A 133,337-nucleotide genomic window follows, 5' to 3' on the forward strand; every position below is an offset into this window, starting at 1 on the left:
TAATAAAAAACAAAGATATTAATTATGTATAATACAAATACAAGGTTTAGAAATTTATACTACTATTAAAATTGTGAATGAGGTCTAGATTCTGGAATTTTTTATTAAAATACCCTTATTTTTTAAACCTAGTCTCCCTTTATTAAGAGGGCAAAAGGCATAATTAGAAATTTTGAACTACTACTATTATTAAATTCATTATACTCTTCATCATTAAATCCTATATTTAAGGTATTAACTCCCATTTCCTTTCATAAATCTTATATTTAAGGCACATTAAATAAATGAGCTATGTGAATTTTTCTTTACTAAAACACCCCTATTATAAATTTAGTCCCTCTTTAATTATGTGGGTAAAAATGTAATTTAAAGTACTATTAATTTTTGTTTCATTAAATTCCCTCTCATTAAGGCATTAACCATCATTCTCTCTTCTTAGATACTTTATTCCAAGTATTTTTGTTTCTCACCAATAAATTCTACAAATTAAATCTATATCAAATATTTTTAATAGTGTAAAACATGTGTTCAAAACAAACACAGAAAACGAATAAACAAACCACCCTTTTGTTTGAGTGACAAGTAAATAGTTCAACCATTTATATCAAATGGGTTAACCAATGTTCTCATAGTTAAATAATAAAAATTTTAAAATAAATATAAATATAAAAAAAAATTATTTGTAAATTTGGTCTAGATGACTAAAATCCCCTTATTTAATCTTGGTCTCCCTTTATTATGAGGGCAAATGACATAATTAGAACAACTACTTTTATTAAATTCATTATATTCTTCATCATTAAGTCCTATAATTATGTGGACTTTTCTTTACTAAAACACTCAATTTGGTCCCTCTTTTAACTGTGGGTAAAAATGTAATTTAAAGTATTATTAATTTTCACTTATTTAATTTCCTCTCATTAAGGTATTAACTCTCATTCTCTCTTCTTAGATAATTTATTCGAAGTATTTTTTTTCTCACCAATATTCTACAAATTAAATCTATATCGAATATTTTTAATAATATACCACCCTTTTGTCTTAGTGACAAGTAAATAGTTAGACCATTTGTGTCAAATGAGTTAACCAATGTTCTCATAGTTAAATAATAAAATTTTAAAAACAAATATAAATATAAATATTTTTCTATTTATAAATGTGGTCTAAATTACTAAAATCCCCTTATTGAATCTTGGTCTTCCTTTATTATGAGGTTAGAAGACATAATTAGAACAACTACTTTTATTAAATTCACTATATTCTTCATCTTTAAGTCCTATATTTAAGATATTAACTCTCATTTCCTTTCATAAATCTTATATTTAAGGCACATTAAATCAATGAGCCATGTGGACTTTTCTTTATTAAAACACCCCTATTTATAAATTTAGTCTCTCTTTAACTATGTGGGTAAAAATGTAGTTTAAAGTACTATTAATCTCCACTTCATTAAATCCCCTCTCATTAAGGCATTAACTATCATTATCTCTTCTTAGATACTTTATTCGAAGTATTTTGTTTCTCACCAATAAATTCTATAAATTAAATCTACAAATATTTTTAATAATGTAAAACATATGTCCAAAACCAACATGCAAAATGCTTAAACAAACCACCCTTTTGTTTGAGTAACAAGCAAATAGTTCAACCATCTGTGCCAAATGAGTTAATCAATGTTCTCATAGTTAAATAATAAAAATTTTAAAATAAATATAAATATAAATATTATAAAAATTATGAAAATATTTAGGCACATCTCTGATATTATCTATTTATCATATCAAACAATAATAAGCGTGATAAATAAATGTATTTTTATTCAATGGAAATGAAATACAAGATTTAAAATTGACACAAAAGTGAAACCATTTTCCTATTCAAGTGGTGGGTCAATGGTTCAAGCTTTTAGGTCAAATGGATGTATATGCAATTATACGCATACATTTTATGTCAAATTTTGTCATAGGACTAATTGACTAAACCAAGTCCAAGACTAATCCAAGTGCATCAAATTTCAATGCAAATTGGGCCCAGGTTGGACAAATCAGGCTTGACTTTGGTTAAAGTTTTAGGTCCAATGCATAGAGTTGGGTATGGGTTAAGATTAAGTTCAGCCCAACCCACTTGACTTGCTCCATAATGGTCCAATTGTTTGAGTAAATGGATTAACCAATGTTGTCATTATTAAATAATAAAAATTTTAAAAATAGATAGAAACACAAAAAAATAAAACAATATAGAAATTTTTGACACATCTTAAATATTGTAAACTTATCATATCAAACAAAAATATGTGTGATAAAAAAGAATTATTTTTATAATTAATTATGTAAATGAAATAAAAAATAATAATTTAAAGTTGCCCAAAAATGAGATCGTTTGTTTTCAAGCCAAATAGGCTAGAACATGATGCCATAATTATATAATAAAAATTTAAAAATATAGAAAACACAAAAAAAATATCTATGAAATTTGTGCACATCTCTAATATTATGTATTTATCATATTAAATAAAACAAATATGACAAATAAAAATTATTTTAATTAATAATGAAAATGAAATATAAAATCTAAATCCACTAGCACTCCATGCTTTAATCATTTATCATTTTTAAATGTTTCTAATAAGTATATTGAATTTATTAATGTTATCTGAAATTGCTAAGTGCAACGCACATGCATGTTTACTAGCTAGTAGCATATAAAACTACTATATACAAGGTTTTGCATTGAACATATTTCTATTTGCATTCTTCCCAAAATAGGCTAAAAGCTCGTTTTTGGAAAGAGTGTAAATACAAATATATACAGTGCAAATACAAGTTTCAAAAATACTGTATTCAAGATTTTGCACTGAACATATTCCCAACCGGATAGGTAAATGTGCAGAACCAGTTCTGAATATCAGACCCAATAGGGTTTGTAATAAGGAGCATTGGGTCCACCATAGTGAGATGGACAGTTATACTTTTACATGTAATTTGACAATAAACTTAATTATTTGTTTTTCTTAACCATAAACCTAATTATTTGTTATATTTACACATTTAGACATCATAATATGATAATTCTACAAGCATAACATGGGAAATAAATAGGCATAAAACTCAAAATCTAATGGCTTAGTTTGGAAAGAGTGTACATTAAAAGTTTATGTATTTGTACTGTACAAATATATATTTGTATTTGTACTCTCCCTCCAAACTGAGCCAATGGTCTTAATTAATCCCTTCCGAACAACCCCCGACTCAATTATATAGTCAAAACACATAATGCACCTAGACCTTATTTAATTGGATCGGGTCTGGTCTGTCAAATCTGCCCGATCCATTTACAGCATTATGCACTGTTCCTTCTGACTAATCATATTTTTGCGTATGTGGTAGACATCAATCCCTTCTGAACCAAGGGCAACAACCCGATGGGGTGATCATAACTCAACCCAATTAAAAATCAAATCGGATACAGGTTGCTACTAACAACCCGATGGGCTGGAGGCTCAAGATGGATTCCTATCTGATAACACAGCAAGCATATCCCCTCCCCCCAATGCTGGTAGGCAGAGCTCCAAGCTTCAGCATCCTTTTTCAAAATCAAAAGAAGCATAAAATAAAGGAGAAAAGTAAAACTTTGCATGGAGCATTAATTAAAGGGTTAAAGCAATTTTTTGCTGAACTACAAAAGCAAAGCAACAGCATGCTACTGAACCTTTCCAACCCACCCAACACAACTTTTCTCTCTCTACGTTTCTTCCCAGTTCTAATATTCAAAGAGAAAGATCCTCTTAAAATATTCCAAAAGTATGTCTTCTACAAGCAAATAAAGAAAAGGAGATGCCTCTTAGTCTAGTATTTATATGAAAAGTCATGGAGATGAGCACACTTTTGCATTGATTGAATAAGATTCCTTAATAAATAAATCCCATTCTCCTTGACACTCAAGCTCCACTTAGTTTCCATCTCAATTGCATTTACCCAGAAACCATATCCTTTATTTTATTTGTGGAAAGAAACGGCAAAAGTTGTAAAATCCATGCAAACCCTCAGAATGATGACTTGAAAGCTGGAGCAAGAACAAGAAGAAAAGAGAAAGTTATCCCTATTTTAATACCCAAAAGAAAAGACTAAGAAGACTTACTTTAGAGTGCTCGTGAAGAACTTCTCATGTGGGTTCTTCATGCTTCAGTGGAGGTTTGAAAATACTCTCACACCCAATTTGTAATCAGAGTTCATTCCCACCCATCAATCCATTTGAATTTGACCCATGGGGATAGATGAATGTTTGAATGGTAGAGATGCCATAGAAGCTCATGATCAGTTCTGAACTTCTGATGCATGGTATCACTTAATTCTAGATTAAAGAAAATAACCCAGATAGGAGAATAGAAAATTGACATCTTTGGAAATGGGATCCAAAAGAGAGATAAGGAGCTGTTATTGAATAGAAAAGGTGCATCTCTTTATGCTCCATCCACCTTCTTCATTACTATATAGATATAGGAGATCAGCCCTGATGTGGGAACCACTATAGATGAAAACTATTGCCACGTCATATGTAATGATGATGTGGACTAGAAGCTCAATATCAACTTTTTATTCAGTGAGTCTTTTGAGATTCTTTGATGACGTAAGCAAGTTGTTCTTGGGAGCCGTTACATGAGCTTTTTCAAAGGCCCACTTCTCCTATATATACAAACATTTCCTTTGGCTCTCTCCTTGGGTAAATCTCTAACATCTATCTTTTCTACATATAGAAGTCTCCGCCCATCTCTCTCTCTCTCTCTCTCTCTCGTGTCTATCTGCCATGGCCGACGTTGAAAGCAGCGGAGATGCACCAGGGTTCAAGCTTTTCGGCACAACAATCCCTCTGCGGGTGAGAAAAGCTGAGGTGGAGGAGTCAAAGGCGGATGACACAAGTGAAAAGAAGCCGGAGAAGACCATTGCTTGCCCCAGGTGCAAAAGCATGGAGACCAAGTTCTGTTATTTCAACAACTACAACGTCAACCAACCTCGGCATTTCTGTAAGGCATGCCAGAGGTACTGGACGGCCGGAGGAACACTTAGGAACGTACCGATCGGAGCTGGACGAAGGAAAAACAAGCCATCAGATCACGGGACAATTGGGTTCTCGGACAACTGTGTGTTGGATGCTTCTGCAGTGAACCAATTTGATTTGGAGAGTGTGATGGAGCAGTGGACCATGGCCACCACCAAAGGTGGTTTCCGGCATGTCCTCCCATCCAGCAAGAGACGGAGAAACACCTCATCTAGCTAGTCAAACATTATCACTTTTTGTCTTGTTACTCCAATGGAAAATGAAGAATTTCTTTTGAAAGAAAAAAAAAAAAAAAAAAAGCGAAAGCCAGTTGGGTTTAAGAAGGTAAGAAACTGTATATACAGGCTGGTTTGAACTAATTAATCATGTCGACCAATGTATTTACCCTTAAAATGGGTCTCAGAATCAATCATATTCTGATCAATTCTGAACGACGCAACTCAGAGGTTATGCCTTGACACTGTTTTTCCATACAACAAGCTTTCATTCTCCATCAAATTTCTGGGTCCCACCTAAAAGAGATCAAAAATCAAAGGTTTGCCATGTGCAGGGAGGATACATTAGGAAGTAATGACCCCCCCCCCCCCTCCCCTACAAGGGTGCACCATGTAACATGATAGCTGTATCCTATTCTTCTTTTGATTTTGGGAGAAACAAGATTATCTGTATTGCTACAAAACCATATAAACTAAACAAAAGAGTCAAGGGGTGCCCAAAGAAAATTCATAATTTATGGGGCCAAGTTCCATTGCTGCTGAAGTGTTAATATATGAAGAGGTCTCTATGTTATAATTTAAACGCAGATGTTTCTCTTTTATTATCCCAAACAGAACCATAACCGGAAAATCTGGGATGGGATCAGTATTTTATGTAGAGAGAAACTTTCGGACGGCCAAATGTGAAATGTTTCTTAGTCTTAGATGCCTAGCCTCAGTATTTGCGGGCTTTGGTTGTGGTCATTGACCAAAATTCAGTGCTGCCAACGGAATTGGAATCCGATGCTATTGAAGTTATCTGAATTCAATCCATGTACAATTGTATGGATACACTCCAGAAGGGTATGATAACGTAAGAACTTTGATCAATCAGAACCCTATATTGGTTACCACTAGGGGTGGATACAAGCCGAGTTGAGCCTACTATTACATTATTTGAGTTCAGTTTAACAGAAAATGAGGCTTGAGTTGAATTCAACTCAACTCAAAAGCTTATATGTTTTTACCAAAAATAGAATTTGATTTGGTTCAAGATTTATAGTGAACCAAACTTCGTATAAAAGATAAAAAATATATATATTTTTATATATATATATATAAATTAAAAACACTATATATAAGTATAAGGCCATGTTTTCGAGTGCTTATGTTAAAAATAAGTGATTAAAAACAAGTGCTTATTCCAATAAGCACATATTTGCATTTGGCACCCAACTTTTTCAACTGCTTATTTTATATTGGGTGTATGGTGGTGGTCTTTTCTCCAATAAGCACTTAAAATAAGCAATTGTGACTCTTTTGTCCTTCATTTTCTTTCAAATTTTCAAACATCCAAACCAAAGTGAATGAATAAAAGTACTTTGATAAAAGTGCTTTTATAAAAGTACTTTGATAAAAGCACTTCCATAAAATACTTTTATAAAAGTGTTTTCCTAAAAGTGCTTTTATAAAATTATTTTTGAAAAAATTATTTTGTAAAAGTACTTTTATAAAAATGCTTTCATAAAAGTACTTTTATAAAAATGTTTTTATAAAAGTACTTATATAAAAATGCTTTCGCAAAAGTGCTTTTATAAAAGTACTTATAAAAGTACTTTCATAAAAATACTTTTATAAAAGTACTTTCATAAAAGTAATTTTATAGAAGTGCTTTCGTAAAAGTGCTTTCATAAAATTACTTTTATAAAAATGTCTGTGTAAAATTGTTTTGTAAAAGGGTTATAATTGGTATTCTAAAAATTCACTGGGAAAAATTATGGGAGGAAAAAATTGAATAAGTGCTTATTGTATGAGCACTTAAAAAAAAAAACTGAAAATTTGGGCTTAAAAAATAAGCACTTATTTTAGGCTTATTTCCCAAACACTAATAAGTGCTTAGTGGTGTAGTCCCCACCCAAATAAGCACTTATTTTTAAGCAGTCCTAAACATGGCCTAAACTCAATAAGGCTCAAAGCTTCACAAGGGGAGCCTATATATTGAGTTCAAGCTCGACTCAAAGCTAGATTGAACTAACCAAATTGATGTTTTAACAAGCCAAGCTTGAATGGCTCACCAATAACTTTGATTTTTGTCGACCCCAGGTACCACTTTTATGATACCAGTTGATTGGTTATCAGCTTTTTAGGTATCATATTTTTTTCCATATCATAGTTGGACTTGAATGATTCATTAAGCTGATCCCATATTGTAGGGACAAGGTTTTAGACTCCAGATGGTATCATGATAATGATGATGAGTCGGATTCCAATGGTGTACATTATACAATATCCTGAATCTAAAAGTCTGATCTGATAATCTGAATCAGATTTCAGATATACCAGGGAAATTGATTAAGAAAATACAGAAGAAATGCATGGATATACTTTTCCCCGGGGGAGGGGGATATTTCTGATTCCTAATTTTTTCCATTCTAACATCAGATGATGTTTCCAGAGTACCCTAACAACTTTGTCTCTGGGGCTCTTTCGTCTCTGAGTAAACCGAAGCGTCCATTATGAAACAAAGTCAACCCAAGAAAACAGAATGAAGTCTCAAGTGGTCGATCTACCTGGTAAAGTTACAATGATTAACGTATGGTTTAAGCGGTTCAATACCAGATTTTCCAGTGTGGACACTGGGTGATCTAGACACAAGAGCCTATGAGCTATGAGCTATGATATGTAGTCAGCACTTAGCAGGACCTCGCTGTGCGGACCTAGTTCTTAAAATGGCCTTCTTTAAAGGATCAATTAAATAAAAACTGAGGAAGGGTGTCCCAAAAAAAATGTTATTTTGAGTTTTGACTTCCTTCTAGTCCATCCATTATTCGTTAACAACCATAAACTATTGCGGTTTTTTCTCTTTTCCCTCATAAAATGTGTTACTGAACCTGTCGTTTCTTGATATCAATTAAGAATTCAATACCAGACCAGAATAACCTTCACTCAATGTGACTTATAATATTCATTAATTAATCAATCTGCCTCTGGATGATCCCTAGGGAACTAGGGTTAAAGTTGAAAAAATAGGACGTCCTTCTAGCTTGTTTAACATATTTAAGTTGGTCCTACTCTGACTTTTTTATTCATTTATTTATTATTTAACCGTATTTTTCAATTGACCAGGTTAAGCTGTTTAATGTTCTCCCAAGTCCCAACTAGGTAGCTGGTAGCCCAACTCATCTGGATCAACCCTTTGCGTCTCAGTAAAAACCAAATCTCTTAAGATTCTTGTCTTCATGTAGAAACAGATCCCTAAAAATATTCAGAGCCAAAATAATCAATAAAGCAAGGCAACTAGGCAAAAAAAAAATAATGTTCTTATTAGCTAGGTTTTATCTTCATCACACGCAATACTTGTCCATGTTATATGTGGTAATGTGAGAAACCTTCACCTCCCCAGCCACTTCCAACCCAAAAAACCCATCCAGCTATACAGCAAATGCACTGTGGTTTGTATTGGCTTCTTGTTTTGTGCATCTTCACGTCACTGTTTCAAGGCAGAGGAAAATAGACACCTTTTTTACAAGTAACATGCAACCACAAAATTCATGAAAACCTCCATCTGCAGAAAAAGTAATGAAGTTTCAGATTTTACAAAATGGGTAAAGGATGGTTCATTGAGATTGAGTCAAATACCTTTGCAAGCAGTCAAAAAAATGATCGGCTGGAGGGAGCTAATTTATAAGGTAAATGCCTACCTAGTCTTGGGTTTGGGTACTCTTTTCAACTACAGTCAGAGCATCCTCAATGGCTTGAATGAAGGTAGCAACCTTGTAGGTGAAAAACCCCACAAGCATTGGTATCAAATCTAGGTGCATGAATCCATATTCTGGCACAAGAAGCCTGCACCATCATAGCATTGTCAAGCACTGGAGACACAAGACAAAGAAAATAAAAGAGATGATATTCTAAAATATATAGATTGAAATTTAATCTAAAGAAAAATGGAATGAGAACAGAAAAAGATTTACACAAGAAAAAACAATAATTGAACTTTTTTTGTCATGAATGTATGGTTATAGACCATTTTTTTTTTGGCTTCATGGGCCTACACAATGGAAGGGTAGCCAGTCCTCCATACGCATACCCCCCCCCCAAAACCCGGTGAGGGTGAAGACAGGAATCAACTCCATATCCACCACAACAAGCTAGACACCAAAGACCTTACCAACTGAGACAGTTGACAATTTCATGTATGTTTATAGACTTGAGTTTCAAGGATAACACCCTTCATGTGATAATAGAGCAAAGTGAATTACAATGTAAGAGCATTATCCTCACCCATTCCATCGGTTATAGATCATAACCAGTACCACAGGAACCAACAGCCTTGGCTGCCCAATTGCTCCCCTGCACCAAAATTTCTGTAAGTGCACCTATTCAGAAATCATTCATCATCGTATGCTAAAGATAAAATTCATAAAATAAAAAGACATAAATTATCATATGATTGAATTACAGAAAGCAAAAAACCTGCAAACCACTATGCAGCTACTGTACAAAAAGGGTGGCCCATAACCATCAGCTGCAATTTCACAGATAGTCCAATACTCCAATTTAATCATGTTCACTAACTATAGTAAATCATCTCCAGGAAAGAAGGAAAGAGATGCATCCAATTTAAAATTTTAGAATTTTCTTTCTCAGATAGTATGTGTTTTGTAGCTTCTGCCTGATGAAGGTACCATGCAAAACCTCAAAATACTGAAGTGGGTTCCAATTAGGAAGAACTAAATAGCATTCTCTTTTCAAAGGGACATGTATGATGCCAAGGGGGAAAGAACTAGAAAACTCAATGAAGCAGGAAAGAAAAGAAGACAAATGTTCATACTTATCATAAAAAGAAGGAAAAGGGGGAAAGAAATGAAAAAGCCATCAGGTTTGTTATAAATTTACAACACTTTCAGGTAGCAACTTTCTCATGATTATTGATATGTCTAAACCAGAAAATATTTTCCAAAAGCATAACCATATATAACCTGAGTAAGAGAACATAAAAATTGTTCAATTGAATAAACTCAAGAAGGAGAAGACATATGCAAGTCCAGGTGAAGCCTGTGGCAGATCTCACAGGGGACTCCCTTATACTTTCTTTTCTTTCTTTTCTTTTTTTCTTTTGCATCAAAGCAGTAGTAGTTCTACCAAAAAAAAGTCTAATATTAGAGAGACCTAATTAAGAAAAAGAATTACTTATGATCCTAGTGTCTTTGAATGTATGAAAATCAAATAAGGGTGTGTAAGGACCTGCCTCTCCGCTCGTACAGTCTATGTTGAAGGCTTAGACTGTTGTATAAGACAAAACAAGATATAAGGCCAATAAACACCTGAACAGAAAGATAAAACTAACAACCCAGGCAAACACTTCCTAATGCAACCAACTCAACAGCTGATAGAATTGACAATTCTAGGGAACCAGTGGCACAAGCCATTCAACCTGGATGCCAGAGCATGCATCTCTTGTGAAGAAAAGAAGATGCCAATGGATACCAGAATCTCTACTGAGACTAAAAATTTACCATTTATTGGTTCCCATCTATGTTCTAACTCTTAAGGTCATATGATGCCTTGAAAGGGGTAATAAATCTCTGTTCATACAGCATGCACAGGCACCAGTAGGCCCCAAAACTGCAAGATAGTCTTGCCATTATTATTACTAAGCATACACCAATGCACCAAATTCTTAAAGAGTTGAATTGCCTAGAGAATAGCCATCAAAGTTTAGCCTCAAAGTCTTCTATGCTGAGGGATAAAAGATGGAGCTGATACAAAATGAGATGGATCCAATCTAGATCTAGAAAACCATCCCTACTCCCCAGAAAACCAGTTAACTGAAATTGCTCCAACGTCATAGAACATAGACACCCAACAAGAAAATGACCAAGATTATGTCTGTTTCTGTTGGGGCCAATCCCAGAATAATCTTCATATATGGCTTTGAAGAACAATGACCTTGATTAAAAATGAAGCTAAGGTATTCGGGCAGTATATAAGGCTTTGAGGAACAATAAACAATAAAAAAAAGGAAAAAAGAAGTTAATCTCTGGGAAAGTATGGGAGTGCAGTAACCACCATTGGAATGGTTGGTGGGGAGACCAAGTTCCAGCTTCCAGTTGCAATAAGTATATATCATGAACCAGTATCTTTTTTACATTGGCTATAGAAGAGCTAGATAGGCATATTCTGGATGAATAATGCCCTATGTTATTTGCAGGTGGCATTTGATTGGCAACACTAGATTAAGATAAAACCAAAGCTAGAACTATTGAATGAAACTTTAAGATCTTAAAAATTCAAAATAAGCTCTTTCTGGGGAGATACATGACAGAAAGAAAAGAGTTTTGGAGAAGTATTATATTATAAAACATAAATATGGTAATGCAGGCCCGGATTGGGTAACATCTGCTTGCTCTGACTCTTATGGTGTTTAGTGTGTGGGGAGGAATGACGAAATTTAAAGACCTGTTCTTCAAAAGTATCTCTTTCAAATGTCAAATTAGGGAATGCTCAGAACATTATGTTCTGGGAAGATCAGTGGTGTGGATGAGGCCCTCTGAAAGAGACATTCCCTGATTTGTTCAGCACTGCACTTAATAGAGAAGCTTCAGTCCAAGACTCATATGAGATCTTGGGGATCCAACCAGTGTGGGCGCCCAGGCTTAAGAGAAATATCCACGACTGGGAATCTGATAGGCTGGTACTCATGTTGGATCAGCTATCCAAAATCTCTCCTCAACCAGAGATCTTGGACAAATGGTGACGGGAAGCAGAATTTTCAGGCATCTTCTCAGTGAAGTCCTATTATAATTACATGACCATTTTGAATGAGGAACAGGTTCCATGGAAATGGATTTGGAAAACAAAAGCTCCAACAAAGGTGACTTTTTCCTTTGGTCTGCTATTCTGGGGAAATCCCTTCTAAAGTCAACTTCGCATCTAGAGGTATGCAAGTGGATACAACCTGTGGCCTGTGTGGTACTACAACTGAGACCACTGAACATCTGTTGCTGTTCTGTCCATTCTCCCGTAGAGTGTGGTGTCACTTCATTCAGATTTTAAGGTCTTGGGTGATGCCAAGCAATATGCAGAGCTTGATATCATCTTGTCCATCTTTTGGTTTCAGTTAAAGGGGCAGTATCATTTAGACTCCCAGGCCTGGCAGGAATTGGGGGAGTGTTTAGGGATGCAAATGGTGAAACAAAGGCATTGTATTCAGGTCCCATTGGATTTGGTGACTCTGTTAAAGCTGAAATAATGGAGCTGCTAAATGGGATGAGGGATAACTAAGGAATTGGGGATTCAACAGTTGGAAGTGGAGGGAGATTCTAAGTTAGTCATCTCTTAGGTTAAGGAATAATACACCAGGAGCTTGGACCTATAGGCAGACATTAAGGGTATGTTTGGTTTGAAGGAAAAGGTAGGGAAACCTATACAAGGTTTGTAAAGGTTTCCCTACCTTTCCTTTCCTTTCCCTACTTTTTCCTTCAAACCAAACACAGCCTAAGGGAGATTGGTATAATAGCTAAAGAAGTGGGAGATACCGTTATGTGGGTAAGAAGATCGACAAATGGAATAGCAGACTCTTTGGTCAGGCATAGGTTAACAGGCAACAACTTTTTTGGGCTGAATTGTAAATAGGATGATATAATCAAGAAGAGTGGCTGAGGACTTCCCAGCTCCTTTGTAATATTTCTCTTATTAATTTAATGCAATCTTTCTCTTTCTGATAAAAAAAATAAAAAACAAGTCTTTGAAAACTTTGAGCAGCAGGTGGAATCTATTTTTGGAAAAGCGAACATGAATGATTTTAATTTTCTCTTTTTTGTTCTTATTAGGAGGGGATTATTTTGATGATGACTTCTGTTTTCGAGTAAAGGATATATTTTTGTATATTCCTCTCTATCATGTACAGCTAACTCATTGTACATGTCTTTTGAGGGGGAGCTTCCCTCTTATTAATACAGAAATTATACCTTTCTTATAAAAAAAAATCAAAATAAACTCAACTAGAACAAAATACATGCAATGTGACATCTGTAAAGATAGGAGCAGAAATAGAAAGTAGTGAGAGCAAAGAGAATCTTTTCCTTTTCAATCATTCAAAAGGAGGGAGATAATAAAGAGAATGTTGACTAAGGTTAGAACTAGTTACAGGAAGAAATGAACTTTTCCTCAGTATTACATAAGATGCATTACAGGGGGCTCATTGGGTGGGGACAGAGCAGGGTTCACGTTAGGTCCACTGATCTTATCACAAAGAGCCTGGGGACACACAGGTTTGATTCTGTGCCTCCTCTTTTAGAGGGATGCTGAGTGACCATCCGAACTACTGGGTCATTGTAGAGTAAGAAATGAACTTCAAGCAAGTTCTATGATCAATGAAAATTAATAGAATCAAAGGGAAAGTTTTGTGGGACCCTTTTATATTAACAACTATGCTTCACAAAGCAGAAGGCTAAACAATCAAGAAAGAACATGACTAAAAAATATGCATTACCAAATATGATGAGATAAATAAGCAGAAAGACTATGAGGAATAAAATTATAAATGTGCTTATTTCAGGGAATTTAGGGGTATACCCATTTATATAAAACCAACCAACTAATATTGTTTGGCCATGTCATAGAAAGACCAATGAATGCACTAGTAAGATGGAGCAATTTTGTGCATGTTCAAGGTTACGAGAACAAAATGAACAAGGACTCATCCATGAGAAAATATTTGGCAGTTCATCCACTAAAAAAGGATATAGCCTTGCAAGAGAACACTAAAGGAATAAGATACATGCAGCCAATACCACATTAATGGGATGAGGTTGATAATGGTTTAGAAAGATTTGAATCATTGAAATTAACCATGAAAGAACTCCAACATCCAAGTCCAAGAAGGATTGAGGAGTTCTAAATCGTGTCTAAAACTTGGGCTAGTGATGCTAGTAACAATGCAAATAAAGCATTAATGAAACCCACTCAAATGAGATTTCCTTTCCTCTAGGTTAATTTCCCCTTTTACCAACTCATAACATTAGACTTGTCTATGGATGAGTTAAATAAGATAAAACAAGGAACCAACATGGCATGTCATCATCATCATCATTAAACCTTGTTCCAACTATATGGAATCAACTACATGAATCCTGTTTTACACTTCCTTCTGTTCGGTACCATATCCATTGTTAAATTATGGCAACTTAAATCATTTCTTATTACTTCCACCCAAGTCATTTTTGGCATGCTCCTAGTTCTTCCAGCCCTTTCAACTTGTAACAGATCACTTTTCTTAACAGGTTCTGTAGGTGGTCTTCTATGCATGTGATCTGACCATCTCAATTTACTTTCTCTCATTTTATCGCCTACTGGAGTTACACCTAGGTTACTTCATATGACTTCATTTCTAATCCTGTCTTTTCTACTTTTACCACTCATCCATCTAAATATTATTAAAAATTAGTGCATCTTACGGGTAATTGTTTTCTATTTAGTTGCATTTGTTTTGTTTACCAAGTCAAATAAGTCAGTTCCTAGTTTGTAGGAAAGTATCAGTAATGGAGTTAGAGGTAGAGATTTTGTAGGTGGTTGGTTAATGTTAGTGGAGAAATCTTAGGAGGATTAACGTTAGTATATCCCTATATATATGTGAGTCAGATGTAGTTGAGTTGTCAACAACCAAAAGAAGTCCTAATAGTACTAGTATTTTCTCCAATATTTCCCTTATTTTTCTCTTAGTTATCCAACATATACTGCAATTTTTTCCTCTCCTTTTGTTATAAATATTTGCATTTCTGCCATACTTAATTTTTGGATATGTTTTATCTTATCTGCCCAACACTTTGCTTCATATAACGTAGCTGGCCTTACAACTGTTTTATGGAACTTACCTTTTAGTCAGAGTGGTATTCACCTACCACATAAGATTCCGGATGCACCCCTCCATTTTGCCCATCCTACTATAATTCTATAGGTGACATCCTCAATCTATCCTTTGCTATGAATTATTGAACCAAGGTAATGTAAGAGGTCACATTTAGTTATTTCTTGGAATGTTGTAATGATTTATGGTATAAATGCTCATTCTCCAACTTAAAATAAGAAGAAAAATAAGAAAGCCATGAAAGAAAAGGAATTCCCCAGAGACATATTAACAACAAAACAATGAGGATTTAGTACTCTCTCTCTCTCTCTCTCTTCATTTATTTTCCTATTTCTCCACTTTACTCATCTCTATCTTCCTCTTGCAAGTGCCACAAAACTAGTTTTCATAATACCAATATATCTATTATATATTGGTATAATATAATAGATAAAATAAACTATATCCTGTAAATTCAAATCTTCTGATTCACTTCTGTCTGCCCTCTTAGTTTCTTTCAGAATTTTGATCATTGCCATCCCACTATGTAGTATGTACAAGGTGCCAGACTTGGCAGGCCCAAACAAATAAGATTCAGGGACTTTACTGCAGTACTTCATTTTCAAGATACAGTTTGTTATAGTATTTAAAATTTATATAAATAATAGGATACTTTCTGAAATAGAAAAAAAAAATGTAGGTGCACAAATCAATGCAAATGACACTAAGCAAGCATACCAAGTTCAAGTATTACAAATTTACCATAAGAGATTGAAGTTCTTTAGTCACGTATCACAAATGTAACAAAGAGAAAAGTCCCCTTATTACAAATGTATTTGTTTGTATATTATTTTGATGGGAGATACTATAAGAAGCATCCAAAAATGTTAGAATTTCCAATACATTTGGCAGGTTAAGAAATGAAAAGACACTCAACTAAAGAAAAACAATAGCAATGTATCTGTGCGTGGCTGGATTTTTATCATAATCCAAATTTAGGCATTTTAGTTTTATCTTCTATGTTTCTAGACCTTTACAAGTTTTGTGTCCTAAAAATTATTTATTTTTTTTATTCTGCATTTATTCCTACCATGCATTAAGTGCTCAAAGATTTCCAATAAAACCTAGCTGAATGGATTCCCTAAGAAGCTACAAAACCAGATAATTGTACATTGATGTCATGTAATGTCAGACAATTTAATATTTTGTGTAAATCCTGTGTCCCAATTGCTCATCCAGCTGTGTCCATTCTGTACCTGAGTATCATAGATAAAAAGTAAGGATTGTGAAATAAGGGAGTCACTGATACCATAAGATGGATCAGATAATGTGTTTTTTTTCCCATTATCTGCATATCACAAACTTAAAACCTCAGAACTATATGATACACTAAATACATAAGGAGCTGAAGACCTTCAGCCAATGTCAAGCTAATCCAACCAGAGATTTGCATTTCAGTTTGAGTAACCTTACATTCTACAGCTGTCAAGCATATAAAAACATCTAAAAGTATAGGAGTAATGTTGGAATTACTTGATAAGCCCCTTAGCTCCATCTGCCATAGAGTCAATACTATTCCCGAGCATGCGTATATACACCAAAGAACCAAGCAATCCTGCACCAAAGCTGAAGATAGGAACAATAGAAGGAGAATTAACCACTGTGAAGTTAAATTTATGTCTAGTATCACTTCTTTTTGAAGTGAGAGACTATCACTTTGAAGAGAATCCTCATATACCTTAAAACCATGGTTCAAAGTATCAATACGCCTCTGTGTATCGGTACTTTGAACCACGCGGAAATATATTTTTTTTATTTTTTTCAAAATTTGGTTTTTGGGTAGTTTAATACCCATATTTATCATTAAAAAATAATGGGGTCCTGAAACACCTGTAAACAGGCGTTTCAGGACCCAAAAGATACGATACGATACACCCGATACGGGGCGTATCGTCTCGATTTTTTGAACCTTGCTTGAAACATGATATGCTTTCAGAATAATTGAATTCTATTTTTGCTTCAAATGGATACTAACTATACATCATCGACATATGTGGTCATCTCTCATCCTAGTGGAGGAAAGTAGAATGGGAGGCTCAATGGGAAAACAAAGCCAGAAAGGCACCTAGAATGGGAGGCTCAATGGTATGACATTCACAGAACAACCTTATAAAACATGCAATCCAGCATCCTTCACTTCAACAGATGAGAAAACACAAGATAATGCAATGCCATGAAAGATGAAACTTGATAGTTGGCCACTGTTTTCTAATCAATAATCAGGGATGATTAAATTTTCCAGTAAGTAATCTATCCCCAGTTTAATACTTTGTAGTTTGTCCATTCCTTGCACAGAGACATGATTATGAATTGCTGAGCATAGTTTCCACATAATACAATACTGAAAAATGAAACAGCTAATTCAATAAATACAATGGTGAACAGAGTAAATAGAAAATTGAACCCAAACTTTTATTCTTGAATCTTGGAATGTCAAAACACTCACAACAACCAGAAAAGGACCATTCATTATATGAAGTTACCAGTGAAAGTTACAAGCCACCAGATTTATAAACTTTTAGTTTAACATAATAGTTTAGAGAAACTGCAGAGATACTAAAAAGAAAAAAGATGTGCATTAGTTGATTTCTAGAATGACAAAATTATTTTATTCTATCTTTCAAAAAAAAAAGCTGTCAACTGCATCATCAAAATAGAAGAGAGTAAACTCTTCCCTATCATAGGAACAAGAATGCCATAGTCAACTTCAGAGCAAACCCATCAATTAAAATGTGGATCTCTTTTCCCACTTACCTAGCTGCAACCTCTGGAGAATAAGATACATAAGCAGAGAATACACCAACACCACCTATACCCAAAGTAAGGAGTTGCAACTTCTTCTTCAACTGAAAAGATAATAAATATAAGAAATAATAAAGAAATTGACAATTTATTTTCCACATAGAAACACATTGATACAAACATATGATAATGTTCGAAGATGCACTTAGATGCCAATGCAAATACCTTGAAATATTGCTCCCTTGACTGAGCAGCCAATACTTGTGGATCCCCTCGCGGACGCCTTAATTCACGAAACATCACATCCTACAATTGGAAGCAAAATTAGAAACCGAAAAAGGTTTTCAAATCAGGAAGGCATATAAAAAAGGATCAAGAATTTGAAAATTCTGGGTGTAAAGAAGGGATTTGTCAAAAATAAGTGAAATAACATTAGGATGAGGTACTTCAGAAGCAGTGTCATAGAACCAGTACCCCGGTTAAGAACGTAGCAAAAGAAGGTGAGTATTAACCACAACAGATTCTGACTTACACTGCCCCCTGTTGCTGCCTTGCTCGCTCTATCCCACTTTTCTTGCTCACGCCTTGTTGGAGCTAGTCTCCATCTGGGTGATGCATTTCCAGTGCTCTGAAGACCATATTGTTCCATCACTTTGAAATGTATGACTAAGAAGCAGACAACAATTCGAACTCAGAATGTAAAACCAGAGACATTCGTCTTACTTGGGTTGCCGAAATACCTCGTCTTGCAGTCTCAACTTGCAGTTCCAATATTGGTTTGGAAGGTGCTGTAAGCTCCTTGCTCAAATCAATTTCCATACTGTGTCCAAAAATTCCACGTAATATCAAAAACACAAAGGAACCGATAGAGAAAAAAACGAATAAAATTACTTGTAATCAGAAAATTAAAACGTACAAACCTGTCAAGGCTCATAACTCTGGTAAGGCTTAAAAAACCAGAGGGCTCTTCCTGCTACCATAATTAATGAGTGAAATTAACTTATATCAAACACTGAACAAATAGAATAGAAGACAAAACCAAAGAATAGTGAATTAAGAGAAAGACCGAAAAGTGATAACCTGCTTAGGAGGGGTTTGAAGAGAGGACGAGTCCGGCTCCTGAAGCAACCTCTTCATACGACCCATGAACTCCTTGTTCCAGATGAAATCGTCGCTGGTTAGAGGATCTTCTTCTTCGCCTCCCCAGTACTTGCGGAGCTTGGTCGTCGTCGGTGGGCCTCCGTATTCGCCCGGAGCAACACCCGTGGACCATTTCTGAGGCTTTTTTCTCGGAAGAACCACCCGGGTCTGTCTAGGGTTTGGAGGGGTTTGTGGGTCTTGGGATATCGGAGTCACGGCAGAGTTCACAGAGATGTAGTTGAGGACAGCCATTGCCGATGGTGGTGAAAAGGGTCTTTCTCTTCTTTTGGGTTTATTTTCACACACTCTCTAACCCCGCAGCAGCAGTAGTGACGAGCTTTCGCCGCCCTTTTTCCGCTCACTCCTCTTATATTTGTGTGCGAGTTGCGACGGTGATCAGTTTGTGTCCATTCGTTATCGTGTAGGTTTTTCGATCTCCTTCTCGTCCAATCCAATACAAAGAAAGTTCACACTTGTAGACCGTTATTTCTGGTTATAACTAACAGTTGTTCCACAACTTTCACCGTCCAGGTGAGGGAGCAGCTTGGGGTACCGAAGTTTGGTTAAATCGAATAAACTGAACCAAACTTCAAATAGGTGGGTCATTTACAAAGACCTGTTATAACTTAAAAAATTGAATATAAATATAATAACTGTTATCAGTATTCATTGGTTCATAATTTTTATGATATGATGAAACAATTAAAAGTTTAGGAAATTACTAATATCAATTTTTTGGTTAATTTCCAGTTCGGCAGTCGAACTGGAAGAGAGGAAGACGAACTGACATAGGGAAAGGGGATTTGCATTTTTGTGAATACCCTAGTGCTCCCATCCTAAATTACTAATTTAGTTATGGAAGTTTGGGTTTTTCGGTTAACCAAACTGCTAAATACAATAACCGAAACCGAAACCCGAACTTCTAAGAAAGCAATGTTTACAATTGAACTAAATCAAATACCCAAACTAACTGACCCGAAAGCATCGAACCCAAAATTTTGGTTCAGTTATTTGGTTTTAACTGAAGTATGCTCACCCCCAGGAGTAGCGATGAATAATTAAAAACCAGAAAGGATTCATGTGATAAACGGGTTTTATTTATAAGCAAAATTGAAGATCCAGTTATATCATATGTGTCCATCTAAGTCCAATTGAAGTACTATTTTGGGGGGTTATGACTAGTTTATCCAATTACAATCTAAGTTGCACTTTAATGAGAGTAGCCAATTTCCTATTCTTTAGATAAAATTGTTTATTTTATCTTAATGTTTTATTTTTGAAAAAGATTTATTTATTAATTTTTATTGGTTTATTATTATTTTGTATTAATTTTTAGTTAAACTTGTAAAAAATACTCTTATAATAATTTTATAAACCACATTTGTATTTTAACCCTAACAAAGGCCTCTCCTATAGTTTTAAGAAAAAAAATGCAAACACCTCATTTCCCATGGCTTTTTGATAACAAAAATAATAAAGTTACCAAAATACCCTTATCATTGTTAATGCATTATCATACATAATTTAAAGTTTCAACTTTACCCTCCACTAATTTATTTTGCAAGGTAACTTTTAAAAAATTCTCCTTGCTTTTCTTAGATATAAAGTAAAGTAAAAAGGCTGAAGTGAAGTAAAACTAATGCATTACCTCAACATTTTTATTTGAAATGATGATGAAAGGAAGGTATTTCGTATTTGCACCTTTTTCCAAAACAATAGGGAAGGTTTTTGTTAACATCAAAACACCGGAGAGTTTCATAGGATTGTTAGAAAACCCAAAGATTTTTTTTATACTTTTCCTTACTTTTAAATGGAATTTAAATTGATTTTAAAATAATTAAACTATATATGAATTTAATATTTTTTATTAATATTTGAAATTAGTAAAAAATAAATTTATTTAAGCATACTAAGTTTTTTATTAAATTTAAATTCCTTGTGAAATTTAATTAACTATATAAATTTCTATTTTTCAATAGAACTTAAGTTGGTTTTAAATTAATAAAATTTAATTATATAACTAATAATTGTTTGATAATTTTGTATTAATTTAATGTTAATTTTAAATTGATGTCGGTTTTTAATTTATCTTATTCCTTTTATTAATTAAATTCTTTATATTATATTAATAAAAATATTTTTATCAATAACAATAATTAATAATTATTTTATTTTATTTAAGTAGCTTACTAAATTATTTTTTATTATGGTTAATTAATTTTCATTATTTCCAAATGGAATATAAATGGATTATAATTTTAAATGGAAGTAGATTATTTACTGCAATAATATATCATTGAATATCTCAATTTCGATATGATAAATCTTTGCTAATAATTAAAGTTTAATGCAAACGTATCTAGTATATATAACATTGTAGTTAAATTGAAATAGATAGATAGATAGATAAAGTTAATAAATTTTATGCAATTTAATGGAGTAATGGGGATGATAGAGAATTAGTAGCATGAGTTATTGAAAGAGAGTTAATGGCATAATTAATGAGGATAGATTATTAAAATACTTAATGAGAGAGAGAGAGAGAAAGAGAGTTAATGGTGTGTTATTTATGAGGAGTGTTAGAAGTATTAAAGGTGATTGGTCACTTGAGTTATTTTTTTGCAATTTTAAAATTATAAAATTCAAAAAAAACATAAAAAAAGAAAAAAGATAAGTGCTTTTAAGAAAAAACCAAAAAAAAAAAAAGATAAGTGTGCTTTGAGAATAAACCAGAAACCAGGAAAGTGCTAGCTTGGCACATTCCATTTTAATATATAGATATAGATGATTGTATAAACAACTTTGACTAGGGTTGTCAATGGGTGGTGTTATCTGTCAAACCAAATTAACTGAACCGATTATATTGGTTTTTTTTAATGGAACTTGACTTATAATTCATTTTCACTCTTTAAAAATAACTTCAAACAGGAGGAAGTGGAGAAGTAGCCATTTGGATTAATGGTCCAAACTAATATACCTGACAAAGTAGACGAAGGCGAGTCCAGATCTCCAGCACACAAGAACACCTACATAATATCGCATACACATACATAGAGAACATCTCATCCTCCTATATAGTATTATGCATGGGGGTAGTGTGTTGTCAGTAAACATGGGCAGAGTTTTTCTGGGCAGGAGAAATCGACGAAGGGCAAGGGAAGCTGAACGTGTAAACGCTTGTCTGAGAAATCTTCTCTCCACTCATGATGAAGTTTGTAAACTCTAGGTTCTATTTGAATTAGAAGAGGTATTGTCCAAAAGAAGCACCTCAATGGATAGTCGCGGATCTTCTAATGCATTAATACTCCAACTATCCCCAAAACATTCAGTTGGACTTGTACCACTTTCTATCGAGTTAAACCTATGCCAGGTTTGTGCTGGTTTATTTAGGTCCACTTTCTATCGAGTTAAACCTATGCCAGGTTTGTGCTGGTTTATCGAGTTAAACCATACTGCTAGACCGAAGACCTCTATCATAGTCTAGTTTTTTCTTTGATGCCTTGTTCATTTTTCATTAAACTGGGGCGGGTTCCATAGAAATACCCATACTTTATTGTATTTCAATATTGGTAAATAATATCCTAGAGAGAATTGGATAAATAACTTTCAGGTCCATGGATAGGTGTTTGGCACTAAAGCGTTTTATTTTTGTTGATGTGATTAAATGGAATCATGGGATTCGGGAAAATGAGAAGTTTTTTGAATCGTTAAGGTGACGTGGGACATTACTAAGGTGGTGTGGGACATTAAAATTTGAAAAAAATTACTTATTTTCTGAAATATCATACAGCTTTCATTATAAATATATTATAATAATAATCCAGATCAATTTAAATGCCCATTTAACTTGCATTTTTATCAAATACGATTTTTTTTGTATTTTTCAAAAAATAATGAAAGGAAACACTTATAATTCGGAAAACAGAAACGATTGTGAAACATTACGGTGACAAACACCTATAACCTACCCATTTCTCGAATCTCGAAAAACGAACAACGCATGTTGTCAAGCAAAAGTACTTTCTACACAGTCGCATCTCCGCTCACAATGAAGAAAACAAAGTTAACAAACAAAACAAAAAAGAAAGAAAGAAAAAGCAAAAGGAACTCCCTTTATTAAACCGCGAATTTACTTGTAGCTATTTCCCCTCCCGTGCTTCAAACTTCTTTTATCTCTGATACTCGGAGAGAACAAATGCATTGATGATTATATGTAAGTGGTGATCGAATCGATCAAAGAAACAGCATCAATGGCCCTCTCGACGCGGCAGCGACGCCCTGTTTTTTCTGATTCATCTGTTTCATCATCCACTTCATATTCGAAACTCGACAAAGCGGAGAAACCAGAGCCCAAAGACGAAGACATAGGGTTGGGCTGGATGCTGCCCTTGTTTGCGTTGGGGATGCTGAGGTATATGAGCGCCCACTCCAACATCATTCACGATTGTGATGAAGTATTCAATTACTGGGAGCCGCTTCACTTCCTCCTCTATAAATCTGGCTTTCAAACTTGGGAATACAGGTATGTTTTGATCTGTTTGCTAAATAACTTTAATTTTTGTTCTCATGGGATCTTAAGAGTTATGTTTATTCTTGTTTTAGTATTTTTCGTACTGATTGCTTTTGACCTTAAGGTGGAGCTGGTGACACAAATCATGTCTGGTCCAATAATTGAAACTGATATTGATCGAAGGAACTTCATGGAGTAAAATTCAGAACCTCTACGAAAACAGTAGTCATTCTTATTTTTTAAAAGGTTCTACTGGAGAAAGAATTTCATTTCTATATTCACTCCGTGAATGAATGTCCTAGACTATTGGCTTGAACTATGGGATCATAAAAATATGTTTTCTGTCCTATGAGATCATAAAAATGATAGAGCTTGGTTTTAATAGCTTCAACTAAGTTAATGTCGTTACTGGAACATTTTAAGGGGAAAAAAGAAAAAATAAACACTTTTAATAGTACTAGTAATAAAGTTAAAATCCTAGGAGAACTCAAGGGACTGTGATTGGAAGGGACATAATATTTCATGTTTCTGAGGTTTCCTCTGGAATGGTTATTTGGTTTCATATGCCTGCTCGGTACTCACTGTAGTTGCGCTTTGATGACTTGTCCAGCCAACCTGGAATGTGGGGCCTGGTCGATCCAATGCCTGACTTAGGCATTGCATGACATCTACATCTCTAATGTATTGTAGATGTGCGAGTCTCAAGGTCTTACCTCTTGAGTCTCATACCTAAATTTCATGCTTGGACCCTGTTACAGGCATTCTCCTCATACAGTAATTGAAGTGGGGTTATCATCAGAAGACTGAGTTTAAGATCAATGCATCATGTACAGACACATTATTGTGACTAGTACTTTATTTATCATGCTTACTGTAGTTAGGGTTTTTAAACCCTTTTGAGTTTTGAAGTTTTATTTTATGTTTAGAATTCTTAATACACATTCATGTATCTTTAAGAGCAACATGTATGTACCCTTCCTTGTGACTGTATTAAAAATGAAATCTGCAACTTCTATGACTTTGGTATGTGTTAATGGTTAAGTGCCATCAATGGAAACATTTCCAGGCTTATTACCATATGTGTATGTGTGATGATCATATCATTCATATATTCTTCTTATATAAAAATAGTCCTTATCATAGTTTTCAAGGTGGTTTTACTTAAAAAAATCCATCGCCTAGTTTTCAAGGCACCAAGGCGAGGCTAGGCGATAGGGGGGCGCCTTGTTGCCTTGTCACCTAGGTGCCCCCGCCTAGGCGATGGATTTTTTTAAGTAAAACCACATATCCTAGGGTAGTTCCCTAGGTTCCATAACCATCTTTCCTTAATAACTATCCATAATTTTCATAAGAAAATTATAAACTTCACGTTTAAGTTTAGAAAATCAACATATTCATGAGAAGAAAAAGAAGAAAGAAAAGAAAATTCAAAAAATATAGGGGCTGAACCCCTATTTTTGTTATAGGAAAAGAAGAAAAGAAAAGGTGGAAGAAGAAGAAGAAATGTGTTGATAAGACAAAATTTTAAATTCTTCCCTTACTTATTGGTTCAGATTTTGAAGTCTTTGAGGGTTCAATATGGCAGTTAGTGATGTTTGTGTTGATTAAACCCTAGCAAATAAGAAAATAATAAAAAGAAATTAGTTTATTTTATAAGCAGTTAGTGATTTTTGTGTTGATTAAACGAAAAAATGAATATTTTTGTTTAATAATGTCTATTTTGTAATTATAATCTCAAAAAAATAACTATATAAATGTATTTTATAGGACAATATACAAAACTGCTTGGCAACTGGGCGAGGCGAGCCTCCAATGGTGCCTTGTTGCGTAGGTGTTGCCTTTGACAACTATGGTCCTTTTTTTTGACAAGTAACTATAGTAATTTCATTAATAAACTCCTTATTACCCAAAAACAGTGGATTACATGACACAAGGTGATATTTTTTACGGTTCTAATTTATTCTTAGTTTTAAACCATTTTTAAAGTGTGGAGCTGTGATTTGAGGGGTTTGATTGGATGGAGGCATGAAGCGTAGTTCAGAACCTATCAAAAATAACACCTCACATAGTTACATTATGCTGATGAAGCGCTCTGAACTATGCCTCACATCACGCCTTCAAGAGCCTCCTTGTGCCTGGGAAACTTATTCCACTTACGTTCTGAACTACTCTCTCCCTTGCTTACTTAGCCCTCTCAAGTACCACTCTCTTTAGAAATATGCAATTGAGGCAGGGAAGCAACTCCTGACTGCAAAAAGTCCTATCATTTTTGACCAAATACTGTAAGAGAACTTACAGTGTAACAGTAAGTGGCTGACTGTCTCTAGGCCTTATTGCATAAAGCAGAATTTGTGTAGGGTATCTGCATCCCCCTTTGAATTAGATTTTCTCTAGTCAAGATTCTTTCAAGAGTGGCTGACCTGACAAAAAAGAGAAAACTACATTAGATGGCACAGGTGCATAGCTGCCTGGTTAACCCATTGTAGAAGGATCTCACAGAGAATTGCCCAGAATTTTCCCAGGCCCAAATTCTCTTATCTTCTCTATTTACTACTACCTGTGTGTTGTAACTAAAGTTTCTGTAGCAGCTCTACCATTGGGGTCACCTCCTAATCATTTAGGTTTCTCCTAAATATGGGGTTCCATGTTACAATGCCATTTTCACTTTGTAGATTCAGCTATACATGCCTCCTTATCAGCTGCTAGTTCAAACAGAGCAGGAAATATATCTTTTAGAGGTTTGTCTTCACACCAACAACCCCTTCAGAACATGATTTTCTGATCATTTCCCACTAGAAACTTCACACCCTTGCAATAGCTATTGTAAGCTTTTTTCACTCCCCTCCAAACCCTATAGTCATAAGGTTGCCTCACCTCACCAGAATCCCACCTCAAATTTTGTGTGTAGTTTCTGAAATTGAATTTTATGTGAATGGATCTTTCTAGTTGGACAAGAACTGTCTTGTCCAATTTAATTTTTAAAAAGGGAAGTTGTTCTTTTTTTCCTTGTCTTTCTTTTGGCAAAGCATGTTCAGCGGTCTTCTCCGGATGACCTCCCTAGCAATGTGAATAGATGTTGTGTCTCAATCTAGGCCATCTACCATTTGACTGTTCATGTTGAATCTGATCCGGTCAGATCTGATAGGACTCGATTTGAATTCAAATCCTATCGGTAAGTTGGATCTTCGAAAGATCCGATCTGACTTGTTTTCTTTAAAAATTAATAAATTATTAAAAGAAAAACAAAATATACTAATTTAAATAAAGTAAAAACAATTTATTTTCATGATATATATATACATGTTTTTTATAAAAAATAAATAATATAACCAATTTATAAAAATCTAATATAAAAATATATTTATAAATAAATACCATATATATGTATTATATATATTTATATTTTATAAATATATAATATATATTGGATTGGATCTTCTCGGAACGGATAGGGGATCCAAATCTGATCCAATTTCTGATCGGATCCCATTACCCGATCCGATCCGTTCAGGGGTGATCCGAATTCGACCATATCGGATCAGATCGGATCATGATCCAATCCATTTGCATCCCTAGTTGCATGGAGTAGGACCTCCCCTACCCACATGATGTCCTATAATAGCAATCACTTCACCTGCTATGTTTTTACCTAATCCTTCAATTTCCTTATTGAGGTATGACATCGACTTTTCCTTCATATATTGGTGTATACTCATGGAATTTGGTGTCCACACTCCACAATTAGTTGATTGGCCCCAATGCTTGAAGTGATCAAGTCTGAGGGAATATTTCTTTGTTATACCATGATACCATCTTCTAATAATAATATGAATTTCTGTTGTTGACAAAAAAATGATACCATCTTCTACTGAACACTGTTTGTATATATCTTCATTGCAGCTCCCAATTTGCCCTTCGGTCATATCTATACATTCTTTTTCATGAGTTAGTGGCTCAACCTGCTTCCTGGTTGTTTGGTGAGGAAAAGGTGAGATGCTTCCATTCTTCTTCTTCTTTTTCATTGATGAACAAGTGAATGAAAGTTACCGTTTCCAATAAAAAAAAGTGAATGACAGTTGTACTTTGGAATCCTTCATATAATGTAAGTTACCGTTTCCAATAAAAAAAACTGAATGAAAACTTACACTCTTCATGCATTTGTACTAGTGCAAATGAAAATTGCATTGCAAAAAAGGAGCTTAAGGACTAATTGGCTATTCTGTTCAGGCACTAAATGCTCCCTTTTCTTTTGTTACTGAAGTAGTTGCATTTGACGTTCTATTAATCATTCCTTTCTAAAATTACAGGTTAGAGTATTCTATGCGGTAAGACTCTTCCTTGGCCTTATCTCAGCCATCACAGAGACTGTTTTAGTGGTTGCTCTTTCTAAGAAATATGGAAAGCGCCTTGCTTCTTATACACTTGCAATGTTATGCCTGACCAGTGGTTGTTATTTTGCTAGCACAAGTAAGGTGTTTCAACTTCACTCCTGTTTATGCTAAGATATCTGTCTCGATCTCTGTTAATTTTTGCTATTTAGTGCCTGTTTGGGAGGGCATTCATATAGCAGCTTCAGGCTTTACAATGTGGGCCCCACCCAGACTAGGCCTGTAAATGGAGTGACTTTGAATTGAATCAAGTCATATTCAAATTTAATTCCAACTACAGAATAGGTGATTCAAATTCGATTTGATGTCCGTTGGATATTCAAAACTACACACTGAATTCAGCTTCAATTAAAGAATTGAATATTCGAATTTGACTGATTGTATAAATGTTAAAAACTTAGTTCTAGAAATCAGACTGAGGAAGAATTGAAAGAAATCCCTCCAATGCTGTGACTTGTGAACAAGAAACAAGGACCTCAAAAAACTTGGAATACGATGACACGAGAAAAAATATTAAAAGCTAGAACAAATAAGAGAGAGATAAATACATCTTGGATGGTTGCAGCTGATAGAAGCCGTAGTTCAAAAGTCGGAAGTCAGAACGTTGTGAAGCCCCTTTTCTACAAAACCCGGTGCTCTCTCCCTTCTCTGTGCTTGCTCTGAACTCTTTTTTTTTATGAAAGATACAAGAGGTGAGAGATGGAAATAGGAAAAACAAGGGAGATGAAGCGGAGAGAGGGAGGGATTAATAGCTAAATGAAGCAAAGCAGAACCTTACCAGTGAGCGAAGACGAAGTAGAGGGGAAAGTCCTCTGTTAAAAATGTAAAATGGTGAAATGTCAAAGGAAGAGACTGTTCCTTTTCTCAAAATGTAATGATAGCCTATGTCAGTACTCTTTACAAGTGGAAGAGTGAGAGGGAGGCAGTTTTTGTATTCAAAACATTAAAAAAGTTACAAGCTAATAAAATAAAATAATATATTAATTTATGTCAGCTTATGTCAGTACTCTTTACAAGGTAATCATGATAGCTTCTGTTAGTGTCATTTAATAAAATAATATATTAATATCTTGTAAATATAATACATACATACATACATACATGAGATAATTCTAGATGATGACAATGTTTTAAAACGCGGAGGCGTGACGTGAGGCGTTCCACTACCTAGAGGAGTGAGGCGTAAGCCTCCTTAAGAGGAGGGGGTTAGGATGAGGATGAAGAGGAAGGGGGGATCTCATATTTTCTTTATTTTTAATAAAAATCTTTTCTTTCCTTTTCTCTTTTTTTCCTCTCTTTTTCTTTCCCTTCCCTTTCTTTTCCTTTCCTTTCCTTTTTTTTTCTTTTTTCTTTTTTTCTGTCTTTTTATATAAGATGTGCATGAGGCGTTCACCTCTAGCATGCCTCATGAAAAAAGCGTAAGAGGCGTAAGCCTCAGAGGTGTTAGTGCCTCTGGCATACGCCTCAGGGCGTTTTGGGAGTGCCTCCAGGCATATGCCTCCCACGCCTTTTAAAACACTGATGATGATAATGATAGTAATAATGTATCCAAAAATTTCTATAAATACGTATTTTTATTTTTTGTTATTATATGCCTTTTGCTTTTTATTATTAATTGGATGCATATTGCAAAATCCAAATCTAATTACATAAACAACTCATCTAAATATGTGATAATTGGATCGAGTTGTGAAGTTTCAAGTACATTGACAGGTCTACCTGTTTGGTTAGATTCTTCTTTTTATAATATTTAATCTTATTTAGTTTTTTTTTTCTATTCATTTATCAAAAATGTAAGATTTAAATAAAGGAAATTGAATGAGGTGAAAAGTAGTAGTTCAATTTACAATTTAAACCTCACAATTAAATAGAGACTAAATTCAAAAATGAGTATTTTAGTCAAAAGAAAGTTCCACAGTCTTATTTATATTTTTAATAGTAGTGTAAATATATAATTATAGATGTGTTCATTTTTTTTCTATTTCTTTGTAAAAATAATTCTGATATTTCACACTTACTTTTTGTTTAATATGATAATTAATTAATATTATACATGTGCCTGAATGTTTTTTTGCAATATTTATGTATTTTTATATTATTATTTTTTATTTTTTATTTATGACATTAAATGTTAATACATTTGACCTAAAAGTTGAACTGTTGATGTTTGCCAAATACTAAAATAATTTCATTATTGGTTAGTTCTAAAGTATGTATTTCATTTTCATTATCAATAAAAATAATTCTTTTTATTACACTTATTTTTTTTCATTTGGTTAATAAAAGTTGTAGAGAACATTGATGTGGGCCCCACAGCTGTGGTACCACTCTGTCCGTAGGGTAGAATGTATCTAGTCACAGCTGTGGTTATTTTGTTCTGTTATTTCTAGTTTCAGTTTTATATTGGTTGTTATTTGTTAGTAGTTATGATGTAAACACCAAGGGCAGATATGTCCTTTCATGTAACTAGCATAACCTATATATATTAACTTAAAGTGGCGGCGGCAGAATATTGACATTCTGTTCTTCTCCTCAAAATCTGTGTTCTATTGCTCTTCCATCTCTCTTCTTCTACATCTTCTTCACTTTCTCTTCTCATCGAACCTAAAATCTCTTAGTGATCAAGACTGAATAGCAATCTTGAAAACCTACATGGTATCAAAGCCAGGTTAGGGTTTTTCATGTGAGTCTAATACCAGCCGACCACATGAGAATCTCCTAGGATTGAAAGCTGAAAAGGAGGAGTTCGCAGACTGATTCTTGGAGATCGCCAAAGGTACTAGCAGCTGTTGGAAACTTGCTAGGGTTGCAGAGTGTTGGTGGTCAGGAAGGATCAGAGAAGACTAGGGTTCAGGTAACCCTAGAAGGCAGCGAACTATTTTTTCCTTGTAAGTTGTTACTTTTTAATAGAAGTTCTTTCAGAGAAGATAGGTTGGACCTATCTGGAGGGGAAGGCCGAACCATTCTAGCTCTTTCCTTCTTTGAGTTCCTAGGGTTTTACATCAAACCATGGACCGAACTGTGTTTCTCTCTACTCTAGGGCTTGAAAGTGATCTGCGGCAAGCCCTAGTGGTTGACTGAATTCTGTGATCTATCTAGAGCTACTCTTAAGTTGATTGGTAGGTCCGATCAAATTCTAGGGTTTCTTATTAACCCTACTACAAGCTCATCTATATAGTTTGGACTGTGCGACTGAATTGCTTCCTTTCAAGACTGATTAAAACCCTAACTTTCCCTAGCATATCAGTTTTGTTTTAAAGCTGTTCTCAGAGTTCTAAGGGGGTTAGAGATCTACAGACAACTACTGTTGTGTTGGCTAGTTGGTTTCAGATCAGAATTACTTCGGTTTTGTGCACATACACTGAGAATACAGATCAGGCCTATACTGTTTTGATTGTGATTGGTGATTCAAGTACTGTTTTGAGACTTGACAGAAATGGAGTCTAAAATTCAGGCAGAAGGCAGTCTTGGGAACATCAGTTATGGTGGTATTTCTGAGATGGGTGGTCAGATTACGACCGTAAAGTTTGATGGATCAAACTATTTGGAATGGGCCCAGTCAGCCATGATGGCTATTGGTGGAAGAGGTAAATTAGGGTACCTCCTTGGAGATATGAAAGAACCTTCCAAGGGAGACCCGACATATACCAAGTGGATGCAAGAAAACTACTTGGTTATGACATGGCTGTGTAATTCTATGCAGCCTCATATTAGCCGGAATTATTTGTGGGCAAAGACAGTTAAGGAGATATGGGATGTTATGAAAGAAACTTACTCCCAACCCCTTAATGTTGCCAGAGCATATGAATTGAAATGTGAAGTGAATACCCTTAAACAAGGAGAGAAACCGGTATCGGTCTACTTCTCTACCTTGAAGTCCCTGTGGCATGAGATTGATCACTTAGAGACTCTTGAGTGGGAGAGTCCCAAAGATGCTCAGACCCATAGAAAGCACATCGAGACAAACAGAGTGTTTGAGTTCTTGGCGGGATTGAACTCAGAATATGATATTGTGAGGCGGCAGATTTTGACTAGAGACAGTGTGACTCTCTCTCAGGCTTAGTCATTTGTACACAGTGAAGAAACCAGAAGGAAGGTTATGATGCAACCCATATCAGCCTTTGTAGCGGCTACACCCAAATCAGGGGGTGATTCAGAGAAAGACAGGAGGAAGGAAGACAAGAAGGATGTAGTATGTGAACATTGTAAGAAACAAGAAGGGCACTGCTCATGTAGCCATGAACACTGATTCAACATCCTCATTTGGCACAAAAGGAACATCTTTGGAGACCTTAGCTGCAGTTCGGGCTGCACTAATATAGCTAGAAAAAGAGATTGGAAATTCAACTCCGCCACCGCAGCCTCCATCAGCCCCTGTCACATCTGCCTTCGCCCATTCAGGTACTCGAGCTTCAGCCTATCATGCCTCAGCTCCAGGTATTACTGAACCTTGTTGGGTAATAGACTCAGGTGCATCTGATCACATGACTAGCTTGCCTTCACTGTTTACTACTTACCATTTGTCTTCTGGTAGAGATAAGGTATCTATTGCTGATGGCTCCCTGGTTCCTATTTCTGGGAAGGGTGACATCAAGCTTTCAGATACTATCTCCCTATCATCTGTTTTGCATGTGCCTAAGCTTGATACTAACCTTCCTTCAGTTAGTAGTATTACCAAGCATATGAATTGCTCAGTAACCTTCTTCCCTGACCGATGTGTTTTTCAGGACTTGGAGACGCAGAAGGTGATTGGGACTGGCCGTGAGACGAATGGGATCTATCTGCTCGGGGAGCGATTTCGTCAAGGAGAGTCAGTAGAGAAGTTGTCTTTTGTTTCTAAGAGTGTGAGTCCGGTTATGCTTTGGCATAACCGATTAGGTCATTTGTCTTTTCGATCTTTACAGAGTCTGCTTCCTACTCTATTTGAGTCTATTGAGTTGTCTCAGCTATAGTGTGAAAGCTGTGAGTTTGCTAAGCATTGTAGAAAGCCTTATTTATTGAGTAATAAAAGGAGTGATAATTCTTTTGATATTGTGCATACTGATGTTTGGGGGCCTTATCATATCCCTTCCATGGGTGGGCACAGATATTTTTTGTTATTTGTTGATGACCATACCCGTTTTTCTTGGGTTTATCTCATGCGTTCACGAGATGAGGTACCTTCCCTGACCCAAAATTTTCACCAAATGATCCTAACCCAGTTTGATGCCAAGATCAAAGTTCTCCGATTTGATAACGCAAAGGAATACTTTGCTAAATCATTGACATCTTATCTTCTTCATTATGGGGTTATCCACCAGAGCTCTTGCCCTCATACACCTCAGCAGAATGGAGTTGCCGAGAGGAAGAATAGGCACATTTTGGAAGTGGCTAGAAGCCTCATGTTTACTTCCAATGTCCCTATTCGCTTCTGGGGGGACGCTATCCTCATGGCGGAATACCTTATTAATCGGGTCCCTTCCAGGGTCCTTGATATGCGATCTCCTTTTTCACTTCTACACCCACGTGAGGACTTGTTTTCTATTCCCCTTAAGACATTCGGTTGCACTTGCTTTGTTCAGCTTCTCGGACCCCATCCCTCCAAGTTCGAACCCAAAGCATCCAATGCATCTTCCTTGGTTATGCACAAACTCAAAAGGGTTATTGCTGTTATGATCCTGTCTCCGGGAGGAAGCTTGTCTCCATGGATGTCACTTTCTTCGAGGGGACGCCCTATTATCCTCGGGTTGCCCCTCAGGGGGAGAGTATTGAAAGTGGGGGTTTGAGTTCTTGTCTTCAGGGGGAGAGCAGTGAGAGTGGGGCAGTTCCTTCACCTATTCCATTGGGTGATGAGAACTGCAATGGTGAGGGTGGTCAGAGGGATCAGGAGTTGAGGGTTTATCACAGGCGGTGCAGGCAGGTTGATCCTGATCATCAGCAGTCCAGACCAGCTCCAATTTCATCTGCAGTTCCAGGTCCAGATACTTCAGTCCCAGAGCCCACAGTGACTTCCCCTACATATGATCTTGACCTTTCAATTGCAGTCCGTAAAGGGAAACGACATTGTACCACATCCACAGCCCACTGTATTTCTCATTTTTTATCCTATGATCACCTATCTCCTACCTACAAGTCCTACCTTAGCTCCATTTCCAATGTCCCTATTCCAAGAACAGTGCAAGAAGCCCTATCCGTTCCTGAATGGAAAGATGCAATGCAAGTTGAGATGGATGCTCTGTTGAAGAACAACACCTGGGAAGTAGTTGATTTGCCAAAAGGAAAGAAACCAGTTGGATGCAGATGGGTATTTACGGTGAAGCATAATGCAGATGGATCTATTGAGAAGTATAAAGCTTGGTTAGTTGCAAGAGGGTTTACACAGACTTGTGGCATAGATTACTTGGAGACATTTGCATCGGTAGCCAAGATGACTACTATTCGAGTTCTCTTGTCCCTTGCAGCAAGTCACACTTGGCCTTTATAGCAAATGGACGTGAAAAATGCCTTTCTGAATGGAGATCTACAGGAAGAAGTTTACATGCGTTTGCCACCTGGCTTCTATGATGCAGAAGTAGGTAAGAAGGTCTGCCGGCTCAACAAGGCTTTGTATGGTTTGAAACAGTCACCTAGGGCTTGGTTCAATAGATTCAGACTAGCACTTGTGAAGTTTGGATATGTACAGGCCCAGTCAGATCACACCCTATTCATCAAGAGGGTGAAGTCCTCTTTGACACTGTTGGCAGTATATGTTGATGATATTGTGGTCACAGGGAATGATAGCCATGAGATTGAGTCTCTTAAACAGCTTCTTCACCAAAAATTTGAGGTGAAGGACCTTGGTGTACTCCGGTATTTCTTGGGTATTGAGGTTGCTAGATCCAAACAGGGGATCTTTATATCTCAGAGGAAATATGTCCTAGACCCATTGGCAGAAACTGGAAAGTTAGGTGCCAGGCCTGCAGATACACCAATTGAATAGAATCACAGGATTAGTGCCGAGAGTGGGGAGCTTCTTGAAGACAAAGTTATGTTCTAGCAACTGGTAGGAAAGCTCCTATATCTCTGCCTCACTCGGCCAGATATTACTTATGCTGTTAGTGTTGTCAGCCAGTACATGCATTCTCCTAGAACCACACATCTTCTTGCGGCAGAAAGAATCTTAGCCTACTTGAAGAGATGCCCAGGTAGGGGTATACTTTTCAAGAACAACAATCACATGAAGGTGGAGGTTTATATTGATGCAGATTGGGCTGGGAGTGTTGATGACAGAAGGTCTACCTCGGGATATTGTGCCCTTGTGGGAGGAAACCTTGTCTCTTGGAGAAGTAAGAAACAAAGTGTGGTCTCCCGGTCAAGTGCTGAAGCAGAATACAGGTCCATGGCCAATGGAGTGGCTGAAATCCTATGGCTAAGATCTCTACTTGAGGAGTTGGGTATTGAGTATGAGAAGCCCCTGATGCTGTACTGTGATAATCAAGCTGCCATTAATATAGCACATAATCCGGTACAGCATGACAGAACCAAACACATTGAAGTTGACCGTCATTTTGTGCGAGAGAGGGTCTCATCTCAAGAAGTATGCCTCCCTTACATCACATCCAGTATGCAACTAGCCGACATTCTTACTAAAGCCGTATCAAGAAAGAAGCTAGAGGCGGATCTATCCAAGTTGGGAATGATAAACATATACTCCCAACTGGAGGGGGAGTGTAGAGAACATTGATGTGGGCCCCATAGCTGTGGTACCACTCTGTCCGTAGGGTAGAATGTATCTAGTCACAGCTGTGGTTATTTTGTTGTTCTGTTATTTCTAGTTTCAGTTTTATATTGGTTGTTATTTGTTAGTAGTTATGATGTAAACACCAAGGGTAGATATGTCCTTTCATGTAACTAGCATAACCTGTATATATTAACTTAAAGTGGCGGCAGCAGAATATTGACATTCTGTTCTCCTCAAAATCTGTGTTCTATTGCTCTTCCATCTCTCTTCTTCTACATCTTCTTCACTTTCTCTTCTCATCGAACCTAAAATCTCTTGGTGATCAAGACTGAATAGCAGTCTTGAAAACCTACAAAAGTATCACAAATGTGTATTTTTTTTACATTTTTGTAATTTTCTATATTTATTTCTATTTAAAAATTTTATTACCTAACTATGACTTCATAGGTTTATCAATTTGATTTGAATGGTTGAATTGCTTAGCCATCACTTGGATAAAAGAATGTTTTTGCTTTTTAGCCAATTTTAAAATATATGGGTTTGTATTGTTAAAAATATTGACATAGATCTAACTAGTACCATTTGTTGGTGAAAGATAACTTAAATATAGGATTTAATAAGAGAAAATGGAAGTTAATACTTTTAAGTATAAGACTTAATGAAATGGGATTGAATGAGGTGGAAAGTAATAATTGAAGTTACATTTTCAACCCTTACAATTAGAGATATAATAAATAGACAAATATGGGCATTTTAGTAGCCATCAAAAGTTGGCATTAAAGCTGCAATAAAATGACTTTCATACCCTTTATCAAACAAAGAAATAGAGTGTAATTTTAGTCCATTAAAAGTTTCACACTACATTCACACTTTTATATATTGTATGTGTATATACATAATCTAATCGAATATATATCAAATCAAATCACATTGTATTCATATTTGATTCGATATAAACGATATGAAGATGAAATTCAAATTTGGCCGTTTAAATTATTCGAATCATTCGAATTCGATTTGATTAGGGCGAATCTCAGATTTGAATTCAGATATTCGAATATCGTTTACAAGAGTAACCCAGTCAACCTACAAGCAATTTTTGGTGAAAATCCACGAAAGCCCATAATAGCTACATTACAGATGGCATTCCACTGAAGCTTCTTTTAGTGTCTTCTCCAAAGCAGCTCAATCAAGGCTTCAACACTCTCAAATGGGCCATTGTTATGGTGCAATTCAGTGGGTTGATTTAGAATGCAATGGCCATCTAAGTTCAATTTGAGGATTGAATAATCAATCTCTGATCAGTGAATAAATGATCAATCTGAGCTGGTCAAGCCTAATCCAGTCTGATTGTAATTCATTTATCCTTGGTTCAACTAGGATTTGTTGTAGTTGTCTTGGATTCGCTGACAAGGAATATAGGGCCTTTTGAGTCTTGACCTCATTTGTCTGTTTGCTTGGAATAATACTTGTACCACCAAGCTTACTATTATTGTTATTAATATTATTGTGCCCATAACATATGATAGTAAGTAATATTAATTTGCTGGCTTGGATAGGTATTGATTTTCCAAGCTAAGCCCAATCAAAGGTCTCAAAGTACTTGCCTTGAGAAACTTCTGTAATACTAGATGAATTTAGTTGTCTAAAACTTTATTAACTTTTGTAATGATTAGAATAGAATCACCTTTGAGGATTTCAGGCTCAAGGAGTAGTAGGTATTTGGTTGTTTATGGGCCTAGTATATAACTGAACTATTGTGGGGGAGGGCTTATTGAATACTAGGGCGCACCTAGGCACACAGGTGAGGTGCATTTTAAGGTATGCGCCTTACTTAGGCCCTAGGCACAACACTTTCAAAAGGCACATACCTGGTGCGCCTTGTGCCATAGCCAAGGCATACACCTTTTTTTTTTTTGCGCTTTTTGTTCTTTTTTGAACTTAGAACTGGGCTAAGGGCTCTATGCTCGGATCCCCGACCAAGCCTCCTTTTTGGTAATGTTGTTCATTCATTCATCCTAATAAAATATCTTCTCAAAAGGCAATTAAAATTATAAAATCTTTTTTTCTTGTGTAGGGATTAAAAATTTAAGACCCTAACCACTTGGTGCAAAGGTGGCTCATAGAATCGGGAATGCAAAATGTTTTCCATCACGTTAGCTATTTGAAGTAATGCAATTGGAAAAAAAGAGGTTGAGGGTTTTACATGCTTGAATATGTTTTATATGTTTGATTTTATTTTTAAATTTGATCTGAGTATGTTTTGCATGTTAGGTTTATGCATTTTAATTTTAGACAATAGGTCTTCCTAAAACATTTATTTTAAAATTTAAGTTTATATTTTTAATTAATATTATGTAATATTTTTATCTCTTTTAATTTTTTTTTGCATTTTTTTTTATTTTTTTGCATTTTTGCACCTTGCTTTGAAAAGGTGCACGGCCTTGTGCCCTGTTCCTCGGGTGCAAATTGTCCCTTGCGCTTTTAAGACAATGGTATTGGGGCTGACTCCTTTTAATTGTTCTATTATTGGAAAGAATCATTTTTTTGTAATGTTTTTTTACTGTGTATAGATCTCTCTCACTCTCTCTTTCTCACATTTCTCTGATGCTTAGTGTTTGACTACATTTGCTAGGTTTTTTGCCAAGTTCATTCTCTATGTACGCTGTCACTCTTTCATCAGCTCTATTTCTTCTTCAAAAACCTGCCATGGCAGTTTCAGTTGCAGCTGCTGGGGTGATCCTTGGCTGGCCATTCTCAATATTGGCTGTTCTGCCAATTACATGCTACTCTTTAGTGAAAAAATTCAAACAAGTATTTCTTTCTGGTGTAGCAACCACTGTTGCTCTTCTTGTAAGTTGATTAGAAAGCTATCTCTTCTAGAGTGCATATCTTGTGCCTGATGTAAAATTTTATTTTTGTTATTGTTGTTGTGTGTGCGTGTGTTTGAGGGGGCATCAAAGACAATTTAATTCTTAATGTTGTTGGGCTTTAACAATTTAAAAAGTTTTGGATTTGTTCCAGGCACTCTCAGTTTTAATTGATTATTGCTACTACAAAAGATGGACATCATCCGTCCTCAACCTACTGGTATACAATGTCTTGGGGGGCGGTGAGAGCCATTTGTATGGGACTGAAGGACCACTTTTTTATTTGAGGAATGGATTTAACAATTTCAACTTTTCTTTTGTTTTTGCATTATTGTTCCTGGTGATCCTTCCAATTAAGAGAGAGAAGTATGCCCCAGATTTTCTGGTTGTGGTCTCACCCATTTACATTTGGTTGGCATTTATGTCTTTGCAGCCCCACAAAGAAGAAAGGTTAGACCGATGCGCACATCTATGTTTTCTTATCCTTTCAAAGCTTGAATATACTATTTTGTGTTTTATTTTTTTTCTCAACACAAATTCTGATGGTTTTCTTGAAGTGAAAAAATGGATTTGGTTAGGTTTTGATTATCTTCCAGTGTCTATATATTTGAAGATCATTATATTCTTCCTACAAAGTTGTGCTCTTTTGACATGACATATTTCTAAATCTTGTGAGGATTCTATAGGTTGCATCAGAATTATACAGAAAACCATGGAAAGTAAGCATTTCAGATTAAATCTGGAAATACCTATAAAAAAAGTAAATCTAGAAATTTCTTCAGACAATTGATCTTGCATAAGAATCAAATATGAAAAGATGGTACGGATGATAGGGGGTTAATCTTGTTTCTTATTTGTTTTTTATTTATTTCTGTGCACTTGGGGACCATAGTTGTACAATACTTCTCTTGTACTAGATGATGCCTATATGTATTCTTGTACATATATTGTATAAGGGGAGAACTGTCCTTTTTTTTTTGATAAGTGAATAATGATTTTATTAATAAGAAAGGGAGTGTACATTTACCCTAAGAGGAAGCACAAGATGTTACCTCCCTTTAGAGGTGAGAGCATAAAACAAAACTTAGCAGACTACAATCATAGAGTGGCAGGAAATAACTCAACCCTTGAGACCTTGTTTTGCCAAAAAATCTACAATGGCATTTGCTGATCTGCTGACCCACTGATAGGTGACTGACATATTCCTTGTGAGCCAATTAACTTTCTTAAGAAGATCCCTGTAGCCCCATAGAACTGTTTCTAGACTCAACAACCAACCCACTACCACCTTAGAATCTCCCTCAACTATCAGATTTTCCACTCCTAGTTGGTTTGCAGCATGCATTCCTTGCACCGTAGCCAGTATCTCAGCCTTTGTTGAATCTCCAACTCCCACTGGTCTTGAGAATAGGGATAGGATGTTTCTATCCTTATCTCTTAAGATTCCTCCTATGCCTGAAGGCCATGGATTGCCTAGACTGCTGCCATCAAAGTTCAGCTTTACCACACCCTCTATAGGAGGTTTCCACTCTATCTGTAGTCTATTCTTTTTGGGGGCTGTGGAGGCCAACTCTGCCCAACTTTTCCAGAGATCCTCAAAAGAATAACCTCTGAACAGATCTGAAGTTTTTAGCCAATGAATTGTTCTTGTCAAAATGCACTTCGCTTCATCAATGCTTCTTTCCTTTTCTTGGAATGTTTTAAAATTCCTTTCCTCCCAGATATGCACTTAGCTTCCTGGTTGGGGTTGTTAGTTGGACACATCTGACCATTTCCTGTGTGCTTTATTCTCAGTGTGTTGTGAAACTAAGCTGACATCAACAGTCATAATCAATTGAAACAATTAGTCCATGGCATACAGTCGGGGAAAAGAGGTCATGGACTTCAAAGACTTGGCATATTGAGGCACTTGGGTTTTGGAAGTTCCAATTTCAGCTTGAGTATTTATTTCAGGGCCTGTCAAGATGATGTCAAAAGTTAGGTATGACACTGTGAGTTAGGGATCAAAATTAGCATTGGAGCTGGGTTATTCTAGATGTAAAACTAAACTAGGCTCTTAACAACCCCCTCCAAATAAAAAAACAAGAAAGAAAAGAACTAGATTCTTATGTAATACTGCTCACAATATATGCGGCATGCATTCTAAAGGTCCTGCCATCTCTACAATGGGTTGTGCGGTATGGAGCTGTATTCCAAAGGTCCTCCCTGATTTTCTGAAAGGAATCAGTTACAGGGTAGGCGAAGGCAATAATGGTATGGGGATTTTACTCTACAAGAAAGATTGCCCTCTCTTTGATGTAGCCTAAAATAAAGATCCTGTGGTTGAGGAGTACTATGATCAGATGAATGATAAGATAATCTGTCCAATCACAATTAGATTGCTGGAGCCTTTGCAGAACACTTCAGATCAATTTTCAGAAGACCTTTAAATAATGGAACTTGGGTCGAGGGGTTGGATTGGCCTTCCTTGAATGTAGAAGATAGGGTTTGGCTGGAGAGGAGGTGTGAATTGGAAGAGGTGAGAGAGGCTGTTCTTTCTATGGACAGATCAAAGGCTTCAGGCCCAGATGGTTTTACAATGGCCTCTTTCTCATTTACAGTTTGCAGACGATACGATTCTCTTTTGTGAAGGTGGAGACTTGAATTGGATTAGGAATTTGAAAATCATTATACCGATTTTTTAGCAAATGTCAAATCTTAAAGTAAATTTTGAGAAAAGTTGTATTGTAGGGCTTAGTTTAGGGGAAGAGGAGATCATGGAGTGTGCCGTGTCCAATTGGCCCTTAAGTTACCTTGTCTTGCCTTTGAGTGATAATCCTCGGAGAGAAGGATTCAGGAATCCAATAGTGGAAAGATTTGAGAAGAGACTAGCCTCTTAGAAGAAAAATTATTTATCACTTGGTGGGAGAATCACCTTAATTAGGTCCGTCTTAGCCAACTTGCCTGTGTATTTTTTGTCGGTGTTTAAGATTCCGACAAGGGTGGCTAGTAAGCTAGAAAAACTAATGAGGGACTTTCTTTCTGAACCAGGGGAGGAGAAAAAGGACCATAGGGTGGGGTGGGAGGTGGCATGTAGAAGTAAGAAGGAAGGAGGCCTAGGTGTAGGGAATATAAGGAAGAGGAATTTAGCCTTATTAGGGAAATGGTTGTGGATATTCTCTCTGAAAAAAGAAAAGTTGTGGGCTAAGATAGTGAATAGTATTCATGGACTTGCAGAAAATGGATAGGACTCCGGTGTTCTGGCAAGGACCACAAGGTGTCTCCTTGGAAAGCAATCCAAGCTATTTTGCCTTTCTTCCCTGGATCAGGTATGATTTGCACTCTGCCCACCTTATTAAATTTCGGGAACAAGTTTCGGTTGGGGATTCTCCTTTAGAGGATCAGTTCCCAACTTTATTTGACATCTCTACTTTCAAGGATGAACCAATTTCTACTTTCCTTGTACCTTCTGAGTCCTCTTCGGGGTTTGGTTAGAATTTGGGACTAAGAAGAGAAATCAGAGACAGAATTGGATAGTACCTTATCACTCCTTTCCATCCTTGAGGGAGTGTTGGAACCAACAGAATTTGGACCCTCTCTCCTTCTGGTACCTTCTCTTGTGCTTCCTTTTTTCAAGCCTTAACACAACCAGCTGTTCCTTTGGTCTGTCCTTTCCTGTTAAGGAGGTGTGGTCTCAACCTATTCCTTCGAAGGTGGGAAGTTTCTGTTGGGAAGCCTTCCTGGAAAGAGCTAACATAGGAGATCTTCTTCAAAGAAAAAGGCCCAATAGATGTCTATCTCCTCATTGGTGTGTCCTCTGTAAAGCCGTTGGTGAGTCTGGGTTTCACTTACTAATTTCTTGTCAATTTGCAAACTATATTTGGGAATGGTTTACTTCTTTATTTGGGTGTAGGTGGAACTCTCCAAGGGATGTGCAAAGCTTGTTTACTTCCTCTCCTAGTTGGCCAACTAAAAGAGCAAAGATTATGTGGAGATGTGTTAGGGTCGCGTGTGTTGGTCTATTTGGGAAGAGAGAAACTTGAGAATCTTCTCAGAAAGGGAAAGAAGTACAGAAGCAGTGATAACATTGATTCATGCAAGGGTAGTTCATTGGCTGAAAACATTGGACTTATTTATGGACTTTTCTCAGTTGATGATTTGCTAGGAATTGGAAGGAAATTGCAGATTCAGCCCCAGCCAAGAGGGTCTCAAATTCTGTTTGGACCCCTCCACCTATTGGCTTTACCGAACTGAACTTTGATGGCAGCAGCATGGTCAATCCTGGGCCCTCCGGAATAGGGGGAGTCTTGAGGGACGAAAGAGGGATTGTGATGGCTATGTTTTCTGGCCCAATTGGAATAGAGGACTCATTGAGGGCTGAGATTTTAGCAGCTGTGGAAGGGATTCAAAGGGCTAAGGACTTGAACATAAACAAGCTGATCTTAGAAGGAGACTTTGAAACTGTAGTTAATTGGTTAAAAGAAGAAAATTCAAGACTATGGAGCTACAGCAATGAAAAGAGGAAATACAACTGGTTGACAAAAGATATGGATGTTCAATTATCAAAAAAAAAAAAAAAAAGATATGGATGTTCGATGCACTTGGATAAAGAGAAGTGCAAACTCCTTTGCAGATGGGTTAGCTAGACAAGGGTGAATAGGAGCTATGTTTTTTGGGCTCAACTGCAATTTTTTCTGTATTTTTGGCTTTACTGGCATTTGTAAGTAGTTAAGTTACTTTAGCTCCAGTTGAATGTTTTTTTTTTATCACTTAATCAATTAATGAAATCTCTGTTATTGATCAAAAAAAAAAAAGAATGATAAGATAATTTGGGCTCAACCTTTAGAAGAAATCTAAATGATTCATAAGTTAGCCCAATGGCTGATTTGTTGAATGTTATTCAGGCATAAAACCTAATACTGAAATGATGGATGAAAGAATTTGGTCTTGGGAGAAATAAGGCAAGTTTTCAGTTCAGTCCTTTCTATTTGCAACCTCTCCTCCATGCAGGAAAATGCTTTCCCTTGACTAGATTCTGGTGTTCACATATCCCCTCAAAAATAGCGCACTTGATATGGACTGCACTGCTGCACTTGATATGAAGTCCCAGAGTCCTCAAATCTCCTTTTCGTTCATTGCAAATTCTCACACCAGTTGTGGGTAATGGTAATTTCTTTTCTTTCTTTGGTGCACACTTCTGCTTTCCTGAATCAGTAATACAGCTTCTGCAAGGTTGGAGAATTAAGGGTTTGAACAGAAGGCATAAATTATAATCGAATACACTCCTGTCAGCTATCATTTGGTCAATCTGGAGGGAAAGAAACCATTATATGTTTGCCAACAAAGATACTGATGTGGAGGAAATAAAGAGAAATCTAATAGGTTTGCTATGTTCTTGATTTGGTGTACAGAGAATTTTTCATGGTGTCCAATTTAGTTCTAACCAACTGAGGAGTGGCTCAGTCAGTGTGTTAGCTGGATCGTTCCAGCATAGACACAGATTCGATTTCCACAGCCACCAATGTCGGGGAAGGGGGGGGGTATTAATGGTGAGTATCACCAAATACCCAAAAAAGTTATAATTTGGAAGTTGGACATTTCTTTGGACGACTCTTCTATGTTTCTTTTTGTATATTCCCAATGTACAGGTTCTCCTTGTACATGGGCTGATGTACTCACTTTTTGCATATTAATATAATTAAATACTTTACCTTATTAAAAAAACAATGTATCCGGTATGCCGGTTACCGATGGCTTCAACACCAGGTTACCCCACTTACCCCTAACAGTGGGGCGGCTAGGGATGACAAGGGCTAATTTGAACTCCAAGATTCAAATCATATGGGTTCTTCAGTGATTCAAATGGGATTATGGGAATAAACCCTAGGAAAAATAAACAATGGATCAAGTTGAGTGCATATCTATGACAAAGAATCATAAATGTGAATATCCCCCTTCATATGGTTTATATTGCTTTGGTATGTCAGATTTGGGTGTTCCCTTCTATGTTTTCCCATTTTGTAGATGACTGCAATGGTTGATGTTAGTCCAACTTTACTGTCTTAGTGATTAAGGGAACTATATTTTTGTCTCTAATCCCTATTCCTTTTCCTCTGATCTGCATCTGAAGGATATGGCCTTTGGATGAGAACTACATTCCATGTTGGTCTTGGCCTTCAAGAACCTCCTTGTATACTGTTTCAGACACTTGCATTTAAGTTGGGCTTTGAAAAGTTGATCCTCCATGCTGGGAATGTTAAATGTTTAACATTCCATCTTAGGATTGATTTGCAGAAGCATATTTAAGACATTTAATAAGGGGAATTAAATGGCTGGTATTCACTATGAACCACTTGTTCAAATGGATTCCCAGGCCAGTAAACAGCTTAGCAGATATGCGGGCTAGGTAGGGAGTGAATGAAAATGTCTTGGACTGGGGTCTGCATGGTCCTGGGAGGGATTTGTATTAGGAATACAGGCAACAAGTTGTAACTACAACTAGTCAGAGACTCAAAAGTGTTGGTTGCACCTTCGTACATTCCATCTCTGTGATGTATTTGCTTATTATGCCTGCTATTTTAAGACACAAAGGCATTGCATTGACAGCGATTTTGCAGTGGATATGGCCACGATAGAAACTAAGCAGAAACTTGGGGCCTGTTCGTTTTCTGGATTTTGAAGGGGGGGTGGGGGGAGTTGGTCAATGGGACTTTGTTTCCCGTTGACCAAGATACCCATGTTCTTTTTTCAGATTTATGTGGGGTCCATGGAAAATTTATTTTCCCAAGTGATACCTGGGAAATAAAAGAACATGGGTAAATGCACTTACCCGGGTAAGTAACTTTCTGAAAAGCGAACAGGGCCTTAGGGTTAAAGGTTGTTCTTGGGTAGCTGAATTTTGAGGTTCACTTCCCTATGATTTAATGGTACCATTTTTTAATAAAAAAGTCTAAAAAATTATTGCATTTCTAAATTACTGAAGGACATGTACCAAAAATTCTATAGTGTCTTAGACAAATCTTAGACCTAGACAGCTTAAGCCCATTCATGACACACATCCTTTGAGTGGTTGAGAAGGGCTTGCCATGTTAAACCCGAGTTTAAATTTTCAAACCTGCTCATTAGACAAGCTTGGATGCTGAGGTTGAAATATTTAGTTGTTTCCTTGTACCTGTCTAGATTATGATTCTTTGAATAATTTCAAGATTGTTGGTCTGGCTTGTTGTTGTTATGAGAGATGTAAATTGACTTCTAACATTCATTTATTTGCACTACAGGTTCCTTTATCCAATATACCCACTTATTTGTGTTGCTGCTGCAGCTGTCATTGATAGTTTTCCAGATCTTTTCAGGGATAAGTACAATCCCAATGACAATTCCTGGATTGTTATTGTGAGCTTCGCCTATATTCCCATACTATTTTTCTTCAACTTTACTGAAGACACATTAATAATCATCTGCACTTCCGTTCATGCATAAACAGATTGCCAAAGCCCTCAGACCTCTGGTTCTTAGTCTCATATTGTGTGCATCTCATAGCCGCACATTCTCCCTGATTCATGGTTACTCTGCACCCTTGGAGATCTACAAGCATTTGGAACACCATGACGATGTTGGAATAGGTTAGAACTAGTTTTTTGTTACTGGTTTGTTATGTTGGTTTCAATATTGAGACATGGGTAGTTCTAAGTATTTGAAGCTATTTTTTCTATTCAAAGTTGATACATGTAGAACGATATATCTATACTACTCATCCATTTACTTTAATTTTCAGGTTCTGTGGTATGCATTGGTAGTGAATGGCACCGGTTTCCATCATCCTTCTTCATCCCTGACTATGTGGGTGAAGTTCGTTGGATAGATGATGGGTTCCAAGGCCTCCTTCCATTGCCATTCAATTCTACCTTGGGTGGGACTGCAGCAGCACCACATTATTTCAACAACAAAAACAAGGCATCTGATGAGCAATATGTAAATATCCCCTCCCTGGTCTAGTTTTAATTTTCTCTTTCACTCTCTAAGATTGTTGGTTCAATCCAAATCTGAGCAGTTATACAGGTTGACTTGTGCTTGTAAATCAATCTCAGTCATGTCTGGATGTTGGGTTGAGCATATGTAAATAAAATTTGCCTTTTGTCACACAAATCCAGGCCTAATGAACACAGTCCATCCAGCCTGATTAATCTATCGGAGCCAATTTGTTGCAAGTTGAGGTTTAATAAATTAGATGCGGTCAGGCTGGGCTCAGGCTTAACTGTTTGTGTTGGATTTGGCTATAGGATGACAGTCCAGTTTCCTAGGGTTGGGCAGGTTCAGTTGGTCCTAACTCCTTGCCAAGATCAAACCTGTCTGGTTTGCACCTCTATGGTTTCTTTGTATTTTCAGTCCTCTAGGTAAGTGATCCATCTAATATGTTCTGGTTGAATTCAATGTGGCAGCTCAGAGATGTTGATGCCTGTACTTTCCTTGTTGAATTGCAACTAAACCGGCCTTACCTTTCTCGTGGCAGTGACCTGTCAACATGGGAGGTAAGATCTGTTTGAAATGGATTGCCATTTGTTTTCAGTATTCTCTCCCTTGATTTTTCTGATTGATTGAATTTCAGGTTGTTGCTGCTTTACCCTTTCTGGATAGGGAGTTTTCACCTCCTATGTACCGGTCATTCTTCATTCCATATCTATGGCAACATAAAAATGTATTTGGTATGTACAAACTGCTGAGGAGAATACCCAAGTGATCTGGGATTGACAAGAAAATACTCCTAGGGAAAGAGTTTTGTATCCAACTCTGCTGGTTTTTGAAGTGTGATTAGTTACTACGAAGTTGATCCAGGCCAATTTGAGAAAACTTATTTGACCAGCCTAACGAGTTAAGACTTGAGAATGCCATTTTAATCTAGGCCCTTGTAAGCACATGGCATTCGTAACTGTTGGATTGATTACCCGGTGGTGAACTATGCAGTTTTTTTAAACCAATTGAAGAAGAGAGGATTGGAGTTTATATTCCTGTAACTGTGAAAACCTAGTCATCAAATTTTCATTCATTCCTGTTTAGGTTGCGTTTGGTTTCTGAGAAAACTATTGAAATTGGGAAAATTGTGGTTATGAAATGCCTTTGGGACTTCTCCACAACTTTCCCAATTTCAATACCTTAATTTTGACTGTTTTCTGTTGTCCTTGTCCCAAAGCCTGTTTGGAGTTTTTTTGTTTTTGGGCAAAAGCCTGTTTAGAGTTTGTGGTCAGGGAAAAGGAGAATCTGCTTTTACTAACGAGGTGAAACCCAAACAGGTTATGTGATGTGTTGCTAGCTCAGTTGGTAGGTTCTTGAGTTAGTTGTAGCTGAGACGGGGGATCAAATTCCATTGTCATCAGGGTTGATAGGATTAAGTTTGAGTCGAGTTTTGAGCTCCAAACTTTGATCCGAGTGGAGCTCGAATAGCCTAATACTCAATTCGACTTGGCTCGATTACACCCTTAGTTATGGGTTTGAGAGATGGGCTATTCCTGATGTGTATGTAGTCTTAGAGGTGACAATTGGGTGGGTTTGGGTTTGGGTTGTGTTTAAACCCAATCCATTAATCACTCATAAAGCCATTTAAATAAAACTAAATGGGTTGGGTTTAAACCAAACCCATCTGAACCTGAACCCAATCCAACATTCCAACTCACCCAATTTATTAATCTTTTAACTAATTAATGAGATAATATAACATGAATTGCAAAAGAAAAAAAAAAAGAAAAGCCAAAAAATAATATAATAAAAATTAGAAAATATAGAAAAATGTTAGAATTCACAAAAAACATAAAAAATCAGAAAATAAAAACTAACAGAAATCAAGGTTCTAAATATTGATATGCTCGATACATCGGTAGGGGTGTATTGGTACTTTATTTTTTACTTTTTTTTTCAAATCTGGTTCAGGGGGACCGGTTTAAGGTTCTTCCACCCCCTGAACCAGTCAAAACCCTGATACACCCTCTATAGGGGTGTATTGGGGTGCTCTTGATATGATATGTATAAAAAGTAATAGAAAAAACACACAAAATGAAGAAAAATAACAAAAATACATAAACAAAGAAAAACAAAATTTGTAAAATATAAAAATTAAAGAAGTAAAACAATGATCAATATTTATTTCAAAGCGCAACTGAGACACAATATCACAAAATGAACATGAAGTTGGAATCTGGTATTAGGCTATTCGGGCCTTTGCAAAAGTATAAAGGCTTCATGGGCTACACAAACATTGTAGCCATAGCCCATAGCCCTCCAACCTTGGTGACGATGGGATTTGATCTCAAGTCTGCTACAACCAGTCGGAAGCCTTATCAATTGAGCCAGTAGGAACTGTCCAGCGGCTCCCATTTGTGTGAATCTATTGACCATTGTGTGCCACTGTTTGGAGATAACAGGATTCTGAACAAGCAAAAACTCTATACACACTCTGAAAGCTTAAGAGTTCAACTGCATATTGTAAATCATGGTTTTTGAATCATCGTTGATTTGGACGGTCAGACCATTTGGCCTGGGAACTGTTCAGGCAACCGGTTCCATTTTATCCTAAACCCGGTCCCTGGTCAAAAACTGTTGAATCAGTCAATGACCCGTTGACCTGGACAGTTGACCTATCGACCTGTTTAATGGTTTTGACCATATTTTTATTTTTAATTTTTTTTTAGTTTGTCAAAATGAACCGTTCATTTGAATCGGACAGTTGAACCGTTGACCCAAAAACCAGTAGCCAGAACGATTCCATTTCTGAATCAATTTTTAAAACCATACTGTAAACATCTCTTCATGATGAATTTAACATGAATGTACAGAAGATAATTCAACAGGATTCTATGTTCAGAACATCCATTCTTGACTCGACAACGAGCAAGTACCAAGCAGTTCCGGGTTTGGGTTGACATATTTCAATCCGAAGTCTAAAACACATGTGGGCCATTCATTATTGTTCTGCTAACTTTGACGAAAGAATCTCAATCTACACCTTCTCACCCTGAAGGGGATGTGTCGGATTGAAGAACTTTTACAACCCGACCCAAACGCTACCTTTTGGCATAAGCTGATCTTGGCTTTCTTAAGATTGTCAATGTAAATTTGTAGGACAATCCATTGACTCGGGAATGTTAAACAAAAGATTGTCAATATCATTATCATGTGGGCAATCCAATTCCCACGGTACTTGGAGATTGGAGATGGAGTTTGATCAATTTCAGGTCAGATTGTGAGAAGATTTGCAGCTTCTCCAAGTATAGTCATGTGATCATGTGTTTTTCCAAGTTTCCAAGCCTTATATCAAGGCCCCTTTGGAGGAAGAACCTCACTCAACACCCTACATATTCCAAGTTTTAAAAGAAAACTAAGAGTTTTGAGTTTTATTGCTGAAAGAGAAATGAAAAATAAAAAGGAACCAAAGGATTAAAAGGAAAGTGGGTAGGTTAATGATAACAAATCACGATTTTAATATTGCAATTATAATTTAAGTGTGTAATTTGAAGTAAACTAGGGTTCAATCTGTTTAGTTGGATCCAAATTGAGCTATTTTTAGTTACCCATGAAATTTACTAATTTATTATCAATTAAGTCTTTGAAAGTATTTCCTCTTTTATTTTTCCTTAGTATATTTTGTTGTCTACACGAGTAACTCTTCAGTCTTCCACTTATACTAATATTTTTTGTATTTTTTATTTCTTTTTTGTGTGTGATAGAGCTTTCTCATGTGTATAAATCATGTTTATCGAAAAAAAAAAAGTTCAAGTAAAGAACATTATAACACCTTTCCCAGTCAATCATCAAACAGTGCATGAGATAGACCTAATTAGAAGAAAGTTAATAGAGAAAGAATGCAAGCAAACAAGAGAAGCTGGACATTATTATTTTGACTTCACCCAGAAACAACATACAGACCCTCTAGCTACCTGAATCTCTGATTCAGCTTTTTGAATTTAGAATGACATAAAAATAGTCAATGCTGCATCCATACGAGGTCCTGTAGCTGAGGGGTAGGAATATTGTATGAGAGGTTGAATTGACACACGATTATTATTATTATTATTATTATTATCAACGTTTTAAAAACCGATCCAAAGCTTGAACCATTTATATTATAGCACCTAGAAGTTTTCAATACACATTAGTGTGCAACATATAACCTAGTTATTGGGTCAAATGGGTCAACGGTCCAACCACTTGGGTCAGATGGTTTTTAATTTGATGAGGGGTAATTTGGTTCTCTAAATTACATCATGACACGTGACTTCCAAGTGACACTTCGGTATTGAATAAGCTTATCACCTTGGCAAGTCGGAGCAACCTTAGGGACCGGCCGAGCCAAGAAAGGTACTATCGGCAGCCTACAAAGCATGCTCGCTGACTTATCACATAGATCTATTACCAAACCGAGTCCTCGAGAGTATTAATGAGTCAACCATTAGGCCGGCCTATCCGCATCACGTGCATCAGAATCAATCGGACGGATCTTATCCCTCTGTGCAGATTACATAACCGACACCATTATTCTCTCCCAACTTAACGAAAATGGCTCTACAAGAGTTTGGGACCCGTTATAGAATGTCTCTAATCACTCATACCTATATAAAGTCACCATTTCTCTCAGAGAAGGTGCACGTGGTTAAACTCTTGCACTCTCTAAACTTCTAAGTCTCTCAAAAACTCTTTGCTAACTTAAGCATCAGAGTGCCCACCCCGTGTAAAAATAGTCCGAGCACTCTAACTCTCTCTCTTGTAGAACCATCTAGCTCGGACAGACCTAGCTTGGCCAAACTTAGCTTGGCCACCAACAAAAGCAACTTCTAGCTCAGCGTCCAAGTCACTTGCCAAGTGAGAGCCATTAGATCACACATCATCATAACCAATTCTAGATATTAGTATAACCAGACTCAAAATTTTGGTAAGGTGATGATTTGAATGATTCAACCGGCTAAGTCAATGACATATTGAAAATACTTATTATTATTATTGTTGTTATTGTTATTATTGCTAATAATAATAATAATAATAATAATAATAATAATAATAATTGATGGAGGGTGATTTGACCCGACCTCCTGAGCAGGCGACACGTGGACTTGATTCGACATAAGTGACAGCACAGCGTGACAGCCTGGCTACTCGGTGCAGCGAGCTCACTAAAGCCCTCGCGGGCCAGCTCGCTACATGACAACTCGCTATGGAACAAGCTTGCTACGGCATGAGCTCAAACACGTCGGTATGACAAAGGGGACACTCCAAGCTAAGTCTATCCCGGCTCGCGAGCTAGGACAATCAGCTCGCTCCAATCCTTAGGCAAAAGGGTTGTCTCAAAGACCTGACGGAATCACCTCGGGACGCCTCCAGTAGCTCGCTACAAGGCAAGTCGCTATTAAGCAACGCGGTGTTTTCATGAAGCTTCTTATCTGGCAAGACCGTACCCGCCAGACTGCACCCACGTCTCCTGACTGACGGCGCAGTCTCTGCCAGCACCAGTAGTTTGCGCCCACGTCTCTTGACAGGTGGCAGCGTACCTGTCCTTTCCGGGTCGTGCCTTTCACTTGATTGGGCAGTACCTTGCAACGGTTATCTGCGCAGCCCTGGTGAATAACGACTACGACAGAGGGCCAGAGACAGTTACGTCTGATTTAACAGGGCATCAGTATTAAAAGGACCCCAATCCCCAAGGAGAAAGGGTACTGAACTTGCGCCATTTGTACTCTTAGTTCTCTCTTTACATTCAACTCGCTATGGGATAGTTCGTTGCAAGGCAGCTCGCTATTAAGCGACGCGGCGTTTTTAGGAAGCTTCTTATCTGGCAAGACCGTACCCGCCAGACTGCACCCACGTCTCTTGACTGATGGCGCAGTCTCTACCAGCACCAGCGGTCTGTGCCCACGTCTCTCGACAGGTGGCGGCGTGCCTGTCCTTTTCGGGCCGTGCCTTTCACTTGATTAGGCAATACCCTGCAATGGTTACCTGTGCAGCCCTGGCGAATAACGGCTGCGACAGAGGACCAGAGACGGTTACGTCCGATTTGGCAGGGCATCAATATTAAAAGGACCCCGGTCCCCAAGGAGAAAGGGTATTGAACTTGCGCCATCTGCACTCTTAGCTCTCTCTTTACATTCTCTACAGTTCTCTCAGAACACTAACTTAAGCATTGGAGTGTTCCTACCGGGCGAGCTCCCTGGGAATTCTTTACTTTCCTCTTCATCTCAAGTACCGTCCGTTGCCAGCTGGGAGCCAGGTTCCCGCCAGGTAGGAGTGGCCAGATCGCACTGCATCAATAATAATAATAATAATAATAATAATAATAATAATAATTAGGGAAGGTGGTACCGGGATCCGGATGGGTGGGCACTCATCCTTGAAGGTAGTGTAGTGCACCGAGGGTTGGCCCTAAACCCGAAACCCAACCCTAGATCCAAGTTGCACATGCTCCATATTTATACGCGCCTTATTTTCAGCTCCCTTCACACGGCATGTCTCCCCGAAGCAAAAGGTCGGTGCAAACCCGAAATAAAGTACTGCCGCCCATGTCTCTAACATCTAACAAATTACGTGTATTGTATATAAGTGAAGTGAGGCCTTAGCTTCTCTTCATACACCATTTTTACAATTTTCATTACATACCCAGCAGCTTTCTCAATAGTCAATACCAAAACAATGACGGTGAGTCTCTCTCTCTCTCTCTCATCAGAGCCGGCCGGCCTTAGGTTCTCTGCTCCACCACAGAATTACCACTGTTTCTTTTCAAACTGAAAACATGAAATAAAAGAAGCTAATTAAGCAACTGGTTTTGATGTTCAGATCACAGAGATGAGAGTGCACATGGACTGCGCTGGATGTGAGTGCAAGATCAGAAAGGCTCTGAAGAAGCTGAAAGGAGTGGATGATGTGGACATAGACATGGGCATGCAGAAGGTGACTGTAACTGGATGGGCGGACCAGAAGAAGGTCCTCAAGACAGTCAGGAAGACGGGAAGAAGGGCTGAGCTCTGGCCCTTCCCATACAACCCAGAGCTCCGAGGTTCCACCAATCTGCATTATAACCAGAACTATTACCAGAGCCGTGCTTCTTGCTATGCTTCTCACCAACCTTCATCCTCTTACAACTACTACAAGCATGGGTATGCTGGTCATCATCGTGGCTACTATCAACCTCCTGCACATTCCACCATCTTTGGTGAAAGATTTGGTGCCAATTTCAGTGATGAAAACCCTACTGGTGCTTGTTCTATAATGTGACGATGTTATATATCGCACTTTCAACAATTAATAATTAATTAATCCATCCTTTTCTGCTGATATGCACTACTTCAAGAATCTATATGTGCTATAGCTTCTCTTTTATCACCTCTTGTTTTAATTTCCTTCCTTTTATATATGTGGATGTGGATTCATCATTCTATCTATAAGGAGTTCTGATCTTTTTGTTTTACAGCTCTTCTTCTTTCCTATATATGTCTACAAAAACTTGTATCCAAAGTAATATGAATCTTGGGTCTTGTATGTTTTGATCAGTAGGACTCATGTATATATATATCTGCCTAAAGAAAATCTATATACTGTATAACTTAGTTTTCCCATTTTTGTTATCTTCATGAGGAATTTGAATATATTCATTTATTTTTTTTTGCATTCCTTACTGTTATTTAATCATATATGATTTTTTGATATTTATTTTCTAATAGCAATTACAAAATCATATCTGTAGGGTAAATTACAAATACCCTTCTGTACTATGGGATCAATGACAATTACCTCCTTGAACTTTCACTTTGCTGTAACACTCCCGGCTAAAATGTGTTAAATTACCAAAATACCCACATGAGCTTTCCTTATTTCCTTTTCCTTGCCCTTTTCTCTTAGACCTTAATTGACTGAAAAAAACCTCCATTTTCTCCAAATGAAATCAACTAAAATAATAATAATCATTTCACTAACAGAGAAAAAGAAGTTTCTTTAAATTCTTGTTTTATTTCACTAACACGAATGTCTCTCTTCATTTTAAAGTATAAAAATTATCCACTTCTTTCTCCAATAAATTAAGAAAACCAAATATGAAACTTTAAATTGATATCTATTAGAAAGAAACCTCTACCATTTCATTTGAATATTGAATCCAGTCAGAAATATGTAAGGAACTATTAGAGCAACCAAGAGGACTTCAATATATTATATCTAGAAAACTAACCGGATCAAAAAGTGTTCAAATAAATGAGAAAAGGACAGCTTGGGGATTTAAAAATTTTTGAATAGCTGAAGGAGAATCTTTTTCTAAGTTAATTATGGAATCTAATGGAGGGGAGTATTTGTTGCAAAATGAAAGATTCAAACTCAATGTGTATGGTTGGATCTATTTGACCTAGGCATTGTTCTTTTTCTTGAAAATGGAATCAATTTCAATATGGAAATGTTGACTAAGATTTGTGAGTCCAAACGCAGTTTTTTTTTTTTTTTTTGTATAAAGTTCAAATTCAGTTCAAAATAGAAAATAATTAAATTGCATTCCATTTAGGTTGTGTTCGGTTTGAAGGAAAAGGAAGGAAAATGTAAAAAAACCAAACAGCCTTAGGTGAGATCCAAACCTGATTAGTAAGAGATTCTGGTTCAAGCCCAACAAAAAAAGGGAAGAGTAAACCAAACAAGAACCCATTGATCTACTGATCATTGGGCAGCCATGGCTATCGCTGTACAAGAACCCATTTCCTGCAGGCCCAACTGACTATCTAGCGTTCTCCACTCAATTCAAGGGTGCTCATGGACCGATTACTCAAACCGTGAGTGCCAGCTGGTTGGTTAACCGATGCTATCGTTTTTGAAAGATATTAAATCAAAACTGAATCAAACCAGTTCAGTTAACCCGCTTTTTTTACCTGGAAGTAATCATAGTACCAAGCAAAAAGTACTGATACAAATCCTTGGAAAGAACAAAGTATAGACTGTGGATAAAGAAAAACAAAAAAAGAATTTTTGCAACAGAAATAAGGTGAGGCAGAATCACCAATAGAAAAAACAATTGAGTGCATCTCCAACCACCGAAAGTGAGAGATAAAGACACTAGCGACTCGCACCAAGAAATTGGAGACACCTGGAACTATAACTGCTAGAACTGTAACCATCGAAACTGTAACTGCCAGAACTGTAACCGTCGGAATTATAATCATCTGAAACTGTAACCGTCGGTGAAATACACTTCGGAAAACAGCCACTGATAGTAAAAGCCAAATAAGTGATGAAGGCAACCGCCCAACACCAAAATTTTCAAGGAAAAGTCAGCCTCTTGTATCAAAATCCCTACATAAAAGAACAAAAACAAAAAAGCAAAAGATAAAGGAGAAGAATGAATGAGAGGAAAGACCGAAAAGTGGAATAAGAAAATCAAGGAGAGAGAGGAGTGAAGGAAAGGGAGAAGGGGAGAATAACGGAGAAGAGAGGGGGAGATGGAGAAGAATACTATAAATACTATAACCCGTTGATCAATTTGGTTTTTTTTTATTTTAATAACCTATATAATATAAATACTATAAATACATAATATATTACTTAATTTGTGTCTTGAGCAGAATTATCACTTTTTCCTGTTCTACAAATCTTTTATAGCTGAACTGTAGGAGTTCACATCTCCTCCTCACAACGTCCCACAGCACATCCCCGCCATGTATTGGGAACATCTCCCGATGATGTGCTGTGGGACATTGTGGGGCGGAGATTTGAACTGGAACTGAAGGGAGCAACCCAATTAACCAAACCGATTAATTCAGTATTTTTGTTTTCAATAAATACCAAAATATATTAATTAACCAAATTCTCATTTATTTACTATGATATAAAAAAAAAAACATGATATAGAAAAAACTCTTAACCAATCAATCAATATTATAAAAGCGGTAATTAATATATATCAAAAAAAGCAGTGGAATCTACTTCTGCTGGCCGGAATCAATTAATGGGGAAGAAATACCAATTGCATTGGTCCATGATAAAAGAATTGGTTAGTCTTGCAATCTAGACCAGACTTGGAAAAGGGATAAGATTAATCCCCAATATTATATAACCTTTGATGTTTTCAATGATAAAACATATAAGATTAATCCCCAAAACTTGGAAAAAGGAATTCAGTGAACGTTAAACAGCACCTTTACTTAATCAGTTTTCTTAGCTTTAAATCTTGGTTATCATTCAATAAAGTATGTAATTTTAAAATAATACAATTTATTAAATGCTACTTTCATTGTCACATGGATTATAATTGAGCTACTACTACTACTAAAATAATAAAGTAATATTTGTTAAAACTGACTTGGAACCCAAACTAATTTAGCTATTGATTTCTGGGTTAGTGGTTCGATTATCTAGTTCGAATGGATCAGATTGACAATTTTAATGAATAAAAATAATTAAATAAAAAATTGCCCAAAACTGTTGTCGGGGTCAAACAAATTGATAGTTCAATCATTCGGGTCAGCAGATTATTGATTAATTCAAAGGTTTTTGACAAAAAATGATTAGGAGTTAAAATGGAACCAGTCTCCTGACCAATTTCTAGGTTGAATGATTTAATCATCCGGGTAGTTCAAAAACCATGTAAAAAAAGTGTCTAAAAAAACATTTTTGAAATAAAAAAGTGAATTATTCATGAACGAGTATTTATTTATCCATGGTAATGCCTAATTCAGATCTCCTACCCACATGATACTATAGTTTTACATTGGAAATATCTCTTCATGAATGGTAATATGCAAATACCATATACATGAGGCGTGAGTAGGAGATCCGAATTGGGTAATACATGTTTTAATTTCCATCATAGAGGTATTATCTGAACTCAGATGAGAGATGTGTGACTGTATGACGGGTAGAGAATGAGTACGAAAAGTGAATAAGAAATCTCCTTTGTATCTGAGCATAGAAGTGGCCCATTCACATTAAAATGGTTTTCGCAATTTGAACGATTTTTTGGATCCAGGGTTCGAAATTCTGATGATTTATGAAATTGTGATCATACGGAGAAAGCATATTTTGTTCTTTAACTTGAACCAATTCTCTCTTTTTTCTCAATCAGGTCCCACGTAGTAAGTCCGTAAAATATTAAAACAGACATAGTGGGACCAACAAAATAATGGAAACTGATTTTCGGATTCAAAAAGCTCCAAATTCTCAATGCCTTAACCAAGAGAATTAATTTCAAAAAACAAACTTCAGCAATCAGGGTTTTGAAGAGAGGATTCTGATTGATTCCGATTTCTGAAAAGACAGCAATGGATATTCAGGAACAATTGAAGATTCCTTCTTAGAAGCCTATCTGAAATGAGTCAGCTCGCACTTCCAGCCTAAAACTGATCTCATTTCAGAAGAATAACGATTAGGAATCAGGCTGGTCAATGATTCCATTAAGGGGCCATTTGGTTTGTTAGGGTCTTGATCTTTGGAATAGGAATGGGCTATTAGATTTTAATTGTTTGGTTGGGTCAGAAGAATTTAAATCCATTTTTATTTCTGGTGGAATGACATCCCCCATTTGAGAGAATTGTCATTCTCCCCCTTCCCTTGAGAATGATATCTCATTTCGGTTGATTTCAATTTTTATTCTAATTACTAAATCAAACAGATTATAGGAATAGACCATTCTAAATTTCTGATTGGGATTATGAAAAATCCCATTTATATTCCAATTTTGAATGTAAACCAAATGGATCCTCAAATTTATTTTATTTTCCCCTAACATGTTAATCCTGGGCTGGCTGAAAATAGATACACAAACACAATTTGTACAAGTGATCCCAACCGAGTCGCCATCATGTAATTAAACTGCCTAAAAACGGCAACACCCACCACCTCTGTGTTGAAACGGTCCATTGCCCACTGTCTTGCACCCTTTGGGCTCCACCGGCCCACGCCCATTTGCCTTCTTTAAGCTTTCCTTGCAGACCCCAACAGACAGATGTCTGTTAAGAAGCAAGCAAAAAGCAAAAAGCGAAAGGCTGGTGGGAATCAAAATAAAGTATTCCCTCTTCTCTCTCCTACCAAGTAAAGCTACTTTTCCCTGTTCTCCACACCCTTTATAAATATGAGAAGCTCCACTGCTTTTCTATTACACCATTTCTCTCTTCCATTTCGAGCCTGCTGCAACTTACATACCTTAGCAGACAGAGATTTCCAGCTATCTTTCTCAACACCCAAATGACGGTTGCTCTCTCTCTCTCCCTGCATCTCTCTTTTCTCTCTCCCTGCATGCCTGCTTCTGTGTGTTTGTGTCAAAGAAAAAAAAAACAGACTTCTATTTCTCTTTGATAGCTGCATGCATACATGAAACTTGTGATTTGTGTGTTACAGTACAACTTCATTCCATAGATCATATAACCTTCAGTGGGTAGAAATAGGCAACATCAAGCAACAAAGTTTGCTGTTGTTGAAGGTCAAAGGGTGATTGGTGCTAGCTGTTGCAGTGCTTTATTACCATGCTGTTCTGTTGTTTTAAAGCTGAAAGGATACATTTCTTGGTTTGGGGGTGTCTTTTTTTTAGCATTTCTCTAGGTTTTGAACATACCCATATCATGGCCATACATGAATCACACCGACTCCTATTGTTTTGGGTTTTCCAGATTGTCGAGATGAGAGTCTACATGGACTGTGCTGGATGTGAGAGCAAGATCAAGAAGGCTCTTCAAAAACTACAAGGTATATATATATAGATAGATAGATAAATATAGTGATGCCTTCCTTTAAACATGAGAGTGTCTTTAAATTTGATGGCATGGTTATGATGAATCAGGAGTGGATGAAATCGACATAGACATGGAAATGCAGAAGGTGACTGTGACTGGGTGGGCAGAGCAGAGGAAAGTACTCAAGGCAGTGAGGAAGACCGGGAAGAGGGCAGAGCTGTGGCCCTACCCTTACAACCCGGAGTACCACGACTACACCCATCGCTACAACTACTACAATCAACAGCATTTTCAGAGCCATCCATACACATACTATGCCACCACCCAACCTGCTTCTTCTTCTTCTTCTTCTTCTTATAACTATCGGAAGCATGGGTATGATGGCCATGACCATGGCTACTATCAACCACCTCCTTATTCTACCATCTTCGATGAAAGGACTGGAGCTGTGTTCAGTGATGACAACCCTAATGCTTGTTCTATCATGTGATCATCATGCATTAAAATGATATAAATATTAATTAATTATAACGTGTTGTTTCTTTTGTTTGATTCGTATAATCGTATTTGTATCTCTATGTCTTACGGGTGCTGTCAAACGTAGGAGTGGTGTTTGACCCGACCCGACCCGACCCGGAAGTTCTGTCTATTTGGGAAATGGGAAATTATGTAATTCTTTTTTTTTTTTTTATGGTAAGGGAAATTATGTAATTTCGCCCTATATGTATATTTTTGCTTTTACATGATCATATTTTATCCGAGTCTACCTGATCAATCAATGGGCCTACTCCCCACTCCGCAACAGCCAGAGGACGATTAGTGAATCTAATTAGTAGTGTTGGGATCTAGTCCATGGTCCCAACAAATGTCCGAACAAATTGGGAACATCTCACTTGTCCTTGATGGCGAGATATACATAATGTACGGCTGCAATAATTTATTGGGACGTTATTGATATCGTGTGTTGGAACTAGATCTGGACTCCAATTGGTATGATTCCATGTCTCTGCCAACCAAGATCCCTTCCAAGTTCCAACAGTTAAATACATTCCAACATGACCTGTATCCACACATCATGAGGCCCATCGCAAATGGAATGCTTTGGTAAGGATTTTTATTGGTATACCATTACTCATGCTGAGTTAGAATATGCCCTACAGCACATTTCAATGTGCATTAGGTATTTGTAATGGCGAGATGTTCTGGTTGGGATGCGGACTGGGGTGACTCTGTGGGGGGAGTCAATGCAAATTTAATGATATTTTGTTTGTCTGTTAAATTTTAAAAGGAGTCCGGATCAATTCCCAAATCAGGTCAGTCTTCTTCCCAAACAAAATTTGAACAGGATCTCCAAAAACTCAACCACCCTAACCACCTACACCCCTAAAAGAGGTCATCCCAAAACAGGTAGGGATGCAAATGGATCGGATTGGATTCGAATTAGGGTATATTCGAATCCGATCTGACACTGTTTATGTTGGATTCAATTCGATCGGATCTGATTGGACTCGATTTGAATTTAAATCCTATCTGATCCGATCCAACTTGTTTTCTTTAAAAATTAATAAATTATTCAAAGAAAAATAAAATATACTAATTTAAATAAAGTAAAATAAAAAATACAAATATTTTTAAATTATTTTTTTCGTATATATATATATATCTTTTTTATAAAAAAATAAATAATATAATAAATTTATAAAAAATATATAATTATAAATAAATAAATAGCACATATATATATATTATATTTATATTTATAACACATAAATATATATCAGATCGAATAGGGGTAATCTGAATCCCCTCCGAAGATCCGAACAAAAGTGATTCAAATTTGATAAAATCGAACCTCGGATCGAAGATCCATTTGCACCCCTAAAAACATAGCCACCTACACTGGTGGCCAAACCACTTACACATTTCATTTTAATTTTTTTTGAACATGGTCCGGCTTTACTTGAAACCCACTTAACAGATCGCTAAAACCCTAATCCACTTTGATTTTGTAGAATTGGCTTGGCTCCACACATAACACATCCTACATGCGCCCCACTGTAACAAGTGTTCTCTTCGACGTGCCATCAAGTGCCATCCACTGTGCCTACAACCGCAACTCCAACGTCCAAGTGTGTGCCATGGGTGGGTTAAGCATGTACTTTTGTATGGGGGACTGCATGGCAATATTGTAATATTGTAGTATGCTTTTTCGTCTTTTTGACGTTTCTTATTGTCACTCCCCCAAAAGCTTAATGTACTCTTTGAGGGGAGGTAGGTAGTCGAGCGAGCTCATAAGTGTGTAAAGGTTAAGCACGAGATCCCCTCGATACTGTACTGTGTGCTTGTGCTTACCACTGATTAATGCAATACAAATAGCCTTTTGCTAATTCGTGTGCCTTCTTGTTGCCTTGGTGTGTGTGTTTGTTTTGTTTCATAGGCTTATTCACCCATTTCGAGTGCCGCACGGGGCCCCAACGATTACCCCCGTGACACCACAGCATGTCCCAAGTATGCTTTGGTAATATCTCATTATCTCCCACAAGCACGAGAGATGTTCCCAATGCACTCTCAGTCTCAGCTGTGGGGCACATATGGGGTACGCTTTGCGGGGAGCCGATCCAAACTCGATTTTATACGGCTTTATTCGTAAGTCACTCTCACAGGCGTGAAAGAGATACAGTCAAACTTTCCAAAAGTTTTCAAATCACCAAAGATTCTCCTAATTAAGATTTACCTCTTGTTTATTTGCAAATTGAAAGAAATTGATATTTGATCATCATTTATATCAAAAAGATAATAAAGTTACAGACAAAGACAAATAGTAGCAAAAATGTTGTGAAGAAAACCTTCTCATCACCTTTTTCTTTTCCTTGAGTTTCATTTTCTTTTGCTCACCCAACATTCAAGACTTGCACACATCTTGTTTTGAGCATTTCTCCAATGTAAAAGATGATTATGTGGTCCATACAGTATCTGAATCCCTTTGTGTCATAATACCTGCTTTATGTTTTATTAACCTTGCAACTAAGACTCAAAACTTATATAATCCAAAATTAAAGGGGGTGTTCTATTTTTGGATTTTGAGAGGAGAAAAGTTGGTTAATAGGATTTTGTTTCACATTAACCAAGAATAATATGTTCATTTTTCAGATTTATGTAGGGATCAAGGAATGGATATTACTTATACCCATCTCCTAGGTGGGTAAATAACTTTTCCACCTAGGGAAAAAGTTGCTAACACTTGAATGGGACAAAAATGTCCCTTTTAATAATGAGTTTTTATAGCTACAATGGCCATTATCTTATTTACTTGGAAATAAAAGAACATGGGTAAATACACTTACCCGGATAAGTATTTTCTAAAAAATACTTATTCAAATAATTGCATTTACCCGATTAAATAACTTACCGAAAAGCGAATGGGACCACAATATCATTAAGAGAAGCACAATAAACCTACTGCTCTCACACTATTGTCGGTAGTTCTCGCATCACAGATCACTTAATTTATAACAGTTTGCCATTTAACATGGTAAGGTAATTTGATGAACTCTCTACATCTCATTCCCCGTATATATATAGTAGTGTTATACATACCCATATATATATGATTAGACTGTATAATATAATATGTAGAACTTTTCTTTTGCTGAAAATGAGTTGATTGTGAGCATACCAAATGAAATATAGAGCTATGGACATCCGCTGGATAATATGCCCTTGAATATTCTTATCAGGGATTGATTCCAGAAACTCTAATATTTCATTCAACATATTATTATCGTCTATAATATGAATTCTTAAGCTTGATGGGGAACCAAACCACACTTTTGCAAATGGATAATTTCTTGTTTGCTTTTCAGAAAGTTATTTATTTAGGTAAATGTATATTTATCCAGGTAATTGCATTTACCCATATTATTGTATTTCTCAAATAAATAAGACAATGACCATTTTAGTCATAAAAAAGACATTATTAAAAGGAGTAATTTTGTCTCATCCAAGTGTTGGCAATTTTCTCCATGTGAGAAAGTTACCATTTTAGTCATAAAAAAGACATTATTAAAAAGAGTAATTTTGTCTCATCCAAGTGTTGGCAATTTTTCCCATGTGAGAAAGTTACTTATCCACCTGTGGGATGAGTATCATTTACATATGGAAAATAAATTTTCTATGAATCACACATAAATCTGAAAAAAGATAATAGATATATTGGTCAATGGAATGAGCTTTTAAAGAAGAGATACCCATAGATGTCTATGCCATAGAAATCACATTTTTCTTCCATATATTATTTAGTCCTGCAAAAATATTTGATTTAGTCCAAACAAATTTCCTATCACATATTTCTTTCTAGTATCATAGTCAAATGACTGAAACCCTAGATTTTAATACGCATTTTCAGTTGTTTTCTAAGCATTATTTTTTTGGCATTTGGATGGACGTTTTTGCTAAATATAAGGACATACTTTTGTAAGGGTGTTTGGTTCCGTTTATATTTATTCAGTAAACATTTATTGATGGTGCCACATAGGTACCATCTCAGTATTTTCTCTCTCTTTCTCTTCTTTCATGCATTGAAAAAGAAAAAAGTGAACTTTGGTTTTCGTGTATGTTAACCGTTTGTGGAAATTATTTTTTAAAGGTTCCGCAAACTGTCAGGCGTTTATTCACTGTTATGTTGATGTACTGCCTAGTTGTCATAAACGATTACAATTATTACATTTCTCGATTTTACCAACAAATAAAGTACAAACATTTATTCTAACTGAAACCAAACACATACGTAAATTAACCATCTACACGCTCAGAAATGAGTTGAAATTGCTATTAAACATCCTCCTCGAAGATGGGAAGGTTAATTCATGCATGGAGATGGCGTGGAGAGATGTAATTGATCATACAGCCCACACAATAGCCTCTCTATTCCTACTCATCCGATCTCCTAATGCCCAAGACTGGTCTTCTTGGTTCAACCCCAAAAGTACAGATGAAATATTGATTAGTTGGAAGCTACCAACGGCCACAGTTCATTTAATAACCACCAATCCTGCGGTTATGCTCCTCATACAGTTGAAGCCGCAGATCTGGAACATCTCCATTATTTGTAAGTTGCCATTGATGGGAGATGTATTCAATGCATGGTTGTACCGTGCTGTGAAATTGGTATGAGACACGCTCGCAAATCCAAGATTTCAATAACCACCAATCTTTAATTCTTTCATTTTCTTTTTCCAAATGTGTCATACATAAAAGGATGACCAATCAGGAAAATCCCTTTAAATTTTGAAGTTTGTGAGAAAACTGACTGGAAGATTTTTGTTTCTATTTGGTAATCAGTTTTAGAGGAAGGCTGAAATTGAAATAAACAGGAACCTCATTTTCGATTCGATCACTAGTTTTTATTTTATGAGTTCTGATTTCCTCTTCACAAAATCGGTCCTCACACTCACTTCACAGTCTTTGCAGCCCTGTACACCGGGAATATCTTCATAGTTAAATGTTTATATTAATGAAGGAGATGTTTCGAATGTGAGGGTGTGAGTAAAAAATCTGAATTCTATTTTATTGATTTTTTAAGATGAAAATGCGTTTTGATCTATTGTTTTCAGGGACATCGATTGCAAGCAGAAAATAGGTTTCATTTGCCCATCCTTCTGCTTGCACCCGCACGCTGCACCTTTGAATTAAACTTGGGTTTGGAATATTTATATATATTAATAAGATATGGGTGCTCTCTCCGTGCAGGAAACGAGTAGATTCCCAAGTGAGAATAACCCAATAATTTAATTACTGATTATTACTGTTATTGTTAATAAATTACTGATTATTACTGTTATTATAAATTATTATAATTTAATTATATATATTAATAGGATATGGATGCTCTCCCCATGGAAATAGAATCTACTCGTGGGAGTAGATGTCCACGTGAGAACAACCCAGTAATTACTGATTATTAAAGTAATTACTGCAGTAATTATTGATTATTACAGTAATTAATTACTGTAATTTAATAATTACTGATTATTATTGTTATTGTTAATAAATTACTGATTATTATAAATTACTATAATTTAATAATTACCGATTATTACAATAATTTAATAAATATATAATTAGTGATTATAATTAATAATTACTGTTGATGAAGGGTGATTTGGCTCGACCTAGTAAGGGTGGGACATGTGGATGCGACCTGCCAATAAGACGACAACTCAGCAAGGAGAGTCTCGTTAGCAGATCGAGAGCTCGGGTGATCATTCAGCTCGAAACCGAGAGCCACTTCGTTGCCCATGTACCTAGGTGACACGTGTTCGATTCTAGACACTTCCCAACGGACTCCGGATCCCTCGGGATCACATCGCGAAACCGAAGGCCTTATCCTTATCCTGCCCAGATCAGAAGATAGTGATAGACTTCATTGGCTAGTGCGTTACCTCCCTTCTGGAGCAAACGGATCCTAACCAAGCGAGTTGAGGATCCTAGAGTTATTTCGTGAGTTCTTATTTCGTGAGTTCCACTACAGCCCAGCTATATAAGGACTTCAAACCCCAAGATCAAGGTATGCGCGATTATTTGCTCACTAGCACACTTATCATTTGACTTTCAGCTCGCAATACTAATTTAAGCATCAAAGCGACCTTGCCGGGTTAGCCACCCCGGGTTCTCTGAGCCTCATTGTTTTGTAGACCGAACCAACTCGCCACGTAGCCAAGTTCCAAACTACCTCCAGCTAGGAGCATCCAGATCGTGCTCCATCAACTATTATTATAAATATTGTTAATAAATAGATATTTACTTAATTTTACTTTAAATTAAAATTATAAATATTGTAATTACTGACTATTACTGATAAATACTATTAATTTAATTTAATTTTGGTAATTATTAATTTAATGAATATTGTTAATAAATCATATTCATAAATTTAATATTTACTATTATATTCATTAAAAATAACTAAATAATATTATTAAAACTATCATTAATGATTATTTAATTAAATAGTATAATTACTTACTATTATTGATAAATGTTGTTAATAATATTCTGACAACCGACAGTTTGACTGTTTAGTTCAAACAAACAGATGGCCCGTTCTGACAACAAAAATTACAAGCAAAAAATTACAGAACCGTTTTGGCCATCGATTTCCGGGTCGATGGTTCGATTATCCGGTTCGAACAGACAGCCCGTTCTGACAACAAAAATTGTAAGCAAAAAATTGAGTTGTGAGGTCCATTAAGTAGTATCATACGTGTTATGTCATTTGAGTTGTGACTCATACGACTCAAAAACAAAACCATTATGGCCATTGGTTTTGGGGTCAATGGTTCGACCGTTCTTTCGAACGAACGAACCGTTCTAACAACAAAAAATTATGGAACCGTAATTTTGAGTGTGTGAGGTTCGATCGTACATGTTATGCCATTTGAGCATGTGACTCATACGGCCCGAAAAAGGAACCATTTTGGCCACCAGTTTCGGGTTGATGGTTCGATCGTCTAGTTTGAACGGATGGCCCATTTTGACAACAAAAATTAAAAAAATAAAAAAACGGCCAAAAAGCATTGAACGGGTCAACGGGTTAATTGTTTGACCACTTGGGTCAATGGGTTAATCGATTCAATGATTTTTAGCCAGGGACCAGGATTGAGGTAAAACAGAACTAGTTCTTAGACGGTTCCCAATTAAAAAAATAAAAAACGGACAACCCATTTTGACAAAAAAATTACAAGCAAAAAATTGGGCGTGTGAGGTCCATTAAGCAGTACCATACGTGTTATGTCATTCGAGTGTGTCTCATATGACCTGAAAACAGAACCATTATGACCATCGGTTTTCGGGTCGACGGTTTGACTATTCGGTTCGAATAGATTGCCTGTCCTGACAACAAAAATTAAAAAAATAAAAATATAACTAAAAACCATTGAATGGGTCAATGGTTCGAACGCCTGGATCAATGGGTCGTTGATTGATTCAACAATTTCTAGTCAAGGAACGAGATTAGGATAAAACGAAACCGGTTGCCTAGATGATTCTTAATTAAAAAAAAAAGACCACAAACCATTAAATAAGTCAACATGTAACGGTTCGACCAATCGAGTCAATAAATCATTGACCAATTCAATGATTTTTTTGTCAGGAACTAGATCGACGGGTTAACGGGGCGATGGTTTCATTCTACACCCTGCGAAGCAGGCCCCTCCGCTAATGATAAATTAATTCGGTTTTGACTTCAGGTTGGGCCCGGCCTGAAACCTAAAGTTTGCACCTTGACACGGTTGGGATGTGCTGTGCGGGGCCAATGTGAACTCGACATTTGAATCTGGTCTGGATCTGCTACCCTGGGATGCTAGTCACAATACAATACAGTCGGCTGCACATACTGTTTGTTTGTCTTATTTGTTGTAACGGAAGGATATTTGGATGTGTGCGGCTGTATTATTTTGGTGGCGTATCCAGACTTCATAGATATTTTGTAATTATACGAGTTCGGATCCGGTGGGGATTTGCCACTAGCGCTCTTCACACCGACCTCACATTACATCCCACCGTCCATTGTAAACATCTCCCCGTCAATAACAACATACGGGAGATGATCTTGATGTGCGGCTGGGAGGTGATGTGAGGAGCGTTTGTTAGAGCAGATCCGGACTCGTTCGGAGCCGATCCGACTACGATAAAACAGTGCATAAGACGTTACCCGCACATCCGGTATTTCATGTCGCCATTCATGTGAGATGTTCCCGATATATAGCTGTGATGTCTTGTGAGGAGGATGCGGCCAATGTTTTGTGTTCAGAAGATCCGAATTCGAATTATGGATCTCGAATTATATACACATGTAACGACATTTTCCTTCCGTTTTTTGCGTGGACAAACACCCAAAATTTTGTCTATATTCGTAGAGCGACAATCAATCAGACAATCACGCGCCCAGTACACGTGGACCTATGATTTGCCACACGATGCACTAACGCGATCAAAGCAGTCCGACATATCTCTGTACTCCCCTTCCCCATCTTTCCGGAATCTCAATCCGAACCCCGATAGGCCTGCCGTCCGAGAGAAACAGAAATACCGGCGGCTTCTTCTTCAACCTGTTACTCGTGTGAACTTTTCTCTTCTCATTTTCTAAAAGTAGGAATAGGGCTTCGTTGCTCGTGCGCGTGATGGTGACACGGCCACGGGATCCGTGACGGAGAAGTGCAGCGGAGGAGCATTTTGACGATGATGGAAGTGATCAAGCCGTCAGGATAACCACACGGCGACAAGAATGCTGGCATAACGGAAAGCGAGAAAAAAGAGATCTCGTTGTCTTTGTTTGTACTATTCTTTGTTATTTATGGCTTCTGCGCCTTTAATCCATGCTCGTTGCAGTTATTCCCCAAGGATCAGGCTCAATAAAAATGGCGGACATGGAGGGCCGTCTTCTCATTGTTCCTCTTCCAGTTGTACCAGTTCCTCACAGGGTTTTCCCTCTAATCTCTGTAACTCCTCCTCTGGTAAATAATAAAATATTCCTTGTTCTTTATTTGTAATCTCTTCTGGTGTTGGTTGTCCCTTTCCTGTTTCTTTGTCTCTGTGCTGGATGATTTTATTGGAAAGTCGATTGAATTTGCGTTAGAGGCCGGGAGTTCATTATGTTGTTCAGGTTTTGACACTGAAAATCTTCATAATGGGAGCTTTATATGATTGTATATGTGTAGGCAGGAATTTCAGGATTGCTTGTTTACCTTGGAAATTGGAATGGCTTAGACTTAGGTTTATTCGAGAATTTATTTGACTGAACTGGTCGTGGGGTGACAGTTTACCAGTATAGTTATCGATGATTAAGGTGGATCATTGTGGTGCTTAATATAAGCATGTCACAACAACCGTGTCAAATAGATAAATTCCGTTTGTCAATATCCACCCACTTGAATACTTTGGATGATTTCTATTCTGCCAATACTGTCCAATACATACTAGATTCCTCGTAATTACAGATCAAACTCTGTATCCAAAATCACAAGTGATAAATCCAATCAGTCCATATTTGTGGATTTTAGTAAATACTGTATGTGCATGCTTCCACGGCCTTGTAAATTTGAATCTGTTTTTGTTTAAGCCTCAGTATTATTAGTTTTTTAGTCAACAGGGAAATGCGGTTCTATCTTGAAGGTGAATTGATGAAGTGTGAATGACTGTGCTGTCAAATCCATTAGCAATATTACTTTCAGTGGTTGGGGCATCCATACATTGTAAACGACTATCTTTAACCAATCAATTATTCTATTTTGTTAGGAAATATCGGGTTTCCTTATCAGGTGGAACAGATGGTTAATGGATCATACAGATCATGGATGTACTACTACATTTTCTAGTGTATTTAGCATAAAATGCTAAGAAGAAACCTTTCATATTCATCACGTGGAACATTCACCATCTCCTTCCCATATGAACTTGTAGATGTAGAAGGTGTCTGGTTAGTTTGTTGATCCTCACTTATTTCACCACCACCACTTGTCATAGCATGATTAGCCCATGTAGAGTGTGGCCCATGCAGATCATAACAAAAATTAATAGTATGCCCCTCTATTCCATAGTATGTGCACTTCCTAGGACCATTACTATGTCCTCTACCACGACCTTCCCTTGAATCTTGACCTCCACCATGTCCACCACCACGATTAAACACAGGACTACCTTGGCCTCCTTGGACTCTATGACCTCCTCCTCTATTCCCACGACCTCCCCCTCTTGCCACTGCAAAAGCAGACCTACCGGAGATAGTAGGACTCTCTAAAGATCCAATAGAAATTCTATGGAGTAGGGCAAACACCTCCTCAAGAGAGGGAAGATCAGAACCACCTAATATTTGTGCTCTGGTTGGCTCATATTCTGCTTTCAAACCCACTAGAAATCCGATCACATAAAGTTGCTCCCTTTGTTGTTGCTGAATTTTTACATCTAATGTTAAGGGATGATAAACATTAAGCTCATTTCGGATATTTCTCATATTAGCATAATACTCTTCAAGACTTTGATTTCCTTGTTGTAGATTAAAGTCTCCTAATAAAGTTGATATACCCTTGTAGTGTTGTCTTGCCTAGAATAGAGTTTCTTAGCATGGTCCCAAATCTCCTTAGCAGTATCTAAAAACATAAAGTTCACACTGATCTTAGGCTCCATACTATTCCACAACCGTATCATAATTTGTGCATCTTCTTATTCCCACTCAATATACCCTTGGGATTCAGTCAAGAGTTTTTCTTCTTTCACATGCTTCACCTTCTTTTTGGCTCTAAGGAAAACCTCCACCGACTTGGCCCATGCCACATAATTCTCACCATTCAGTTTAATAGAAGTCATTTGCACATTTAGATAAGCAGGGGAAGATCATAACATTTGATTTTGGGTCACTATTCTCTCTTATAGTTGTCATGATATAATTTTTTCTTTTGACATTAAGTCCCAACCAACAACACCACACCACACTAGGTTAACACCACAACACCACACAATCAATGATCAATTGTTGCCGAAACACCCACTATCACAGTTTCAACAACAAGCATTACATCAATCAGCCTTCTCACCAATTAAAACCATAAAAAAAACTTCTCAAACACATATCTCACTTGAATGGACCAACAAATCTTCACAAGAACATGGGTACACCAACCTCTCCATTGACAGGCCCTCTTTGAGTATCGAGTAGAGGGTTTCTAGATACCCACGAAAACCACAACTGCAGCAACCACTGGAGACATGGTTGTCTCCTACACAGAAAAACAACTAGCCATTTTGTGTTTTCTCACTGATCTTCCAACCAATTGATGAGTTCTCTTCAAAACAAGAAGCTAAAAGGCGATGGAGAAATTTGGGGTTGATTACAGGTTCTCTGATACCATGTTAACAATCCTGTTACACTGGTTCCAGCCATAGGTTTGAAGAAAAAGAGGAGCAAGAGAGAAAGTGGAGAAGAATTAATGAGAAAAAGGTCTAATCTTGAGAGTTAGGAAAATCTTCCAACTCTTAGTCAACCAGATATATTTGTATGTTTGTGACTGTTATACAAAGACTGTCCTACTTAAACTGAAATAAAAGAGACAAATAACCCTTTAATAAACCAGCCTATAATGACTAAAATATCCCTCTTCCAACTCTAACAGTTCCCTTTTACTTAATGGCCATCAGAAAGTTACTTGTGATTAGTAATGTCCTAACAACCTCCAAGTATTGCAAAGAAACGTTTAACTTTGTTGAAAAAAAGTTAATTGTCTATTGTGAAGATTTTATTAAAGTATGTAGTCCATATTAAAAAAAAAATCCTGGGTGGGAATACAACATATGAGGAAAGTAGATTCACTGCCAAGAAAAGGAGATTGTACTACAGTGATTCACCTTGAATTAATTCTTCAGTATGTGTACATCATCGACTTCTACTTTAAAGAAACAATAAATATCTATGCCATGATTATGCTTAATGAAATGAACCAATAAGGAATGTGTATTTTAAATACTGAATTCATGATAAACAAAGAATGAGCTTTGTAAATACCTTCTTAAACTTTATACTGCATTAGATCTTGGTATTTGGAATAAACCCCCAAATCATTTGCCAATTCCAGAATTTCTGAACCTCAAAGACCCAAAAAAGAGATACTTTCCATTAATGATACAAACCAGCCATTACTAAGCACCCTATAAAGGCTTAACCTATCAAGAAGACATAATGTCTCAGTAATGTAATTCCCAGCTACACTACATAAAAGGCCATTACCCAATGTTGGCTTCATCTATCTGGGGTCTTGGGAGGTGTAGACTGTGTACGATCCTAACCTTTGGCAATTTTTGCACAAAGTGGTCACCCTCAGAGTCAAATCTGCATTTTCATGTTTTCCAGCCCAACATTTTATCATTACACCAAGTAATGGCCCCTTCCCAGCTACACTGCATACCATCTGAAATACAAAATTTTATGTACTATTGTCTCTGTGCCACTTCTACCCCAAATGTCAAATTTACCTTTGAATACTTCGTGAGTGTTTTTTTTTTTTTTTGAATACTATTGTCTCCTTCAAATTTACCTTTGAATGCCCAGATTTCCAGAGAAATATTGTGCTTATGGGTTTGGGTTTAGATCCAAGGTTTGGAGTACCTTTCCTATCTCATCCAACAGATAGAAATTTCCATTTCCTAAACTTCTCTGTGCATATTTTGTCTCCAAAAGTTGGTCTTAAACATTTATTATAAATTCTCACTCTCTGTCCAGTTTTCAGATCCTTTTTTATCTGATATACTGATACTTCTAGCAACTTCAAAGTTAAACCTTATTGAGATGTCATACTGTGAAAGCACATATACAAAACCTTTGAGTTAAGATAGGGTGATCATATAAAAAGCATGCAATTCTAGGTAGAATTCATGGGTTTAAAGGATATTGATATATCTAATTTTATAAACTTCGCTGGAGTTATTGTTCATCCATTTTCAATTAAGGCGTAACTTAATCCTCTCATGAAATTATTTTACTTATTATTTTTTCTTTTGGGGGAGATTCCATTTACTTTCTTGGGTTTCCCAATTGGTGCAAAATCTTTGTTGCCTTTTTAGCCAATTCTAGACAGAATTGAACAATGATTAACAACTGGAAGGGGAAGTACCTGTCATTGCGGGAAGGATAACATTGATTAAGAGTGTGTTATCTAATCTACTAGTTTATTACTGGTCTCTACTTAAAGTACCAGCATCAGTGGTGGAATAAATTCAAAGGGTGCAGAGGGTTTCCTATGGAGTGTTAGGGTCCAAGGAAAGGAAGTTCCACTTGGTGAAGTGGGAGAAGGTTTGTAGGGATAAAAAATGGTGGCTTGGGGATTAGAAGGGTAAGATTATTTAATAGGGCATTACTGGGGAAATGGTTACGGAGATTTAATTGTGAAAGGGGGGATTAATGGAAGAGTCATTGAATTCAAATATGGGGTGGTGAATTTTGGATGGGATTAAAGAGAAGTGAAGTCAATTTATGGGGTGTGTGTTTTGGAAAGGGACAATGAATTTTCATGAAGCCTTTATGAATTATGTGTCCTTTAATGTTGGAAGCAGTTCAAGCATTGGATTTTGGGAAGATGAGTGGTTGGTGATTGGAAGGTTATGCGATACATATCCAAAGCTATATAGGTTGAGTAGGAGAAATATCCCAATGTTTCAAAAGAATTGAGGGTGCAGTGTTGTGGTGTCCAAAATTCAGAAGGCCTCTATTTGATTGGGAGATTGAAGAATATGTTAACTTGTTGGCCAAAGTGAAGGAAGTGAAATTACACTTGGATAAGAATGATTAAAGCTAGTGGAAGGAGAGTAGCAAAGGAGTGTTTACTGTAAAATATTTCTACAAGGCATTGACAAGGAATCAGTTTGAAAGGAAAGATGTTAATAGTGTTTGGGGCAATCTTATACCTCCTAGGGTGGAAGTGTTTACATGGTTAGTGGCTTTGGACAGCATCCTTACTCAAGATCATATCAAAGAGTAGGGATTTTCAGCTGGCAGGAAGATATTATCTTTGCCTCAATGAGGATAAGAGTGTGTTTAACCTTTGTTTTGGCTGCTGTTATGCGAAGATAAATTTGGGGGTATTTATTTCTCCAAGTTTAAATTGGAAATGTGGAACCCAAGTTCTCCAAGTGAAATTTTTTGCTCATTGGCCAGCCTTAAGAGGAAGCAGAAAAGCAAAGATAATCTGGAGTTGATTGCCATTCGCAATTTGTAGGGAGCTGTGGAAGGAAAGAAACAGATGAATATTTGAAGATAAATTCAGAGGTCATGATCGTCTTGCTTCAACTTTTGGTAAAAGGATACCGGAGTGGGTTCTGATTCTTCCAGATTTTGCAGAGGATATTAAGGAGTCCTTTGGTTCTGGGTTTTGATCTGTTTTTCACATAGGAATGGGGGGAGTAATGTTGTGTTGTGTTCTTGCTTTCTTAGGTGATCCCTCACCTCCTTTGTATTTTCTTTCCAGTATTAATAAATTTTTTCTTCTTTATTTATTACCAAAAATGCATTTTTTTAATATATTCCATTGTGATTTTCTCCCTGCATTCTGATTTGATTTCTTTGCAGTACTCGTTCATTAAATTTCACATTGAAAGCTTATTTTCTACCATCACATTCTTCTTGTATTGGCATAATACATCTCCAGGGTATGCTCTAATATGTTTATACTGTTCTGGATGTCTAGTATTCATATCCTATTGGAATCTATTGATTAAGTTTAAAAGAAGTAAATGTCATTTACTCAAGTCTGGATCCTTCTACCTGAAATTATGGATGATATTCTCATATGCAATAATATTCCTTATATCGTGAGTGATGCTCTCCCACCTTTTGTACTAATACAAATATTTTTCTTCTTTTGACTATCAAAAAGAAAAAAAATATATTCCTTATGTATGTTTAATTCATAATATTGCATCATAATCAAGAAACGAAATGAATTTGTATCAGTTTTTCTTGTTCTCTTTCCTTTTATTTCTTCAACTGAAATGTGTTAAATGAACTTTATCCAGGCCTGAAAAATTTCAGCAAAAATCGAAGTCTCAGAATTCAAGCAATGGGTTCCAATCAGAGAAACGTTGTAACACCAAAGGGGAACTCAAAGTCCAATGAGGAACCTGATCATCTTCTTGTCCTTGTTCATGGCATCTTGGCCAGGTAAATGCAGATCAAAATTATGGAGATTGATATCTGCCACCATCACTAAGTACACTGTAACATTATAGTTCAATGTCTTGCAATTTTCACAATGAAATGAAAATTTTGGACAATTGGGAAAATATTAGAGGGTACATAGAATTTATAAATGGAACTTCAAGGATTCTTGATAATATTGCATACTCATGGGTCAAAAAGTGTAACAGAAAATTAGCAAGGGAAGATTAAAAGACTGAAATAGTCAAAGATGAAAATTTTGTTCCATGATCATAAAAATGAGGTGTTCTTACATCCAATGGTTAAAATACTTGCATAGAAAAGTGATAAACCAAAATAAAAATTATACTTTCATATATATATTTTTTCTTTGAGCAGTAACAATTAAGTTTTTGTATTGATATCATTTTTAATGATTAGTTGATTACAATGTAACTTTTTTCTTTTTCACAACAAAGTAGGTTTTCTTACCACTGATGGAATCAACAAATCTATGTTTTTATTGCCATGGAAAAAGAAGTGGTTGTTGTTTTACATTTCCAATACTTCTAGATGATTTTGCTGAAATTGACAATACTTACTTATTGTTTATTTCTATTTCCAAGTTGGTGACAGTGACATTCACTTTCACTGATCCTGTAAGTGATGCAGCCCTAGTGACTGGACATATGTAGAAGCGGAGCTGAAAAGACGACTAGGAAGCAAATTTTTGATATATGGTATGGCATATGTACTTTTTCAATGTAATTCTTAGTTTCTTAATTTATTTTCTCAAGAAAAGTGCTATTCTTCATCTTGTGCATGTTTTTGGTTATGTTTTTTTTCCCTTTCAAAAGTCTAATGTCAGTTTTTAAATACAAATATTTTTTCATGGATAACTGAAAAGCTTTTTTGTTGTAAAAACTCTATATACAAGGTGGTGATTAGTTAACCCAAGACTATAGAATAGCAACACCTTTTTACATTTCACCTATTTATGTTGTTCCCCAATGTATTTGATCCCTATTTACCCCATCAGCCATGTTATTTTCTCATCTCTATATCCAGTTGAATCTTGCATTCATCTCCCTTGACAGCCTCTCCCTCATGTTGTCTATGCCACAATGACCCTGGCTTATTATGCTTCATCCACCCAATGGCAGTCCTTGAGTCGCCTTCCACTAGTAGATATGTAATGTTGAGGGATCTCCCTAATCTCAATCCATATAGTAGTGCTATTAGTTCTGCTTTTGCTGAATTGTTATGGCCTATATGGCCTGATAGATAGCCATAAGAGCACTGAGCACCCTCTTAATTTCTAAGAACTCCCACATCTAATGATCCTGGATTACCTAGGGTTCATCCATCAAAATTTAGTTTTACCTGGATCAATGGTGGTAGAGTCCTAACTACTGGTTGATGGCTGATTTGAAGAAGATGAATCAGCAATGTATATCCATATGAACTCACTCTAAATCTGCTTCTGAATTAATAAATTTGTTATCATTCATAAAAAAAAAAATGTATATCCATCCTCTGATATAATAGTTTATTTTGGGCTGTGTTGTAGGTTGTAACTATATTTTCTGTTGGGGAGGGCTAGAGTGTTTATCCCTTCCCTTTTTTCCTTTTTCATTGTACTAAACTTCTTATTTAATAAAATTGCTTCTGTTATTGATAAAAAAATCCTTGAACAAAGTAGTAACCTTTAGCCAATTTGCCACTCTGATCAAAGTAGTAACCTTGAAGATTCTCAAGTTCCTTTCTTCCCAAATCAACCAAAGTATAGCCACCCTGATAATATTTTATTTTTCTAATGCACTTGCAATGAATTTCATTAGCTCTAATGTGAAAGAGGTGTACCGTGTTGCTGTTTTCAGCAAGCTCATCTAATACCTACACTAAAACTTTCACTGGGATTGATGGAGCTGGAAGACGATTAGCAAATGAAGTGAGACTTGATCATTTCTTTTATTTCCTTTCTTTTAAATTGTACACTGATCATGGTTATAGTTGAAAATGGCTTATTTTTTTATGCTGAAATTATGGTTATAAATTTTGGAGTAGGTCATACAAGTTGTCCAACAGACAGAGAGCCTAAAAAAAATCTCTTTTTTAGCGCATTCTCTTGGTGGCTTGTTTGCAAGATACACAGTTGGTGTTCTTTACTCATCAAATACATGCATAAGTGATCATCCTGATGATCTTGCTGATTCTAGTTATGGAAAGTCAGAAGTTTCAGCATGTTCTTCAAAAGGAGATACAATTGCTGGACTGGAGCCTATCAATTTTATCACCCTGGCAACTCCACATCTAGGGGTGAGGGGGAGAAAGCAGGTATTTTTATGGACTATGTTACTATCTCCTATTGTTATCCTATTTATAATGGCCATGTTCATACTAATGCGACATTAATCATTATAATGGCTTTCAAATTTTAACAAATGCTTAGCCTGATCCTGCCAAGTTGGAACCCCTATTAATTACTCATCCTTTTTCCAAGATATGTTGATAGGAGGTTCTCACTTTTTCCATTCAGCAATGCTTCTTAAAGAGGAAAATAAGCTATACATGCTTATATTTTATGTCTTATTTCTTGAAGCATGGGAACTGATGTCAAATTTGAAGAGTTTAGACTATTAGGAACAAAGAAGTTGAAAATTGGGAAATATAAAATTCCAAGTAAATTAACATAATTAGATTGGTTGGTGTTAAATTCAATTCAATTGAAACATTATTAATTTCTTCCATGAGCTCTCCCATTTCTCTAAGGATTAGATTAATCCTTGTATGAACAGCCTTCAGTTGTGCTAGACTTCACTCCCTTTGGATTTGGAAAATTTTGCAAAACGTTTCCTTCTTTCATTCCTCAAAATTACCATCTTCACATCATTGCTTATATTTTTATCAACTATTTTACTAATATTGAGAGAATTTCCTACAAAAAATAATAGATTTCCTCATTAAAAACCCAATTAAGTACTTATGGCCATATTTGTTTCAATGTAAAATGGATAATAAGTTTCTCAGGCTGAATATTTGAGCTATATTTTAATTCCTTTTATGTTAACTAGTAAATGTGTACATGTGTTGCATGTAGCAATTTCTAATGATAATAATAATAATGATAAAATTTGAATGTTCTTATCAGAGCTCATATGACAAAGGTAAGTAATCAAAGTATAGTGTAATTGATATCATAAAAATGATAACCAATTAGGTGGTTATCATTAATCTAAGAACCTTGTCGAAAGTATATGGGATCAGCTACATGAAGCCTCTTTCACCATTCAATTCTATTCAATGTTGATTCATCATTAAATTGTGGGCACATATATCATTTTTTATATACTTGCACCTAATTCCTTGATTTGCCCCTGGCTCTTCTAGCCCCTTCAACATTAAATTGATTACTTTTTTTAATAAATGTTGTATATGATTTTGCATGCACATGACCAAACCATCTCAATCTATTTTCTCTCATTTCCCCCATTTTGGAATTTCTCCTAGGTTCCTTCATATGCCACCAATCAAATGATATTCATTAAAATTCATTTGAGGGGGGAGGGGTGATGATCGATTAAATCTCTTTTGGTATCATACCTTCTGGCATCATATATATGAAGAATATATAGAATATTAAAGACATGTTCAATTTTTTTATAAATTTTGTATTTTCACTATTTGTTTTATGACATCACAAATTAACTTGTTTAATTGGGAGGGAAATGAAATGACAATTGATGCTTAGAACATTGTTTTTATCTCATGGTCAAATCAATTGGTCAAACAAGTAAAACCATTACCTAACAATGATTTTGAGTCCATTTATAACCAAAACACTTACTTGCAAAAGACCTTTTACTTGGTTAGAAACATGATGACCTAATTGAACCATTTGACCTAGTTAGTGGGATCATTGATTATACATCAATTTTTCTAATTTTTGTATTCCACTTGTATCATTAATAAAAAATAATTCTTATTTGTCACACTTAATTTTTAATATGCTAAATATATAATATTAGACATGTGCCCAAAATTGTTCTAGTACTTTTTGTGCTTTTTCATAATTCTTTGTATTTATTTATTTTTAAAATTTTAATTTTTTAATTATGACACCATGGGCTGACCCAATTTGGCCCAAATGGTTGAACCACTGACCTGCCACCCAAATAGAAAATGGGTTTGTTTTTGATTGATTTTAAATTTCATATTTTAATTTCATCATTAATAAATACTTCATATTTATCATATTTCTTTTTAGGGTTTCCATTGTATGGTCTGGGTTTTTGCCTACTCTATTGGGGCATTTCTATTGTATATACTTCCTTTTTTCTCTTTTAATAAAGTTTTAGTTTACAAAAAAAATACCGTACTTGTGTTTAATAAATGACGATATATAATAATAGTGATGTGCCCAAAATTTTCTATAGATTTCCTTTATTCTTATTATGTTTTTGTATATTTATCTATTTTTAATTTTTATTATTTAATTATGGTATTATGTGTTAATCCTTTTAGCCCAAATGGTTGAACTACTTAACTACCACTTAGATGAAAAAAAAATGGTTTCATTTCTAACTTGATTTAAAAAATATAGATTTTTATACTATGAAAATCATTATTTCTGGGCTTAATTAATGGAATTTAATGATAAAAACAAAAATACCTTAAATATAGGATTCATTGACATAGAATGAGTTAATACCTTAAATATGGGATTTAATGAGACGGAATTGAATGAACTTAATAGTAATATTGAAATTACAGTAGAACTCTAACTTCTAATTAAATCAACTAAGGAGAAGTCCTTGAATAGTTGCAAAGCTTTCAGCCAATGCAGGATCTTGACGGTAAAGCTCCCAACAAGTGCTTCCTTGGATTTTTCTTGCCCTTGGAAAGTCCTATTATTTCTTTCTTCCCAAATCGACCAAAGGACGGTTTCTCTCACATGAACTTTTTGCTTTTAATTCTCTCACATCTGCTGGAATCTAGACTTGAGCCTTTAGAGTTCATGTCATTTTTTATTTGGGAAAGAAGATCAACGGGTCATTTGGGCAAGGAAATCTCATCTGATTGGTAAACTAGTGCATTTTCTAGTCCTTATTTTAATGCTATTAAAGTTTTTTTGGATTTCCTCTTTTGTTGGCTCTTTGGAAGGATTTATATTTTCCTCCTTGTCTTGTGAGTTATGCTTCCTAGCATCTGAACTAGTTAATATCTTCAAGCAGATTCTGGTTGGTTGTTGATCATTTAGTCAAGTTTGTTGTTTTTTTTGGGAGTTATTACTTTTCAAGGAAATATTGTAGAAGCTATGCAACTACTCTGGTATATTTATGATTATCAATATCAATGTGTGATATTGGATCTCAAGGTGGCTATTTGGTATTCGAGAAAATGTCTCGATGGTGTAAATTTTTTTGCAATGGTTCTCCATTGTTATGATCAGTTCTGATATGATCTTGTTTGTGGCTTTGTTTGATATTTAGACTATTTTGGTGAATAATAAATCTATTATCATCAGTCAATATCTGGTTTGTTTACTCGTACATGTTTTGCATGGAAGATGTTTGATGAAATGTTTCAGTAATGATCCTTTATTGTGTTCATCAGTTTTGAGTTGGTTTTCTGGTTGGCCAACTCTGATTCCTCTCTTTGGTTTATGGAGTTCATAGTTGGCTTTTTGTTGACCAACTCTAATTCTTTGTTTGGTTTATGGAGTTCACCATAGTTGACTTTCCGCTAGCCAACTTTGTTTTGATAATTCTATTGGCATTTCTGATTATCTAGTTGTTTGACATGGTTGGTATAATATGTGTTGGATATTTGTTGGCATTTCTGATTATCTACTTGACTCTTTTGCATAATATATGTTGGATTTTTGTTGGCCAGTTTTAGTTTGGTGATTACTAGATCATGACTTTGCTCTACTTTGGCTTTCCGACACAAGTTCATATCACTTTGGTACCTCATCCGCTTTTTTTTTTTTTTATCAATAACAAAACTTTCATTAATCAAACAGGAAAATTAATTACATAGAGGGGGAGATAAACTCTCTTAACTCTCCAGCAGAGGCAAGAGCCCCCAAAGTGAGAAAAACCAGAATTACAACTGAGCCCAAAATATAGATTCCATGACCACCCCTGTTATGGATGCCTTCCTCGGGAAGACGTACCATCGCCGCCGACAGCAACAGGCACCTGACCCACCACCAGCAGCAGCAGTGATTCAGTGATGCTCATCCTACCCAATTCGGCAACAACAGCCTTATCTAGATTAGATTAGCTCATTTTGCTTGTTCTTATCTTGTTGTTCTTATCTCTTATCTTATCTTGTTAGTAGCTTATCAGATTAGGATTAGCTTATCTTATCCTTGGCAAGATAAAACTAGAAGTCTCCCTATTCAGCAAGGAGACTCCCTTTGATTAGGACTCTTGTAATCTCCTATTTAAGGAGACCCCATTATTGAATGAGATATCGAATATTCAGTTGAAGAAGTGAGTTAGGAGAGTTGGTGATCTCTTGAACAAATCACCAGAGGCGCCAAGATAGGTTCATCAAGGGCAGGAAGGAACAAGGGAAAACAGGAGGTTTTCCACGTGGACCGACTCGTGACGAGATCCTATTCCCGGGCCCTCAACAACTTGGTATCAGAGCAAGGCGTCATGGGTGATCTGGAGCAGCTACCATCCAGGGTCCACGACCTCGAGCACCAACTCGTGGAGACCAGCTCCGAAGTCCATGAGATCAAAGACGAAGTGAGGGAGCTGCGACGCCTGATGAAGCTATTCCTTTCTAGCAGGGAAGGGAACTCTGAAGTAGGGACAGCCGCCAATGGCCGCCGACCAGATCTGCCAAAGTCTTCCAGCGAGCAGCAGTCCGTTAGCCAAAGAACTGCAGTCGTCCCCAAGTACAACAGGCTGGAATTTCCATTGTACAACGGCAACGGAGACCCCTTAGGCTGGCTATATCGCCGCGAGCAATTTTTTCGGAACCAACGGACAAATGACCGGGATAAGGTAAGTCTAGCCGCCTTTCACTTAACAGAGGAAGCACAACTTTGGTTTTATCGGTTAGAGCAAGAAGAACCCGGGCTCAGTTGGCCCCAGTTTAAGTCCTATTGCCTTCTTAGGTTCGGACCCCCACTGACCAGCTACCCACTGGGTGAGCTGATTAACCTTAAACAGACCGGCACAGTGGCTGAATATCAGCGACAGTTCTAAACCCTCCTCGCGAGGGCATCCTTCGTGCGACCCGACTAGCAAGTGGATATGTTCACGGCAGGGCTATCAGAACCCCTGCAGGTGGATGTCGAGATGCAGAATCCCCCAAATTTGGTCACAGCCATGAACTTAGCCCGTGCATTCGAGCGCAAACTGCAGCTCAGCCGTGGAATTTTTAATGTGGGTCGGCCACCAAACTCGTGGGTACCCCCAAGATCAGTAGCAACGACCCCCTCTTCTGTTACCAGCTGCGAACTGAAATCTCCCACCACCACCGCCTCTAGACCAATGACAAGTACAGGTAGCAACATGGCCGCTCCACCCATTAAGCGTCTGACCAGGGCAAAAATGGCAGAACGCCTAGCAAGAGGCCAATGTTTCAACTGTGATGACCTCTACTCGGCAGGACATAGATGCAAGAGGCTTTTTTGCCTCCTCATCGATGAACAAGAGGAGGAAGAAGAACCAATCATATTCGAGCCAGAGATCTCTCTCCATGCGATCACCGGCATTAAAACTTCTCAGACCATGCAGTTACAGGCACAGATAGCAGGTCAACCGGTGCGCATTCTTGTCGATTCAAGGAGTACACACAACTTCATAAGTGAACATGCCGCCCTTCAGTTAAAACTGCCAATGGAGCTTCGACCGCGACTACAGGTAGCCGTCGCAAATGGTGAGAGAGTTCATAGTCCAGGAATTTGTAAGGGCGTGCCGGTATAGGTCAATTCTGAACTGTTTCTTGCTGATTTATTTGTACTTTCATTGGATGGGTTCGATATTGTTCTAGGGGTCAAGTGGTTAATTACTCTAGGCTCGATTTTGTGGGACTTCAGCGCACTCACCATGACCTTCCACCTAAATGGAAAACAAGTTTCATGGCACGATTGTAGGGTTAAAGAAAGGACAACACAGGTCCATGCACTTCAAATAGAACTGGCAGCCATGGAAAAACTTCTCGCCGAGTTTTCAGATCTGTTCCAGGAACCCAAGGGTCTCCCCCCTTCCCGAGCTTGCGATCATCGTATTCCTTTGGTGGCGGGTTCAGCACCAGTCGTTGTCCGGCCTTATCGCTACCCTCACTTACAGAAGGACGAGATAGAGAAACAATGTACAGAGATGTTGAACCAAGGAATCATACGCAAAAGTCACTCCCCCTTCTCTTTGCCGGTTCTGTTGGTGGCGAAGCAGGATGGAACGTGGAGGTTCTGTGTTGACTATAGAGAACTCAATGACCGGACGATCAAAGATAAGTTCCCTATTCCCGTTGTGGACGAAATGCTGGACGAGTTGCATGGTGCCCAGTATTTCTCTAAGTTGGACCTCAGGTCCGGATACTTCCAAGTTCGCATGGCTCCCGGTGACGTGAAGAAGACTGCTTTTCGCACCCACCATGGCCACTTCGAATTTTTAGTCATGCCATTCGGACTCTCCAACGCCCCATCTACATTTCAGTCACTAATGAACGAGGTATTCTAGCCCCATCTGCGCAAATTTGTTTTAGTTTTCTTTGATGATATCCTCGTTTACAACAATTCATGGGTAGAGCATGTCCACCATCTGAGGACCGTTTTCGAGCTCCTACGCCAACACAAATTATTCCTGAAACGGTCCAAGTGCTCATTTGGGGAGCGACAGGTTCTTTATCTCGGCCACGTCATCCATGGGTAGGGTGTGACAGTTGAAAGTTCCAAGATTCAGGCTATAAAAGAATGGCCCAAACCTCAATCAGATAAGGCCTTACGTGGGTTCCTCAGTTTAATGGGTTACTACCGCAAATTTGTACAAAACTATGGAGTGTTGGCAGCCCCGTTAACCAACCTGTTGAAGAAAAATTCCTTCCGGTGGGACGAAGCAGCTAATGAAGCTTTCCTGACACTGAGAAATGCCCTGTCTTCCACCCCTGTCTTGCAATTACCTAATTTCGCCCTCGAATTTACAGTCGAGTGCGATGCTTCCGGAGTGGGTATCGGGGCCGTACTACAACAGCAAGGGCACCCGATTGCTTTCTTCAGCCGCAGACTGGCCGACCAGCACCTAAAGCTTCCAGCCTATGAGCGCGAACTAATTGGCCTAGCCCGAGCCGTCCAGCACTGGAGGCCATATTTGTGGGGGCGGTCGTTCATCGTCAAAACTGATCATTACAGCCTCAAATACCTGTTAGAGCAGTGTCTCACCACTTCCCCTCAGCAGCATTGGGTTAGCAAACTGCTCGGGTTTGACTTTCGGGGGGAGGGATCCTCAAATTGCGCAGCTGATGCCTTGTCTAGGTGAGATGAAGACGCGATGGTTTTGTGTAGCATTTCCCAACCTCGGATCTCTCTGTTCGACGACATTAAGAAGGCAGCACCACAGTCCCCGGAATGGTCGCTCTTGCTACAGAAGATCCAATCCGGCACCGCCGACCCCAATTGGTCACTTCAAGATGGGTTGGTACTGTATAAGGGACGAGTCCATCTTCCACCAGACTGCCCGTTGATCCCCACCATCATCACCAGCATCCATAACTCTACCCACTAGGGCATTCAAAAAACACTACACCACGTCTGGACTGATTTCCATTAGCGAAGTATGAAGACTTCTATTCGAGATTTTGTCCAGAATTGCTCCACATGCCAACAACACAAATGGGAAAACCTACACCCGGCAGGCCTCCTTCAGCCCCTTTCCATCCCGACACAGATCTGGGTCAACATCTCCATGGACTTCATTGAGGGACTACCCAAGGTAGGTGGCAAATCAGTTCTCTTCATGGTAGTCGACCACTTTTCTAAATACGCCCACTTCATTCCTCTATCACACCCGTACAGTGCCACTTCGGTTGCCCTCGCCTTCTTTACACATGTCTTTCGCTTACATGGGTTACCAGAATCCATAGTCAGCGATAGAGACCCGGTTTTCACTAGTGCCTTCTGGAAAGAGTTATTCCGGCTACAAGGCACCACCCTAGCCTACTCATCAGCTTACCGGCCACAAACCGACGGTCAGACGGAGGTGGTTAACCGCACTATCGAGATGTATCTCCGCTATTTCGTAGGCGATCAACCACGACGGTGGGTGGATTGGCTCCCTTGGGCCGAGTACTGCTACAACACAGCCTACCATTCTTCCCTCGGCATGACTCCCTTTCGCGTCGTTTATGGCAGGGATCCTCCCCGCTTGCTGTCCTATGATCCGGGTTCTACTCGTTTGGAAGCAATTGATCACTCCTTACAAGAACGCGACGCCCTCCTAGCCAACGTCCGCCTTCGCTTACAACAGGCCCAGCTCCGCATGAAGCTCCACTATGACAAGCACCACCGGGAACTGTCATTCGATCCAGGACAATTTTTTTGGTTGAAACTCCAGCCCTACCGGCAACGCTCCTTGCGCCACAAGGCTGCCCCGAAGCTGACCCCTAAGTTCTATGGGCCCTACAAGGTTCTACGACGGATTGGCAGTGTGGCCTACCAGCTGGAATTGCCTGAGACCAGCCGGATTCATGATGTCTTCCACATCTCCTTGCTGAAGCCATTTACGGGTGTTCCCCCGGACCAAGTTCCCTCCTTGCCACCCTTGAAAGATGGCAAGTTGGTCCCCCTACCTAAAGCTGTCACCCGCTCTCGTTTCAATCGTGGAATCCTTGAAGTCTTGGTGGAATGGTGTAATTTATCATCAACAGAAGCCACATGGATCCCATTGGCAAAGTTCCAAGCCACATATCCAGAGTTCGAGCTTGAGGACAAGCTCGTAGTCCAAGAGGGGAGTAATGTTATGGACGCCTTCCTCGGGAAGATGTACCATCGCCGCCGGCAGCAATAGGCACCTGACCCACCGCCAGCAGCAGCAGTGATTCAGTGATGCTCATCCTACCCAGTTCGGCAACAGCAACCTTATCTAGATTAGATTAGCTCATTTTGCTTGTTCTTATCTTATTGTTCTTATCTCTTATCTTATCTTGTTAGTAGCTTATCAGATTAGGATTAACTTATCTTATCCTTAGCAAGATAGAACTGGAAGTCTCCCTTTGATTAAGACTCTTGTAATCTCCTATTTAAGGAGACCCCATTATTGAATGAGATATCGAATATCCAGTTGAAGAAGTGAGTTAGGAGAATTGGTGATCTCTTGAACAAATCACCAGAGGCGCCAAGATAGGTTCATCAAGAGCAGGAAGGAACAAGGGAAAACAGGAGGTTTTCCCCGTGGACCGACCCGTGACGAGATCCTATTCCCGGGCCCTGAACAACCCCTTGCTTGGCTAACCCATCAGCAAACGAGGTAGCAGATCTCTTCACCCAACTGAACTTTATTTCCATGTCCTTAATCAGCCATCTGAATTTTCTCCTTTCATCGTTGCAGTTCCATAAACCAGCCTTGTCTTCTTGCAGCCACCCTACCACCACCTCTAAATCCCCTTCAATTGCAAGCCTTCTAATGCTCATATCCTTTGATCTTTGGGAACCTTCCAAGACTGCAAAGATCTCAGCCCTGAGAGAGTCACCAACCCCAATTGGGCCTGAGAACAGAGCTGAAACAGTCCCATTCTCATCCCTAAAGACACCCCCAATGCATGACTTCCCAGGATTCCCTCTACTATTGCCATCAAAGTTCAGCTTTATAAATCCAGTGGGGGGAGGGGTCGAAGACAGACTTAGACCCATTTTGACATGGGCACAGCTAGCAATCTCTCTCCATTTCCTCAGCAGATCATGCACAGTAAAACCTTTGAATAAGTCCGAGGATTTCAGCCATTGAACAACCCTAATGTGAATCAGCTCTATCAAAATTTATACACTTCTCTCTCTTTCAGAGAAAAGTCTTGAGTTCCTTTCTTCCTAAACTGACCAGCACACCGTAGCCCTTAGGCATCTCCACATGATCCTATCCCTCTTCAAATGCCACCTGAAAAATGAAAAATAAAAGAGGCTCTGCACATCCACAGGGGGGTTTCACCCAAGCCCAAAGAGGGAAAAGGCCCATTCCCAAATAGTTTTGGCAAACTGATAAGAAGTCAAAAGGTGAAAACCAGTCTCCCCTAGTGTTTTAAAAGCGCAAGGCGCAAAAAAGGCATAGAGGTCAATTTGCGCCTAAGGCACAAGGCGAGGCGTGCACCTTTTTGAAGCAAGGTGCAAAAATACAAAATAAAAAGCTAAAAAATAAAAAAAAGTCAGAAAATTCAAAAAAAATATTAAACATAATATTAATAAAAAATATAAACTTAAATTTTAAAATAAATGTTTTAAAAAACCTATTATCTAAAATTAAAATACATAACCATAAGATGTAAAGCATATTCAAATGAGAATTTAAAAATAAAATCAAACACATAAAACATTTTCAAGCATGTAAAACCTCTAATCTCTTTTTTCACTCAATTGCATTACTTCAAGTAGCTAATGTAATGTAAAACATATTACATTCCTGATTCTACGAGCAGCCTTTGTGCCACGCCCCTCGAGGCAAGCCCAAACAAGTCCATGTTAGGTGTTAAATTCTTAATTCTCACACAAAAAATAATGAGTTTATAATTTTAATTGCTTTCTAAGAAAATATTTTATTAGGATGAATGAATGAGCAACATTAGCAAATAGAGGGTTCTCGAAGCTTTGAGGGGCGTGGCATGGGGGTCCAAGGGCGGAGCCCCTGGCCCAACCGCTATGTTCAAAAAAAGCAAAAAAAGCATCAAATTTTCAAAAGGCACATGCCTGGGCTGAGGCGCAAGGCGCATTAGGCACAAGCCTAGGCGCACCAGGCGTGCACCTTTTGAAAGGGCTGCGCCTAGAACCTAGGCAAGGCGCATACCTTAAAATGTGCCTTTTAAATCACTGATCTCCCCATTAGCTTTACAGAGAATACACCTATGAGGGGATAAACATATCTTGGGTCTCTTTCTTTAAAGCATATCACTAGTGCTGATTCTATTCAGAAATGATTCCCTACAAAAACTCCCAACCCTAGGAGGAATTGGCTTGCACTAGATCTCTTTAACAAGGAATGATAAGCCTATGGGGTTGTTTGGCTGAGTCAAGACTTTAAAGAAGGAAGCACAAGAGAAGGAACCTGAGGGAGTAGGGGTCCAGATTCTGGTGTCTTCCTTTGTGGGGTCCAAGAAAACATTTTCAAGAGTACCTAATAGAGCCAAAGTGCTGTCCAGGTCTATATCTCTAACAGTCCTTCTCAAACCCAGATTCCACCCAAGGTACCTCATCAGTTTTCTAAAATCTAACTTTGGTCTCTAGGCTCCTTCAACATCTCAAGTTTCATCATTGTTGCTTCAATGGTACATTGATTTTCATTAAGGTTGCTTTAACATCCTCACTTGCAAACTCAAGTTGGTTTCCCCACCTCGAGTTTGAGGGAGGGTTAGAAAGATATATTGTATTTGGTTGTATTTGGGTTTTCTTTCAAGGAGGGTGTTAGAGGTAACAGGGATATATTTGTAAATTGTAATGTTGAAAAATTTTGGAAACTTGTATGTATTTATGGAAGGAAGATGGGCCTATGTGAAATTCTTATATAATTGGGTCTTTTTCTTATTTAATCCATTGGTTGTGTGGGATTAGGGTTGAGTGAGAGTGGATATTTTGTTGTGAATCTATAGAGTTCAATCATGCATCTCTTGTTCTCAGTGAATATTTTTCCCTCCCTTCCCATGGATGTAGACTAACGAGTTGAACCACATTAAATATTGGTGTTTTCTCTATTTTTTTTCTTGATTTACTATTCTCTTTCGTGTTATTTGACAATAGCTGGTGTATTTCAGTCTGTAAATTTTATGTCCATTTTATGGAGAAACAAACAGAGCCTTTTGACCTGATAAGATTGATCCTTCAGTTGGATATTTGGTTTAATTCAACCTTATTGACCTGATATAACTAGAGTATTACTAAATTCTCCCTACATTTCATGGATTTAATTGATCCTTGGAGAAATAACCTTGGTTACACCAAAAGGAGGTGTCCAAACTGATTCTACCCTTTGCTTTGTAGAGGTGCTTCTTGCCACCACAGTCCAATTCCTCCAAATGTTATCAAAGGAGAATTGGTAAAATTAGTCCAAAGCTGTTATCAAACTCCTCCATATGGATAAGATAACTTTATTTGAAGATCTCAATTTGTTTATTAATATCATTCCTATAAACCTTAGATTTATTGGAATTTGAGGTTCAATCAATGCCTTGAAGTAGTTGAATTGATGATGCGGATTCTTAAATCGAAAAATGCCTATATTTCAAAATCAATGTTGAATTCAATTCTGCCTCTTGAGCCTAGTGATCAAGAGGCCATTACCCAATGTTGGTCTTGTGGGGTCCTGGGAATTGGATATGGACCTAACGTTTGTTTTTTTTTTCCACGAAGTGGCCACTCTCAGACTTGAACTTGCATTCTCATGAAATTTTACCATTTCACCAAGCAATAGCCTCTTGAACCTAGTGATACTAGAACCTTTTTTTCTACATCCTCAAGCATTTGGTTGACTCCTTTTTTCAAATATTTTGCGAATTCATATTAAGATTATCCAAATTCATTTCATCTTAAAGCCTTTCAATGGTCAATGATAAATGTTTTTTTTTTTTTTTTTTGTTGGGTGGGGGCATAATTTATAATCTGCCATAAAATAGGAGAAAGAGCAATGCTTTTCCTTGATACATTTGCATGATGTTCTATGTGAGTGGCACGTCTTAACAGAAAAGTTTAGATCTTATTGATGTCTTTAGTCACTCTGAGATGGCTAGAGGTGGCAAAATTCTGTTAAGTTCATTTATGTCTAATTAATATCTCAGGTTTTCCATTGGCATTTATAGCAGATGGATAGGGGCATATGTTGAAGCATAAATGATCATTAAGTATGATTGATGGACATCCTTTGGCATATGTCAAAGCAGAGTCATGCACCTCCTGAATATGTTGCATGTCTCTAAGAAAAGCAATAAATTTTGAAAAAGAAAATGTCAAAATTTGTGTCTGTACTTTAATTTTCTGAAGCAAAACTAGGATTAACATAAGTAAATACTAGTTGACAAAAAATGGCCATCAAAACACTATAAAAAGAATATCTGCTTCTACATACATCCTTACATTGTGTGTTTATTGTCATATTATATTTGTAATCCATGCATACATGCATAAAGAGAAGAACATGTACATGGAGGGAAGAAGGGAGGATTGAAAAAAAAAAGTATCTTTAAAAGAAAAAGGAAATCCTTATTAAAGGGGGCTCAGATTTGACCATAGGATGGCTAAAATAAGTTTAAAGCAGTCATGTAGATATAAGTACATAATGAGGGAAATCACAAACCTGGCATTGGGACTTGGGAGCAGCTTATGGATGAACTCCTAGATCAACATAAGCTATGGGTGATGAGCTAGCCAAACAAGGGGCAAACCTGAGAGAAATGCAATGAGGTATGTAAAAGGATTCATTATGTATAGCCTTATCTTAGATGGGTAGCCAAGGCTAGCTATCTTAATGGATGTAAGGAATTTTGATGTCTCAAAGAACCATTCAACCTAAAAGCTTAAGCTGTTAGGTGAGGTCCTTGAATAGGTCGATATTCTCTAACACGCCCCCTCACACAAAAGCCCATTGGGCTTAAAGTGGGAACAAGCACAGGCCCACCTATACCTTGTGCTGAAACTTAATTAATTATAATGGGGGTAATGAGGATTGAACACTAGACCACTTGGTCAAAGTGGCTCTGATACCATCTCAAAGAACCATTCAACCTAAAAGCTTAAGCTGTTAGGTGAGGTCCTTGAATAGGTCGATATTCTCTAACATGATGTACTTCTAATTTTCATCAACGAATAAACTTAACAATTACTGATAGGCCTGTAATTGGATTGGATGTAGCTAAATCCAACTTCAATTTGATTAAAGCATTGCTTCATCCAAATTCAATCCAAAACCCAATCGGATGTTGGAGAAGTCCATTCAAATACAAATCTGATTGGATTTATCAGATTCCAGATTTAGTCCAAGTTCGAGAGAAAGGTATCTTGAGACTGCAATAGAATATAACGTATCTTAAGACTGCAATCAGTTAAAGACAAAAAAAAGAAGGGGATAGCAGTAGCTCAGGAATGCTTTACGCTTGAAGACAGAAAAAAGAAAAAAAAAAGAAACAAAGTATCTTGAGACTGCAATCAGTAGACAACAAGGAGGGGGATAGCAGTGGCAGCATAGGTTTAGAACTATTTTTAAAGACCGGAGTAAGAATTTCCCTGATTTTTCAATGTTGAGGACTTGGAGCCCTAAACTTTAAGAGAAAAAAAAGATGAGAGATCAACAAGCTAGAAGAGTAGGCTCTGTTTTCTTAGTTCATAAATACAAGGAGATCCATAGATCATTGATGTCAAAAGCAAAAACAAGAAGAACAAAAGGCTTGCCCACAAAAATCACAAAATAAAAAACTTTAAAATCTAAGCTAGAAGAGTAGACTCAACCTCAACCCTGACTAACCCCACCCTATCTTTAACAGCCTTAGCAGCCTTTACCTTTCACACAACCAGGCCATCAATATCCACAATATCACCTGGACCCTCTCAAGTCTCAAGTGTACTTACCACCATGGCTGGATTTGGGAGGGGTGTGATGAAGTGCAAGTATGGGCTGAGATTTCACAGCGAGTGGCAGTAAAGTGCAGAGGTTGAGCAGTGGATAGGGATGGTCTCTGTTTTGGTAAATAAGGATGTCTCGGTTGATTGACACCTGATAGATTGACAGTAACAAGGGGAATTGAAAAGTCATTATTTGTTTTTACATATTTACCCTTATAATTCAAACATAATTACAGTATATTAGGAAAGATAACAAAAACTGATTAGGGTATTTTAGTAACTCAAAATTTTGGTAGAAATAATCATATATTATTGGATTCGGATTTTTTGTTGGACTGGATTGATATAAATTTGAATTCAATCCATTATTAATTGAATTGTACTTGTCCCATCCGAATCCAACCTGTTAAAATAAAATGTGCATGAGTCTGAAATAATCAGACAGCGGATTTTAAATTGGGCCTCAGATTTCTGGAGTCCATTGACACCCCTAATTACTCAAAAAAAAATCATTATATATTTTATATAACTATGTTTCTTAAAAAATACCTATTGGAGAAAAGGTCATAGTTCTTATAGGTCTTTTGGGTGGAGATCAGGTTTTCTTGAATATCTAGGAGAAAAAGAATAGAAGAAAATATAGAACAAATTCTTAAAACCTTCTACTACTATTGACAGAAACAAGTGGGTATTGTTGCCAATTCTTCAAATGACCTTGAAAGTAGTATAAGCCTTTAATTATTTGGTCCATCGGGAGTAAAGCTATCTAGTCTGACAATGCTCCTTTTTCTAATCTATTAGATTCTTTTGAAGAAAATAACCAAGGATGCCTCTCCTTCCAAAAAAATAATGTTCACTGGAAACAATTAAGCAACATCATAGACTTTAGGAAGCACTGTTGCACTTCAAGGGCCAAAAAAAATCTAATAATGAGTAGAAATAGTTCAGATTTGCTTTGATTGTCCTCTTAGGAGAAAAGAGGGGCACAGCTGAAGCAATTATCTTGATAACAACCAAATGTAGTCCATGCACTTTTTTTTTGATAGATAAGAAGTCCATGCACATTGGAGGTTACAATACACCATACATGTTGATACAATTCTTTTCTTATTCTAAGACATTGAGTTAAATTTATAAAAAAAAAGAAAAATCTAATAATGAGTAGAAATAGTTCAGGTTTGCTTTGATTGTCCTCTTAGGAGAAAAAGGGGCATAACTGAAGCAATTATCCTGATAGCAACCGAAAGGAATACACATTGCAGGTTACAATACAACCATACATGTTGATACAATTCTTTTTTTATTCTAAGACACTGGGTTAAATTATGCCTTGCCATTGTTTTGTGTACTTGTCAGTTAACTAGTTTGTAAACTATGGAAGTTCATATCCCATGCCTTGGTCCAGATTCCTTCTTCACCCTATATGACTGATCAGTTATCTGGTAGGCAGGAACAATAGAGAAGAAAAGAAGGCATATTATAGATTTGCTGACACCAAAATCATATAAAATTGGACTATGGAGGAATTTTTCTTATAAGCATCTCTGATTACCAAGACTCAGGGTAACTTGATATAAACACATGTCAATTCTCCTGATCCAAATTAAATTTATTCTACAGCAAAGTTGCTTATAAGGAGAAAAGAAACCTTTGTCTGTGTTACCAATGCGCCTTGAAACTATAAGATCTAACTGTGCAAGAACTTGTTACTTAGCAGCACTTGTAGCATCTCAATGATGCTCCGAGCTGAAGTTAGTAGAGAACATGGGCACTGGTAGAAAAGGTATCCTGTGGAATTAATGCAATATTTTGGTTATCTTATCTTTTACAATAGTTTAAAAATTATTTATTACTGTGCCCCATTCCATGACTTTTGGAGGTTGATTTGCTGGACACCTGAGAACACCTCAATATTTGGCATCTATGCTACATGCTAAGGTAACACCGACCTTGATACTTTCTCTAAGACTTCCAACATTCTTGTGGATGCAATGAAAATAATGTTTTCTCATTGGGAATTGGGATCTAGATTTAAAGGACATTTGAAAGGATTGATAAGAATGAAAGTTTCAGACATTTGCTATACTCCCCCCCCCCCCCCCCCCCCCCCCCAAGTGTGGAAAAAAAAAGAAGCATTCAACAAGATTTTAACAATAAAAAAAGAGTAGGATTCCAGGCAAAAAGTAAGATTCCAAAGCCTAACACCAACTATTGGTTTTCCAAAAGAAAATGGAAATAGAAGTGGCTCACCAATGCCTTACCTACCAAGTGCATCAAAAAAGACATTTAGAAGAAAACAGTAGAAGTTCAGGACTGTTATCAGTCTTGAACTCTAATGGATTTCAGGTTCGAAAATAAGAAGAAAGGTAAAGAGAAGAGAGGAGGAAGAGGGAGGAGAAGCAGTAGAACATAAGAGTTGAAAGGAGGAGCAGAAGCTTAATGTTTTGCCGCCGCCACTTTAATTAATATTTATAGGTTATGCTCATTACATGGAAAGGACAGATCTGCCCTTAGTCTTTACATAACATAATAGAGCAAAATAAGACTGAAATAAATAGCAACTGAAACAACTAAATGACCAACGGCTAACCCTAGGAAGACTATAACACCTTCTACCCTACGAACACAGTGGGACCGTAGCTGTGGGGCCCACATCAGTGTTCTCTACACTCCCCCTCAAGTTGGGAATAAATGTTTATCATTCCCAACTTGGATAGATCCGCCTCTAGCTTCTTCCGTGGTACAACTTTGGTGAGGATATTTGCCAGCTGCATGTTGGAGGTGATATACGGGAGACACACTTCTTGTGATGAGACCCTCTCTCGTACAAAGTGTCGATCAACTTCAATATGTTTAGTTCTATCATGCTGCACCGGGTTGTGTGCTATATTAATAGCCGCTTGATTATCACAATACAGCATCAGGGGCTTCTCATACTCAATACCCAACTCCTCAAGTAGTGATCTCAGCCAAAGAATTTCAGCCACTCCGTTAGCCACTGACCTGTACTCAGCTTTAGCACTAGATCGGGAGACAACACTCTGTTTCTTACTCCTCCAAGAGACTAGGTTACCTCCCACAAGAGCACAATATCCAGAGGTAGACCTTCTGTCATCAACACTCCCGGCCCAATTGGCATCCATATAGACCTCCACCTTCATGTGGCCATTGTTCTTGAATAGTATACCTCTACCCGAGCATCTCTTCAAGTATGCTAGTATTCTTTCTACTGCTAGAAGGTGCGTGGTTCTAGGAGAATGCATGTACTGATTGACAACACTAACTGCATAACTGATATCTGGCCGAGTGAGGCATAGATATAGGAGCTTTCCCACTAACCGCTGGAACATAACCTTGTCTTCAAGCAGCTCCCCACTCTTTGCATTAATCCTGTGGTTCTGTTCAATGGGTGTATCCGCAGGTTTGACACCCAGCTTTCCAGTTTCCGCCAACAGATCTAGAACATATTTCCTCTGAGAGACAAAGATCCCCTGTTTAGATCTAGCAACCTCAATACCCAAAAAATACCGTAGTGTACCCAGATCTTTCACCTCAAACTCTTGATGAAGGAGCTGTTTGAGGGACTCAATCTCATGGCTGTCATTTCTTGTCACCACAATATCATCAACATATACTGCAAGTAGTGTCAGAGAGGACTCCACCCTCTTGATGAACAGTGTATGATCTGACTGGGCCTGTACATAACCGAACTTCCCAAGGGCTAGTCTGAATCTGTCGAACCAAGCTCTAGGTAACTGCTTCAAACCATACAATGCCTTATTGAGCCGACAGACCTTCTTACCTGCCTCTGTATCATAGAATCCAGGAGGCAACTGCATGTAAACCTCTTCCTGCAAGTCCCCATTCAGGAAGGCATTTTTAACATCCATTTGGTACAAAGGCCAAGTGTGGCTTGCTACAAGAGATAATAGAACCCGAATGGTGGTCATCTTGGCTACCGGGGCAAATGTCTCCAAGTAATCTATACCATAAGTCTGAGTGAACCCTTTTGCAACTAGCCGAGCTTTGTACCTCTCAATGGAACCATCCGCATTGTGCTTCACAGTAAATACCCATCTGCATCCAACTGGTTTTTTTCCTTTGGGCAAGTCAACTAGCTCCCAGGTATTATTTTTCAACAGGGCATCCATTTCAACTTGCATTGCACCTCTCCACTCCGGGACTGATAGGGCTTCTTGCACTGTTCTTGGAATAGGGACATTAGCAACGGAAGTGAGATAGGACCTGTAGGAGGGAGATAGGCGATCATAGGACAAAAACTGGGAGATGCAGTGGGCTGTAGATGTGGTGCAATGCCGTTTTCCTTTACGGATGGCAATGGGAAGGTCAAGGTCATCTGCAGGGGGTGAGGTAGCAACAATGGAAGGAGTCTTTGTGGGCACTGGGACTGTAATATCTGGACTTGGAGCCGCAAAAGAGGTTGGAGCTGGCCGGGACTGCTGATCACCGGGATCAACCTGCCTGCATCGCCTGTGATAGACTCTCAACTCCCGATCCCCCTGACCACCCTCGCTACTGCAGCCCTCATCACCCAATGGAATAGGTAATGGAACAGTCCCAAAAGTATTAACCCTGCCCTCACTGCACTCCCCCTGAAGAAAAGGACCCAAATCTCCACGCTCACTACTCTCCCCCTAGGAGAGACCCGAGAATAGTAGGGTGTCTCCTCAAAGAAAGTGACATCCATGGATACAAACTTCTTTCCTGAGACAGGATCATAGCAGCAATAACTCTTTTGAGTTTGTGCATAACCAAGAAAGATGCATTTGGAGGCCTTGGGTTCGAACTTGGAGTGATGGGGACCGAGAAGCTGAACAAAACAGGTACAACCAAATGTTTTGAGGGGAATAGTAAACAACTCCTCATTGGGGTATAGAAATGAAAAAGGAGGTTTCATATCAAGAAGCCGGGAAGGAACCCGATTAATAAGATATACCGCCGTAAGGATAGCATCACCCCAGAAGCGAATAGGGACATTGGAGGTAAACATAATACTTCTAGCCACCTCCAAGATGTGCCTATTCTTCCTTTCTGCAACCCCATTCTGCTGAGGTGTATGAGGGCAAGTGCTCTGGTGGATAACCCCATGATTAAGAAGGTACGATGCCAATGGCTTAGCAAAGTATTCATTTGCATTATCAGATCTAAGAACTTTGATCCTGGCATCAAACTGGGTTAGGATCATTTGGTGGACGTTTTGGGTCAGGACAGGAACCTCATCTCGTGAACGCATAAGATAAACCCAAGAAAACCGGGTGTGGTCATTAACAAATAACAAAAAATATCTGTACCCACCCATAGAAGGAATGTGATATGGCCCCCAAACATCAATATGCACAATATCAAAAGAACTATTACTCCTTTTATTACTCAATGAATAAGAGTTTCTACAATGTTTAACAAACTCACAACTTTCACATTTCAACTGAGACGAGTCAACAGACTCAAACAAAGTAGGAAACAGACTCTTTAAGGACCGAAAAGACAAATGACCCAATCGGTTATGCCAAAGCATAACCGGACTCACAACCTGAGAAACAAGTAACTTCTTATCGACTGACTCTTCTCGACGAGAACTCTCCCCGAGCAGATAGATCTCATTCGTCTCACAGCCAGTCCCAATCACCTTCTTCGTCTCCAGGTCCTGAAAAACACATCGGTCAGGGAAGAAAGTTACTGAGCAGTTCATATGTTTGGTAATACTACTAACGGAAAGAAGATTAGTATCAAGTTTAGGAACATGCAAGACAGAAGACAAGGAGATAGTATCCGCCAGTTTGATGTCACCCTTGCCAGAAATAGGGACAAGAGAGCCATCAACAATAGATACTTTATCCCTACCAGAAGATAAGTGATAAGTAGTAAACAATGAGGGCAAGCTAGTCATATGGTCGGATGCACCTGAATCTATTACCCAACAGGGTTCAGTAGTACCTAGAGCGGAGGCATGGTAGGTTGAGGCTCGAGTACCTGAATGTGCAAAGGCCGATGTGGCAATGGCTGATGATGACGAGCTGAACTGCTAACTTCCTTTTCCAACTGTATTAGAGCAGCCCGAACTGTAGCTAAGGTCTCTAAGGGTGTGCTTCTTGTACCAGACGAGGATGCTGAATCAGTAGTCACAGCCACATGAGCATTACCCTTTTTGTTTCTCAACTTTGTAGGGACCAAATGTGGATGCAGCTTCCAACATGTTTCTTTTGTGTGTTTAAGTTTCTTACAATGCTCACACCACATCCCTTTTATCTTCCTTCTTTCTGTCCCTCTCTGAATCACCCCCTGTTTTGGGTTTGACAACTACCAAGGCAGGTGTAAGCGGCTGAGGTTGCATCATGACTTTCCTCCTGGTCTCTTCACTGTGCACTAAGGAGTATGCCTGAGAGAGGGTCACACTATCTCTGGTCAAAATTTGCTGCCTCACAATATCATATTCTGAATTCAGTCCTACCAGAAACTCAAACACTTTGTTTGTCTCGATGTGCTTTCTATGGGTCTGAGCATCTTTGGGACTCTCCCACTCAAGAGTCTCTAAGTGATCAATCTCATGCCACAGGGACTTCAAGGTAGAGAAGTAGACCGAAACCGGTTTCTCTCCTTGTTTAAGGGTATTCACCTCACATTTCAATTCATATGCTCTGGCAACATTAAGGGGTTGGGAGTAAGTTTCTTTCATCACATCCCATATCTCCTTGTCTGTGTTTGCCCATAAGTAATTTCGGCTGATATGAGGCTGCATAGAATTACACAGCCATGTCATAACCAAGTAGTTTTCTTGGACCCACTTGGTATACATAGGGTCTCCCTTGGAAGGTTCTGTCACATCTCCCAAGAGATACCCTACTTTGTTCCTTCCCCCAATAGCCATCATGGCTGATTGGGCCCATTCCAAATAGTTTGATCCATCAAATCTTACGGTTGTAATCTGAAAACCTGTCTCAGAACCACCACCATAACTGCTGTTCCCAAAACTGCCTTCTGCCTGATTCTTAAACTCCATTTCGGTCAAGAACCAGAAGTCTCAAAATTAGGGTTACTACAGTCAAAACAGCACTTGGACTATCAGCCACAATCACAAAATCAGTATAGAACCAATCTGTACTCACAGTAGATGTGCATGAAACAGGTATAAAACTAATCTGAAACCAGTAACCACACACAACAGCAATAGTCCGAACTGTTTCCACCCCCTTAGAAGAGTTCAAAAACCCCAAAAGAAAACTGAAAAACAGTTTGAAGAACAATCTGATATGCTGAAGCCAAATTGGGGTTTTAATCAGTCCTAAAAGCAAATTCTCAGCCGTACACTCCAGACAGTACCGTACGGATAAGGCTTGTAGTAGGGTTAATATGAAACCCTAAAACTGATCAATGTTGAGGAGAGAACTATTAGGGTTTGCTGCAGTATTAGATCACAAGGTTCAGTCCAGTATTAGGGTTTGCCGCAGGGTTAAGACAAAACCCTAGAGAATAGAAAGATAAAACCCTAGAGTGGTTCGGCCGCCCTTGCTAGATAGGTCCAACCTATCTTCTCTGATTTTACTTCTCTCAGAAAATAAAAAACTTACAATAGGATGATGTTCGCTGCCTTCCAAGGTTACCCGAACCCTAGCCTTCTCTAATTCTTCCTGATCACCAACACGCTACAACTGTGGCAATTCTTCAAACAGCTGCTAAACCCTCTGGAGATCTCCAAGAACCAGTCAACGAACTCTATTTTCTCAGCTTCCAGCCTTAGATGGTTCTCATGTGGTCAGCTGGACTAGACTCACATGAGAAACCCTAGCTCTGATACCAAGTAGAAGTTCAGGACTGTTATCAGTCTTGAACTCTAATGGATTTCAGGTTCGAAAATAAGAAGAAAGGTAAAGAGAAAAGAGGAGGAAGAGGGAGGAGAAGCAGTAGAACACAAGAGTTGAAAGGAGGAGCAGAAGCTTAATGTTCTGCCGCCGCCACTTTAATTAATATTTATAGGTTATGCTCATTACATGGAAAGGACAGATCTGCCCTTAGTCTTTACATAACATAATAGAGCAAAATAAAACTGAAATAAATAGCAACTGAAACAACTAAATGACCAACGGCTAACCCTAGGAAGACTATAACACCTTCTACCCTACAAACACAGTGGGACCGTAGCTGTGGGGCCCACATCAGTGTTCTCTACAAAAACCTGTTACTATTGGATGATAATCTGATCAATTGTTGTGATATTCAGTGCTGTTTTTGAAATGAAGGTGACTCTCCTTGGATAGGGTGTTTCATCCCTATTAATGCAAGATCTAGGTGGTCAGACATGGAACTATCTGAATTTTTATTTATTTTTTTGTATTCTAGACAATAATAGTGTTTAGTCATTTTACGAGTTGTTTGCAGGGTCCAAGCCCAACGCTGTTTTCTAATTTGTGTAGTCATAGTTTAGTATTGTTTATAATTTCATGGTAATTGGTTAATTAGTTTAGGAGTAATTTATCTTTCTCAAAAAAAGAAGTTATTTATCTTTGAGTTAAAGTATGATAGAGGCAGTTCCGTAATTTTTGTTTTATCTTGGTTCTAGTAGGATTTGTCATCCATACACTTGTCTAACTGAAGGTCCCAAAGTCTAAAGCCAGAGAAGGCTTACTTGTCAGGTTTTTGTTTTTTTATAAACTTGAAGGATGCTGTTAAATTGCGACTTCATTTTTATGAAATAGTAATGGAGACCAACATCTTAATTCAATTCCACTTTTGTGGTTGTAACATGAATATATCTTTGGGGCTGATCAGCTCCTGTCACGTAACAAAACTAGTAAGCCAATGGTACACATGGTTGGGTTAATAAAGATTCCCCATTGGTGTATATTTCAACTTTGGAATGAAGATTTATTTATCCTTGTTAGAGAATAAAAACCTATTCAGGGACCTCACCTAACAGCTTAAGCATTTAGGTTGAATGGTTCATTGACATGGTATTAGAGCTTGTTTGAACAAGTGGTCCAGTGTTCGATTCTCGCTGTCCCCATTATAATTAATTAAATTTCAGCACAAGGTATGGGTGGGCCTGTGCTTGTCCATGCTTCGAGCACTATACGATTTCACATGAGGGGGAACATTAGAGAATAAAAATCTATTTAGGGACCTCAGCTAACAGCTTAACCTTTTAGGGTAATCGGTTCCTTGACAGTCCTTTTCTTTTGACAAGACATTGTGTGTTTTACTGTATGCTCTTTGTTTCTGCTTAAAAATACAACACTTTTAGGTTCATTTGATTGTATTTCTCTATATTTCCACTTCTATGGTATGAATTTCCGTCTGTCAAAGATTTATGGCTAAAGTAGCTGGTATCCTTGCATTTGTTCTTGCTTTGCTTTTCAGGAAAATTATCTGGGTAAATGTGGAAAACTGGTGAAAGTAGATGGATATTGAATTATTTTGTTTCCCAAATCCAAATTCATTTTATTATTGTGGGTTACTTGTAAAAGCAATCTCATGTTTTTGTTCTATCTTCAGCTTCCATTTCTACTTGGTGTCCCTATCTTGGAAAAACTTGCTGCACCCATAGCTCCATTTTTTGTTGGACGAACTGGTCGCCAACTATTCCTTACAGATGGCAAACCCAGCAAACCTCCTCTTCTTCTGAGAATGGCATCTGATTGTGAAGATGGAAAATTTATGTAAGGTTTCTTTAGAAGAAGCTTATATTTTAAACATGATTACATTTATGTACCAACTTTCTGTTCATCTTGCAGATCTGCTCTTGGGGCATTCAGGTGCCGTATTGTTTATGCCAATGTCTCTTATGACCGTATCCACTTAATGGAACCCATTGTTTATTATTGTTATTAGGTTACTTTTAGCTTCTGTTTGGGAATTAATTGAATATATATCATTCAAAACCAAATATTGTTTTTGGGATTGCATGGTGTGATACTTTTCTCTTTTCCTCTTGAAATAGCTTCCTTAAATACTGTTTAGATATGGTTGGTTGGCGAACATCCTCTATAAGGAGGGAGAAAGAACTTGTTAAGGTATATATGATGACTTGTTTCTTGAGCTACACCATTCAGATTTTACAACAATTTGGATCGACAAAATATTATAGATAATCAGACAATGAAATTGGAAAAAAAATAGAAAAAAAAATCGAATGCCCAATTCTTTTCTGGAACCTGACCTTGCACGTTCTTACTTTCTTGATTAAATTGTTGGGCCTTGACATGCCTGAAGTGTTCATATACCAGCTTATTCGCATAATCTCTGGCACTGGATATCAGAGTAGGATAGTACTTGTGGAGCTATTGTAAAAGTTCCTCTGGCATTGAAATATAATTTCTCTGGTAGGTCTCTCTTTTGACAGTTTGGGACAATTTGGTTCTTGATCAAGCATAATATGTTATGATTAGGTTTTTGTGCTTTATTTACTTATTTTGTTCTTACCATTGTATGCAATAGACCAGCTTACAAGAAATGCATAGTGCCATAACTCTCATGTTGAACAAAGTTTATGTGATTTTTGGTGGTGCAAATACATGTATGTTGAAGAGAAAATTTTTGAGATTTTTAGAGAATTAAGAAACTCTCTCTGACACATTTTCCCACAAGCTATGATTGTCATCAACTTGAGCAAGGAATTGTTTATCACTTCCTGAGTTCCTGTGATGTTTCACCTTAGGCATTTCCAGGTCTTTCTGCTTTGAACTGGGAGGTGGTAATTCTTAGAATTTTAATTTTATGTTTGTAAACTAGAAAAGAAAAAACATAAAGTGAAAAGTCAACAAAGTTACATCAAAGATACAAGTGGTGTATATCATATTTTTTATCTCATTTTTTCCCTGCTACAATAAAATCTTAATCTCTTGTATGTGTTGGCTGTCTACTGAAAACTGGCAGCCCCCTCGACGATCTTTGGATGGTTACAAACATGTTGTAGATGTGGAGTATTGCCCCCCTGTATCATCCAAGGGCCCTCATTTTCCTCCAGAAGCAGCAAAAGCAAAGGAGGCAGCACAAAATGAACCCAGCACACAAAATACTACAGAGTACCATGATATTATGGAAGGTTAATATCTATGTAATGAAACTAATGATGTTGCTTCTTATTCTATGTGGTCTAATCCCTTACTGGTGTTAACATCATTATATCATTTGACAGAGGAAATGATACGTGGCTTACAAAGATTAGGGTGGAAGAAGGTCGACGTCAGCTTTCATTCGGCATTTTGGCCCTTCTTCGCCCATAATAATATCCATGTCTGATTCAATTCACTTATCAATCAACATAATTATGCTCCCTATTCTTACAAATTCTTCTGTTTTTATTAATTAAATAATTGATGATGCTTCAGGTGAAGAACGAATGGCTTCACAATGCCGGTGTTGGAGTGGTTGCTCATGTTGCAGACAGCATAAAACAACAGGAGTCTACCCCATTAATTGCTGCTAGCTTATAGCCACAAAGTTTATGTGGGTGTACTTAAAAGGCTGTACAATGTTGTAAACTAGATGCAAGTATAGAAAGTTCATGATGCTTTTTTTGGCTATATAGTAAAACTTTTTTTATGGAAAGCCAATACACCTGTTCAAAGTGAGGATTCAAAGGTCTGAGTAAGGGGAAAAGAATGAAGATTAAAAGATGATCAAGACTTGGAAAATAAGCAGTAATTCACAATTATGGTGGGGAACCTGCTCTACCTTAAAACTTAGGCTCTTTAGCCATGGACCACTGAAACTCTTTGGGGTAAGAAAAAGTTGAGTAATGGTGGAATCCAACCTCTCTGATGTCTGCCATGTGATTGTAAGATTGTTTCAACAACCACATCTCGACACCATGTCTAGTGTTAATCTTTAACCGTAGTAATGTACAAGTGATGGTGACCTATTCTGCTGTCTGCTATACTTTCTGTACTCCCTTTATCGAAAAAAAAAAGACTCGGCTTTGAGTACGGAAGAAGCAAAAGTTGCTGTTGGCCAAGTAGCCAACTGAAAGTTTCCTGACTCAACCACTTTCCACGACTTTTCCTTTGCCAGCTATGAACATTCCAAACTGGTACCTAAGAACTATTCGTACCTGCTCCTGACTCTTTGATCTCAAGGCCAAGAACAGCTCCATCCAATCTCATCTTCCCTTTTATTTTTTCAAGTCCTTTTGTAGGGGTGTTCATGAATGAAAACAAATAAAAAGAATCTGATTAATCGAACCGATAGGTTTGGTATCAATTAACCAATATGAAAAATCAGCAGTTAATCGATATCGAATCAATTGGTATGTATATATGTAAAATATAAAAAAAAAATGAAAAATCGAATGATCGAATTCGTCAAAAACTGAACTGATCAATCAGTTATCGATTAATTGATTGATTTCAGTTCGGTATAGTTTTATAGTTTTCCAAAAACTGAAGGACTGATTCAGTTTGAAAGGAAAAAAAAAACGACCCACAATTTATAATCGCTAAGTTAAAACTCCAGTGGAGCAACAAGCTACAGCTGATCCTTCTCAACCTTTTTGCCCCCACCCAAGAACTTACAAGCAATTGAAAGAATATGAAAAGGGTACATGTTCATCCGGTAGATCTTGTCGTGTCTTGCCAACCAAAACTGTAAAGCACTTGACGCAAACCATTTCTCCACTATAATTCCCCCAACCAGCCCCATAGATCGTTTGGAAGGGTTTCAGTGTTGGTTGAGCCGCTTTAGAAAATAATCTATCTAAAATAGTTTCACCGGAAAGGTTGAGCCGCTTTAGTATCCTGTATTTTGGGCTAGTGTCATTTTGATCCCCGAACTTTAAAATGCGATAATTCAGTATCTGAACTTTTAAAACGTGATAATCAATCGTTAATTAGCTGTTAAGTGGCATTTGAAAAAGACACAAATGCCCTTAGAGTGTCATCTAATTTTCTTTATCAACTATTCAATCATTGACCAAAAAATTAACAGTTGAAGGGCATTTGTGTCTTTTCAAATGCCATTGAACGGTTGGTTAATAGCTAATTAACGACAGATACTAAATTGTCACGTTTTGAAAGTTTGGGTACTGAATTATCGCATTTTAAAATTTAGGGACTAAAGTGGCACTAGCCCAAAGTACACTAATCGAGAATTTTTCTTTAATTTTTTTGAAATTTCCATCAAACATAGCTTCACAACTTCCTCTCACAAACCGCTTGTAAAATCGCTCCCAAACGGGCACTAAAGTCCTCGAACAACCCACTTGAATACCCATTATGGTGTCAAAATAGTACAGCTTTATCGCAAGCAAAATGATTTTCTCGTCAGACTGAGTAATGGTTCCAGACCAAAAAAAGGTCCAAAGAGATACTACACTCTCTCTTACCCATTGGAAGGAATCAGTACAATGATACAAAGCTCTTGTTTTCCTCGTTGCAACCAACTCCCATTTCATCCATGAGCCTCAGTTATTGGAGGGCCCACTGTCAGTTTTAATTAGGAGATGCATGCATTCAAGAATGGAATACCATTATCACTAATAAGAAAGTAGCCAAATAAATGTGCTGTCTTTTCTGCTGGTAACAAGCTTATTAATCCATTCACCTAGCAAAGATTTATGTGTTTAATAAATGTTTCACTTGGTATTTTAGGGCTGTGTTTGGTTCGATAGATAACAAGAAAAGAAATAAAAAGTTGAAGAAAAGTTCTTAACAAATGTTTTGAAATTATTAAAGTATGTGTTTGTTTGTGGATTAGTGTAATATTATACTTTGGTCCAGTTTTGTAACTATTTGGATGGAGTATAAATAACCATTAAAAGTCGATGTAAAACTCCATACCAACATTTTAAAAAACGATTTGGAATTGGAACCGTTCTGGTCATCGGTTTTTGGGTCGATGGTCCAACCGTTTGGTTAGAACAAACAGCCCGTTCTAACAAATAAATTAAAAATAAAAAACGGTCAAAACTGTTGAATGGATCGATGGATCAACGGATTATTGACTTTTTCAATGGTTTTTGACCAAAAAATGGGTTTGGGGTAAAACAAAACCAGCTTCCTGAACGATTCTCAGGCTGAATGGTCCGACAGTCCAAGTCAACGGCGGTTCGAAAATCTTGTTCCATACAGATCAAGTTTTACATCAATAATTAAGGGGAACTTATTTTTATAAAAAGCATGTAAAACTTTACATCTATAATTGCCGTTCCCATTTACACCTTTTTTAAACCAATCAATGTGTCTTCCCCATGTATCCAAAAAAAAAAAAAATTGATGTAGAACTCTATGGTGTAAAAGTGTATTTACACCATTTTCATATGCAGCCTTTAGAACTTTCTCTAAACTTTATATTCTTCTCTTATTTTCTATCAAATCAAACATAACTTAAGAGGTATTGGCACCTTTACCTTTTCAGTAAATTTCAGCTTAAGAGCCCCTTCTGTTTTAGCAAGGAAAAGGTCTATCTTCTCAGGTTTTTGAACAACTGTATCTCTAAGATTGTATTTGGTTTGAAAGAAAAGGTAGAGAAAGCCAGGAAAATCTATACAAATCTTATGCAGGTTTTTCTTTCTCTTACTTTTCCTACCTTTTCTTTCAAACCAAACAAAGCCTTAAGTGAAGATATCCAATAAATGAAGGATCATGCAACTGACATGAAAAGATAATTAGAAGAATATTCGATCTAAAAGGTTGGTTGTATGGTGGAAGGTCTAGATTGACCACATAACCCTTTTAAATGCCTGAAATAGTTGAAATCATCTAGCAAAGAGATAGGCTTTATTTTCCAATAGAGGGAGCCAAGGAGCTATAAGATCAGAGATTCTAAGTTTATCTAACTTCTTTGAACTTTGGAAGTCGGGGAAACATATCAAAGCATTTCTTTCGCATTCAAGTTAGAACAGGTTTCTTTTCTGTTTGAATGATGTGTGTTTCTATTTACTTTTCTAACCATACAAGTTAATGCACTGTCTCAGCTGTAGCAGCAGAAAGTAAAGTAAGTAAAGTAAAAATAACTTTATGAAGAAAGCAAGTTTGAAGTCATGAAGTTGCACACAACATAAGCACCAACAAGTAACAACCTATTAGAAAAGGTGGGTTCTCTTGTACAAAGGCCTGTTTGGTTGGCAACTCGATTCTTTGGCAATCGAATTCATCCTCACAAAACCGTATTCACAGCATTTTGTAGCCGTGGACTCAGAACATCTCCATACTTACATGTTTTGTGAGAATAAAATCCAAATTCCCTAATAGTCCAATAGGACCAATACTCTGACAGTTTGACTTCCTCTAATTTCTTTTTCTTTTGTCCAACGGAGCAAGGTCTACTCATATTATCAAATGGGTGTGATGTGATCCTCCCCCTGTCTCTCACATGTTGATGGATCTGGACTGAATCTACTGGGCCCTCTTGAGAGGTTATAGAGTCAATTTGATGAAATGACTTAAACCCATCATCCATTATGTTCCTGCCTCGTCTTCAATGTATGATATTTAGACATTAACAGAACCTTTAGTCATATTTCTATTTGTACTAACTGAACCTAGTAAAAAAAAAAGCACAAAACATAATGATCTTTCCCAACTAATCTCTCGGCCTACTTGAACCTTCATTAATGGGCTCTTGTAAGAGACACAAATAATTTGTGAGGCCGGGCAGTTTAAACTTTCATGGGTGTTTGGGGGATTGAGCAGTAGGTCTAGAATTTAAAGCCCATAAGCCAGCTTCCATACCCGTACCAACCAAACAGACTCCTGACTCCGTGCCGTTCATAGCACTCACTGATGTCACTGTGCTTTGTCAAGCTGGAAAACCAGCAATGCATCCACTCTCCTTCCAATTGACTACTAGTTACTGGCTTTCTTCTGGGGAGAGGAAAATTCCATGGGGAAGACTACTTCTTCCAATTGAGCCCAATTGAGCCCTTTTCACTCTAGCATTCTTCTCAACCTCATCATCCACTCGCTGTGGCACCAGATTCAGATAGGTCAAACCCAAATGGCTGGCCCCCACTCATCAGAGAATAATTTGATTGGATGATTCCATGTTTGGCCTCCCCTTTCATCATGTTTCCCTGTAAAAGAAAATTGGCTCACCGCAGGTCTCGCCCATCTGGATGGATGCCAGGCCCACTCCACCCCACCAGACCAGTTTTCTCAGAACAAAAGGGGGAAAAGAAGAAGGAAAAGGGAGCAGACCCAAGAAAATTTGGCCACTTTGGCACCTGGAGTACTACTCCATTGGAACCGTAGGATACTGGGCCAATCATGATAAAGCACATCAACCACCTGACTGGGTTCATGTATGGGGTGGGGCTGACACGGTGTTATCATGATTGGATGAGTATTATGAGTGGATGTAGATGAAGCCTGAAGGGATACAGTACATAGGCCAAAGCATGGGTTTCAGCCTTGAGGCCACAGGCCCCTTGAATTGGCCGGACCCATAACTTGTCAAGTGGCCCATGTACAGAGTGTCCGGAAATACCATTCAATGTGACCCATCTTGACAGAGTGCTTGAATTTGATCTCCTTCTATTTGTAACAGTTGTAATTCTAAATGCTTTATTTTACGATCAAGGATTAAAGTATTGGTATCCAATATTGTATTGGACAATTTGGACATAGATATGGATAAGGATATATTTTGGAAATACATGAATATGGATGAAAAATATAGAAACATTTACATACATTACATAAATGCATTCAAATTTCATAAATGCTTTAATAACACTAAAACTAACATCAAATAACCACAAATAGTACATAAATACATAGAAAATGTATTATTTTAATGATATATATATTTACAATTAACTATAAACTATGTTTGCTAAAACCTGAAAAGCCATGAAGTCATATTTTGTAAAAATTAGAAAGCCAAAAATAAATTTAACTGAACTGAAAATTGACTTTTCAATGAAGGTCTACATCTCAATCAATACAGCTTAATCAAAGCTGAAGTCCTCCCAAAAGGGCTTATGGGCCAACGTTTTAAAACCGACTTAGAGGCCTAATAGTTTTTGCAACAGTTCAGCCGCCTAGGTCGGACGGTTTTTTAACTACTCAATGGGTTTGACCAAATCTTGGGTTTTAGCTAAACCGGACCCGAAATCATGATTGAGTGATAGTTTGGATGATTCGAACGTCCAAATATATGGTGATTGGTGAGTTGAAAACAATGTTGTGAAATATGACAGATCTCGTGAAAAGTTCTTGAAATCACCTCCTCTCCCTTTGCAACTTATTAAAAGATTTCAGCATTAAGAGAGGATTAGGTTTAGTATCATTATGATTTTTGAACCTTCAAATTAAACAATCTTTATTATCCATGAATGTAGAGATGGTAATTTTCTCCATTTCCTCGATCTCCACGATATACCTTGCTTTTTGTAAGATGGTTCCTCAACTGGCTGATGTCAGAATAAACTGCCCCATTGGGGGAGAATCGAGCAAGATGGTCACTGTTTATGGTCGTGGTGACCTACTTAGCATCCGATTCAAAAATGACCCTCGTATGTGGTAGAGAACTGGCTAATTTACAGCCTAGCCTTAAGGCTTGAAGTTCTGCTGATTCAATTGAGGTAAAACAGATTTGTTGTTTGTGCTTCCAGCAAGGATGACTCTCTCCCTCTCTCCATAAATAGTTGAACGATGGGCAAGGGACATGCTCTCTAGCCCTCTTTTTGTTCTCTTGCTCTCACCCCGTGCCCTTTTCACCTTGTTGGCCAAATTACCTTGGCTCGGTTTGACTTCACATAGTTGGACTATTAACTTAAGCATCAGAGAGTTCTCCCTTAGGACATACCTCAGAGGCTCAGAGACTCTTTCTAGATTTTCCACTCATCCATTTCAGCATACGTATCTTTACCACACTCATTTTTTGGACATCACATTTCTTTGACTACCCAACACCTACTCCAAACAGCATAGTTGGTCTTACAATTGTTTTATAGAATTTTCCTTATAAGTAGTGTTTTCGTATCACATAAAACTCAGGTGCCCCTCTTTTTGTCAATTTTCCTCTATATCTATATACATTGTCCTCCTCAATCTCTCCTTTGTAATATAAATGGCTGGATAAAGTTGTTATACTTCAGCCCTCCCAAATCAGCACTTAATGGAAAGAAACACCCCTTGGACAGCACATGGCAATGATTGGTCTTGTGGCCCAAAGCCGGGATAGTTCGCTTACCACCTGATTGGGTCAAGGTGAAGGGAAGAGAGATCCATCGTATGGACGCCCGAATCTTGCGGAATAAAGGGGCGAATTTCAAAAATTTTCTCTCCCTTCAATTGGGAATCGCATTCCCTATTTAGAAAATCATATTTTCAATGATCAATTTTGAACCATAAACTGAACCAGATCTGAACCAAAAGGAGTAGGAAAGGATTATACCTGATACGGAGAAATAATATCTCCCAACGAAGGTGTTCACGCCCAAGGAAGGATCCAAAGACTGCTCCCACTGAAGATGGCGCAGTGCAGGATGGAGCAGAATCAGCAGTATTTTTCTCCAAGAATTATGTCCTTCGCAAGAAATAGTAGGATGACATGTGAGCACAGCTTCCTATCAATTCTTTCTCAAAGAACTGATGTCAAGATCGAATCTTGACTTCTCCCACAACTGGAGATCGAACTGGATGTCTGGCGACTACAAGAAGGAGGCGGCAAGAAAAATCTTTGCAGGGATTGCAGAAATCTTTCTTCTGTGATTTTCAGCTCTGAAGAGGATGTGAGTATATCTTCTCTAAAGGCTGCCGCCCCCTCCTTATTTGTAACCCCAAAGGATTAGCTCCTAATCCAATTAGGAGTTGCTGATTCAAATCTTATTTGGATCAAACATCTCTTTAGGTGATAAGGATAAACCCTTATCTAATCTGCAGATTGGATCAACCTTCTCCTAATCTTATTAGGAGGTTTCCAGATCCAAATCATATTTAGATCTGGACTCTCTTAGTGGATAGGGTTAAGTCCCTATTCTATCTGCTGATCCATCTCAGAATTCGCCCATATTTAACTTACTAAATAAGTCCAGTTCGAAATGGGCTTTAGGCCCATTAAGCTTATGTGCTCACTTAACCTTCCTAACTGTTGCCCAGTTGGGCTTCCTTGAATGGCGTGGGACCCAAGCATTGGTCTACACATCAGCCACATGAGTTCAGCCCAGCCTTTGTTACAAGGCCTGGCCGAATACACTGCTATGGACAGTGCACCCCATGAAACCCATCAAATGGGCTCTATGGGCCCAACACTTACCCTAAGTGGTCCATGGGCCAAGCCACCTTTTAACACCCAGGGACTGTGGGCAGATGCAAGATTAGCCCATCAGGTATTACCCTCAATAGTCTTACACTTAACCTCTCAATCCATAATGATCAAACACTGCCCGACAAAGAGAGGACCTCTCCCTCGACTACAAGGAATAGTGTTGCACTCTCTACTTATATGGATCCCGGGAATTAAAACCTTTTGCAAATATTTTAGAAACCATAATATATATACTTTTATATCTCATATAAAATATATTTTGCAAAAAACAAATCTGAACGATTGAAATCGGCTGCCGGCAGTCTTGGTTTCCATCAGTGAGAGTGCATCCCCGATCATTACCTTTGTCCAACAAAGGGGCCGATCCTGTCACTATGATCACCCACTTAGATGAATTCTCAAATTATCCCAAGATACACAGGTTTTGACCCCCGCTAAGAATCTCACTGATTGGTACATCAAAGACAGCCCAATCTGACACCTAGTGCTGTATCATAATTGAGTCTAGGGGTCAGGTGTAATTTTCCAGATTTGCCCATTAATCTCCAAGGTCCAGGGCAATGCTGGAAATCTGGTCCAGTTCAAAGATTCAATTAATCTTACACTGTATATGCCTAGGGTCTCACCCTGGCAACTGAGACAAGCCACCCCAACCGACTTGGTGGCACAACAGTGTCAGTCTTATCAGGATATGTCTCCCCAGACCGACCCACCGGCTGTGAACATTCTAAACTAACACGAGTCTCATTAAGTGTCCAGTTTAAGGGTATTACACAGAAACATACCAAGGGAACATGAATCAAATATGCACTTTTATTCATTTACAATAAACTCATAATGTACATCATTCTGATTAGAGTTAAGGGCATACAACTGTCTAACACAAGGCCTATTTCTGTTGACCTCATTTTCGGATGATTAAATTAAAGGAAAAATCTATGATACTGAAAAGACATGAAACTGGAAGAGATTTGACCAATCAAAATACCCCATGAATTTGATGAATATGATCTGATTGATCACCCCTTTTATGATAGCGGTTAATTGGATGTAAGTTTTTTTAATATCATAATCGAAAATTAAAATGCATCCCACTTTTAATATTACTTCTCGATCTTTTGCTTTTAATCTTACACATCAACTAGCCCCTTAGTTCATTGAGCAAAGTTTTGATGGAAGTGGGGATTTTACCCAATTACCCTCTCCATCAACATCAAGGCGTGATCAAATCACGTCAGCTTCTTTTTCTTATTCTTAAGAAAGTGCAGTGACAGCTTTTATAAATCGTTGCATTTAACCATTGCTTTCTCTCAATTTTTAGCTTTGATTTTCTGAGAAGCAGGAAAACGAAGCTAACCTTTCAGGTGAGAAACAACAGACCCACAATAGGTTGATGAAATTGGCGAAGCTATTGTAAGAAATGTTCTGTTTGTTTAATTGTTGTGTAAATTTCATTTACACCATGTAAAATGTATGGGAGTACAAATTAACTATGTAACTTTTGGTTTATTTGTGCTTCAGGATTTGACTTGTCTTATTTGTTTGATCGCACTTTAATTGATATGAAAGATGAGGAAGGTTATTTATTCCGGAGTATAATAGAAAGCAAAATGAAATGGTCGTCGGTACTTCTCGGTAATTTGGGAGAATGATGGTTCAGCTTAGGGTTAGAATTTTTAGGCCTAAAATACAGTTGGGATGGGTGTCAGCTCGAAATTGATGCTAATTCATGAGCGGGTATTGATGTATAAAGTGAGCTCTACAGTGAAAATAAAAAATCTACATTAAGCCTATCCATATTTCTCCATAATTTAAGATAGGATCAATGTGCAAATTTTGCATCGATTTGTCATATGCAAAATTTGCACTAATAATAAATGCAAAAGAGACAAGAAGTTCAATTTTTGCATTAGATAAGGAAGCAAATCATAGTCACAAACAAATGAATGTAAAACTGAACCGAATTCAAAATCTGTATCCATTTCAGATTTGTTTCCTGCAGTGTTCCAGAGACATTATTTTTCAAATAGACTCAGATTTTATGAATTTAATAAACTTTTACTACTTATTTTTGTGAAAAAATCTTTAATTGATAGGGTGGCTAGCATAGGGTTTGAAAACATGTCTGAATTCGAATCCGATCTAGTTGGGCCATTGGCACAAGTTAAAGTTGAAAATTTTAGTCATAAGTAGCTAACGCTGTGTTTGTTGGCAGTGTAAATCTCATCCATGTAAAAAGTCTATCGCCAGTTCAGTTTTGTCGACGTCTGTTTGCTGTGTAATTCAAAATCGATGTAAAACTTCACTCCCGGTTCAGATTTATTGGCATTTGGATAGACTGGAGTTTTGCATCGATTATCAATGTATAATCATGTTTTTCAAAGCTCAATGGTTCAGAGATATTAAACCTTCGGTGTGAAACTCCATCGATAGATGTTTACATTGATGAGATTTTACATTCCACCGCAAACAAACACAGCCTAAAGTTTTTCGGCAGCTATTTTAATTTTGTTTTTAGTTTGATTATTTTTAGATTTATTTTATTTATTTACTTAGGGGTCATTATGATAAAATCTCGGTCTGGCAAGCATGACAATGCCAAAGCTTAAGACCTATCCAATCTATTCCTCTCAAGACCCTAGATAATTGGGACAAATATCCAATTGAGGGGCCATTGTAAAATTTCAAGCTTACAAGCGTGAGAATACAGGTGCAAACCTGAAAGTGGCCACTAATAAAATGCCAAAGGATAAGACCATATTTTATATGCATTTGCATGGTATGTATTTGTTCCAAACTGAGTATTAATATGAGGATATTTTCGGAATATTAAGAGTTAAGAAGGTGACCCGACAGAGGGTAGGTAGGTAAGCAAGAGTAAGATGTGCATCAAGTATCAACTAAAAGAAACGAACTGAGAAGAAATTTCACAAAATTAAGGGATGTTTTAGTAAGAGAAGAAAGGGAGAAGTGAGGTTTGAATAGTTTTCCTCCTCAAATCTAAATTCGTCTATAAATAAGGGTAATTGCAGCGAGGCCCACCCGACCTAAACACAGCGACAGCCTCGAACAAATATATATTGAGTGGTGATACGTGGAGCATTTTCATTCCACAACAGTACCGGGAATCCGACGTGGCATCTACACCCGCCAGCGACTCTGGACTGTAAAACCGAGGTCTCCTAGAAATCTATCTGCTGCCGTCCGAAAACCACCGAGGTCTCCTATAAATCTATCTGCTGCCGTCCGAAAACCGTGTGTCCCTTTCACTCTCTCTCTCTCTCTCTCTCTAACCGAGTAAATTGACTAATTGGTATCAGCAGAGAGAGGAATCTTTGAGCACACAGAGAAATCAAAGCGAGGGAAACCCTAATTTCTCAGATCGGCCATGGCTTCCTCTAAGGAGCGCGATAGCTATGTTTACATCGCCAAGCTCGCCGAGCAGGCCGAGCGATATGATGGTTAGGGTTTTCTTTTTTTGGCATCTCCAGATCTCGTATCTGAATCCGTTTCTGTTCTTAATCTTTGATGAAAGCTAGGGATTTTGGCTTACATTCTTTGATTTTGGCAGAAATGGTGGATTCGATGAAGAAAGTTGCGAAGCTCGACGTCGAATTGACCGTGGAGGAGAGGAATCTACTCTCCGTCGGCTACAAGAATGTGATTGGGGCTCGCAGGGCTTCGTGGAGGATACTTTCGTCAATTGAGCAGAAGGAAGAAGCCAAAGGGAACGAGCAGAACGCGAAGCGGATCAAGGAGTACAGACAGAAGGTTGAGTCCGAGCTCACGAGCATCTGCAACGATATCATGACTGTGATCGATGAGCATCTCATTCCTTCCTCTTCTGCTGGGGAATCTACCGTCTTTTACTATAAGATGTGAGGGATCTTGTTCCCGTTGGTTATTGCTGGCTGTTTCCGTTTTTATTGGTGGGGTTCCAGGGGTTTTAGGGTTTGGAGTTTTGGCTGGTTGCAGGAAAGGGGACTACTACCGTTATCTCGCGGAGTTTAAGACCGGTAATGAGAGGAAAGAGGCTTCCGATCAGTCACTGAAAGCTTATCAGGTGTGTGCTTGTTGACTTTCTATTCTTTCTTTTGCCGAAGATTCTTTTGTTTTGGACATTCTAGTGGCATTTCTAATGTGATCAATCGGGTGTCTTCACCTGTCTGATCTGTGCTTGTTTTAGACGATTGGTAAACTTTAGATCTGACTGTTAGCTTTTAGTATGTCCAGAATTTTATGCTGTTACTTTATTGTGAAATGGTTGAGTAACTCGGTTAAGACAGGAAAGGGTATTAGGTTCACCAAGACCATACTTTGAATACCACATCATATTTAATTCCCTAACTCGAATCCACTCAAGCGTCTGAATTCTTCGTTCTCATTTCTGTGTTCAAACTTGGCATTCAAGAGAAGGTTGTTGAATACTCATTTGCAAGTCTAGATGACTAATGCTTACTGAGAATATTTTGGATATACTTATGATTAATGTTTAATTGTTTATTAAGATTGCTTTGGAGATACGTATGCCCAATGCTTATTGGAATTGTTTTGGAGCTACTTACGATCAATGTTTGTGCAAACATGTTTTGTTTATGCATAACGGCATGTGTTTTGTATTACTTTAATTAGGATGTTCGTTATTGAACATGTATTCTTCTCATGTACCCATATAAAAATTTGACCTTTTTGCTATTTACTTTTTTTGGCACCTTCTCATTTTCTTTGATGCTATTTGATCCTTTAGTTGCTTTCTATTTTATATTTGTTGGAAATTCTTATAGTAATTGAATCCTGGTGGGGTGTCTTGGTTGTACCAGTCTACCCTGTTCTGATTGAAATTGAAGTTGCGTTTGATATGATCATGACAGTGATCCTAACCTGCACTTGGCATCTTAACAAAAGAGGGTAGTAAAGTGTAGAACCTTTTTGTTACCTAGCATGGAAATGAATAAAAAGTAACAAGAAAAAGTGAGTGTAGACTTGGTACAACATAGTTGGATGTGAAGTTGGAGGCCTGATACTACCAAGTGATTTGCAACACTAGGAAAAGCATTCATTTCTCTGTGCCCTCTGACTCTATGACTTCTGAGTTGGTTTTGGTCTATATTATTTATTCTTTTTTATCATTGGTCTATATTATTTATTATTTTTTTATCGTTGATCTATATTTTGTTTTGCCCTGCTATATAGATCATACTGGCATGCAATGAGCCAGTATATTTTGTTTATTGGCTTAATTTGGTAATTTGTTTACAATGAGCCACAGAACTTTAACATAGTGTTACTTAATATCTGGTTGAAATATGGAGTGTAATTTGGTTTATTAAACAACAGATAAAATGAACATTGCTGCACGGCATTCACTAATTCTGCTTTTTGTTGCACTGTATGTAGACGGCCTCCAGTACAGCAGAATCTGATTTGTCTCCCACACATCCTATCCGATTGGGTTTGGCATTGAATTTCTCAGTCTTTTACTATGAGATTATGAACTCACCTGAAAGGTAAGATTTTAATTTTTCTATTATCCTTCTGAGTATAATATGATGATATGATCTTTCATTTAACACTGGGAACTTGATCTCACTGTTGCTGCTTATAACATAGAGCCTGCCACCTTGCCAAGCAAGCTTTTGATGAAGCTATATCTGAGCTGGACACCCTGAGTGAGGAATCTTACAAGGACAGCACTTTGATTATGCAACTCCTGAGGGATAACCTTACTTTGTGGACTTCTGATATCCCAGAGGATGGAGGTAATTTTCTAACCTTTTGCATGGCTGAACCATGTAGCTACTTTTATCTCTTTACAATATGCTATTGAGTTGCCACTCTTAAAAATTGTCATTCCGATGCATGATTGGCTGAACATTTTTCCCCACTAGTTTGATTTTGTTTCTATACCAAAATGCACACTTTTACACCCTGTGCTATTTGTCCTTTTTTTTTTTTGAAGACTGCTATTTGTCTTTGATATTTATACTTGAACGCATTATGACTCTTATGCTATGCGCATGCTAAATCATTGAACAAAAGTGCATAACTAGTGTATATTTTGTTGAATGGTATCAAACAGCCCAGTGAATTTAGGAGTTTTCCTCTTTTCCACAGGTGTCCAAGGTGACTCCTAATCACTGTGCAATTAACCTATTGCTGGTGCTTTCTTAGATCTGATTGTGTGTAGGATGAATTTGCATTGTCTTGGTTGTTCTGTTGATGATATTGGTGAAAAACATGCAATTTGATATTAGTCTGATGTTTACACTTCCAAATATTCCCAGACATGCAATTGGTAATCTTTTACCATTATATTGCATGCTAGTTGATATTAGTCTGATGTTTACACTTCAAACACATAAATGTAATTATCTAGCCTTGTTCATTCAGTTGTCAATTTGTGTGTATGACTTTGTGGGCTTCCACCACCTCGAGTATTGAGTAAGTGGCATTCACATATTTTTTTCAGTTCATCGATCATCATCGGTTTGCTAGTTTTGCAGTTTTAGTTTGTATTAGCGTCGGGCGTTAGCCTAGAATAACAGAATCTGTAACCCCTGTTTCGAATTAAGAAATGACCGACGCAAACATGAAAGTTGAAAAAAAAACTAAATCGAGTTGTAGTTTGTTTTATTCACTAATTAAAATTAAACTCACATTTGTCTGCAGCAGATGATGGCCAGAGGATGGAGACTTCTGCCAAGGCCGGAGGTGATGATGCAGAGGTGGGTTGCACTCCTGCTCAACCGTCATCGTATTATTAAACAGTTAGTAAAGTGTGATTTTTTTTCTTATATTGCAGTGAAGGGGAAGACAGCCATAAAGCCAGGAACCAGACAACCACTTGTAAAACGGGGAAGAGGAAAAGGGGTGTTCCCTACTTTCTTCTCATCTCTGGAATACTGTTTCCGTAATTAAAAAGGAGAATTTCAAATATCTATGATATTCCTTTGGTTCATTGTGTGGTTATTATTATTGCTACCATGATAGGTTGATGTTCGTCGAACTTGGTCAGTCCTGTTTGCACCCCCCCCCCCCCAAGGCTTTCTATCCTCCGCCATTTGGACGGAATTTAATAGGGTTGGTGTGGTTACTTTAGGAAGAAGATTTTTCTTTTTATATGAAAAATTGAGACGAGTTCAGGCTTCTCAGAGGGAGGACAACAACCACTCCTACCAATTTTAATTTTCTCCTTTCTCTTCTCTTTGCCTTCATTTTGTTTTTCTTTCCTAAGTAATTGTTATTTTCTTGTTTATTCAAACTTTGATGTTAAACCCGTAATTGCCACATCTAATCGAGTTTCATCCCGGTGTCTTTCGTATATTTACTATTTACTCTATAGAATTCTACAAGTTTGGCTTTTGGATTTGGACTGCGGTGCCTATCAAGTGGTATACTGTAACTCAAACACCTATAAACTAAAATGTGGGAACACCTTGCAAGGGCTCCCAATTCCCATACTGCACTTTGTTCTATCAAACCTTGAAAACCAGCCCGTTATGTATGAGCACTGGTTGACAGGTTCCATTAATACGTCAGCATTTTATTCCCTTTTCCTCTAGATTTCTACCCCAAGTCTACTGATTGCCTCCAAGTCATAAAATCTTCCAAAAAGTATCCACCTTAAACCGACTCTAATGGAGAATGTCTTCCGCCTCTTCGAGAGCATTTCCGTGTCAATAGAAACGGTTTGGAAGGAGTATATATACAAAATACAAAATATAAGGTTTTGCAATTTATATATTTGTATTTGTATTCTTTCAATCTGAGCCCTAGAATGCTTAAAACATCGGTGCTAATTCATTAGTTTAATCATTGGGAGTTCAGAACTCAGCGTAGAGGCCTAAGTTGTGACTCAACTGCATTACTATTGTGAATAGGTCGAGCTACAACTCTTGCCATGTGGATAAATCAAACTCCTAATGCTGTGTTTGGAGACAATGCAAATGGAGTGTAAATTCTGGTTCAGGGTAAATTTTGCACTTGGGTTTACTTTTGTCTATTTTTGGCAATATCACATTTATGTATTGTCAAATGACAGATCAATGCATATTTACATCGATAATAAGATGTAAAGGTACATTAATAAAAAAGAAGTTAATTTACATTTAAGTGGGCTTTTGATAAAAAAAAAAACGTATGTTTTATTGGAATTCATGTTTGCATCCATTAAAGTTAAAAGTCTGTTTAATAAGAAGATAAATTTGACAATTTATGTGAATCCTTTTACACTACATATTTGTATTTACACTTATTTGCATTATTTCCAAATGCAGCTTAAGGAAAAACAAAACCCATGAAACATTAATACTTCCAATAAATACTGCTTCACCAACCTATCCAGGCTAAGTATGAGGGGGGTTGAGATGAGATAATTGGGTCACCTCCTGGATGCCCGCTCAAACGAACGACTCTCTCGTCAAGTACAGCAACCTCCTTGATATTGAACTTATTGGGTAGAGTAAGACTGGAGATCGTAGACATGGGCATGACATCCAAATCGTCCATGACCATGACCATGTAAGTCACGACGCCCTTCACATATCCCCCTTCTCCGCTTGTGGCTCCCCCTTGACCTTGAAATCCCACGTACATCCGGTTCCCACACCCAGGGCAACGCGCGCCATCAATTTTTGTGTTTGTCACACGATGACATGTATACCCATTGCAATGTAATGTATTATAGACCTTTTTATTGGCAAGTAAAACAAAGTATATTAAAGGGAGGAAATATTTACATAATGCTCCACAAGAGGTATCCTTTTAAAATAACCATTGTAATCAAAATAGTCTTGAGTTACTGTTTTTGCTTTTTGGGATACCGTGTGGGCAGGAAGATTAAAAGTTCTGTTTATATATTTACATTACATTAATTTGGAATGCTTGGTTCTTTGCAAAAGCCAATGGCAGAACTAAGGGAACCTTGCAGTCTTTCCAGAGCCTGAATAACGATCTGATTATTTGAACATAGGCAGATGTTTCTTTCATTCCAATTTTGGAGTTCCAAAAAGACCTGCATAATTGCAAACAATTCAGCTTGATCAATCTCAGAAAGATAAGAAGATCAACCTCCAATAATTTTGAGGCAGTGCAAGTTGGTATTTAAGATTACAATACCAAAGGAGAATAAGGAGTTAGAAATTTTACCTGCATCTATGAAAACAATTAATTCAGTATTAGTGCAAATAGAGAGATTGAAAAGACCAGTATGCACAGTGGAGGAAGTTGAATCTTCAACAGCATCAGAAGCAGAAGAATGAAGAAAAATTTTACTGATAGAGAGTGTTCGTAGAGAAGAGGTCTGTGTGTTTTCAAAAATTCTCTTATTTCTGGCATTCCAGATATGGTAGCAAGCAATGGCAAACCAGCTTAGAATGAGACGCAGGAGGTGATTATCTTGGATTTGATTGCTGAGGTGATGGAAAAAAGATTCCCAAGTTTGATGAGGAATGATTGAAAAATCAATATTCCAAGGATTTACAAAAAGAATTGCTCGAGCAAAAGAGCAATGAAGGAAAAGGTGAATGATAGATTCTTCAAACTGGTTGCAGAGAGGACAAGTTCTTTCTGAAGGGTCCCTAAACATGATGCTTCGAACAGGGAGAAAATTATTAAAGAGTCTCCATAGAAACAGTTGATATCTTGGTGGTACAGGAAGTTTCCAAATTTTGAGGAAACAAAGTTTTACATTATCTGGGATATTAGGGATAGAAGGAGTTTGTTTAGCTTTATAAGCTTCTTTGACAGAGAAATTCCCAAACTTGTGAGGAAGACAAATCCAATGATGTTCATTAGTAGAAGAAAATATAGGAGTTTGGCAAATTTTGGTAGTCTCTTCTTGGGTGAAATATTGTTGAATTAAAACTCGATTCTAATGACCATCTGTAAACAAAGCTGATAGAGGGAGATTTCTCATCTAAGGAGAAACAAGAAAAGGAATGCAGTGAAAGGAGAAATCAGACTAAATCTAGGGCACTTGGGAAAGAGAAGCATTAGAGTTTTCACTAACCAAATAACCAACTTCTGAAGATAATTCTATTACCTTTGGAAAAATAGCTTTCCAACAAACAAAGGCATTGGCAGTAGTGGAATAAGGAAAGATGGACTCTGTTTTGAGGTATTTAGCTTTCTAGACTTGGGCCCAGAGTTTATGTTACTCATTTAGAAAGTTCCAGGCCACTTTCTTCAAAAGAGAATGATTTACCAGGGTTAAGTTTTTAAAGCCAAGACCACCAACAGATTTAGTAAAAGTTAGAATATTCCAAAAACACCAGTGTAAACAGTGTCTACAGGAGTCAGAGGTGTTCCACCAGAAAGCTTTAACTATTTTTGTGATTTGAGTAATGGACTTCTAGGGGAATTGGATTAGAATCATGGAGTGAATTAGGACAGCTTGAAGAACCAATTGAACTAAAATCTTTTTTCCAGCTCGACTGATAGTAGAGGCTTTCCACCTATTTAATTTAGCTTTTAAGTTGTCAAGAATGTAATTGAGTTGGTTATGTTTATTCCTTGACCAAATCAGAGGGATTCCAAGATATTTGGAATTGGGATTTAGAGAGCCCATACGAAGTTGCCTTTTGATCATACGTTGGTGCCTTGGGTGGATATTCTTACTGAAAAAGAGGCCTGATTTTTCAAAATTTATAAGTTGCCCTGAAGCTTGTTGAAAAGTGGACAGGAAGGACTGTAGATTATCTAGATCCTCTTTGTGGGCTCTAAGAAAGAGCATCACATCATCAGCAAACAGAAGGTGGGAAAAGGAAGGGGAGTTTACTGCTAGAGAAATTCCTTTGACTTGGTTCTCAGGTTCTGCTTGATAGAGGAACCGAGTAAGACCTTCCATAGCAAGGATAAAAAGATAAGGTGACAGAGGGTCACCTTATCGAAGGCCTCTAGTAGGATGAAAATGTCCTTCCTATGAGCCACTAACAAGAACAAAGTAGGAAATAGTAGAAATACATTCCTTAATCAATAGACAAAAATCTTCAAAGAATCCTAGGGAAGACAGAATTTGCAAGAGAAAATTCCATTCCAAGCGATCATAGGCTTTGGACATGTCTAAATTGATAGCCAGGTAGCTAGTACCCCTCTTTTTATGTTTCAGATAGTGAAAAGCTTCCTCGGTTAAGATAGTATTATCAGACATGTGATGGACAGGAACAAAAGCTACCTGATTTAGAGCAATACATTTATCTAGAAGGGTCCAAAGCCTAGAAGCAATTATCTTAGCTATGATCTTATAGGTAACATTACAAAGGCTGATGGATCTATAATCTTGAACTTTGGTGCAGTCAACATTTTTAGGAATAAGACAAATAAAGGTATGGTTGATTCGCCTTAGCAATTTCTTATTCCTAAAGAATTCTTAGACTACTTGGATAATTTGAGAGCCCATAAACTCTTAGCATTCCTTAAATACCAAAGAAGGCATCACATCTGGACCCGGGGATTTAAGACTTCCAATGCTGAAAAGGGTTTATTTGATTTCTTCTCTAGTGGGGATGCTCATTAGCAGAGAATTCTCTTCCTGGGAGATTATTCGGGGGGAAAGAGAGCTTAGGTTTTCAATGTCCTAGGTGCCCTGAGTAGAGAAAAGATCAAAGAAGTAATCCACAAAGATAGAGGCAATGTCATGGTGCTCTATTTTTCATTTATTGTTAGTGTTTTTAGTACCTGCTATGAAATTTTTGTTTCTACGACAAAGAGCACTCTTGTGAAAAAATTAGTATTTCTGTCTCCAAGGAGAAGCCAATTCTAGCGAGATTTTTGTCTCCAAAAACTTTCTAATTGCCAAGAGGCCGCTTCCAACTCTTTATACAAACTTTGAATTAACATATAATCTCCATTTTGTTCGACTTGGATGATTTGTCTCTCGAGTAAGTCTATCTTAATTTTGGGATCAATAAAATGATTTTTCCTCCAATGAATCAATTGTTTTTTTATTTCATCCAATTTCTTAGTGACTCGAAAAGCAGCATGGCCCTACACTTGAAAGTGCCAACCTTCTTCAACTAAAGATCTACAAGACTCTTCCGAGATCCACATTTCAAAGAATCTGAAAGGTATAGGAAGGTTGTGAAGCTTGGGATGCAGGTTGAGAATCAAAGGATGATGATCCGAACCCCATTTAGAGCCCAAGGACAAAGAACTATCAGGAAAGAGTTGGAGCCAATCCGGAGAGAGAATGGCTCTATCTAAGGTCCACTGAATATGGCCCATGGTTCTTTTATTTGTCCAAGAGCAACCCCTCCTTGGATATTTAGTTCAAGAAGATTATGAGTGAGGATCAAGTTTCTATATTGGGAGGAAGTTAGATGACTATTATGAGAGGTAGAGGGAGAGGGGTTGGAAGGATTTACTGTTGTAGCTTCATTTAGATCACCCATCAAGATAAAAGGAAAATCGACATTTAACAACATGTTATTTAAAGTTCTCCAGAAAGGGTTTCTTTTGTGTCTAATAGAAGGTCCATAAATGAAATCTAACAACCAAGAAGCTATAACTGGATGAACTTCCAAGAAAACATACCTAGGTTGAGAGCAAAAAATTGAAATATTAAGGGCAACTTTCCAAAGGACTCAGCCTTCAAGGTTAATAATAAAAGAGTTAGTATAATTCAAAACATTAATGAGATTATTTAAATTAGAGTCTTGGATTTTAGTCTCACAAAGGAAGATAATATCCGGGTTGAACCAGGAAACTAAATCCTTGAGACCTTGAACTGCCTTAGGGTGAGCGGCCCCACGACAGATACAACTTATGACTAACATTGATGGGGGTGGGGCTGAATTGGGCTAGCCTCATCTGCCCTCAGGTAAAAATTAAAGGAAAAAAGAGAGAAAAGATGAATTACCTCATCCTAAAGATCAAAAATCAAAGTAGTAGCACGAGGGGAAGTATCATCCACAAAAATTATCCAAGCAGGTGAGTTAGAGGGGTCTGACATGTCAGGACGATCAAAGGTTGGGATAAGATTCGGATCAAACTCAATTTGCAAATTTGACAAAAGATCAATACGAGGTCTCTTACCTCGGTTTCCAGAAGAGGGGTCGGGTTCATCTAAAACACGGTTTAGGAGAGTTTGAGCACTAGCCACCAAGTTGAAAGTGTCTACTAAGACTTTGACAGGGGAAGGATGGGAAGGAGAGGCTATTGTCAATTGGTTACTTGGGGAAGGTCCCTGATTGAAAGGCGGAGTTGAGGAGTCTTCCTAGTGAAAATTTTTAGTATGGGGAGTGTGGTAGAGGGCAGGTCAACAAAACTGTTGAACAGAGGCCTTTTCTAGGAGCGCCTGAGGGTTTGTTCAGCTTTCAGCCAAGGACCCAGATAATTCATTGTTTTTCTATTAAAAAATTGATCATAAGATTGATTAACTGTATGGGGAATAGGCTGAGAGCATCTACGGAATTGATGGCCAATATGTCCACAGATGTAGAAAATCCAAGGGAGGTCTTCATATCTAAAGGTTACCCATTGATGAACACTTACAAAACAACCAGTTTTGAGAGGTCTATCAACAAAGATTGTGACTTTGGCACGGATATAGTTGTGAACTACTGAAATTAGTTTGGTAGGTCTGATATGTTCAAACAGGGGGCGACCAACATATATAGAGAGGGTCTCAAAGGGAAGGTCATGCAGTTGGACCCAGACTTCTATGGTGTGGATGTTCCATGAGTATTTTACCTACCTAGCACCCAAGGTTCCATTAGGATCCACTGGCCATTCAGTGTCCATGGGCCTCCATTCTAGATTTCATTATAGTCTGCAACATACCGAAAATTTAACCTGAAAATGGCCACAATGAAAAGGAGCAAGTAAAAGGCGATCAGAGTTGAGGTTCCAAAGATCACAAAGGCCTTGAATGATGTCATCAAACTGGTCTGTTAGGCGGGGAAAAAGTCGACAGATGAGAGAGAGATTCCAGGCTTCATGGATGTTTGGAGGGATCAGGGATTGGATGTTTACAACTTCCACAGGACCTTGATTGTTACCTTGAAGCATGTTTTCAAAAGCCTGGTTAAGAGCATCCATGTTATCCATCAGAGCTAGATGACAGAGGTGCAAAGAGAATTGCATAAGGAAGAAAGTGGTGGGCAGGGAGACAGATAGCAGGTTAGAGAAAATAGAGAAGAAGAGCAAAAAGAAATATACTCGGAGATTCGAGACATAAAGGCAAAATAATGAAAACTATTTAAAGCCAAAGACAGAATTAAAACCCAACTAAAAAGCAACGAGAAAAGGGAACCAGAATCAACCAAGAAAAGTAAATATGAAACTAAACAAGAGAGAAAATATTCAAGATACTTCCTAATAAAACTTAGTTAGTTCAATGTGGGTAGTGGCAGCAACTTGTCAAACACGAGAGCGAAGAGGTAAAAGTAGACTTTACTCCGAGAGAACTGAGGTGAGCGTCAAATCCTACCGCTAGACTTTAAGACGAGAAGTTGGTGGTTGTAAATGCACATGAGACCAGCTGTCTCCACAAAACTACATGAAAAATCTTCAAACAGCTACCGCGTGATGAACTTACAGTAGTACGCCTAGGGTGGTCAACCGTCGACGAGGAATTACAGTCTGTCTGGCAATAGTAGAGGAATTTGGTTAGGCAGCACTGCAATCTGCTTTAGGATTCAATAGCGTCTGCTTCAGGTTTTGTACGCTATTATAGAGGTCTCCTACCTAAGCAACCCACCATGTTGTTCTTGTTCAGAAGTCTCACAACGGTTCCAAGGGCAGTGCCAAGAGGTGAGATTGAACAGGAAATCCACAAAATCCTTCTTTGATTCCGCAAACAGAACCTTCTGAGCCTTCTTATCTATTACCAGGTTCAAGCTTAACTCTTGGACTTTGAGGAGCCTGCCATTGTCTCAACTAGATATATCAAGAGTTAAAGACTATCTTCTTCTTCTACTCTTTTGGATGGGCTTCACTACTTCAGTTATCCATTGATTTATATATAGATGTTGTAGGAGGGAAGTAGAAGGTAGAGGGACTAGGGAGTTGAAATTCGGCGCATTCTTTCTCCTGACTCCTATCCTAGTCCTACACGCTTCCCAAATCCTCCAAATAATGTTGGTTGTTGGGGGAGTAGTTACAATATCCCATGATCCCACCTTGAGCTTATCTCTTACCTAAAAATCCTCTCATTTATAATCTCATCTTCTTACCTCTCTCCTGTAATCTCTCCCTCAGTATTTTATCTTTCTGATAGAATTAGAGTTCTAATCTACAATTTAATTGCCTTTATATTCCACATTTAATCCCCCTTAATAACTTTCCTTTTATATCTCCTCTCTTCTCTTTTCATAGGTTGACTTAAACATACCCTGAGTTCTCAAGATGGACTTAAACATACAATAAGGCCATTAAAGACTCTTTTACCCCTTATTATTTTTCAAATTTTCATAAGAGGACCATAAACAAAACTTGCTTATCATCTAGTCATCCACTCCAGATCATCCACATTTGGAGTCAAAGGAATTTTTCATTCAAAAGTTGTCAGATGAAACACACCCTCAACTAGGTCTATCTTTAGTGTGGGAAATCAATTTTTTTCACATATTATTTTAGAGAAATTAATTACAATTAAAGACCAAAATAAAAGAAAAATGGTTCTCTAAAATAACAATCTGTGCTGGTTGGCAGCAAGAATAGTGGACAACGACCCTTGATAATTAGTAGGGAGACAGTTAAAAGAGTTCGGTTTCCATTCCATGCTCCTCTCTTATAAATCTCAGGCTTGTTGGTGTTTCTTCATTCTTATTTGCTATTCTTAATAGCATGTAGGAAGAATTAATTAAGAGGACCTCAACCCACCTCTCCATCTTTGTTGTTTTCTTCTTCCTGAAATTCCTTGTTAACACCTCAGTCTAATTGACAATTTTTGCTTAAAATCCTAGTTTCAGCTTCTAGAACAACCTCCCAATTTCCCTTAATATGATCAGTGTTCTCTTGCTTCTTTTAGGTAGTCCTCTTGGCATCTTCTATTGATGTCTTCAACTTCTAATGTCATAATTGTAATTATCATGTATGAAGAAGCCCAACAGAACCAAGAAGACAAAGAGATGCCCAGGTTGAACTTAGAAGCATTTAAAAGTGCATAATAGGGTTTTTGAAATATTAAAGAGATCACTTAAGTCTACTTAAAAAACTCAGGGTATGTTTAAGTATAGTGGGGTCAACTCACAAGTAGACCTGTTCATTGGCCGGGTAGCCCGACAGGCTGGCCCGGCTTGGCCCATTATTAAGTCGGGCTTGGGCCTAAAGCACCGAGCCTGACTTTTTTTGGGTCGGATAGTCCGACGGGCTGGCCCGGCCTAGCCCGTTATTAAGTCGAGCTTGGTCATAATTTTAGGCCTGCAGGCTCGGGCCCGGGTCTAAAGCACCAGGCCCGACTTTTTTCAAGTCGGGTTTGGGCTTTCTAAAAAAAAATCGACCCGAGCCTGAGCCCGACTTGATACTATATTAAATAATAAAAATATATTTTATTTAATAAAAAATATATATACAATATTTTTTCTTTTTTCTTTTCTTTTTTTCCAAATAATAGTGAAATGTTTATTATTTTTGAGTTTTAAAGATTTTTAATATAAATAAAACACCTTTTTATTGAATAAAAAAGAAAAAATTTGTTTTCTAATTTTTGGTCAGGCTTGGGCTTGAGCCTAAGTGTATTTTGTTGATACATATACAAACCCTGCCGCAAACCCGGCCCAGCCCGGCCCATGAACAAGTCTACCCTCAAGGTATACTTAAGTCCACTTAAAAAAACTTAAGGTATGTTTAAGTCTGCTACAGTTTTACCCTATTTTTCTTAATTAAAACCATGCTCCATCCTGTTTTTATTCCAAATCTTCATCAAGAATCCCAATCGGCCAATTCCAGTCACCTAAAATTTTCACTTTCCTAGTCCTTATATTCACAAAGATTAGTTACACAGCAATCGATGAAAGATTAAGCTTTGAAAAACAGAAATTGCCTCTCTCATGGTTTTGGTAAACATTAAGGCTATGTTTGGTTTGAAGGAAAAGGTAGGGAAAGTAAGGGAAAGGTAGAAAAACCTATATAAAGTTTGTAAAGGTTTCCCTACCTTTCCCTACTTTTTCCTTCAAACACAGCCTAAGGCTCCATTTGGTTCATTTCCCAAATTAGAATCAGAAGCAAAATCAAATTTTCTCAGAACCATAATCCGAATGACCTATTTCCATAGCTTGTTAGGTTCAAACATAAATCAGAATCTGAATTAGAATCATCTAGAATGAGATCACATTCACAAGGGAGGAGGAGGGGAATGGCCTTTCCCTCAAATGGGGGATGTCATCCCACCATGAATGGGAATGGGATTCCAATCATAGTTTTCAAGGTGCCAAGGCGAGGTTTGACGTCAGGGGGGCGCCTTGTCGCCTAGTTGTCTAGGCGATGGATTTTTTTTATATAGAAAACATAGTATTTTTGTTATAGGAAAATAAGAAAAAAAAAAAGTAGTAGTAGTAGTAGTAGGCCCTGTTTGATGATTAAGTGGTTGTTAAAAGAAGTAATTATTTTAACAACCACTTAAGGTTGTTTGGCAACCCATTTTCCAAATCACTTATTATGTTTTTCCCATAAGTGCTTATATTGACACAAATGATAATTTTAGCCCTCACTTCACTCATACATATGTACAATGCTTTTCACATATTATGCTATACATTTTAACTGAGAGTCCACGTGGACCCACACGTGAATCGCCATGTGGACCCAATTAATAATAATAATAATAATAATAATAATTAAAAGGCACATTCCTCTTCTTCAACTTTTGAGTTGAGAAACCAGAGCCATTCTATAAAGAATGAGATGGATGACGAGCTAAGAAGTGATAGAATGTGTGTGATTTCAGTGCTTCCGTTGCAAAATTTCGGCAGCGTCACTGATGTTGCCGATGAATAGACGATCTTGCACCAGATACGACATGATCGTCGCCACACAAATCCCTTACCAAGCAAAAGGAAAATGAAAAGAAAATCCTCTTTCATTGAAGGATCCTTCGCTTAGGCATATCAAGTAAGCAGAGCTCCAGTGCAAATGGTTCTCCCCCCCCCTGTCGTGATAATCTCTTCTCCTTTTCTTTTGGGGATTTCTTTGAGCATCCCGATGTTCTAGCACCGACGGAAGCTTCCCCTATTTCTGCAAACTCTCTCGAACCACTTGAGGAAGTCTTCACCGCATCTCCACGCACGGAAGGTGGAAATCAGTTCAACCCTCCACCATGACTCATCACAGTCTCTGTTCCGTTTGTTAGCCGCAAGAAGTCTGAGATCCCAGTAGACTATAGCTTCCTCTGTCATAGATCGTTTTCATACCACATTCTCATCAGGTAATGCTCTCTCACACCTCCTGTGTGCTGGCTCTATGTGATTGCTTTTGCTTCAAAATTTAACCGACATCTAGAGCTAGGAGGAGAAGGAACGGGTTGACTCAGCTCATATATTTCCCAATGGCACCGCTACCTGGTAGAGATGTTCGAATGAGAGGAGACAGAGGTATAACCCTCGTGCGGGGGTATTTTGGAGAAGTACTTCAAGAAGAGCTGAAAAAAAGCCAACTTGAAGTCACTTTTTTAAAGAAGTATTTCTTCCCCACTTTTTTACCAAACACACCAAACCACTTAATGTGTGGTGCCAGCTCTTAAAAGAAGTACTTTTTAAAAGAAGTACTTCTTATAAGTGTTCTCAAACAGGGGCTTAGTTGTAGAAAATGTGTTGATTAGACAAAATTTTAAGTTCTTCCTTACTTATTGGTTCAGGTTTTAAAGTCTTTGAGGGTTCAATACAGCATCTAGCAATGTTTGTATTGATTAAATCCTAACAAATAAGAAAATAATAAAAACAAATTAGTATATAAACACACAAAATGAATATTTTAATTTAATAGTGGTTATTTTATAATTATAACATCAAAAAATAAAGAATAAAAAAAGTATTTCACAATACATAGTACAAAACTGCTTGGCGATTAGGCAAGGCGAGCCTCAAAGGGCACCTTGTCGCCTAGGCGCTCGCCTAGGTGTCGTCTTGATAATTATGATTCCAATTCAGCCCAAACAAATGTTTGGATGATTCAATTCTAGATCCCTACTCCCACAAGCCAAACGGGCCCTAATATCCCTGAGAACACGAATCATCCAGATTTGGCATTCATACTTCGAAGGATGATATTTTGTCAACATCACCAAGAGCAAAATTCATATCCCTGGAAATTGGGAAAAGAATGCTATTTCGTTCCAAAAAGGCCTACGGGAGAAGACTATCAACACTTGTTTATGGAGCAAGGATTTAGTTGAATTCAATGGCTATTCAGCAGGCTGTGGAAACAGTGATAATGTTCTACGTTCCACGCCAGTAAAAAAATATGGGACCCACACCTTTCACAATAGGACCCATAAATTTATTACTGACATGGGACATTATCATTTGCTAAACAGCCATTGCGTTTAGCTAATCCGAATTAAAATATGGATCTGAGCCAAAGGGTACATTCAGTTCCAACTACATATAAAACATAATTGAGGGGAAAAACAAAGACATAATCAAAACTGAAACGTGGGCACCGCTCTTCTCGAGATTGAGAGTTGGCTTCATTGATGAAGTCCTTCATCTAACCATCCATCAATTGGTATAGAGGTCAAACTATTCAGTTCAAGCACATTTGCTTGGGGTTCAACTATGATATGGAAAAGATATGAAATCCGAAAAACATCTGACCAATTAACTAGAATCATAAACATGGTAGTAAATCAGGTGTTATTTATCAAAATTCATGGGTGGGTTTTGATTGAACAAAACCCTTCCATACCATATCTTTCCCACATCATAGATTTTCCCATTTGCTTTTGCCAACATTGGGTTTGATCGAGATTTTAGATTAGACTTTACTCTATTCGAGACTTGAGAGGCAAAAGTTAACTGATTTCTAGAGCTTTGTTACACCTTTTCTGCACTAGTTTTTTTCAAGTTTTGATCTCTTTTCCCGTTGTACCAATAAAAATATAATAATGAAAGAGAGGAAGAGTTGAACAATTTGGATGGGGGAAAAACTGAGGTGGCATTTGATAGCACTTTTTCAGATCTCTGAAGTATGAAAATGTTGCTTTTCAGATGCCACCTACATTTGGGTTTGAGTCTAATTAGTAGATCTAAAACCCAATTTCAGAACTAAATAGAAAAGTCGGACTAGGTGCTTAATGCGCCAAGACATTTCAAATGTGGGAAAAAAGACAAAAATGCCCTCGTACAATTTTGAAATGACCCGTAATGCCCTTCATGTAAGCCAAAATATCAAGTTATTCAACTCCTCCCCTGGTTCAAGTAAGGAGATTTACCGCAATGGGTTCTACTTGCAGGTATGTTCTTCGACTCATCAGGTATTATTTTTCTAGGGTTTATAGAATTCCAACATTTTTTGCTTATTTTTTTTCTCCATTTTTGTTGTGGTTTCAAATTCAACTGGTGAACTCTAACCAGTGTTAAAACAGCGGTGACAGTGAGTATTTCAGCATTCTCTTTTTTCTCTGTTGTTCCATTTTTGTTGTTGTTTCATATAGCATTCGACTGGAAGCTCTAGGGTTTCTGGGAACATGTTAAGTTTTAAGTATAAAAAACAAATTTTGAGGTCTGCCCTCATAGCAGTACTTCTTACTTGTATACCTTGAGAAGATTTATGTGTAATTGAAAGGGAAACTTTAGAAGATTTTTGTGCAAGTTTTTCTCGGATTCATGATTTGGTTTTGGAAGGATTTATAGATCTTAGTCCATTTTCCTCTCACAGAATCAGTAATATTTTACCAAATCCTCGAAGAAAAGCTCTATATCCATTTAAAGAACATTAAGCTGATGACATTGTTATATGAAATAGTGATGGTTTAGCTACAGATGGTTGGATATATTCTATGAAACATTAATAGAAGACTTTCTCCTGTTAATTAAAATTACATTTTAATTGTAAAGAATTGTTAACGTGGGTTATTCAGTCACCATTTGGAGTTTAACTCAATCCCTTTTTACTTGCTTCATGGTTCTTGTATCTCACTGGTTGTCTGGTTGAACTTGACGATGAAAACAGTTTCATGCATGTTTAGTTGGGATGCTTTTTTATTTCTGGTTCACAGAGATATGTAAGTAACTCTAAATTGTTATGACTTTGAAAGGCTTCCAACTTCTGAAGACATCAGAGCAATAGTAAGCACAGGTCTCACGCATTTCAATGCAGGAGCTTCCCTTTTGCTACATGTATACGAGTAAAGAATACTGCTATGAGGAAAAGATTTGCAGAGATCTAGTGCACTTTGAAAACTATTCTAATGGTATATTTGAATTAGCTAGGGTGTCATGAATTGTGAACATGATTGAGGTTGAGGGATCGATTCAATTCTGCAATTTTTTGGTTCATGTCATTTGAGATATTGCTTTGGGTTCACTGTTGTTAAGATAAGGATCGGGAGATGTGAACTCCAATGGTTAGCAAGAGTTATTTGTAATTGTTTTAGAGGAACAGGATTATATAGCCCATTGGAGATGTGAACTTCAATGGTTAGCTCTAGTCACATTGGGATGCCAGTGCTCCTCTTTTAGAAATCAAAAGATGGTCAAACAGTGTTCCTCTTTTTATCCTCCAGTGGTGTTCATACATCATGTGAGCCCATTTGGGAGGGTTGAGTTGAAGATTCAGCTAAGCTGAATCAACTGCTTTAAAGCTCCCCCAATAAGCAAGACCACTTTATTTATAAATGTTTTAAAAAAATATTATAAAATTTCAAAGTTTCTACCAAAGTGGTATCCATCCTTACATGTTTTATGAAATGCTACAAAGCTAGATCAATTTGTCTTGATCGTTCATTTTATAGATTGATATCAGAGGATTCCAGTTTAGTATATTAATAGTTTAATACTACATTATCTGTAACCAGTCAATGATTCTTGAGCTCTCTGCCACAAAATCTATCCTTCAATCTTCTTTTCACTCTCCCTATTATCCCTTAATTCTTTTGGCTTGTATATAAAATTGGTAAAAACTAAAGAATAACAAATGATTGAAGCTGGACAAGTAATGAAAGATATTTAAAAAAACAAAATTCTGATTTTGTGCAATGACCCCTTCTATGACGGTTAATTTGATGCTTTGATTGATGAAGGGGAGCCCAAGAATCCAAGGGGAGATAATCTTCCAACCATACACAGCAGAGCAATTCCATAGGATACATAATCATCCAAACCACAAAGGGAAAACCAAAAGAGGCATATTCTATCAATTTATCTATGTAGATTATGTGAACATTTTGTTATTATGCTAGACATAGTGAGGAGAATAAAGAAATTGCATAGAGCTTAATAAAAATATTCATAAGATGAAGAAAAAACAGTTGATGATAACCTGTTCCCCAATTTACTTATTTACATAGTCTTTTTTCTTTTATCAATATTTCTTTTGGTTAGTAAACCATTCATTGATGCTGCACTGAACCCCATTACAT

At 37.5% G+C, this 133,337-nt stretch overlaps 7 protein-coding genes across 10 annotated transcripts; 6 read left to right on the plus strand and 1 right to left on the minus strand.

Moving 5' to 3' along the window:
* Positions 1-4,725: 4,725 nt before the first annotated feature.
* On the plus strand, positions 4,726-5,767 carry LOC104611595 (dof zinc finger protein DOF1.5). Its single transcript, XM_010278727.2, has one exon. The coding sequence runs from the start codon at positions 4,804-4,806 to the stop codon at positions 5,272-5,274; it is 471 nt and encodes a 156-aa protein (XP_010277029.1). The 5' UTR covers positions 4,726-4,803; the 3' UTR covers positions 5,275-5,767.
* A 2,685-nt stretch (positions 5,768-8,452) lies between these two features.
* LOC104611596 (ATP synthase protein I-like protein) lies at positions 8,453-19,658 on the minus strand. 2 transcript variants are annotated; one of them, XM_019200130.2, is made up of 10 exons: positions 18,982-19,658; positions 18,822-18,874; positions 18,625-18,721; positions 18,434-18,529; positions 18,127-18,207; positions 17,914-18,005; positions 16,633-16,725; positions 9,534-9,602; positions 8,951-9,095; positions 8,453-8,814 (listed from the first exon to the last, which is right to left on the minus strand). In XM_019200130.2, the coding sequence occupies exons 1-9, from the start codon at positions 19,291-19,293 to the stop codon at positions 8,951-8,953; spliced, it is 1,038 nt and encodes a 345-aa protein (XP_019055675.1). In that variant the 5' UTR covers positions 19,294-19,658; the 3' UTR covers positions 8,453-8,814. The 2 variants fall into 2 exon arrangements, with proteins under 2 accessions (XP_019055675.1, XP_010277031.1); XM_010278729.3 differs by having other exon boundaries at positions 18,822-18,871; positions 18,982-19,580.
* Positions 19,659-23,125: 3,467 nt separating this feature from the next.
* Positions 23,126-47,534, plus strand: EBS3 (Alg9-like mannosyltransferase family). Its single transcript, XM_010278730.3, has 10 exons — positions 23,126-23,563; positions 27,452-27,539; positions 27,859-28,018; positions 38,274-38,491; positions 38,663-38,958; positions 45,765-45,879; positions 45,971-46,109; positions 46,262-46,458; positions 46,926-47,015; positions 47,093-47,534. Exons 1-10 carry the CDS (start codon positions 23,292-23,294, stop codon positions 47,222-47,224), a joined length of 1,707 nt encoding a protein of 568 aa, XP_010277032.1. The 5' UTR covers positions 23,126-23,291; the 3' UTR covers positions 47,225-47,534.
* Positions 47,535-52,990: 5,456 nt separating this feature from the next.
* Positions 52,991-53,948, plus strand: LOC104611598 (heavy metal-associated isoprenylated plant protein 28-like). Its single transcript, XM_088896873.1, has one exon. The coding sequence runs from the start codon at positions 53,305-53,307 to the stop codon at positions 53,731-53,733; it is 429 nt and encodes a 142-aa protein (XP_088752999.1). The 5' UTR covers positions 52,991-53,304; the 3' UTR covers positions 53,734-53,948.
* Positions 53,949-58,557: 4,609 nt separating this feature from the next.
* LOC104611599 (heavy metal-associated isoprenylated plant protein 28-like) lies at positions 58,558-59,917 on the plus strand. 2 transcript variants are annotated; one of them, XM_010278734.3, is made up of 3 exons: positions 58,558-58,677; positions 59,094-59,169; positions 59,264-59,917. In XM_010278734.3, the coding sequence occupies exons 1-3, from the start codon at positions 58,672-58,674 to the stop codon at positions 59,644-59,646; spliced, it is 465 nt and encodes a 154-aa protein (XP_010277036.1). In that variant the 5' UTR covers positions 58,558-58,671; the 3' UTR covers positions 59,647-59,917. The 2 variants fall into 2 exon arrangements, with proteins under 2 accessions (XP_010277036.1, XP_010277035.1); XM_010278733.3 differs by lacking the exon at positions 58,558-58,677 and having other exon boundaries at positions 58,686-59,169.
* Positions 59,918-68,147: 8,230 nt separating this feature from the next.
* Positions 68,148-103,167, plus strand: LOC104611600 (Hydrolase-like protein family). Its single transcript, XM_010278735.3, has 11 exons — positions 68,148-68,668; positions 74,712-74,856; positions 75,505-75,572; positions 76,713-76,783; positions 76,900-77,169; positions 101,108-101,271; positions 101,347-101,402; positions 101,573-101,625; positions 102,488-102,656; positions 102,750-102,847; positions 102,943-103,167. The coding sequence occupies exons 1-11, from the start codon at positions 68,509-68,511 to the stop codon at positions 103,045-103,047; spliced, it is 1,359 nt and encodes a 452-aa protein (XP_010277037.1). The 5' UTR covers positions 68,148-68,508; the 3' UTR covers positions 103,048-103,167.
* A 10,698-nt stretch (positions 103,168-113,865) lies between these two features.
* On the plus strand, positions 113,866-118,144 carry LOC104611601 (14-3-3-like protein D). 2 transcript variants are annotated; one of them, XM_010278736.3, is made up of 7 exons: positions 113,866-114,282; positions 114,393-114,699; positions 114,797-114,884; positions 116,219-116,328; positions 116,432-116,580; positions 117,491-117,546; positions 117,624-118,144. In XM_010278736.3, exons 1-7 carry the CDS (start codon positions 114,210-114,212, stop codon positions 117,624-117,626), a joined length of 786 nt encoding a protein of 261 aa, XP_010277038.1. In that variant the 5' UTR covers positions 113,866-114,209; the 3' UTR covers positions 117,627-118,144. The 2 variants fall into 2 exon arrangements, with proteins under 2 accessions (XP_010277038.1, XP_019055676.1); XM_019200131.2 differs by having other exon boundaries at positions 117,494-117,546.
* The last annotated feature ends 15,193 nt before the right edge of the window (positions 118,145-133,337 follow it).

This window comes from Nelumbo nucifera, chromosome 1 (genome assembly GCF_055504915.1).
Source record: "Nelumbo nucifera cultivar China Antique chromosome 1, China Antique-T2T, whole genome shotgun sequence".
In the NCBI taxonomy this organism is placed as follows: Eukaryota; Viridiplantae; Streptophyta; class Magnoliopsida; order Proteales; family Nelumbonaceae; genus Nelumbo; species Nelumbo nucifera.

Coding starts and splice junctions, on each gene's coding strand:
- LOC104611595 (XM_010278727.2), top strand. CDS start 4,804: ATGGCCGACGTTGAAAGCAGCGGAGATGCACCAGGGTTCAAGCTTTTC.
- LOC104611596 (XM_019200130.2), bottom strand. CDS start 19,293: ATGGCTGTCCTCAACTACATCTCTGTGAACTCTGCCGTGACTCCGATA. Junction 18,875..18,981: donor TTCAAACCCCTCCTAAGCAG/GTTATCACTTTT, acceptor TAATTATGGTAG/CAGGAAGAGCCCTCTGGTTT. Junction 16,726..17,913: donor TCTCCAGAGGTTGCAGCTAG/GTAAGTGGGAAA, acceptor TCCTATCTTCAG/CTTTGGTGCAGGATTGCTTG.
- EBS3 (XM_010278730.3), top strand. CDS start 23,292: ATGGCCCTCTCGACGCGGCAGCGACGCCCTGTTTTTTCTGATTCATCT. Junction 38,959..45,764: donor CAGCCCCACAAAGAAGAAAG/GTTAGACCGATG, acceptor TTTGCACTACAG/GTTCCTTTATCCAATATACC. Junction 47,016..47,092: donor GTGACCTGTCAACATGGGAG/GTAAGATCTGTT, acceptor ATTGAATTTCAG/GTTGTTGCTGCTTTACCCTT.
- LOC104611598 (XM_088896873.1), top strand. CDS start 53,305: ATGAGAGTGCACATGGACTGCGCTGGATGTGAGTGCAAGATCAGAAAG.
- LOC104611599 (XM_010278733.3), top strand. CDS start 58,950: ATGCTGTTCTGTTGTTTTAAAGCTGAAAGGATACATTTCTTGGTTTGG. Junction 59,170..59,263: donor GGCTCTTCAAAAACTACAAG/GTATATATATAT, acceptor ATGATGAATCAG/GAGTGGATGAAATCGACATA.
- LOC104611600 (XM_010278735.3), top strand. CDS start 68,509: ATGGCTTCTGCGCCTTTAATCCATGCTCGTTGCAGTTATTCCCCAAGG. Junction 76,784..76,899: donor GAAGACGATTAGCAAATGAA/GTGAGACTTGAT, acceptor ATTTTGGAGTAG/GTCATACAAGTTGTCCAACA. Junction 77,170..101,107: donor GGGTGAGGGGGAGAAAGCAG/GTATTTTTATGG, acceptor TTCTATCTTCAG/CTTCCATTTCTACTTGGTGT.
- LOC104611601 (XM_010278736.3), top strand. CDS start 114,210: ATGGCTTCCTCTAAGGAGCGCGATAGCTATGTTTACATCGCCAAGCTC. Junction 114,700..114,796: donor ACCGTCTTTTACTATAAGAT/GTGAGGGATCTT, acceptor GGCTGGTTGCAG/GAAAGGGGACTACTACCGTT. Junction 116,581..117,490: donor TGATATCCCAGAGGATGGAG/GTAATTTTCTAA, acceptor ATTTGTCTGCAG/CAGATGATGGCCAGAGGATG.